This window comes from Oncorhynchus tshawytscha, linkage group LG09, assembly GCF_018296145.1.
Source record: "Oncorhynchus tshawytscha isolate Ot180627B linkage group LG09, Otsh_v2.0, whole genome shotgun sequence".
NCBI lineage: Eukaryota > Metazoa > Chordata > Actinopteri > Salmoniformes > Salmonidae > Oncorhynchus > Oncorhynchus tshawytscha.
The window spans coordinates 21,548,278-21,692,456 of NC_056437.1; the positions used below are offsets into that span (position 1 = coordinate 21,548,278).

Sequence of the window (144,179 nt, forward strand, 5' to 3'; positions counted from 1 at the left end):
CTTCAACGCACGTTCTAATGAACTCGCTCACCGAATCAGCGTATTCGTCAATGTTGTTGTTTGATGCAATACGTAACATATCCCAGTCCACGTGATGGAAGCAGTCTTGGAGTGTGGAATCAGATTGGTCGGACCAGCGTTGAACAGACCTCAGCTCGGGAGCTTCTTGTTTTAGTTTCTGTCTGTAGGCAGGGATCAACAAAATGGAGTCGTGGTCAGCTTTTCCGAAAGGAGAGCGGGGCAGGGCCTTATATGCGTCGCGGAAGTTAGAATAGCAATGATCCAAGGTTTTTCCAGCCCTGGTTGCGCAATCAATATGCTGATACAATTTAGGGAGTCTTGTTTTCAGATTAGCCTTGTTAAAATCCCCAGCTACAATGAATGCAGCCTCAGGATATATGGATTCCAGTTTGCAAAGAGTCAAATAAAGTTTATTCAGAGCCATCGATGTGTCTGCTTAGGGGGGAATATATACGGCTGTGATTATAATCGAAGAGAATTCCCTTGGTAGATAATGTGGTCGACATTTGATTGTGAGGAATTCTAAATCAGGTGAACAGAAGGACTTGAGTTCCTGTATGTTGTTGTGACCACACCATGTCTCGTTAACCATGAAGCATACGCCCCCGCCCCTCTTCTTACCAGAAAGATGTTTGTTTCTGTCGGCGAGATGCGTGGAGAAACCAGCTGGCTGCACCGACTCCTATAGCGTCTCTCCAGTGAGACATGTTTCTGTGAAGCAAAGAACGTTACAGTCTCTGATGTCCCTCTGGAATGCTACCCTTGCTCGGATTTCATCAACCTTGTTGTCAAGAGACTGGACATTGGCGAGAAGTATGCTAGGGAGTGGTGCACGATGTGCCCGTCTCCGGAGTCTGACCAGAAGACCGCTTCGTTTCCCCCTTTTTCGAAGTCGTTTTTTTGGGTCGCCGGCTGGGATCCATTCCGTTGTCCTGGATGAAAGGCAGAACACAGGATCCGCTTCTTGGTCACTTTAAATAATGCCACTTTAATAAGGTTTACATATCCTACATTACTCATCTCATATGTATATACTGTATTTTAAACCATCTATTACATCTTGCCTATGCCACACGGCCATCACGCATGTACATATTTTTATTCCATCCCCTTACATTGTGTGTATAAGGTAGTCGTTGTGAATTTGTTAGATTACTTGTTTGATATGACTACACTGTCGGAACTAGAAGCACAAGCATTTCTCTACACTCGCATTTACATCTGCTAACCATGTGTATGTGACAAATAAAATTTGATTTGATCTTGTCAGTCATATCCTGTCAGTCACATTGTCTCAGGGAGCACAGCTCAGATTGGCTCACATTACACTGCTCTCTCTCTCTCTTTCTCTTCTCTCTCTCTCTCTCTCTCTCTCTCTCTCTCTCTCTCTCTCTCTCTCTCTCTCTCTCTCTCTCTCACTCTCTCTCTCTCTCTCTCTCCCTATGCAAGCTGCTGGGTTTGACTTGACTGACATCTTGTGGTTGCATAGCACTTTGTGCACATGGACTACCGGCAATGTCCAAAAAAAGTCAGGTCTTGGCATGATTTACATCATCACAATTCACATATAGTTGGACTTCAATAAAGAATATACTCATTATGAAGGGATTGTGAATACTGTCTGCCAGTAGTCTGCTGTAGTCAGAGAAAGTTTGTCAGAAGAGAATGCAATAAAAAAGTGTTCCAACACACCTCTCTCTGCATAACACTTTCTCTCACTGCCATCTGAGTCTCTTTGTAATCTGCCATAGAACTGTGTGTGTGTGTGTGTGTGTGTGTGTGTGTGTGTGTGTGTGTGTGTGTGTGTGTGTGTGTGTGTGTGCGTGCGTGTGTGTGCGTGCGTGCGTGTGTGTGTGTGCATGCGTGCGTGCGTGTTTTGTACACTTGATTTCTATTATAGCTGTTCTCACACTGTGCACCATCATGTTAATTACAAAGCTAGAGAACATGTTCCATGCTGACAGCATGAAACACCGTTCTGATACATGATACACTGTACACTACAATGTTGTGTAATATATACTGAAACCCATTTCAGCCCACATATATCACTCTCAGACAGCCCTGTCAGACACCCTCATTCTGTCTTTATCAGTTGTCCCCTGAAATCCACCAACTCCCAATCTTTACCGAATATAGATTTAGAATAGAGAAATGACTTGAACCACTGGTGCATGCAATAACTTCTCCATGGGTGACTGAGTGTGATGACTTACACATTAAAGGTCGCTCCATGATGATATCTAACTGGACCTGATTTGAATTGTTATGCCCCCATGCACCGCACTGAAGCTATTATGACAAAGCTGTGCAGGTGCATGTGTGGTACGATGGTTGGGGTACATTAGAATGCCATGGAACATTTAGTAATCCTGCACAGCAGTGAAATAATGGCTTTGTGTACTGTCTCTACCAGCTGCTGCTGTCTGTGTTTGATTGGCAGAGACAGATCCTGTTTGCCCTGTTTGTTGTCATGGCTTTGTTGTCAAGGAGATGTCTGAAGGCTAGAATCACGTCTGGAATAGAGAGATAACAAGGTCTAGACCAGCTCTAGAGAGCAACACAAATGAAATGTCAGATGTTATTTAAATCATGAAAGGATGATTCTTGTGGACCTAATTCACAATTGAAACCAAAATGTTGGCCATGGCTGCTTACTCAATATTTTTTTTAGAAGAGGCATCATCATTTTACAGTCACATGGCTAACACTGTCTACAGATTGTTTTTAAATGGCATAGTTATTGACTGGCCAGAACATCGTAAATAAATCCCAAATAAATTAATGTTCCTGATGGCCTGGACATTTTCGTGGAATGTGCTAACATATAACTAGGGCCAGACAGGAGATGTACTCTAAACACAAAGTAATTGGTTCCTGTAACCAGTTACACACATATGCAGGCTTATTTTAACTTCCAAACGTACATAACAATCTCCAATAAGTGGCTGCATGGGCACATGCTCATCAACAGAAGACAAAGAGCGGGAAAGACTACAAAGATCTGTGTATGTGTAGGCCTAACTCATTGTTACCTCATTCAATATGCCAGGGATGGTGGCCATCTGGCATGGGCTAGTCCATTTCCAGCCTAGTGGGCATGTTTTTTGTGTGGAGAATTATCATTATCTGGCTAATACCGGGGTCTCAAGGAAAAAATAGCCCGGTTGGTCTAAAGGGCCGGTGTGGGGGCCTCAAGGAAGAAAATGGGCCGGTGTGTTACAGTAGAAATGCCAGGGTCGATTTCTGTTCCCAGTCCGACTGCAGGTGACCAGTTTGGACACCTCAGGTTGAACACGTCTGTAATGCTTCAGCGACATTGATGTGAAAGTATTACAGAATGTGTTTGATTCACTGGACAGGTAACATACATCAATACCACACAAACAATGCATAATTTACACATTCATTTGAAAACCACTACATACAGATGGTTTTACAAGACTTTTATTTGGTAATACAGTATCTGAATGGCAGATTATTTGATAAATGAACTACAATACAATTCATGTGGTTCTGATTTCCTATACACACAGATACAGTTGAAGTCGGAAGTTTAAATACACTTAGGCTGGAGATATTAAAACTTGTTTTTCAACCACTCCACTAATTTCTTGTTAACAAACTATAGTTTTGGCAAGTCGTTTAGGACATCTACTTTGTGCATGACACAAGTAATTTTTCCAACAATTGTTTAGAGATTATTTCACTTATAATTCACTGTATCACAATTCCAGAAGGTCAGAAGTTTACATATACTATGTTGACTGTGCCTATAAACAGCTTGGAAAATTCCAGAAAATGATGTCATTGCTTTAGAAGCTTCTGATAGGCTAATTGACATAATTTGAGTCAATTGGAGGTTTACCTGTGGATGTATTTCAAGGCCTACTTTCAAACTCAGTGCCTCTTTGATTGACATCATGGGAAAATCAAAAGAAATCAGCCAAGACCTCAGAAAAAAAATTGTTGACCTCAACAATTCTGGTTCATCCTTGGGAGCAATGCCTGAAGGTACCACGTTCATCTGTACAAACAATAGTATGCAAGTATAAACACCATGGGACCACGCAACTGTCATATCGCTCAGGAAAGAGGTGTGTTCTGTCTCCTAGAGATGAACGTACTTTGGTGCGAATGAAGATGCTGGAGGAAACAGGCACAAAGGTATCTATATTAACAGTAAAACAAGTCCTATATCGACATAACCTGAAAGGCTACTCAGCAAGGAAGAAGCCACTGCTCCAAATCCACCATAAAAACTGCACATAGGACAAAGATCATAATTTTTGGAGAAATGTCCTCTGGTCTGATGAAACAAAAATAGAACTGTTTGGCAATAATGACCATCGTTATGTTTGGAGGAAATTAGGGGGAGGCTTGCAAGCCAAAGAACACCATCACAACCATGAAGCACGGGGTGGCAACATCATGTTGTGGGGGTGCTTTGCTGCAGGAGGGACTGGTGCACTTCACAAAATAGATGGCATCATGAGGCAGGAAAATGATGTGGATATATTGAAGCAACATCTCAAGACATCAGTCAGGAGGTTAAAGCTTGGTCGCAAATGGGTCTTCCAAATGGACAATGACCCCAAGCATACTTCCAAAGTTGTGGCAAAATGGCTTAAGGACAACAAAGTCCAGGTATTGGAGTGGCCATCACAACGCCCTAACCTCAATCCCACAGAAAATGTGTGGGCAGAACTGAAAAAGCGTGTGCGGGCAAGGAGGCCTACAAACCTGACTCAGTTACACCAGCTCTGTCAGGAAGAATGGGACAAAATTCACCCAACTTATTGTGGGAAGCTTGTGGAAGGCTACCTGAAATGTTTGACACAAGTTAAACAATTTAAAAGCAATGCTACCAAATACTAATTGAGTTTTTGTAAAGTTCTGACCCACTGGGAATGTGATGAAAGAAATAAAAGCTGAAATAAATCGTTCTCTCTAATAGTATTCTGACATTTCACATTCTTAAAATAAAGTGGTGATCCTAACTGACCTAAAACAGGGCATTTTTACTTGGATAAAATTTCAGGAATTGTGAAAAACTGAGTTTAGATGTATTTGGCTAAGGTGTATGTAAATTTCCGACTTCAACTGTATGACAGTTGAGGCAATAACAGTCCTGAATTTACAACTCAACAAAGCACTTATCATTTGAGAATACAGGAGGTCCATTTCTCATCAATACCCTAAAAGATTAGACATTCTCCTTTCTAAAAAGAGCTTCTGCTGGGTGATTTTAAAAGTAATTGTCAAATGATCAATAGTATAATTATCTTTGCAAAAACGATTTTATATAATTTACAATATGTAGAATCTATGAGAACAAAAAGGTTCAGAACTTTTGTGAAACATCACAGCACAGTTGAAAAATATATGGCAAATAGAAATCCAAACTTGATGGTGTTCAGAGATAGACGGGAGGGGTTGAGTGGAGCTGAATGATGGGACTAAAAACAAACAAAAGATAAGTATTGTGTCCATAAAATGTATATAGTATGTTGCCTATTGGTTTACTCCAATTAGGCTAGGGGTGGTAGGGTTAGGGGAAAATAAGAAAGGAAAATATATTTTAAAAATATCTATATTTTATATACAGTACCAGTCAACAGTTTGGATACACCTACTCACTCACGTTTTAAAAAAATTGTTTTAACTATTTTTTAAATTACAGAATAATAGTGAAGACTTCAAAACCATGAAATGACACATATGGAATCATGTAGAAACCAAAATAAGTTTCAAACAAATCAAAATATATTTATATTTCAGATTCTTCAAAGTAGCCACCCTTTGCCTTGACAGCTTTGCACAATGTTGGAATTCTTTCAAACAGCTTCATGAGGTAGTCACCTGGAATGCATTTAAATTAACAGGTGTGCCTTCTTAAAAGTTCATTTTGAATTTCTTTCCTTCTTAATGCATTTGAGCCAATCAGTTGTGTTGTTTTAAAAAAATATATATATTTTATTTATTTCACCTTTATTTAACCAGGTAGGCTAGTTGAGAACAAGTTCTCATTTGCAACTGCGACCTGGCCAAGATAAAGCATAGCAGTGTGAGCAGACAACACAGAGTTACACATGGAATAAACAATTAACAAGTCAATAAACTGGCGTCAGAAAACAAAGGGAGTCTATATACAATGTCTGTGCAAAAGGCATGAGGAGGTTGGTTCGAATAATTACTTTTGCAGATTACCACTGGAGTGATAAATGATCAGATGGTCATGTACAGGTAGAGATATTGGTGTGCAAAAGAGCAGAAAAGTAAATAAATAAAAACAGTATGGGGATGAGGTAGGTAAAAATGGGTGGGCTATACACCAATCTAGACTATGTACAGCTGCAGCGATCAGTTAGCTGCTCAGATAGCTGACACCTCCAGGCTGTGTAAGGGCTATTTGACCAAGGAGAGTGAAGTTGGTGAGGGGCTATTTGACCAAGGATAAAAGTCTCCAACTTCAGCGATTTCAACCCAATTGAGATGGGATCCAGTCACAGGCAGCAGAGTGAAGGAAAAGCAGCCAAATGAGGTGTTGGCTTTAGGGATGATCAGTGAGAACACCTGCTGGAGCGTGTGCTGGATGAGGGGTTGCCATGTGACCAGTGAACTGAGATCAAGGCAAAGGAATGCTTTTAGCATGGACTTGTAGATGATTTTTTGGTTAGCCATGATTCAATGGTTATTTTATAGTTTTGATGCCTCCACTATTAGCTACAATGCAGTGGTGGGTGGTAAAGGTGCTTTAGTGAAAAACCCTTGAATGGCACTGTGTCCAAACTTTCCAGTTTACTGTATATATGTTAAAAAATATTTTGTAGATGAAATGATGCAGACATGTACAATGATGGAAGGACAACCAGCAATTTTAAAGCTGGTCCAACCCCTGAAGGCAAAAGGAGGCTTTTTCGGAATAGAAAGCCACTCTTGATTTGATTTTAACTAATTATAAACAACAAACATTGAGATGATTTGATAGTGAGTCTCATTGACAGTTTACAAAATAGCCAGACATTATTATTTTTATAGATGTCCACATGAATCAACGGGTAAAACCATCCAGGTTTGGTGATGCTTTTCGGGCATGCGGGTGGGCAGGTTATTAAAAGCATGCATTTGGTTTTACTAGCGTTTAAGAGCAGTTGGAGGCCACAGAAGGAGTATTGTATGGCATTGAAGCTTGTTTGGAGGTTAGATAGCACAGCGTCCAATGACGGGCCGAAAGTATAGAACATAGAACATAGAACAAAAAGCAGCAAGACAAAATTCATAAAAGCAACAAAGTGTTTCCACACCACACACAGACAACATGGAAAGTGGCAATACACAGCTAGGGATTATGTTCACAAATCTGATTGACCTTTAGCCATGTATTCATACATTTTGTGAAAGTGTGATATGTGGTGCAGTTATGTGTGTCTGATGGCAGTATATTCCAGACATGGGAAGCTCTCACAGAGAAAGCGGATTTACTAAAGGTGCTTTTCCTTAAGTGAACTATACAGTCACCTCTCATGGCAGACCTTGTGGATCTGCTTCCATGTGTTTGGGTTTTCTGTTTAAAAAATATACTCAGTGGAAGGGGAGCCAGGCCATTTAGGATCTTGAATACAAGACATGCATCGGTGTATTGCACAAGATTTTCCCAACTCAGGAGCTCATGCTTTCTGAGGATGTAACAGTGATGATGGCTATTGTGCTTCCTATCAAGTACTTTGAGAGGCTGTTTGTAGACAGACTGAATAGGTTTTAATGTTGGACAGCAAGCTTGGGCCCAACTAGTCAAGCAGTATGTTAAGTGGGGGAGTATCATAGACTTGAAGTACAGTTTTGCTACCTCTGTAGTGAAACAATTTCATATAAATCGGAAATGAGCTAGTTTGAATTTGATCTGAATGACCTTTTTCGCATGCTTTTTAAAAGAGAGGTTGGAATCAAGTATGATGCCAAGGTACTTAAAATCAGATAACACCTGGAGATTCTCCCCTGACACATAGACATCTGGTTCAGTAGCATCTGTTGCCCTCTTTGTGAAGAACATGCAAAGTTTTTTCACATTGAGATGCAAACATGAGTCACTGAGCCACTTTGTAACCTGGACCATTACAGTAGTGAGTTCTTGTGCAGCTTGTTGTTTGCTCTCTGCATACACATATATCACTGTATCATCTGCATACATTTGAACTTCAGACCCAGTACAGACAGAAGGCAGATCATTAATGTACAGGCTGAACAGGACGGGCCCCAGTATTGAACCTTGGGGCACGCCAACATCATAGCTAAGAGTGGGCGACAGCTCATTGCTCACTCTGACACTGAGTCCTGCCTTCAAGGTATGATATCATCCATCTCAAGGCATCGGGGGAAAAGTTGAACTTGGACAATTTTGTGATGAGAATCTCATGGTTAACAGTATCAAAAGCCTTCCTTAGGTCCAGAAACACAACCCCAACAACGCCCCCTTTTTCCATCTTGGACTTCACATTTTCCAGAAGAAAGCAGTTGGCAGTTTCTGTGGAGTGTTTCGCTCTAAAGCCAAACTGCATGGAGTGTATTGTGAAGGGGCTGTTTTTGAAGTGGGCAATCAGTTGTTCTGCTACACACCTTTGACACCACAGGTAGTATACTAATGGGCTAATGGGCCTGTAGTTACTCACGTCAGCAGGGTCGCCCAATTGAAAGATGGCCGTTATTATGGCCGACTTCCATACCCTTGGAAAGACCCCGAGACCAATAGATGTGTTGGTGACCTTAGTAATGGGGCCAATGAGTGACTCTTTTTAGTTTTTAAGGAAGGTAGAGTCCAGCCCAAACACATCTTTGGCTTTAGTTCTTTAGTGAGCTAATCACCTTGTTCACCTTTGATTTAGAAACCTCCCTTATGAAGACAGGTTGCGCATTATTCACTAGCACCGAGCCCAAGAAACCAGTGGAGGGGTTCTGTGTCAGTACCCTGACAGAGTCAATAAAGTAGGAATTGAAGGCTATTGCTATTTCGACTGTTATTCTCCATGATTTCTAGTCTTTCTGCAGTGTTACTATGGTCTTTCCCTGTTACATTTTTTAGATTCCCCCAATCAATTTAGAATTTCCCTTTGCTTCACCAATTATGTTTATAAAAAAGTTTGCCTTGGCCTGTCTGATTTCTTTCATCACCTTATTTCTCAACATGGTAAAGCTACTCCTGTCATGCTCTAATTTGGATTTTAGGGCATAATATTTTTAGAGCATAATCTTGTTCTTTCACCAATTTCCAGATTTCTCCATGTAGCCAAGGAAGAGTGCCCTTTTGGCCGGGTTTGGATCTGATTTTTTTTTAGGAAACCATTTATTGTCGTCTGGATTGTGGATAGAAAAACCTGACTATCAGCTTCCACGTCTGTTTAGGACAAGAGATCATTCCAGTTAATTCCCTTAATTACGTTTTCAAATAGTTTAATTCACTCTTAGGTATTCTTAGTTGATCCGACTTTCTAACAGTCGAGAGGTTAAACCTGTTCTTAGACAGCTTTCTGGCTATAAGTGTCAGATTATGATCAGATAGCCCAGTAACCATATTGAATGATTTAGTCACTCTCTCTGGTTTATTACTGAACACCAAATCAATCTGTGTTTTAGAGCAACAAGTCACCCTGGTTTGCCCTTTAACTAGCTTTGTAAGGTCAAAGGTATTAATGATCTGTTTGAGGGTTTTCCTACAAGACTTGTCTTCATAATTAATGTTAAAATATCCCATTAAGATGACCTCTTTCCCAAAATCACATTCCCTACACATGTTATTAAACTGATCAAAAAACACACTTTTGGTGGAAGGTGGCCTATACATTCCAATAAGGGTAAAATACATTTGAGACAGTGTTACGTTCAGGCCAATACATTCTAGCTCATTATCACATGACCACTCAATTTCTTTAATAAGACAGTAATATCATCATACTGTACAACCTTGTGTACATCAGTTTTATATATTTCTATTTAAATAATTAAAATATTGGTTTTAAAAATCAGCAAAGCTAGAACCCTGTACAAAGTGTTTACAAATGACCAATCATCCACAGTTCAGTAAAACATAGATACAAAGGAGAACTTTAAACATTACATGCTAACAAACAAGGGTTCCAAAGCAGTCTGTAAGACAATGATAAATAACTACATTTTTACAAAACATACCGTTCCTGAACTTTGAAAGGAAACAAAAAGACACAGGACACATTTAAATAGGAGCCTTAATAAATTCAGAAAAATCCTGTCGACAACTACAGTTATATTGATATGACTCTATAAGCAGTGATAACAAATCACACACTTTCCATGCTAGCTTAAGAACTACAGCTCAACTTTAAAAATGGCCAATAAGCCACTGAATAAGCTGCTAAACCACAGTAGATAAGATATATTCTTATATAAAATAAGGACACTTTTGGCAGCAATAGATGAAAAGGCAGAGCGAGTCAGAGGGTCTTTTGGCATTAGGTTAGTATCTTAGTACTAGACAAGCCTACCTACAGTACATTCTAAAGCTATGGGGGTTGAATCCTAATGTCCACTTCAGCCAATGCTTCACTTTAGGCTCCCATTGACATCAGAGCATGACTAAGTGAAAATTCAACTTAAGTGGAAGTTAGTATTCACCCCATTGTGCGCAGGGCAGGTTTGGTTAAGACATTGGAATGTATTACAGGGGCAGAGTGCTGGTGTGCCAGACAGTCAGTCAGCTCAGTTAGTACACAGGCTTGTAGAGGATCTGTCCATTGAGCAGCCTGCGTTTGAGCTCCTTCCACAACAGGCTGCGCTCTCTCTGGGAACCCTTCATGAAGCCCCTGTTCTCCAGGGCACGGCGAGACAGGTAGGGGATGACCTCGTTGACTGGGCCGTAGGGGACGTATTTGTACACTGGGAATCCAGCCTGGCCTGTTCTCAGATACAGAGAGAGTGGGAGATGTTATGTGACTGGAGAAGCAACAACCACTAGCAATGTGTTTCACACAAGCACAGAAAAACATTGGAACCTAATTACATGCACAGGAATGGAAGGTATTTTTGTCTAAAAGTTAGTCTCTAAACTAATTTGTCTAAATCAATAAAAAGCTAAATTATATAATAACAAAATGTGTAAGAACTGTGTGAACCCCTATTGATCTACACACTAAAGACAGCTATGGTTTGGTATCAGGTGACTGATGACAGAGTGAGACCCTGAGGTTGTTTGTTTCGCACAAGATTTCTGACCAAAATGCCAATCAATAAATCTTGGAACTCCAATAAACCCATTACTATTATGCAACACCCATCTACAGTTCTGAAGGTGTTACAGTACCTAGTGGGAAGCTGATCTGGTCACACATTCCGAGCAGCTGTCCAAAATAGACCTTGTTCTCAGTGGGTGACAGACCCATCTGGTTCATCCTGCAGAGAGACAACACAGACAGAATGTAAATATAAAATTAAAAATATATAATCCTGTGCAAAAATAAACATCACCTCACTGATGAATGCATTTACGTTTTAGTCATTTAGCAGACGCTCTTATCAAGAGCGGCTTACAGAAGCAATTAGGGTTAAGTGCCTTGCTCAAGGGTACAGAAAGATTTTTTAGCTAGTCGACTCGGGGATTCGAACCAGTGACCTTTCGGTTACTGGCCGAACGCTCTTAACCACTTGCTACATGCCCATTGATGTAATACATTTGGTTTCTGTGAAGTGGTTTTATTACTGGTTTGGTGCTTTGTGTTGCAAAATGTCTGTATAAAAAGTCTAGTAACTAGTCTAACCACCTCTTGATTTGAATAAAGCCCAGAGGCTGGTCTTACTTCTCCAGAGTGAATTTGACAGTGTCCTCGTTGTGTGACGCCACCATGACATTAGCCTTCCTGTTGTGGTTGATCTCTTCCAACACAAACTCTAAACATCTTTGGAGAATCAGGGAAAGACAAGGAACTTTGACTATTCCATTCAGCTGATATGATAACTTCATCACATAATGCATCCAAATTCAACTATGAAAATACCCACTTACTAAAGTCACGCATAACACCAATGGTTATGATCTTAGGTCAGTTTTGCATTTTTCACACAAATTGATTGGGGGTCGGGGAAGCTGATCCTAGATCTGTACCTAGGGGAAACGTCACCCCAAAGCACAGAAGGGGGTCTTACTTGTGGTACATCCGGTTGGTGGCCTCATAGTCTGGGTTAATGGGGTCTTCGTAGCCGATCTCCTCCGCCCTGCTCCTCTCCTGGTACATGTAGGCCCCGCGGACCAGCTTGGCCCCAAAGTACCAACCTTCACGCCGGGACAGCTCCATATCCACAGACACATTGTCATAGGCTTCCTTTACAGGTAGTAAAGGGTAACACAATTATATAACGCTATGGTTAACACCACAAATCTTGACATTTTTGGCACCAGGCTGTCCAGAACACCTCTTATAAAGGGTTTATAAGTAACATGATCGTGTTTAAAAAGTTTCATTTCAGGTTTATGTCAAAAAACAAACATGGCTATGGAAGGTTTATATGGATAATATACTAGGTTGGGCTTTTATGAGTCAAATATGGAAGGCTTACAAAACCTGTTTCACTCTAAGTTTATGACAAGTCTATACATAACAGGGATCCTCCCTACATACATATTATATGAGACTGTACATGTAGTCCCAATAACAAGTCCCAAGCTCTACATACAAATCAAATCACATTTTATTGGCCACATACACATGGTTAGCAAATGTTATTGCGAGTCTAGCGAAATGCTTATGCTTCTAGATCTGAGAGTACAGCAGTATCTAACAGGTAATATCTAACAATTCCACAACATAACCTATCTAACAAATCCTAATACACACAATCTAGTAAAGGAATGGGATGAGAATATATAAGTATAAAATATGGATGAGCAGTGACAGAGCAACTAAGATGCAATAGATAGTGAAGGATACAGTATACACATGAGATGAGTAATGTGAGATATGTAAATATTCTTAAAGTGGCATTATTAAGTGACTAGTGTTCCATTTATTAAAGTGGCCAATGATATCAAGTCTGTAGGCAGGCAGCCGCCTCTGGTTATTGTCTTTTCTGATCTTTTTTGCCTTCCTGTGACATCGGGTGTTGTAGGTGTCCTGGAGGGAAGGTAGTTTGCCCCCAGTGATGCATTGTGCAGACCGCACCACCATTTGGAGAGCCCTGCGGTTGTGGGCGGTGCAATTGCCGTACCAGGCGGTGATACAGTCAGACAGGGTGCTCTCAATTGTGCACCTGTAAAAGTTAGTGAGGGTTTTAGGTGACAAGCCACATTTTTTTCAGCCTCCTGAGGTTGAAGAGGCGGCTATTGTGCCTCCTTTACCACACTATCTGTGTGCGAGGACCATTTCATTTTGTCTGTGATATGTACACAGAGGAGCTTTCCACCTTCTCCCATGCTTTTCCGTCAATGTGGATATGGGGGTGCTCCCTTTGCGGTTTCCCGAAGTCCACGATCATGACTTGTTTTGCTGACATTGAGTGAGAGGTTATTTTCCTGACACCACACTCCAAGGGCTCTCACCTCCTCCCTGTAGGCGGGTTTCGTCGTTGTTGGTAATCAAGCCTACCACTGTAGTGTCGTCTGCAAACTTGATCATTGAGTTGGAGGCATGCATGGCCCCATGGTCATGGGTGAACATGGAGTACAGGAGGGGGCTGAGCACGCACCCCTGTCGGGCCCCAGTGTTGTGGATCAGCGAAGTGGACTACCCTCACCACCTGGGGGCGGCCCGTCAGGAAGTCCAGGACCCAGTTGCACAGAGCGAGGTCGAGACTCAGGGTCTCAAGCTTAATGATGAGTTTGGAGGGTACTATGTTGCTGAATGCTGAGCTGTATTCGATGAACAGCATTCTTACATAGGTATTCCTCTTGTCTAGACGGGATAGGGTAGTGTGCAGTGTGATGGCGATTGCATCGTCTGTGGACCTATTGGGGCGGTAAACAAACTGGAGTGGGTCTAGGGAGTCAGGTAGGGTGGCGGTGATATGATCCTTGACTAGTCTCTCAAAGCACTTCATGATGACAGAAATGAGTGCTACGGGGCAATAGTCATTTAGTTCAGTTACCTTAGCTTTCTTGGGAACAGGAACAATGGTGGCCATCTTGAAGCATGTGGGGACAGCAGACTGGGATAGGGATTGATTGAATATGTCCGTAAACACAACAGCCAGCTCGTCTGCGCATGCTCTGAGGACGCGGCTAGGGATGCGGTCTGGGACGGCAACCCTGCGAGGGTTAACACGTTTAAATGTTTTATTCACGTCAGCCAGGGAGAAGGAGAGCCCACAGTCTTTGTTAGCGGGCCATGTCAGTGGCACTGTATTGTCATCAATGCGCGCAAAGAAGTTGTTTAATTTGTTTGAGATCAAGATGTCGATGTCAAAGATGGGGCTGGTTTGATTGATTGTCTGTCAACACTGCCACATACGTCTCGCGTTTGAGCCGTTGAATTGCGGCTCCACTTTGTCTCTATACTGACGCTTTGCTTGTTTGATTGCTTTACGGAGGGAATAACTACACTTTGTATTCGGTCATGTTTCCAGTCACCTTGCCATGATTAAATGCGGTCATACGAGCTTTCAGTTTTGCGCGAATGCTGCCATCAATCCACGGTTTCTGGTTAGGGAAGGTTTTAGTAGTCACAGTGGGTACAACATCTCCTATACAGCGTATACGTCAATGTTATTGTCTGAGGCTACCCTGCAATCGATATGCTGATAGAATTTAGGTAGCCTTGTTCTCAGATTAGCTTTGTTAAAATCCCAAGCTACAATAAATGCAGCCTCAGGATATATGGTTTCCAGTGTACATAGAGTCCAGTGAAGTTCCTTGATGGCTGTCTTGGTATCCGCTTGCGGGAGGATATACACACGGCTGTGACGATAACCGAGGAGAGTTTTCTTGGAAGATAATACGGACGGCCTCACCTTAAGATAGCACTGGTAGGTGTTGAAGATGATGGGCTTCTCTCTGTTGAAGATCCTCTGCATCTCCAGGGTCAGTCTGCTGATGGCCGGCTGGAAGTACGTCTGCTCAGCATCCACCATCAGCCTCACCCCGTTCTCCACCGCATGCTGGGATAGGGGGAAGGACAAAAGCTTTTTGTTAACTTCTGTCAGTTAGCATCAACTCCTGGTCAGCTCCAGAAAAGTGAGCAGAAAATGTTGTTGATTATCTGAAACCCTTTAGTGATCTTGCTCCTACCTAGGCTATAGAAATGTATGAGTCTAAGCCTTCTATTTCAGAGCATGTTACATTTGACATTTTAGTCTTTTAGCAGACTGTGCTTTCCAGAGCCACTTACAATTACTGCATTCATCTTAAGATAGCTAAGTGAGACAACACATATCACAGTCATAGTATGTTGAGGTCTTTGGCCATCTTGTGTTGCCATGTAGTCCAGCCATGCTAATGCAATCTCAAGGGACCAAGGTATTACTTGTATCTATAGAGATTCACTTAAGAGCAAACAGACTTTGGATACAACACGTCATAGTAGACTCTTGGTCCTGTTGGAGCAGTGCAACTACAATTCAAACACAACCTTTCCAAAAAATGATGACACACTGCTGAAGTAAATCAGAACATTTGTTATAAGAACAAACAAAAGTATTGCCAAAAGGTTTATTTCCAATAAACTCCTGTATAGCCTGCTCACTGAGGCAGGGATGAGAGTAAGAGAAAATTATTGTAAAATCTGATATATACTACATCCCATGGTTCAATTAGAATATGAATTTGTGAACAACTACAAATACCTAGGTGTCTGGCTAGACTGTAAACACCTAGGTGTCTGGCTAGACTGTAAACACCTAGGTGTCTGGCTAGACTGTAAATACCTGGGTGTCTGGCTAGATTGTAAATACCTGGGTGTCTGGTTAGACTGTAAATACCTGGGTGTCTGGCTAGACTGTAAATACCTGGGTGTCTGGCTAGACTGTAAACACCTGGGTGTCTGGCTAGACTGTAAATACCTAGGTGTCTGGCTAGACTGTAAATACCTAGGTGTCTGGCTAGACTGTAAATACCTAGGTGTATGGCTAGACTGTAAATACCTAGGTGTGTGGCTAGACTGTAAACATCTCCAATCCAAAATTAAATCTAGAATCGGCTTCCTATTTCACAACAAAGCCTCCTTCACTCACGCTGCAAACATATCCTCGTAAAACAGACTATTTTGCAGATTCCTCGACTTCGGAGATGTCATTTACAAAATAGCCTCCAACACTCTACTCAGCACATTGGATGCAGTCTATCACAGTGCCACCCGTTTTGTCACCAAAGCCCCACATACCACCCACCACTGCGACCTGTATGCTCTCGTCGGCTGGCCCTCGCTACATATTCGTCGCCAAACCCACTGGCTCCAGGTCATCTATAAGTCTTCGCTAGGTAAAGCGTCGCCTTATCTCAGCTCACTGGTCACCATAGCAACACCCACCCATAGCACAAGCTCCAGTAGGTATATCTCACTGGTCATCCCCAAAGCCAACACTTCCTCTGGCCGCCTTTCCTTCCAGTTCTCTGCTGCCAATGACTGGAACGAATTGCAAAAATTGCTGAAGTTGGAGACTTCTATCTCCCTCACTAACTTTAAGCATCAGCTATCTGAGCAGCTTACCAATCGCTGCAGCTGTACACAGCCCATCTGTAAATAGCCCATCCAACCACCTACCTCATCACCATAGTTTTTATTTATTTTTGCACACCAGTATTTCTACTTTCACATCATCATCTGCACATCTATCACTCCAGTGTTAATTTGCTAAATTGTAATTACTTTGCTACTATGGCCTATTTATTGCCTTACCTCCTTACTCCATTTGCACACACTGTATATAGATTTTTCTATTGTGTTATTGACTGTACTTTTGTTTATCCCATGTATAACTGTTGTTGTTTTCTGTCACACTGCTTTGCTTTATCTTGGCCAGGTTGCAGTTGTAAATGAGAACTTGTTCTCAACTGGCCTACCTGGTTAAATAAAAATGTTTAATAAAAATTAATGTGAGTAGCTGGGTTAATATACTGTTGTTCAATTTTAAAGCCATGCTAGTTAACAGTGCCTATGTTGCACTCAAAAATCCCCCTACCTTGGCCAGAACATCCACTCTCTGCAGCATCCTCTTCATCTGTTTCTCCTCTTCAACAGTGAACTTCCTCAACAGAGGCTCCAGCTGACCAGTCTAGAAAATCAGAAGACACATTTCATTTAGAGTCAACCCTGACCTAAACTACAAAATGCATGTATGTATGTATGCATATACTGTATGTACACTGCATGGATGGATGGATTTGTGTCGGTACATACTACACTTCATAAGTTTCTGTGTACAAATACATTCAGGTAGATATCCTGTAGTACTATGCCTGTATGTTAAATATGACAAGGATATGTCAATTTATGTGTGTGCTAATGCATGTGTAATATGTGGCTAGCTCGCCTCAACATTGGGAATGACGAGCAGGTTTGAGATCGATGTTCTGTCATTAATCAAGCTGTTCCAGTCCAGTAGGTCAATCGTTCTGGGGGACACGATGTAAATGACATATTCAAAGTCAAATTCAGTCCTGTATGCACATACTATCTATTGAATAGTTGATTGTTTGTGTGCTCATGAAGCATTCCAGGTTCAGCCTCTTACCCTGATGGGCCCAGTTTCTCTCCAGTAAACCAGTTCTCAATGTCATCTTTATTTCCAACCCCCAGCTGAGTCAAACTCTCCTGTAGCAAACAGAGGTATAGAGCCATTATTGCATGAAACTCCCATTTATGCTCAAATGAACAGCAAACCTGGTTGAAAAAAATAGATAAAGCACCACCTAACAGCACAACGCCTCTCCCCAATTTGACCTAGATATTTTGTATGTATTGATATGTAGGCCGTGTGTGCCGTTTAAAAACGTACAATATGTAGTTCTGTCCTTGAGCTGTTTTTGTCTTTTAATATTCTGTATTATGTCATGGCTCATGTTTTGTGTTGAACCCCAGGAAGAGTAGCTGCTGCTTGCGCAACAGATAAACGGGGATCCTAATATAATACCAAAATAGGATTTATTTTATTAATGAATATCAATAACTATTAATGATGAAACATTATAGATAGATCAAGGAAATTAGTAGGAGGAAAAACAATAATGTTTCATCATTTTGGTATGGTGTTTTCACAGGTTTTTTTGTCTCAAAGGAACCATTAGGCTCTCACAGATATGAAGTATGTTAGATCTAGGGAGTCGTCTTAGTAGCAGAGAGCCGGTTTGGGTGATTTTTAGCTGGGAAACTGCTTGAACTCAGTCACATCTCCACTTTGAGTGTTGCTCTAGGTGACACGCACCTTCAGCTGTTCCAGTTCCAGTTTCTGCTCCAGTGCATCCATGCCAGACTTCCCCTGCTGTGCTGCCAGCAGGTTGAAGAACCTCCTCCATTTCACCAGCACCTCTGAGAACTGGAGCTGGAGAGGGGAGGAAACAGGTCATAACACCAACAAACAATCAAACAAAAAAAGCTACACTCTGTCATGATCACTGCCAATGTTAAATCAAGGGCTAAAAGAGAGTCTAACAGGCAGAGGGTGTCTAACTCACCAGGAACTGTGGACGGCCCAGGGCAGTCATCTTAATGGCAGAAAATCCATCTACAGAGGCCCCCCCTGAGAGTCAGAGATACAACATAACATTTAGTGCAGCAATAACATGATTGATAAATACATAATAATAATCATACTAAGCATAATATAACATCTGCATAAAAACTATTTTTTGACTCAATTAATTGAACTCACTGCATTTGATTGTGTTCTTACCTGAGGCTTTTATGCAGTTGAGGAAGGTCTCCATCTGGTTGTCACACTTGGCCTCATCAGCATAGAAGTATGTCCTGGCACTGACCACGCCCCCACGACGGTCCCCAAACTGACGGTGGGCCTTGTACTTCTTCTCACGGTGGTCAACGCCTAAAGTCAGAAAACAACATGAGACATAATGTTGTCTAATGTAACAAGACTTTCCTCTAGACTTGAGTATACACACACAGAACACGGAGGGAAAGACAAGAGAAGACTTTCCAAAGGAATGACCCTCCCCACCATCACCTAAACAATATAGATCTAAATTGGCATAGATACCTGGAGATCTGTTTTTCATCAAATGAAAAATTGTGACAGCAGAATACTTCAACGTGTACCAAATATATTAGACAGCATATATATATATATATGTATATATATACACACACACACACACACACACACACACACACACACACATACATACATACATACATATATATACACACACACCCACTCTCTTTTGGACACACCTGCTCACTCAAGGGTTTTTCTTAATTTGAACTATTTTATACATTGTAGAATAATAGTGAAAACATCAACTATGAAATAACACATATGGAATCATGTAGTAACCAAAAAAGTGTTACAAATATTTTTTAGATTTTTCTATTTGTTTACGTAGCCACCCTTTGCCTTGATGACAGCATTGCACACTCTTGGCATTCCCAAACCATCTCAATTGAGTTGAGGTCAGGTGATTGTGGAGGCCAGGTCATCTGATGCAGCACACACCATGTTATAAGATACTGTATATAAAAATAAGTAAAAGAAAAAAGATCTCTAGATACCTAGTCCCATGCTCAGAAAACATATATGTGGGAGAGGGTTATGTAAATATCCAGAGCCCCAACACATTACATGAACCAGGGATTCAGCTGCTCTTTAACTTAACATGCATATCTGTAGGCATGGACGATATACCGTTTATACCACATACCGGGGAATTTCGAAATAGCCCCAGATCATAGCTTTCACCTGGATTCACCTGGTCAGTCTCATGGAAGAGCAGGTTTTCTTAACAGTTTGTTTGTACAGTGTGTGTGTGTGAGATATATATACACATACACACAGTACAAGTCAAAAGTTTGGACACTACTCATTCCAGGGTTGTTCTTAATTTTTACTATTTTCTACATTGTAGAATAATAGTGAAGTCATCAAAACTATGAAATAACACATATGAAACAAAAAAGTAAAAAAAATTTAAAAAAAGTTTTTTCAAAGTAGCCACCCTTCGCATTCACTCAACCAGCCTCCCAAGGAATGCTTTTCCAACTGTCTTGAAGGAGTTCCCACATATGCTGAGGACTTGTTGGGCTGCTTTTCCTTCACTCTGCTGTCCAAATCATCCCAAACCATCTCAATTGGTTTGCGGTCGGGTGATTGTGGAGGCCAGGTCATCTGATGCAGCACTCGATCGCTCTCCATAGTCAAATAGCCCTTACACAACCTGGGGATGTGTTTTGGGTCATTGTCCTGTTGAAAAACAAATGATAGTCCCACTAAGTGCAAACCTGATGGGATGGCGTATCGCTGCAGAATGTTGTGGTATTGTCCAGATTGACTGACCTTCATGTCTTAAAGTAATGATGGACTATCATTTCTCTTTGCTTATTTGAGCTGTTCTTGCATAATATGGATTTGGTCTTTTACCAAATAGGTCTATATTCTGTATACTACCCCTACCTTGTCACAACACAATTGATTGGCTCAAATGCATTAAGGAAAGAAATTCCACAAATTAACTTTTTAACAAGGCACACCTGTTAATTGAAATGCATTCCAGGTGACTACCTCATGAAGCTGGTTGAGAGAATGCCAAGAGTGTGCAAAGCTGTCATCAAGGTAAAGGGTGGCTACTTTGAAGAACCTCAAATATAAAATATATTTTAATTTGTTTAACACTTTTTTGGCGACTACATGATTCCATCTGTGTTATTTCATAGTTTTGATGTCTTTCCTATTATTCTACAATGTAGAAAACAGCACAAATAAAGAAAAACTCTGGAATGAGTAGGTGTTTCCAAACTTTTGACTGGTACTCACACACACCTGCCCCTGGTGAGCACATTAAGTAATACTGTAATATCTGGTATGTTACAAAAACAGCAGGAGTATGAAAATCTGGATACCGACCAACCCTACATACTTGCCCTCATTAACCCCTCCAGATCGAACCTGCTCCCTCACCCATGCAATCTCATGTAACAATCATCATGTAAGAGGCTCGATATTAACCCTTAAATGACCGCTGGCATAGACCCAGAAAGTTAGCATTCAGGAACATTTCTGAACCGACAGACATTTTGGCAATGCACCCCCACTGCTTCCACACGCACGGTTATGTGCCCCGTATGAAAGGGGTTCCACCCCCCATTTCCACCAACCAGAAGGCCTGATACATCAGTAATGAAACATTTATGTAAAGTAACATTACTGTGGTCATGCTCCTGCGTTACAAAGAATTCTGGAGCTGGCACTGCAATAAATTATGAAGTGCAAAAATAACCAATCAATTACAACAAATCTCACAATCATAACCATATAAATGAATTGTAAATCAAACTGAAAACTCATTTTGAATAGTTAATCCATTTCAGTCTACAAATACACACCTTGACTTTCTTTCTCAGCTTCAGACACACAGGCACTGAAAGAGAGGACACCGAAATAACATGACAACAATTGAGAGATACTTATAGTTCAGGTGTTTAGTACCAAATAAGACATTGGAAATCATTTTGAAGTAAGTAGATGGGGAGGAAAATGGGGTCCCAGTAATGAACTGGATTATGACTCATAATTTCTTAAATCAAGGTCATGCACTATAGATTATCACAATTTGTGGCAGCAGCCCCCCCCAGAAGCTGTTAAAATCAGTTCCAGCTCTGCGTTTCACAACCAGAGTGCGTGCCAGTATGTTGAGTGTACTATATATATACATGGTATGCACGACAGTGGGATTGGGGGGAGGATGTTAACATTATGTAGAAGTGCAAATGTCCTGCTAGTTGATCTCTTGTGCCGTCATGGACTTCTGATCACTGAGACTGTTGACTATTTCAAAACCTCAGTGCATCCCACATACAGTAGCCTAGGTTAATCGAGAAAGATCCAGTCCAGAACCGAACCTAATACAGAAGCTTGAATAACATGAAGGAAGTTGTTGTCTCATTAGCACATTTCTGTATTTTTTAAATGACCTTTATTTTACCAGTTAATTTGACTGAGAACACATTCTCATTTACAGCAACAACCTGGGGAATAGTTACATGGGAGAGGAAGGGGGATGAATGACCAATTAAAAGCTGGGGATGATTAGCTGGCCATGATGGTTGGAGGGCCAGATTGGGAAGGACACCGTGGCTAACACCCCTACGCTCACAACAAGCGCAATAGGATCTTCAGTGACCACAGAGAGCCAGGGCACCTGTTTAAAACAGAACCCTACACCGGGCAATGTCCCCAATCACAGCCCTGGGGCAATGGCATGTTTTTTTAGACCAGAGAAAAGAGTGCCTTCTGATGGCCCTACAGCACCACCTCAAGTAGCATCTGGTCTCCCATCCAGGGACTGACCATGATCAACCCTGCTTAGCTTCAGAGGCAAGCTAGCAGTGAGATGCAGGGTGGTATGCTGCTGGCATCTTTCCGTGCTGTTGGTTGTTTCAGTGATTGCCATGGCTTAATGTTATCAAGGGGTAAATATTTGCACAGGCTAACTGCACAATTTGCATGAAAGTTTTAACATCAATTAGTTGAGTCTGGAAGTTTGAAAGTAAGACTTCAGAAACTAATTTAAAGCATGTACTTTGCCAACCTTGATGAAAAAATAAAAGGTTGATTACAACTCTGGTACACTCTCACAATGATTAATTCACAATGAGTCCTCTTCCTCTCTGGTACATCCAATTATCAACAAGAGAGAACAGGATGTTGTGTGTTACTCCACCAATATAGGCTGGCTTCAAAAGTCCTAATTAGTCTGGTGTGGAGAGTTCCACAGAAATTAGGTAGGGTCAGACTTTTACCAAGTTGGTCTTTAATGGTGTCACTAACCTTTTCACTATCATTCCCATCTACCACCCCACCCTCTTCATTATTCAGCCTATTAGTTCAGCTTGAATGTGTGCATAGTCAGGCTATAAGAAAATCCCTAACCAAACAAGGGAAGGCTGTTTCTCAAAACACATGAAAACATAACACGCCCTGGGCCTCCTTTGAAAGGGTGCATCAAGTAACAACAGGGCTGGCTTGTCTCAATCCACCGCATGTGACTGCATTCTCAAAGGGACTGGAATAAACATGCTTCTTCAGCTAACAAATCAGGAGAGAGCCTCGAGGGGTATGTCTAAACTAACCAATGGTGGCCGGGTAGTGCTGGGAAATGTCAGATGCTGAAAGTGATGCATTGTTTTACAATCCATTTGAGACCATGAAAAATGGGATGGGCATGTTTTATGCTGAGAAGTTGTAAACACAGGTTTTTATGAATATGAAACATGAGTAGGCCTGTGTGTTTTAGAGGGGGAGAGGGTGTTTGATAGGGGAGACAGATTGTAGGCTCTCCCTGCTATGTCTGAGAAAAGTGCAACATATGGAACTGACCATATGGCTTGTTCCCCAATAGTATTGGATCACCTAGTATTATTTTTGACTGTAGCCTTTTGCCATAGGTCAATTGCAGAAAATGTTTACATAGTGACTACTGAGGTAAAAGTATAGGCATCTCAAGCTATATCACATTGCAACAAATAATCAATGATCCATAATAAGTTATGAATCTAGACAATGTGAAAGCTTGTTTTTGAAGTGTGGATACTGCAAGAGTCCTATATCCTAGATTAGTGTTACTTCAGCTGGGGTTGTGACAAATGAGATACAGACTACTACAGCAGACTAGGGTGGCAGACTACTTACTCCATCTCCTTCTTCTCTGCCTCCTCCTGGGTCAGGTCTTCCTCCACACTGTAATCCAGGACTGACCCCACGCCGAAGGCCTGGTTCTTATGGATCAGAGGCTTGATTGAGTTGTGGTCCTCCCCGGCCACAAACTGTCCATAGAACGTCATCTTCATCAGCCTCTCAAACAGCCGCTGGCCAAATACCTTCTTGCTAAGGTCCATCAACTATGGACAGAGCAAATAATCAACTGAGTTAGACCCACAACTCGCCAGTAAGAGTAGCGTTCCTTTTAATTTGATCCCCCCCCCCTGGAGCTGATCTGTGAAAACCACCACCTTCGACTTTCATTTCAGTCACAAGATTCAATACAAATGGTATGATAAGACAGTTTTCTTTAACACCTGCCTCAGTCACAACGGCTGTGCAGACAGTCAGCCAGGCTAATGATAATAGGCCTAAACTACTTGTGCACCTGGAAATGTTAGGCTGTGAAATGAATGTAAGCTGTTCTTCTGCAATCATGTTGAATAATGGCCCTTTTGACCGTCAGAAATGTCCATTAAGTTCTGATATATAAGTTAGCTTTTACAGGTGTGGTTAGTAGGCTAATCAAAGGAATGTAGCAAAAACAATATAATCAAAATAATGTCCCTACCTCCTTGTTCTTGTCAACGAGGAAGTCGAATGTGCAAAGCTTGAAGACCAACAGACTTCTAAGCAGCTCAATGTTATCTTTACTTTTGTAAGCTTCATGAGTATTGCCAAAGTCGATTTCGATCTTCTGTGTTTGAGCATCGGTGGTATTTTTTGACTGGATGATGAGGTCCGCTTGAACAGCTTTCACCACAGTGCACTCATCAACTTGCTTCTCTTTCCCTCCTTCAACCTCATCACGTTGCGTGGATGCGACCGTGGAGCGAAATCTCCCGTGAGACAAGCATATTCTCTTGATGTTATCGGAACTTGACTTGACTAGAGCTGGTACTACTTTATTGTACGACATTTTTTTTAAAATGTTGTTTACTTTTAGTATTTAAATTCGTTAAAACTCGTTTTATTGCGTTTAAGGGCGCGTGGATCCACCACTTTTCGTTCCCAGCTAGCCTGAAAGCCAGAATTAGTTGTTGCACAGCGTTTATAACCCAAGGTACGTATTTCAGTAGACACGCCTACTCTGACGTTTCTGGCAGGAACTCCGCGTAGTGAGGACTCCCCCTTCAATAAAACCCGTTTCCCCTTGTTCCCCCCCTCCCCAGTCCCCACCGTTGTTGTGTAAACAATTGTTGGCAAGGTGTGCTAGTGTGTTTGACTTAATGGTATCTCCTGCCTGAAAGAAAGTACAGCAATCAATGGGTTTATTTATCCTACAATTCAATACTGTCTGGGAGCCAGATTTATGCAACCATTTATGCACAAAGGTTTGTGTTTGAGATAACACTTCACCCAAGTCAATACATATGCCTACAAGGCCCAAAGAAATGTTAAACTAGTTGTCATCCATCCGACCATAGACATAGTGTATGTGTACTGTGAGAATGTGCTACTTCCTATTTTCAACAACAGAGAGAGCCATTGACTAAGTACTGAATCTGCTCTGTAACTGACCAGTTTTTCATATGGTAGTCTGTTTTACTGGAGGGTGGGGAGTTGGTGATGTAGTTGCATTGGGGAGGTCCCAGAGAGGTTTACAACTTTTCCCCATTACTTCTTCATACCGAATTTGCAAATTGTCATTGAAGCACAGACTTTGTGCTAACAGCCTACCGGTAGGCTACTTCATTTACTAGAGCATACCGCCACCCTCTGGATGGGTAACTTTTTGGACAACATAGAAAAATTGTTTCAGTGCTTTTTGGAAGAAAGTCAGACATAATTCCACGGGAAAGCCCTTGGAGGGATGGTGTTCATCACAACATGGAAACAACCAGAAATGTCTTTGTAATTGTGCTTCTAAATTTCTTCTTTTTTTGGATTTACAGCCAAGAACTAAATCCCAGAGGTAGAAATGTATGCGAAGCTGGGTAAGTGATTGTGTCCCTGTTTTAAATCAGTTTTAGGCTTGACATTGATGGACAAAACTATTACAGCAGCCTGATTCAAGTCAGTGAAGGTAGATAAACATGCATATATATTTTTTCGACATAGTTTGATATTTTCTGAATACCCAAGCCCTTCTACACACAGATACTGTAACCTTCCTCAGATCTCCACTTATTTGGTCTACTGCCTCGTTTTTTCTTTGTGCCAGTAATTCCCTGCACTTTGAATGCTGTGACCGATTTGCATCTCAACCTGATTAGGATCATGTTTAATATTTAGATTTATTAGACTATCTGTCATGATTGAAATGTGATCATAATGTTAGTTTTGATAGAAAGAGTTAAATGACGTTAGTTTATATGAATCAAATACAGATAATTTGTTTCTCCCTCCCATATCTGACAGGCTCCAATGCTGTAGTGGCTTCGCACAGCAAGGAGATGAGTGCTTAATACGTGAGTAGTTGAACGCCTCTTTTATAGCAATTAACAAGCCTGAGTCCGATCATTGGGAGTAGACTTCACAACCATTTCCTCTTTCATTTCTAAAAGCATAACCATTTCATGTGAACTAACTCGCTCAATTGTTTTCCTTCAGCAATTTGTGAGAGTAACTTCACCTGCAAAGAGAATGAAGTTTGTGTGCGACCCAACGAATGCCGCTGTCGTTCTGGTTATTTTGGAGCCACTTGTGAAATGAGTAAGTATCCTGTTACTACCTCACAGCAATCAATAAAGTGGTAATCAGCTGTTGAAACAATATCAAAAAGCTTAGGGATGGGGCTGGAGAAATGTGAACACCCTCCAATTCATAGACAGAGCTATAGATACATGGACTGACAATCCAAAAAGTATAGTTTTAACCTGGTTTTGAGGCTATATAATGTGTGTTTACATTTACTCCGTTTACAAACATTGGAGTAAAACAAGCTTATATTTTGGGTTCTGATGGGGTACAACAGCTGAACTAAGCTCCTGAGGCATTAATAAGTTAGCCATTTTCACATACAGCCAGTCCAGGTAGCCTACTACTCAGAACTACGTAGCCTACCTCCAGAGAGAACTTAGTACACAAATGATCTCATTATTGATACATATTTGCCTTTCATCCTCCCTGTAGAATGTCCGTCCCAGTTCTGGGGACCTGACTGTAGGGGTAAGTGTGACTGCCATCCCAACGGGAGTTGCGAGGATGTCACTGGGGCCTGCACCTGTAACCCTAATCGCTGGGGGCCAAACTGTGAGAGAGCCTGCGATTGCCAGAAGGGCCAATGCAACCAGGAGACAGGCGCTTGTACGTGCTACGCAGGCTTCTGGGGCTCACAGTGCTCCACCAACTGTCACTGCAGCATCAACTCTGTGTGTGATGTGGGAACGGGCCAGTGCCACTGCAACCCCGGCTGGTATGGAAGGAACTGTGGTGCTCAGTGTGCCTGCAACGGTTCTCCGTGTGACCAGCTCACCGGGCGCTGCAGGTGTCGACAGCGTTTGTGGGGTACTCACTGCGAGCGCATGTGTCAGTGTATCCATGGACGCTGTAACCAGGCGGATGGATCGTGCACCTGCAGGCCAGGATTCAGAGGGAGGTTTTGCAGGGAGCCGTGTCCAGCTGGGTTCTACGGACAGAATTGCAGAAACAGGTTTGTGACACAGCTGTGTTGGACAAAGATAACTTAGTTGGAACCACAGAGGTTAATTAGCTGGATAAGACAAACATGTCTTTGCTCTTTTCTCTTTCAGTCTGCTGTACTGTGCCCATTGTGGTAGACATGTGGTGAAGCTGTCAAATTGAATGTGATTGACAAACTGTTTTGAGCTGTGACCCACCTAGAGTTTTTTGGCCACCTAAAGCTGTTGGCAACCAAAACCAATACCTATGGCCGCAATCCAGTTCTAGCAACAAGGGAACTAGCCTTGGCTGAAAGCCTGTGGCAGAAGCTATAAGGGAACCAACCATTTGGAACACTAGTTTTGACAGTTATGAGTTGAGTTAGTCCATGCTATTCATGTTGTGTTATAATGCTACTGAGGACTTGGTCTTACTGTTCTTCCAGGTGTGGACACTGTAAAGGCCAACAGCCCTGCAAGGTGGCAGAGGGACGTTGCGTTACATGTGAACGCGGTTGGAATGGCACCAGGTGTGACCAGATGTGTGCTCCTGGGTTCTTTGGTGGAAACTGCGAGGACGTGTGCTCACCCTGCAAAGATGGACACTTCTGCAACCGCATCGGCGGCAATTGCCCCCACTGCAACCCTGGTTGGATGGGTGATCGGTATGAATAGGATTATGAGCTTCCTGTCACATTCATCATCTTTAATAAATAGATCACTAGTGACTTTAATAATGCCACATTAATAATGTTTACATACGTTACATTACTCATCCCATATGTATATACTGTATTTTTATACCATCTATTGCATCTTGCCTACAAGTGTACCACTCTGTCATTGCTCATCTATATTTATATGTATGTATTCTTATTCCATCCATTTACTTAGATTTGTGTGTATTAGGTAGTTGTTGTATAATGGTTAGATTAGTTGTTAGATATTACTGCACTGTCAGAACTAGAAGCACAAGCATTTTGCTACACTCGCAATAACATCTTCTAACCATGTGTATGTGACCAATAACATTTAATTTGATTTGAATAATCAAATGTAGATGATTGTAGAGAAATTATGAGAAGGAAATTATATAATCTCTGAGTTTTTTCAACCATTTTTGTCTTTACAGATGTGAGCTCAAGTGCCTGAATGGAACCTATGGAGAGAACTGTGTCAATAACTGCAACAGCTGTTTCAATGGGATGTGTCACTTCGCTACAGGAGAGTGTCTCTGTGACCCTGGCTTCTCTGGTGCCTAGTGAGTGCAAAACATTTCAACATGCAAAAATAGTGCAAAGAGCATATTGCCCAATGAAGTTTTCAGCCATGTCGTTTGCCTCTCTTTCCTATGCAGCTGTAATGTGAGCTGTTCAGAGGGTCAGTATGGGGTTAACTGTACCCAGATCTGTTCCTGCCATGACAACAACTGCAACACAGTGACTGGAGCATGCAACTTACGTAAGAACCTTTCCTGAAACAGATGTATGTTATGTGATGAGGGGAAAAAGAGTAATGTACACGTATGCTTTTTCCAGAAAGCTTATTGGTAACGTATGTATCCGCCATAAAAACACTTAGGGACAATATTTATTTTAGAAAATATGTTTATTCTGTGGCAATGGTGACAGATTAGTGACCTCTGCTCTTTAAACAGAGCCTAACCAGAGGATGGGTGTGATGGCAGCAGGGGTGCTGGTCACCTGTCTCCTCCCCCTGCTCCTCTCCTTGTTGTGTTGCTGCTGTATCTGTAGACAGAACAAACAGAACGAGTAAGTCAAGTGGAAACACAATGAAAACACAGATTCTTTGTTGTTTGTATTGGGCACAGTACATCATGAGATATTGTCACATTGGTTGGATTTAAACTCAGACTTTACTGCTTGTTTTGTTTGTCTGTTGTTTGCTTTTAGCCCTGAGAAAAAATCCAAAAGACTCTGTGAAGGGTTTACACGAATCAGCTCTAAGCTTCCTTGCATCCCATTGAGACGGCAAAAGCTACCCAAAGTTGATGGTACATACTACTTGCACAAACTCATTTGCATTTCCGTCATACTTGCTGTTCATTGTTTAACATCCATGTTAATGTGTGTTTTCACCAGGTTCGCATGATTGATGATAAACCAGCCAAATCCCAATATATTCAAAGTAGCATCCTTTATCCTTGGTATTTTGCTTTGCTTTCTCTCTGAATGGCTGTGACAGTGAGTTCAGTGTCTTATCATTGTCAACAGATAAGTACAAATCTTTAGTGGATGTAGGTTCTAAGGGTTAGAAGCTCTGTTTCTGTTCTTTACAGTGTCCCACCATGACCATGAGAATACTTTCAACTGTAGTTTCATCGAGCCCCCCTCCGCAGCGGAGCAACCCACCACCTGCGGGACGTCCCGAGCCTCCTCTTCCGCAGAGACCACAGAGGATGGACATGTCTATGCTGTCCCTGACGGTGAGTGTCACAAACTAAATCTTCCCTGTCACTCCTGGATGATACTGCATGCTGCATTAAAAACCCCTCTGTTGTTGTCCGTTAGTTTACTCCAATTAGGGGAGTGGTGGTAGGCTTAGGGGAAAATAATAATATATACAGTATCAATCAACAGTTTGGACACACCTACTCATTCAAGAGTTTTTCTTTATTTTTACTATTTTCTACTAGCAAATGAGTTTGTGCAAGTAGTACTACTACGTTTACTACTATATGGAATCATGTAGGAATCATGTAGTAACCAAAAAAGTGTTAAACAATTCAAAATATATTTTAGATTTTAGATTATTCAAAGTAGCCACCCTTTGCCTTGATGACCGCTTTGCACATTCTTGGCATTCTCAACCAGCTTCATGAGGTAGTCACCTGGAATTAATTTCAATTAACAGGTATGCCTTGTTAAAAGTTAATTTGTGGAATTTCTTTCCTTCTTAATGCGTTTGAGCCAATCAGTTAGTGTTGTGACAAGGTAGGGGTGGACCAAGTCCATATTATGTGTCACGCCCTGACCATGGAGAGCCTTTGGTTAGGTCAGAGCGTGAATAGGGGGGTGTTCTAGTCATTTTGTTTCTATGTTTTGGGATTGAGTATGGTTCCCAATTAGAGGCAGCTGATTATCGTTGTTTCTAATTGTGGATCATACTTAAGGGTTCCCTGTTCCCACCTGCTTTGTGGGATATTGTTTTTGAGTGAGTGCATGTTACACCTCAGTACTGCACGGTCGTTGTTTGTTTCTTGGTTTGTTTTAAGTTTCACTAAAAATAAAGATGTGGAACTCCAATCACACTGTGCCTTGGTCCGTCTTTCCACATGTTCGTGACAGAATATCCCACCAACAAAGGACCAAGCAGTGTGAAAATGAGGTTAGGGAGTTTTGGACTTGGGAGGACAATGAGAGGAAACGAGACCCTTCCTTTGTGGGAGTCGCCAAGGAGCATAGGGGGACAGTGACGTCGGGGACCGCGGCCACAGAAACCCCAATAATTTTTGTGGGGGGGCACATGGAGCTGGCGGTTGAGCAGCGAAGAGTGCCAGAGCCTGTTTGGGAGTCGGAGGAAGAATTTGATGAAAAATTCCGGAGAGAGGTGGTCGCGATGAGAATGCTGCAGCACAGGCGTGCTAAAGAGCGTGACACAAGTCCAGTGCCATCTGCACCGGTTTCACGCATATGGCCTCCAGTGCGCCTTCCCAGTATGGTACATCCTGTGCCAGCTTCCCGCACTAGCCCTGAAGTGCGTGTCACCAGTCCGTTGCCACCTGTGCCGGCTCCACGCACCAGGTCTCCAGTGCGTCTCCCCAGTCCGGTACGTCCTGTGCCAGCTCCCCGCACTCTCCCTGAAGTGCGTGTCACCAGTCCAGTGCCACCTGTACCGGCTCCACGCATCAGGCCTCCAGTGCGCCTCCCCAGTCTGGTACGTCCTGTGTCAGCCCCTCGCACTCGCCCTGAAGTGCGTGTCCTCAGTCCGGTACGTCCTGTGCCTGGTCCTCGCACTCCCCCTGAGGTGTGTGTCACCAGTCCGGTGCCACCTGTGCCGGCTCCACGCACTAGGCCTCCAGTGCGCATTCACAGTCCAGAGCTTCTGGCGACGGTTCCCAGTCCAGAGCTTCCGGCAACGGTTCCCAGTCCAGAGCTTCCGGCGACGTTTCGGGGTCCCGGAACCTCCAACGACGGTCAACGGTCCAGAACCTCCAATGACGGTCCACGGTCCAGAACCTTCAACAACGGTCAACGGTCCGGAACTTCCAGCGACGGTCAACGGTCCGGAACCTCCAGCGACGGTCAACGGTCCGGAACCTCCAGGCGGCGTTCAATGGTCCGGAGCCTTCTGTGACGGTCAACGGTCCGGAGCTAACAGGCATGGTAAACAGCCCGGAGCTTCCCGGGATGGTCAACAGCCTGGAGCTTCCTGTAACAGTCAATGGTCCGGAGAGTCCAGGAGCGGTGCCCAGTACCGCTCCAGGGCAGGAGCCTTCCTCTGCGCCGGTGCCCAGTGCAGGCACGGAATCCAGTCCAGCTCCAAGGCCGGAGCCTTCCTCTGCACCGGTGCCCAGTCCAGGCACGGCGGCCAACCCAGCTCCATGGCCAGAGCCTTCCTCTGTGCCGGTGCCCAGTCCAGGCAATGGTGTCCAACCCAACTCCATGCCCAGAGTCCTCCTTTGCGCCGATGCCCAGTCCAGGCACGGCGTTCAGCCCGGCGCGATGGCCGGATCCGCCGGATCCAGGGTCTGGGCGGGGGCTCCGACCGGCAACGGCGCCGCCACCAACACTAGTCAACCCCCCACCCTCCCCATTTGGTTTCAGGTTTTGCGGCCGGAGTCCGCACCTTTGGGGGTACTGTCAAGCCCTGACCATGGAGAGCCTTTGGTTCATCTGTGAAGAGCACAGGGGGCCAGTGGCGAATTGGCAAATGCCAAACGTCCTGCACGGCGTTGGGCTGTAAGCACAACCCCCACCTGTGGACGTCGGGCCCTCATACCACACTCATGGAGTCTGTTTCTGACCGTTTGAGCAGACACATGCACATTTGTGGCCTGCTGGAGGTCCTTTTGCAGGGCTCTGGCAGTGCTCCTCCTGCTCCTCCTTGCACAAAGGCGGAGGTAGCGGTCCTGCTGCTGGGTTGTTGCCCTCCTACGGCCTCCTCCACGTCTCCTGATGTACTGGCCTGTCTCCTGGTAGCGCCTCCATGCTCTGGACACTACGCAGACACAGCAAACCTTCTTGCCACAGCTCCCATTGATGTGCCATCCTGGATGAGCTGCACTACCTGAGCCACTTGTGTGGGTTGTAGACTCCGTCTCATGCTACCACTAGAGTGAAAGCACCGCCAGCATTCAAAAGTGACCAAAACATCAGCCAGGAAGCATAGAAACTGAGAAGTAGTCTGTAGTCACCACCTGCAGAACCACTCCTTTATCGGGGGGGTCTTGCTAATTGCCTATAATTTCCACCTGTTATCTATTCCATTTGCACAACAGCATGTGAAATGTATTGTCAATCAGTGTTGCTTCCTAAGTGGACAGTTTGATTTCACAGAAGTGTGATTGACTTGGATTTACATTGTGTTGTTTAAGTGTTCCCTTTATTTTTTTGAGCAGTGTATATATGTGTATATGTATTTAAAAAATATATATATGGGGGATTGGAAATGATACAGACAATTACATTGATGGAAGCCACAATCTATCTGCACTATTAAAGCTGATCTACCCCAAATACAATTACTAATCTGCTGCCATGTCATCCAATTAAGGCCCTTTTTTCAAGAGTAAACATCAACAGGAAATACAGCATTTAAAACATTCCCAGAGCATTGTATTTTATTTCCTCAACATCTCAGGTTTGAAAAGGGGAGTCTGATTCTGCTTATCGTTTATTTATTTGAAAAGAACATGATTGTCGTTTGAACTCTCTCCTCTCTCTAGAACCTGGAGAACAGACAAATAAAGGGAACAGAATCGACACAACAGAGACTAGAGTACTGGCTGATTATGATGATATCTCTGAGGTAGACACATTGCCGGAGAACATGGCCATGACTATGCAGGTCTCAGTTAACATCAGTGAGCTGCCACTCCAGAAGTCCTCAGAGAATGAGGGCTCCTGCAATGGCACAGAGTCAGCCAACAGCATCCGCCTCCGGGCCCATGCTCCGCAGCCACCCCAGCAGCCCAGCAAAGAAAACAGTGTAGTGTCAAACACCGTCAAAGACAATGCAAAGCCTACAGCTGCTGAGAGGGTTAAACCGCGACCACCAGACTCCTCCACAAAGCCAAAGCTATCCTGGGTCCATGCATCTCCTGGGCCGAAACAGAATAATATAAGTCAGGAAAAGACTGTGGCTAAGGAGAAAACGAGTTCCAGGAAGAAAGCCAACAAGCAGCAAGCTCCCAATGCCGCGGAGTCTGCATGTACAGATGGGGCTGGCTTCCAAGGGGAGAAGAAGCCAACTAAAAGCAGATCTGGTATGTTGCAGATAGAGCACATCAACGGGGCAGTGCAGAGTGTCCTCAGGAAAATGGGCAACTTCCGTGCTGACCAGAAGCCTGAAATCCAAAGAGAGTCCGCAGAGAACAGCCCCAGTTTATCCCTAAACAGGGAGGTTAACCAACTGAACATACACTCGGAGGCAGCCTCTCTCTTAGCTGCTCAGCTGAAGGAAAAGACTCAGCGCCTGAACAGGAGTGAGACCGGCTGCTGTGAGGAGAGCCTGTCTCACCTCCAGTCCCATAGAAAGAAGCCCACCTTGCCCCAAAAGACTGGAGAAAAGGCTCTGCTTCCCACATCCGCTAGTTCACAGAAGCCTCTGCCAGATACGCCATCTAAAGAAGCCAAAATCCCAGAGAAACAGGACTCTCACCACTCTGAAAGCAGTTCAGAGAAGGGAGACTCCACAGTAAAGAAGGACCCAATGACAAAGCCTCCTCGAAAAAAAACTAGGAAGGAAATATAGACTCAAAAATAAAGACTATTGCTCCAAGGGTTGCAGTGACGCCACCTCAGACTGCAAGTTAGTGTGGTCAGTGTTGTTGATTTTCAATTCTGAGAAAACAACGCACATGTTGAGATGTCTGAAATATATTTTGGGACACATTTGTTTCATTGTGTTTTGCACCAAATCGAATATCGATGGAATATTTTCCCTTCTGTGGGTGTTTTTCATCTTGAGAAATGTTATGATATAATGCAGTAGTCTTTCTATTTTAACTTTTTATTTTCCTAGCTATTCTCAAATCCATGTATTGTATAACAGTGAGTGCTAGGATGTCTGAATACTTATTTACCTTGATCAATCGTCATTATTGTACCCAACATTTGCTAATTTGCTCATATTGAATAAACCAAACACCCCAAAAACCTGGAATTTGCATCTCCTAAATGTTTTAAGTTGGAAAGCCGATCCCACTGCCCAGAACTGTGAAGCCACATCAGGGCCTCAGACAAACAAGAGGTGTGTTGTGTTGATGGTAGAACAGCTTGGGGTCTGTGTTGAGGGCCCTGTAGCTGTCTAACACATGTGCTGCAGTTGTGTGTGCAGTTTCTTGGGGGAATGGTAGACTTTGATGCAGCTGTAAAGGCTACAGAAGATCAGATGGTGTTTAATTGATTACAGACTGTTGGTGCCGGTCATCCTGAATCCATGCTGTGACCTGCTTAGACAGGAACATCTCTCATTCGCTCTCAGACAAAGCAAAGACCCATTTAAGAGCAACAAGGTCCTGAAAATAATTTAACATAAGCCACACAGTAAGATTGGCAGATGACCAGCTGCCTTGTTGTGAAAGGTCGATCATATTGATGCTTTCAAGACATGAATGGGTGCATGGCTGCATGCATAGGCGCTATTGCATCATTATTTAATTCTATAAGTTTTACTGCGGAAAAAGTATGGGGCCTAGTGGTGGGATGAGGACTAGAATTATGTTTTGACTGCCTGTTTAAACATCTCCCTGGAGCTTGGTCCATAACGGAATGCCAAGCATTGAGAAGCAACTGCCAACTCAACCATGTCCCAGAATACTATTGGGAGACAGCGGCTACCATAGACACCCTATGAAAGCATTAACATCTGGTAGCCATTACATCGCTGGAGTTGAGGAAAAAAGCTAATATTTTCTGCTAGGCAAAGCAGAAAACCTAGAGTGATATAACACCTAAATATCAGAACGGCCTAATTGGAAAACTAGACCACAGTAACAAACAAAAGTTGTTACCTAAATATGGTTGAAATGGTTGTCTTAATGTCTTTTGAATGCCAAGACGGTACAGGATCATTCATTGATAATTGTATTTTTCTGAAATGTAGCATAAATGAATATTCTTTGGATATGGGCCATGGCTCCAAAAGGACTGTATTTCACACCGCAAGCAATTGGCAGGACTTTTCTATGGACATGATTACCTGTTTGTAAGTGTCTAGTCTATACTCACTGTGGTATGAATAGGACATTGTGGACCTTCTGTGTAGGCTACAACATGTTCTTTTCATTTACTGTTTGCTGAAACAGGAATGGAAAATGCAGACATCATGAAATGTAATGATTGGAAACACAGCCATAAAACGACCCAGAATTAACAGACACGAACAGAGTTTTATGATGTGACTAGGATTTCAAAAATCTGGTAACTTTCCCCAAATTCCCAGGTTTTCAAAAAATCCTGATTGTAGGATCCTGGAAATCATGCTTATTTCCTCCTGATTCCATTCTTTTTAAATAGTTCCTCTGGCTGCTACTAATCTTGATAAAAATCAAAACGATTTTGAGGTAAATTTATCAAAAAACATTGTCATTTAGAAACAGCTGTGGATATAATCCAATTAAATGACGTCTATTTTTACACACACACACACACACACACACACACACACACACACACACACACACACACACACACACACACACACACACACACACACACACACACACACACACACACACACAAACATACAGTACCAGTCAAAAGTTTGTACACCTACTCATTCAAGGGTTTTTCTAATCTTTACTATTTTCTACATTGTAGAATAATAGTGAAGACATCAAAACTATGAATCATGTAGTAAAAAGTGTTAAACAAATCAAAATACACTACCGTTCAAAAGTTTGTGGTCACTTAGAAATGTCCTCGTTTTTAAAATAAAAGCAAAACAAATAGTCCATTAAAATAACATAAAATTGATCAGAAATATAGTGTAGACATTGTTAATGTTGTAAATGACTATTGTAGCTGGAAAAGGCAGATTTTTTTATGGAATATCTACATAGGCGTACAGAGGCCCATTGCAACCATTACTCCTGTGTTCCAATGGCACGTTGTGTTAGCTAATCCAAGTTTATTATTTTAAAAGGCTAATTGATCATTAGAAAACCCTTTTACAATTATGTTAGCACAGCTGAAAACTGTGTGCTTATTAAAGAAGCAATAAAACTGGCCTTCTTTAGACTAGTTCAGTGTCTGGAGCATCAGCATTTGTGGGTTCGACTACAGGCTCAAAATGGCCAGAAACAAATAACTTTCTTCTGAAACTCGTCAGTCTATTCTTGTTCTGAGAAATTAAGGCTATTCCATGCGAGAAATTGCCAAGAAACTGAAGATCTCGTACAACTCTGTGTACAGAACAGCGCAAACTGTCTCTAACCAGAATAGAAAGAGGAGTGGGAGGCCCCGGTGCACAACTGAGCAAGAAATAGGACAAGTACGTTAGAGTGTCTAGATTGAGAAACAGAAGCCTCACAAGTCCTCAACTGGCAGCTTCATTAAATAGTGTCCGCAAAACACCAGTCTCAACGTCAACAGTGAAGAGGCGACTCTGGCATGCTGGCCTTCTAAGCAGAGTTGCAAAGAAAAAGCCAAATCTCAAACTGGCTAATAAAAAGAAAAGATTAAAATGGGCAAAAGAACACAGACACTGGACAGAGGAAGATTGTAAAAAAGTGTTATGGACAGACGAATCTAAGTTTGAGGTGTTCGGATCACAAAGAAGAACATTCGTGAGACACAGAAAAAATGAAAAGATGCTGGAAGAGTGCTTGATGCCATCTGTCAAGCATGGTGGAGGCAATGTGACGGTCTGGGGGTGATTTGGTGGTGATAAAGTGGGGGATTTGTACAGGGTAAAAGGGATCTTGAAGAAGGAAGGCAATCACTCCATTTTCCAATGCCATACCATACCCTGTGGATGGCGCTTAATTGGAGCCAATTTCCTCCTACAACAGGACAATGACCCTAAGCACAGCTCCAAACTATGCAATAACTATTTAGGGAAGAAGCAGTCAGCTGGTATTCTGTCTATAATGGAGTGCCCAGCACAGTCACCGGATCTCAACCCTATTGAGCTGTTTTGGGAGCAGTTTGACCGTATGGTAAGTACGAAATGCCCATCAAGCCAATCCAATTTGTGGGAGGTGCTTCAGGAAGCATGGGGTGAAATCTCTTCAGATTACCTCAATAAATTGACAACTAGAATGCCAAAGGTCTGCAAGGCTGTAATTGCTGCCAATGGAGGATTCTTTGACGAAAGCAAAGTTTGAAGGACACAATCATTATTATTTAAATGATCTATAACCTTGTCAACATCTTGACTATATTTCCTATTCATTTTGCAACTCATTTCATGCTTGTTTTCATGAAATTCAAAAGGCACTTGCACATCTGAGCAATCTCTTTGCAGGTGCATGGCAACAGTTGAACAAGATGAAGGAAAAAGGAAACTGCACACTGCTCTTGGTAGTATCACTGATATTTAATAAGCTTACGTATTGGCCTCATGGCCTCCGTCAGAGTTTTTGTGAATTTTTTAAAATTAGCACCCTTATGTAGACCTAGCCCCACCCACATCTGTTCCATGCATGGAAAGGGGTTGGAGGTAAAGGAAAAACAAATAAGTGCTACCAAATATATGCATCTCACAAATACTATTTAGGCACTGGTTAGCCCAGTTTTAGCTACCTAGCAACCTCACTAGCAGAAAGTCTGAAGATAAATAAATGCTAGCCAGCTAGTCGGCATAAGCTAATGTCTGCTAGTATAGCTACTTCCTTTTCAGATGTGAGTTTTCAAAGAATGATCTGCTTGTGGTGGCTATGGCAAAGAGGCAATTAGTTGTTCCCTAAATATTATTGAAAATGGGTAGGGCATTAAGGCAGCTGCCTGTGCTTTTAAAGTGCCACCCAAAACTCTGAGGCGCCACTGAGACAAGTAGTTCAAAATCCCAGGCTACAGCCATTTGGATGGGTTACCAGTCTTCACTGGCTCTTTCGAATGTAACCTGGTGAATCAACCTCCGCCACAACCTCCACCCCACAGCCTACCCAGCACCCACAGGTCTCCAGTGACCTTGCTCCGGATGTTGGTAAGAGAAAGAAATGTCAGCACACATTTCAGGAAATATATAGTAGGATATAGAGTGATTATAAATGTGTTTATTGAACCAATACTCATGAGTTCTTGTTGTTTATTTGTTTTTTTAAAGTACCAGTTCTACAACAACAAACAGAGGTAGGGGTCATATTGGGGTTGTTCCCCAAGCCAAGGATATACGAGGCGAGGAAAAGAAAGGTTGAGCCGGCTACAGTCCTGACAGCTTCACCCCACAAGAGGTTCCCGGAGAACAAGTGAAAAAACTACTAGAGAAAGAAGAAAGCAAAAGGAGAAAGAAACCTGTAACGCTGAAGGAATCTGTGACACTAAAAAAGGTTCCTCCAGGTTCAAAAACCACAACAAACACTCTAAAAGAAGGGGATGCAGAATGCTTGTTCTGTAAAGGGCTTCTCTCGGTTACCTGTGGCAGTGTCAGGTGGGCTCACGAGCTATGCTCAAATTTAACTGGGGTGGGATTAATTTGCGACCTCTGTCAATAAAGAAATCTGGGAAAATGCCAATGTGTTAAGTTCTTGTTATGAAATGTTTAATGTGCGGGTGTGTGTGTATCTCTGTGTGTGTGTAATCGATATTTAATCAGATATATACCATTGAATTTCTTCCCAAAAAATCTAATTATTACAAACTTTTGAAAACCATTTGCTCTTGAAATTTCATTTTAAAGACTATGAGTTTAGTTTAACTGTACATAATGGAGTGTAAGGAAAAGGTCAAAGAAGAAGGAGAATTCATGTGCAGGTGAGGTAAAAAAATAGGGACACTTCTGTGAAATCCTATGGCATAATCTTCTATTGGGCTAAGTATCTTACCCCGATTACACACACAGTTTAGCTTGGCAAAATGCCCGTCCTAAAAAATGTATTGTATTATATAACTAAAAATCTGTCAACTGTAGCCATTTATTTTCCTTTGTTGCGTTACCCTAAGCACAGCCATCATCCACCTGCATTTTTTTCTCTCCAAATGTTGCTTTTTTGTGTGTCAGAAATTAGACATTGATCTTAAGAGGGTGAGCTCAGCTGTGAATGGTCCTGGCGCACCAAAAGGTGTCAAGGGAAGCCAGTTTGGATTTGGCCTCAGACCAATCACATGACATCACATCAGAAGCCAAAAAAAACTTGAATTGTTGCATCTTGTTGTGTTGTTGTTCTCCGGTGGCTAACTAGCTAGCTAAAATCGTCCCTTTCCTAAATTAGCCATAGATGGAGATAGGGATTTGGACTTGTAATTTTACTTAATTCTCGTTACTGGCCAATGATTATAATGACGATTCTAATCCAACTATAAATTAATACACTGTGCCCATGGCCTGAGAGGATGGAAGTTCAATATGTAGCCAGATGTAGCATGCTAATGTTAACTAGCTCACCTGGTGCATCATTGCCCATTAAAGGAAGTTAGCCTAGCAAGCAAGCATTTTAGCAAATAGCCTAGGACAACAAAAACTACAATTGTGTACTGATGACAGAGTTATCGACCGTTTAGGCAACATGAAAGAGGAAGTTGGCATTGTTGTTTCTTTACAAGTAGGGTGAGTCAACATGTTTTTTCTATACACAAACACACAAATCAGTACCATGGACAGACACATCATATTTAGCTTACGTTGATTGGACTAAATCGTTTTTGGTATCTTTTATTTTTTCGCTGTATTAGACTAAACATAGGTGATTAGATGATGCTGAAATGTTGAAGTTGAAATGGTGCTGGAATAGTGGAGGCAGCTCCTGTTTTCTTTGCGACTTGCTGTAACTCTCCATGGTTCTAAATCAATAGTTGTTTAGTAGTCTGAAAATGTCAGAAACATTACCTTGCTTGACCATGCTGTAAGGTCATTTTTAACCTTTATTTAACTAGGCAAGTCAGTTAAGAACAAATTCTTATTTACAATGACGGCCTACACCGGCCAAACCTGGGCCAATTGTGCGCCGCCCTATAGGACTCTCAATCACAGGTGGTTGTGATAAAGCCTGGATTTGAACCAGGGTGTCTTTAGTGATGCCTCAAGCACTGAGATGCAGGGATATGACCGCTGTGCCACTTGGGAGCCCGTGTTACATGCAATATGTTTTGTGGATTTCACAGGACAGATTTTATTTATTTTTATTTTGGAGAAGTTTTATTGTTGTATTTCCTTTAAAACAGCTCATATATTTTTGCACATAATTTTATACACATAAAAATGGCATAAAAGCACAAAACACAGCATTTCAGTATTACAAAAATGTTTGTTAAAAAGTACATGTTAAAACCAATAAAAACAACCAGAAATAAAATTACTTAAGACATGGAAAACATGTTAAAAAGTCACTTTGTTAAAAGGCTGTCTTCGGTCTTTGGTACAGGAACGGGGTGAGTCCTTATCAAACTCGCCTCCTCCTGCTCCCTCCCCTAGGCGCCGCAGCTCTGTCAGGCCGTGGCCACCAGGACCTTTGGTGTTGTGGGGACCCTTTGTCTGGGGTCGAGGCCCCCTTTCTTTTGTACCACCCCAGGGCTTCCGTGGCTGCCATGGCCGCTGCCTGGGGGTGGTCTCTACTCGTTTCTCTACCAGCAGGTTGTGGGAGGACCACAGGGCTTCCATCAGACTCGTGAGGGTGGACCAGAGCTTGGAGAAGGCCTTCAGTGGAATAGGCCTTCGGCCCACCCCATACAGCATGAGCTGGGGCGTCAGGTCATCCCCTGCTGGCAGACACGGGGAGATCAGGTGGCCTGCTTCCTTCCACAGTTCCCTGGCTGCTCTGCACTCCCGGAGCAAGTGCCTCACCGACTCAGCTTGGCCGCAGCCTGGTCGGTGCATGTGGATGTCCTCGCCATGCCCCGGGAGTGCATAACGGCCCTGACCGGGAGGATCTCGTGGGCGGCCATCCAAGACAGATCCAGGTGCCGATTCAGCAGGACAGATGTTGCTATCTGGTTTTGTAATGAAACAAATGTGTGGTTGAATTTATTCTCCCACTGCCTAATTATTGTCTCGGCCTTAGGCTTATATATCACGATGTCAAGCAGAGAAGGCTCCTCAGAGGAGGAAGGGGAGGACCATCCTCAGATAATTTCATAATAAAAAATAGTAAAACATTTAAAAAGTTATCCTTTTTTGATAAAACTATGCTAAATATATTCACTTCACCGAATAATTGATTAAAACACATGGTTTTACAATGAATGTTTACTGTAGCCTCAACAGCACTCTATAGGGTAGTGCCATGGTGTAGTCGGGGACAGCTAGCTTATGTCCTCATCTGGGTACATTGACTTCAATAAAAAACCTAGGAGGCTCATGGTTCTCACCCCCTTCCTTAGACTTACACAGTAATTATGACAACTTCGAGAGGACGTTCTCCAACCTAACAGAGCTCTTGCAGCATGACCTGGCATGTTGTCCACCCAATCAAGGGATCAGATAATGAATCTAGTATAAGCATAAGATACAGCTAACATAACATTTGGTAAGTAGTTGACTCAAAAAATGCAACAATAGTTGAACAGTTAACAAATTACATTTATTTTTAAATAAAGAAGCAAGAGAGATTTTTTTTTTGTTGCTTTCACTTACTTAGCTAGCAAATGCAGCTAGCTAGCCAAGTTTACTCAAATTGAGGGATGCTATGTTAGCTACAGTTGCTGGCTATGACTATCCAACACAACACTGGAACCCTTCCAATTCAAGGCAAGATTTCTGTTTACTAATTTAATGCCAGTGGGGCTCATCGGTGTAACTGCTAAACTGCTTATTGAACTGCACACTAACGTTACTGCATGATTGTAGCAGGTTTACTCGTGCGTTCGTTCTATTAGATATGTTGACTATGACGTTACTTTACAATATAGTGACAATGATGTAGGAGAGCACATACATGTGAGAAGGAACTATGTTTATGTGTGATCAGGGGTGTATTCATTCCGCCAATTCTGTTATTAAACAGAATTAAACGGAACAGGGATAAGCATACGCGGATTTGTCCACTAATGGATTAATGATTACACCCTAGATCAGCTAGATGCAGGCAAGTGCGCGCAAGGCGGTATTGAATGTGTCACTGTCAAATTTCTATTGACCTGTGTGCACTTACATGATAAACTTTAATTCATAGGCTAGGTTGATGGGCTTGATGGGTATAGGGAAAATTTGAGTATCATGTAGTACCCTAAACCTATCGATGTTACATTGAACTGGGTAAATGGAATATGAATGACAGTCATCCAATATGCTGTAATAGAAATAAGGCAATGTTCATGAGACAAAAAATTGTCCTCCCTCATCTTGTAAATGAGAACTTGTTCTCAACTTGCCTACCTGGTTAAATAAAGGTGAAATAAATAAATAAATAAAAATCTTAAAACGGCGCCTGCTGCCAAAGCATATGAACTAACAAGTTACAGAAAAAACAATGCAATTGACACATATTTTGTAATATTGCTTTTTATGGGCTTGCTTGCTTTCCCGGTGATTTTACCCACGCACCGCTACTGCCGACCTTGGATGTGGGATATCAAGTATTACATAAACAGGACATGGATAGAATGATGCTGGATGGACTCTCCATATAGAGGAAATAGCTCCATCTTGTGTTCCCAACATAGAGCAGGACCTGGTTGTCACACTTGTGACCAGACATGAATGACACTTTCAAGACTGGGAAAAAACGAGCTCCTACTGAAAAAAATCGATTTGAACGTGTCATCCACCTCAATATTCCACCTCGGACCTCTTTCTAGAGCTCTGACGTCATGATATGACCTCGTATTTTCCCAGTTGTTTTGAATGTGGCATGAAACCAGAGATACAATCCCTCATATTCATAATAGTCTAATTTTGATCAACTCCCATATCTATTGGGTGAAATACCAGTGTGCCATCAGAGCAGCAAGATTTGTAACCTGTTGCCACAAGAAAAGGGCAACCAGTGAAGAACAAACATTGTAAATACAACCTATATTTACATTCGTTTGTTTTCTCCTTTTGTACTTTTAACTATTTGCACATCATTATAACATTGTACATAAGACAATGTATGATGTTTGAAATGTCTCTATTCCTGTGACACTTTTATGAGTGTAATGTTTCCTGTTCATTTATCTATTTCACTTGCTTTGGCAATGCGAACATGTTTCCCACGCCAATAAAGCCCTTCAAATTGATACTGTATATAATGGCGAGATGGTTTTGTCTCCGCCAAAACAATGGGAGTTGAAGTCCCAATGGCAGGAAGGCAGGCAGTCTGCTAGTCATGGTCAGATTGACGAGTGAACCCTCTCTCTTCCTCCCTGCCATTGACCACTTCTCCCAGTGATGGGAACGTAGAACAGCAATGCCTTGTAAAAGAAGGGCTACTGATAGCTTGTATTGAGTATTCTGGTAGAAAACTTTTGGTTCTTACTGGGACTGACTGAAGGGCAGTGCCCACTTTTGACATCAACTGTATTAGACTTGAGCATTGATACTTGTGGATTGGTGCAATTCTTCAAGTTTGAGTCAACAAGTTATACTATAGAACTTTGATACAGTGAGTTATTTTGTACAATGGAATGCCACTAAAGTAACATCAGTCATGGCAGGGAATAATATTATCAAACAAGAGAATGTCAAGAAATGCTTGCTAGTTTTCTGATTCTACAATTCAAAACGTGTAGGTTTATGTTGAGTTTATTAACAGTTTTAACTTATCAGTACATTTACAAATTGTGAGGAACAGGAGGGCATGACAATAACAATTGATAGGAAACACTTCCATGATTTTCGGAGTTCTGACAAGTCTAACGCCCATGAAGTTCCTGGTAGTCAGCCTCGTCGTGACAGATCAATGTCCATGCAGCTGATGGTCCATGAAGACCGAGTCCGGGGAATAGAACACTAAAGAGTGGCGTTCGCTTCATTTCCACCGGAACATCGCCAGGCCACTTCTATTCCTCCTCTGTTTCGTATTGGTGTTTGATGTGTTTCCATAGTTTCTACAAACAAAACACAACATTTCAAGTTGAATTATACGTGTAACGACCTATGATGCATCCTTCCTATGAAGAGTTAAATGAACTAGCTAGCTAAACAAATAGCTAATGGACATAAACTAGCTAGCTAGGTTAGCTAAAAGCCTAGGCAGGCGGTCGTTTGTCCTTAGCAAGGTCAGACGTATGCTGCGGGAAGATCTGTCAGTTGACTTACCCCCCGATTCAATTGCTCGAATATGGCATCGCCTCCCTGGTCAAACATTCGTTCAAAAAACACTGCTCCGACCATGATGGTAACGGCAAAAGTAGATGTTCTCCTGAAGAGCAAATTGTAGACACCTTTAGCGAGCGACATGTTAACTGATGGTGATTTCGAGAAAGGAGGAAATGACGACATTAAATTAAACTGAAGTATGATGGGAAAAGTAGTTCTAAACATGTGCGTCATATCAATGTGCGCCAAAGTAAACGTGAAAACAAAACACTGACGATATGACATACATGGTCTTTGAGAGTAAACACTTACATATCATACAAATATAATGATGGCAAACTGCGGAGTGGCTAAGCTGGAGAGACAGCAAACCCGCTAGAGGACACCCAACCGGTTGTTGCAGTTACTAGCGGTTCGAGGTCGTCACTAATTACCACAGCCACAAAGTGATACTTATTTCTAAACCCCGCATGTTTCTACAACTAATCTTGTTAAAATATGATTTTGAACCTAACCTTAACCCCAACGACACTGCTAAATGTATGCCTATATTCCATGGAGAGATACTATGCTACCAGCCTCATAACATAAATATGCATAGCCATCTCGAGACCACTACGAAATAGTGTTTTTTTCTGAAAGTTGCAGGGATGTCACGTGTCCTACTTATATCATTACACTGCTAACAACCTAAGCATTACGAAACGTATATTCAATCAAATAAACCATACATTCTTTGGTTGACTTCCAAACAAATACTCTTTGCTTAGTGGGCAAAAAACGCCACCTGCTGGAGGGAGACAGATTTTCCTCCGAGTTGGGCCTCTACCTCATCCTCTCTGATAGAGGGCTCACACTCCAGTACAATAAGGGGCGGTGTTTGCACCTCTCGATTCGCCAATACAAATTTAAAGAAGAAGAACATCACGTGATATAGCTACGACCTGAAAAATAAATTATACATTTGGACAGTGACAATCTTTGCTGAAGGCTGTTGGGGAGGAAGTGGCTGGATGGTGGTTGGAAGAGCGCGCTTATTTGAAATGGTCAAGCTTCTTGGTAGCTACTGACAAAGAAGAACATGAAGACAAAGCAGCTGCTTTACAGTGTGGGATGTGCTACATTCTGAGGGGTTTGTTCTGATTGTACAGAAATTGTGGCAGCTGGTTAAATGGCATCCCTTGAGAGGGCAAGAACAAGATGTATGTCAGGAGTAGTGCAGTATTATCATAAGGAGACGTATACCTGGAATACGGAGGAGGAATAGAGGGGAAAAGAGAGGCAGAGGAGGAGAGGGAGAGAGAGAGTTGGTTAAAAATGGTGGGAAAAGGGGAGATGATTTGTTCAAGAAGAATGGTACAAAGTGGAAGCAGAGTATATGCCGGATCGAAGACAGGAGGAGAAATGGAAGTAAAAGAGGATGAAGTATCAGAGGTGGTAGGTGTGGTCAGGATAAAGAGTCTGTGACAGTAGGAGTGACATTTTTTGAAAAAGTGGATCCTTTTGGCTGATCCATTTGTTGTTTCAAGGTGGGTGAAAACAGAGTTGGGTGCTGTGGAATTGGTGAAGGTAACCAGAAGTGGTCTTGTGTTTCTGTTGGTAAGAGGGAGCAGGCGCTCCGTGTTAAACTAATGGGGACAAAAAAGTTTAATTGTTATGTAGCACTATATTGAATCACTCCAATATGGTATCCTTCCGCTCAGCAGGATACATTCCGAGTAAGAATTTCAGATTAGTCCTGTGTACCAGGTCGTGCTGAAGCTGACCCCCTTAAATAGCTGCGGCCTCTCTACTCCCACCACTTCATTTTCTCGGCTCATTCCAGAGAGGATGTGCTTGGTAAGAGCTCTATGTTAGTCTATAAGCGCAGAAGTATACCTGCAGCTATTCAATAGCTTGGAGCAGCTAGCTAGCTAGCTGGGTCCTCTGCTGTCCCCCCACTTGGTTTGGTTTTATCCTTGTATTTAATTACTTGTGTACCAACCTGGGCGACACTCAGTTTGGTCGACCAGTATTGCGGTGCAAGTTGTCTGTGTCTTGTTTGTCCATCGGAACCCTCCCGGTTAGCCTTCGAGCTCGGGGACCACCCCGAACTCCGCAAGATCGGGAGTCTGTGTATGTTTCACTCCGGCAGGCTTGCAGTTCTACCCAGAGAGTGAGTCACATGCTCCTAGGCGCACCACTCTTATCTCTCAAAGGGCGTAGCCATCTTGCCTAGACTCTTGTGTGTTCCACGGTGATGAGCTCTGCAGTAGTTAGCTTAGCAAGAGCAGGACTAAACACACTCCCAAATACACTCTCAAAGTAGATGCCGCTCGGCCCGCAACAAGCAGTGATTGTAAAAAGTGTAAAACCGTTTGTACATCACACGACTCGGGGGCAACATTATGACCCACACAGAACAGAATATGCCCCACCGCATTTGATATGATGCGTTGGTGGAGGAAGCCCTGGCTTTCTGCAATGTGTTCACCACATTGTCCTGAATTCATATTGTCCCATTTACGCCTCTCAGGGGCCAAGCCCAAAGCTGGAGGTGATGTGGGTCCAGATGCCAGAGCGTCCCCCAAGCCTAAGAAAGCAGATCGGGCCTAATTGGCATCTGCCATGGGATCCCAGAGAGGAGGGACAACAGAAGGCTGAACCATAGTCGTCTCTGCCAGTATGGGGCTATCAGGAGCAGACAGTGGCCCTTTAAACTGACCCTGTTTAGCCTAGCTGTGATTAGGGGAAATGGCGGGAACATAGTGTCGTTGCCGGCCAATTGTGAGCAAGGTCGTCCAAATCCAGAGGGCCTGCAGGGTCCGACATCGAGAACCAGCTGGGACAATGAGTGTTCTCCTGAGATTCAAACAGGTCCACCTGCGCTCTCACGAACCTTTCCCACAGCTGTAACACCACTTGAGGGTGTAGACTCTTGTCCCCCTCCGGTGGGAAATTTCTCGAAAGCATGTCCGCTGCCCGGTTCAAGACCCTGGGGATGTGCGCAGCCCACTGTGATGCTAAGTCTGAGCCCACAGCAAGAGCTCCACAGCACCTACACGAAATGGCTTGGATCTCAGTCCCCCCTGGTGATTGATATACCCCACTAACATGGTCTTGTCTGAGCTGACCATTACATGCTTCCCCTCCAAGTAGAGCAAGAACTGTTTGAGTGCCATGGAGGGCTCCAATGTCCGCTCGCTGCCATGCCTCAACACTGCCTCCCAACCCGCTAGCGAGGCATCGGTGCACACTAGCTTCCTTCGGTGGGCTCTGTTCAGTATCACTCCCTCCAACAGGAAGGAGGGAGAGGGCCATTTCAACAGAGTCTTCACACATGCATTTGTCACCGATAGTTGACTATGTCTGTGTCGTCTCTGGTGTGGATGGTGAGAGTTGAACCATCGCTGGAGTGGCCTGAGGTGAAGAAGGCCCAGCGTAATCAACAGAGAAGCCGACGTGAGTAGACCGAGTAACTTCTGGCACTCCAATACGGACTCGGCCTGTATCTTCTCCAATCTCACCTGAGGGGGAAATGCTCTCATAAGAGTTGAATCGATCAACATTCCCAGGAAGACCACCGTTTGTGAGGGAGTCAGGTTGCTCTTCTCTCTGTTTCGGGTGAGGCCCAGGTCTTGAATGTGTTTCAAGATTATCCTTGAGTCTGCTGTAGCTTGCTCACTTGATTGAGCACACACCAGCCAGTCGTCCAGGTAGTTCAGCACTAGTATGCCCTAGGACGTGATAGGCGCTAAGACTGTGTCCATGCACTTTGTACACCGCGCCAGTGAGAGGCCGAATGGGAGGTACTTCCAGTGATCTTGATTAACTGGAATGTGGAAGTACGCATCCTTCAGGTCGAGCGGTGAACCATTGGCCTCTTAAGACTGCCTGCAACACCCGCACTGGTGAGAGCATCTTGAACTTGAGCTCGTTTAAACATTTGTTGAGGCCGCGCAGGTACAGGATTGGCTGAAAGCTGCCGTCCTTTTTCAGAACTAAGTAATGCGCAGAACCCACTTAGCCGTTCTAGTGGCTCTATCTTCCTTATTGCATCCTTGCTCAGGAGCGAGGCCATCTCCAACCGGAGCATCTCCTTCCAAAACCCATCTGCCACCGAGGTGACCCAGGTGGCAACGTAGGACGGTGGTTGGCATCGGAACTGTAGTTTTTATCCCCCCAGGACTGTGCCCAGTACCCAGGGAGACTCCACCTGCCTCCCACAGTTTGTCTTTTGGGCATGGGAGAGACAGCCGAGGCCGACTGCCAGCACTTCAGGAGGACTGCCGGGGCCCATCCTTCTTATCTGCTTGCCTCCGCTTGTAAGGGTTGTCACGACGCCTGTCCTTGTGCTGTTGGGGTGTGAAACGCTGGTTCCCATTTCCCTGTCTAGGCGAGAGAGGAGGGGGGCCAAGATGTTGCTAGAGCGCCCTGCCCTGTCTTCCAGCTCCTCTGAGGGGCGGGTGTAGGGCACGCAGTTGCCAATAACTCCTGCAACGTCTCTGCCTTTGCATAGTTTTGTAGTCTGCTGTATGATGTTATCCACCCCTGGCCCAAAGGTGGAACCAGGCGTGAAGGGGAGCTCCAAAAATATTTACTGAACTGGCGTTGATAGTTTAGACTGTGCCAGCCAAAGATGGAGGTGTGAAGTCACCACTGAAGCCAAAGCCTTGCCGTTGGCACGTGCTATGTCCGTCTGGAGCATAGTGAGAAGCCTTGACACCTCTGTGACCTCCTTAAGAAGCTCGTCACCACCCCCTGGGAGGTGAGGGATCAACAGGGAGAGGTAGGATTACAGCATCGTAGCCGTGTTTACAAGGCATGCCATGATGGAGAGGGTCCCATTGCTTACTCTTTCAGGTCCTGGTTTGAGGCGAGGCACCTTGCCAACAATTTCCTTGTCAGGGAGGATCAAGGCAGCCACCATGTCATCCATCACCCGATAGTGGTCTAGCCCCAAGGACTCTGCATCCCTTAGGAGAGTCAACGGCCTGGTCTGGATGTCGCAATGGAAGCGACCTCCCATCTTGCTCCAGTATTCGCGGACTGCCAAAGCGAACTTGGGGCAGATTGGTATAAGAAGCTAATCAGATGGTGCTTCTTCCAGCTTGATATCAAAAGCGGTAGCCACTCTCGCTAAAAACTCCTGTGTTGCTTCCGTCACCACTGGGGGTGCCTCTGTAGCGGTGCTCCCAGCTACAGATGGCGATGTGGACTGGGTCGATCATTGATGTGCTTGGAACACTGATGCACTGTCATCCAACTGCAACTCGTCTCCAGCGTGTAGAGAGGGCGTCGTCGCCGTCATTATCCTTTCCACCTGACGTTCAAGACGGATCAACTCCTCAGCCATACTGAGTTTGGAGGAGGGCCCCCAAAGTGGCCGAAGGAGTGCTGCAGTGACAACGCATCACCCCAGGGGGGGAATACGGTCATCAGATGGGGAGGACTGTAATGTGGCCCTCATCCCCTCCAGGCTTGCTAAGCACATGACCACTCTCACATTGGACTATGGACACTATTACTACAGCATTTCAGCTAGCTGGCTGGCCTTTGCCATCTGCTTTGGTGGCGCATTCTACTAGAAGAGTAGCTACATCATAGGCCTGGTTTTGGTATTGTCTGGCCATGCCTAGTTCACTGATTTAATCTGGTATTGTGATACCATATTGTAGTGATCCAAAATAGTGCTACATAAGAAGGTATGCAACCACAGTTATTTGCGCTATTGGATCACTCCAATCCTCTTGTGATCTACTACGCCTCGAAAAGAACTTGAGGTGGGAGTAGTGCGTCTGCAGCTATTTAAGGGTGTCAGCTGCAGCACTACCCAGAACAAGGGACTAATAAGAAATTCTTACTCTGAATGTATCCTGTCGAGCATAAGGATACGATATTGGAGTGATCCAATAGCTCACATAACCGTGGTTACATACGTACCTTTCATTTTGCTCTCATCGGAAGGGCGCCATTGAGAGGAGTGATTACTGGGGTAGGGGTAAATGTGAAAGTTGACCACCTGAAGGGGAAGATTCCCGGTGTTTGTGATGCTCGTCGTTTGGTGCGACACAGACAGGGTGGTGTGAGTGGTGACGGGGGCGTGAGAGTCATTGTCTGTCCTTTTGAGTTTTGATGTTGAGTCAACAAGGTGATGTTAGGATACATAAGTTATCCTGTATGAGCTTTTGTGCCAAATACATCACGTTGTTATAGGTGTCAAGCTTATGGGTATGTGGCAGCAGTGTGTAGGAGGGAGGTTCCTAGGTGTGAGAAGTGTGCAGAAGGGCATGAGACAAAGGAATGTGTAGCATTGGGGAAAGTAGTGGTATGTGTTAATTGTAGGGGTGCCCATGAGCCCGGGAATCAGAAATTTCTGGTGCAAGAGAGGCAGTTTGAGATTTCCAGGGTTAGAGTAGTGCAGAAGTTGTTGTATGCTGAGGCAATGAATAATGTAGAGGGGAGTGTGAGTAGCAGAGCTATACCAGTACAGAGGGTTAGGCCAACAAGTGAAATACAGTACCAGTCAAAAGTTTGGACACACCTACTCATTCAAGGGTTTTTCTTGATTTTTACTATTTTCTACATTGTAGAATAATCGTGTAGACATCAAAAATATGAAATAACACATGGAATCATGAAGTAACCAAAAAAGTGTCAAACAAATCTAAATATATTTCAGATTCTTAAAAGTAGCCACCATTTGCCCTGATGACAGCTTTGTACATTCTTGGCATTCTCTCAACCAGCTTCATGAGGTAGTCACCTGGAATGCATTTCAATTAACAGGTGTGCCTTGTTGAAATGTAATTTGTGGAATTTCTTTCCTTCTTAATGTGTCTAAGCCATTCAGTTGTGTTGTGACAAGGTAGGGTTGGTATAGAGAAGATAGCCCTATTTGGTAAAAGACCAAGTCCATATTATGGCCAGAACAGCTCAAATAAGCAAAGAGAAATGACAGTCCATCATTACTTTAAGACATGAAGGTCAGTCAATCTGGAAAATTTGAAGGACTTGAAGAAGAATAATATGAAGTTTCTTCAAGGGCAGTCACAAAAACCATCAAGCGCTATGATGAAACTGGAGAGTAAGACTCAGAGTTACCTCTACTGTAGAGTATAAGTTCATTATAGTTAACTACACCTCAGATTGCAGCCCAAATAAATGCTTCACAGAGTTCAAGTAACACACATCTCAGCATCAACTGTTCAGAGGAGACTGCGTGCTGCAAAGAAACCACTACTAAAGGACACCAATAAGAAGACAAGACTTGCTTGGAACAAGAAACACGAGCAATAGACATTAGACCGGTGGAAATCTGTCCTTTTAGTCTGATGAGTCCAAATTTTAGATTTTTGGTTCCAACTGATGTGTCTTTGTGAGCCGCAGAGTAGTTGAACGGATGATCTCCACATGTGTGGTTCCCACTGTGAAGCATGGAGGAGGAGGTGTGGGGGTGCTTTGCTGGTGACACTGTCTGTGATTTATTTAGAATTCAAGGCATACTTAACCAGCATGGCTACCACAGCATTCTGCGGCGATACGCCATCCCATCAGGTTTGCACTTAGTGGGACTATCATTTGTTTTTCAACAGGACAATGACCCAACACACCTCCAGGCTGTGTAAGGGCTATTTGACCAAGAAGGAGAGTGATGGATTGCTGAATCAGATGACCTGGCCTCCACAATCACCCGTCCTCAATCCAATTGAGATGGTTTGGGAGGAGTTGGACCGCAGAGTGAAGGAGAAGCAGCCAACAAGTGCTTAGCATATGTGGGAACTCCTTCAAAACTGTTGGAAAAGCATTCCTCATGAAGCTGGTTGAGAGAATGCCAAGAGTGCGCAAATCTGTCATCAAGGCAAAAGGTGGCTAGTTTGAAGAATCTCAAATATAAAATATATTTCTGATTTGTTTTATCACTATTTTGCTCACTACATGATTCCATATGTGTTATTTCATAGTTTTGATATATTCATTATAATTAAAATAAAGAAAAACCCTTTAAGGAGTAGGTGTGTCAACTTTTGACTTGTACTGGATGTTTCATGAAGATTGGATTTTTAGCATTAATAGCAATGGTTATCAACTGTACTGCAGGGATGGAACAGAAGTCACAGAAAATTGAGATGGTGGTGGCATCTGCAGAGAGGGTGTGCAAGACTTGACGTCAGAAGAGTTACAGGGTGTGTTATTTGGGTGTGCAAGACTTGACGTCAGAAGAGTTACAGGGTGTGTTAAGTTGTGGTGTCCCATCCTTTCAGGCTGTTGGTCTGAGGTAGAACCAAATGGATTTAAATAGTGGAGTAGGGTGGTGGGTTTTAGTGAGTATAGTGTTAGATGGTAGGGTATTTATTTATTAATATATTGTTATAAAAAAAAAATGTAAGCAAAGTATAACAGAGTTATACTCCAATCTAGTAGGGGGTCGTAATGCAACGTATATTGGATGCAAACCACCATTAACCCTCATCGAAGAAGAAATGTTACATTTCAAGAAAACAAGCTCGCATCGAAGTCACAACGATTTAACAGCTAAACCATTTGCTAAATGTTATGTTAGCTGAATACTATGACTGAGTGTCCCAATCCTCACATAAAAAAAAGGTTTGTATTGCTTATTTCTTTATAGCTAGTAACGTTAGACAAGGATGGTCAGTTCATTGGTCAACCATGGTGGCTGGAGTGAATGTAGGTTCTAGACCGAGTTTGTATCACGGCTGTATGGCCTTGGGTTCTCAAACTACCCTTTCTCCAGCCCTGCTTTAGCTAACTAAAGTCTGGATGAGCAGGGGGTTGGAGGATTAGTAGCCTATGCAATCAGATGTGTAGAGAGTCATGTTGGCACAAAAGCCTGCACACCCAGTAGCTCTACACAAGAAGGGTTTGCCAACCCTTGACTCACTGCAGGGTAAGCACTTGTAGGTCTTGGTACTTCAATTGGGGCCTGTAATGTGACGGTCATATTTTCAATCATTGGGCTTGTTCGACATTGCATTCAACAGTGCTATCGACTGTCTGATCTATAAATCACGTATTATCTAACAACTCATAATTATTTGTAGATCAGTCAGTCTGTCACAATTTATGATACATCACGGTTTCGATGCTCTTGAACACAGCCACTGTTTGGTTTCAGAGATATGAGGTGACTCTATAGCTGACTGAACTGAAGACAGAATCTCAATGATGGGGAAGCGGTACTACTGTGACTACTGTGACTGGAACTACTGGGACTACTGGGACTACTGTGACTGTGACTACTGTGACCGGCCCTTTCAGGACAACATGCACAACAGGAAAAAACACTTGTACGGTGTTCAACACCACAGATCAAAAAAAAAAAAGCCTGGTTTGACCATTTCAGAGGTAAGAAATGTCATTTCCCAAGAGTTTCAGTCCGACATAGTTGGGTCCTCGGTCTGAAGAAATATTGTGTTGGTGCGCTCAAGTGTGTAAAAAGTTACAACTATACGTTCATGCAGACTTGGTATAAGATGCTTTTAGAAAAAGGGTTGTCTATGGACTTGCAGAAAAAAAATGGGGGAATGATGGCTATCACTTGGCTTACTTTTCCCATCAATGCACTTTTGAAGAACAGATGAAGGAACTTCTTGTTTTAAAAAGGCTTTATTTACTTGGCATTTTGGCAGACAGCAGGACCAACATCAAGTTGCCAATGTGTTTTCAGAATCACGTTTATTGTCCTACATTAGGAAAATCTTGTCATAGCTCACACATTGCATACACAAAACATATAGATAACGAACCAGGAAACTAACACAGAGATGAATAGTACTCCCCCACCTGCCCATACGATGAAGCTACATGGAATTTGCTTAGGCATGGTTTCCTACATCAGATCAGGGCGTAAAGGTTTGGTTACTGTGTCAATCAGAAGACGTAATATAATTACAAAATAACAGCAAAAAGAGATGGTTGGGGTTATATTCAGATGGATGTGATAAAATGCAATTCAGTTTAAGTCCTTTTCTAAAAATAATTGACAGTGACCCTATCTCTGCAGTTGTTTTTATCATCTGATATACTTGTGGTTGTAGATTTTAATGTACACATTGACACCTCTTCTCTCATCACAGATACAGCAGCTATCCTCTATGATGAACGGACTAAGAAACCATGCAGGAGGTTTCTAAAGACTACAATTAAAGATACAAGGAACATGTCGTGTGAATTAAAGACCCTTACGATTTATCTGTGTATTGCTTATATTTTTGTCCTTTGCATCAGGCCAGTGTGTGTTCGGCAACAACTGCAGATTCTCTCACATGTCAGAGGGACATGGAGATCAAGCTGATCCTAACTGTTATAGGCCTATTTCTATTTTGACCTGTTTATCAAAAGTGTTGGAAAAACTTGTCAATAATCAACTGACTGGCTTTCTTGACGTCTATAGTATTCTCTTGGGTATGCAATCTGGTTTCTGCTCATGTTAAGAATGTGTCACTGCAACCTTAAAGGTCCTCAATGATGTCACCATTGCCCTTGTTTCGAAGCTGATATTTTTATTGACTTGGCCCAAGCTTTTGATACTGTAGACCATTCCATTCTTGTGGGCCGGCTAAGGAGTATTGGTGTCTCTGAGGTGTCTTTGGCCTGGTGTGCTAACTACCTCTCTCAAAGAGTCATGTGTATAATCTGCTGTCTCAGCCACTGCCTGTCACCAAGGGAGTACCCCAAGGCTCAATCCTATGCCTCACACTCTTCTCAATTTACATTAACAACATTGCTCAGGCAGTAGGAAGCTCTCTCATCCATTTATATGCAGATGATACAGTCTTGTACTCAGCTGGCCTCTCCCCGGATTTTGTGTTAAATGCTCTACAACAAGCTTTCTCTACCCTTGACCTTTGTTTTGGAGGTGTTCAGAACAAGGTTATGTGGTTTGGTAAGAAGAATGACCCTCTTCCCACAGGTGTTATTACTACCTCTGAGGGTTTAGAGCTTGAGGTAGTCACCTCATACAAGTACTTGGGAGAATGGCTAGATGGTGCACTGTCCTTCTCTCAGCACATAACGAAGCTGCAGGCTAAAGTTAAATCTAGACTGGCTTTCCTCTATCATAATCGCTCCTCCTTTACTCCAGCTGCCAAACTAACCCTGATTCAGATGACCATCCTACCCATGCTAGATTACGGATTCATCATTTATAGATCGACAGGTAAGAGTGCTCTCGAGTGGCTAAATGTTCTTTACCATTCGGCCATCAGATTTGCCACCAATACCCCTTATAGGACACATCACTGCACTCTATACTCCTCTATAAACCGGTCACCTCTGTATATCCGTCGCAAGAGCCACTGGTTGATGCTTATTTATAAAACCCTCTTAGGCCTCACTCCCCCCTATCTGAGATATCTACTGCAGCCCTCATCCTCCACATACAACACCCGTTCTGCTAGTCACATTCTGTTAAAGGTCCCCAATACACACACATCCCTGGGCCGCTCCTCTTTTCAGTTCGATGCAGCTAGTGACTGGAACGAGATGCAACAAACACTCAAACTAGACAGTTTTATCTCAATATCTTCATTCAAAGACTCATTCATGGACACTCTTACTGACAGTTGTGGCTGCTTTGTATGATGTGTTGTTGTCTCTACCTTCTTGACCTTTGTGCTGTTGACTTTGCCCAATAATGTTTGTACAAAGTTTTTGTGCTGCTCACATGTGTTGCTACCATGTTGTCATGTTTTGCTGCCTTGTTATGGTGTCTCAGGTCTCTCTTTATGTAGTGTTATGACTCTCTTGTTGTGATGTGTTTTGTCCTATATTTATATTGAATACATTTATTTAATCCCAGGCCCCCGTCCCTGCAGGAGGCCTTTTGCCTTTTGGTAGGCCGTCATTGTAAATAAGAATTTGTTCTTAACTGACTTGCCTAGTTAAATAAATAAATTAAATGGAGAACCTAAGAATGCAGATTGAAGGTCAGTTGTTTCCACAAGATGGCACTGTCTGCCATGGACATGGTCCTCAAATGAAGGGTATTCAGTTATGAGCAATGGCGTCATTGTCATTTTAATTATGCCTTGCATGATGATAACATTTTTAAGTCAAATTTACATCATTATGGTGGCAAGTTACTCTGATGTTTGAATTATGAACACACAATGCCACTCTGTTCATTTAGGTGGTTTAATGAAATCCCTCATAGTAAGCATCGTTACTAATTTTGCTCGGAATTCAAAGTTACCATGGTGCTTGTGTTAATTAGCTCCATATTAAGTGGTGCAGTCTGAACTCTAGATGAAAGATGGAGCAGAGAGGACCCAGAGCACAGAGCATCCCCTGAGCGGAGCATAGAGGACCCAGAGCACAGAGCATCCCCTGAGCGGAGCATAGAGGACCCAGAGCACAGAGCATCCCCTGAGCGGAGCATAGAGGAGTTTCTTACCAGGGGGGAGAAGAGGAGAGCCACCCTCAGCAGTGGAAGGTACCGTATGAATAAATGGTCAAAGGCTGTCAGTACTTACTGTGCATGCTAGTGGTAAAATGTTATTTTCACTTGCACAGCGTCAGATTTGATACCATCGGTGCAACGATAGCTCTTCCTCTTTTTCCTTTTCCTAAAATGGTTCATCTATTTTACTCCCTACAGTGTTTTGAAAGAGGAAGATGATGACGATCAACCAGAGAATGATATACCACCACATTTCCTCACAATTCCTGACCTCCCTCCCTCACTTCTGCCCCCTCCCCCTAGTGGATCGAAAGTCTGGCTGAACTGAATGGGGTTAACTAAAGGAGATTCACCATTTTATTTCTCAAAAGTTCCATTTGGTGATGCAAGAATTGATCATTTATTTTTATTAAGCCTCAAACTTTTACTTGATGAAGGTGAGGGTATTTTTTTTAATCTTCATATTTGAATTGAGTTTCTTCATTAGTCTACATTAGTCTTATGAGTTATTTGCATGCAGACTTGTTGAGGAAGTCCTTGGATTTAAGAAAATGGATTATGAATTATACATTTGCAGAATGTGAGGTTGTAATGCTTTTGAAATGATGACCTCAGGAAAGCAGAGGTACTGGAGTGGCAACCACATTTAGAAAAAAACTATATGTGCTTTCTTTCCCTCCACCTATTCTTTATGATGAAAAAGTGGTTTGTGTATTTTGGGAAGATTTATTTTGAGTGGATGGATGTTACAACTTTACCTCATCACTGATGTTGGCCACATGCACAAAAGATGGTGTCCATATTTGTAAAAACATATTTTTTGTGTCCCTATCTTCAGGTAATAAAATAGTGTTTCCCCACGTTTCATTTGTAGGGGATAATAGAACAAGTGCTATTCAGGACCTTACTTCAGTGTGTAATTGGAGCCCTGTCAGTATGTGCCACACAACTGAGGGCCAGATCAGACCGTGCCTTGGCAGGATGTCACATCACCATGTGACGGCGACCCTTTGCCGGCATCATCTGCCGCTCCTGTGACACTGACACAGATTAAAACCCAAACCGCTACACCCTAGAATAACATTTTCAATTTGTTTCAGATTGGCTCTGAGGGAGATGCCAGGACAGGGATACTTTGCTGGTTGGTTGACCAGCAGTGTGAGTACCTCCTCTACTCTGAATATTATGGCCATGCTGGCTGTATTACATCTCTGGGCTCTGTGATAAAAACTCACATGGTCAATTTGAGCAGGACTACAGTTAATGACTTGACACAAGGCCTTAGTGTCTGCCTACCTGCCACCGAGAGCCCTGATAAGTTTCCCTGAACCAGGCATAAAATAACTCAACATAATTAAGTTGGTATTTACACTTGTAGTTTTGCATTTATTCAAACTATTCACCAAAATGTACAGTCATTGTACCAAACAAAATTTTAAGTAGAAAAGTTTGTAGCTATTAATAGTAGCTTTTTGCTACTATTCAACCATTAGTATGCAGCTTGCATTGGTTGCTTAATTGCCGGTACACTGTGTGCTTTATATCTGATCTGCTTCTCTTTTTACCATCCTCACTGCTCTTTAGGACCTTAGCCACCTCCAATGAGAAGTTGCTGTGCTGAATACTGAGTCCATTCCCTGCTGAAATGTGACACATTAACAACTGTCTCTCTAGGCTCCGCAAGAGAATTACAAGCAGAGTCCCAATGTACGAGTGGCACAGCGGTCTAAGGCAATGAATCTCAGTGCAAGAGTTGTCACTACAGTCCTTGGTTCGAATCCAGGCTGTATCACCTCTGGCCATGATTGGGAGTCCCATAGGGCGGCGCACAATTGGCCCAGCGGATAGGCCGTCATTGTAAATAAGAATTTGTTCTTAACTGACTTGCCGAGTTAAATAAACTAAATAAATGAATACAAATGTACATCGAGTCTGTCTTCCTTGAATCCGTGATAAAAATCTGTCACCTGTGTCTTGGAAATATTTCAGTAGGCTATTTTGTAACAGGTTGCTAGTGTAATTGTGTTTTACACATGTGTTACTGAAAGCAGTTTGTATTTTTTGTTATTCTACAACAGTCCCCCTCCTTACTGATATTCCATTATTGACTATGTGCTGTAGGCACCTGGCAGTAGTAGAGGTTCTTCACTGTGGTTTGTTTTTCACAGTCCAATCATTCAAGCATTGTATTTGGCTGTTATGGGCTTGAGGTTAAATGCAGAGTAAAATCCCCTAACAGCAAATCAACACTACAATTTAACTTTTGATTTGCAACACACAGTAAGAGAAATGGCTCCCCAGCAGCAAGTCTTCAGCTTCTCTGCTGAAAGCATACCAGGAACTGATGAGATTCAGTTGCCAGCACATGCCAGGCAGGTCAAACCTCATTTCACTGATTGGTCATTAATCATTAATGTCATATTTGTATTGCTATTTAATAGATATCACCCTAATAGATAGCTTGGAATTAGGTTCAACATATGGAATTGTCATGATTGCTTCTTACAGTGTGCGTCATGTAAGAATATAGATCATTATGCAGATCTAGAAAATGGCAATGCAAAACAACTGGAAATTCATATTTGGTAAACATTCATATCTAATAAACATTCAAATTCCTTGTTTGGAATTGAAAGGTTGATTTGAAAATAAATGAAAAAGGAAGGTTGATTTTTGCATTATGCAGCAATAATGGTTGTAAAGATGCAGTGGGGTAATAGATAATATATTCATAGTGTATGCAGCTACTTGTTGGACCTGTCATTGGTATGCAGTCCGAGATGCATTCATTAATTATTATTATGCACCAAAAGTTGTAACATTTAATTAAGACGAGCAAGGTTCTGCATTGCCTTTTTGGGGAACGAGTGCCAGGCTTACCCCCAATTGCTCTTGAGTAATTTAGCAACTGCAGGCACTATTACAAACTTAAACTTAAATCCTGTTTTAAAACCATCCAACCATTTTAGCTTTCTCTTCTAACAAATGTAAATACTTAAAACAGCTTGGAAAATCTCAGGAGAATAACATGTTGTATGAATGTTCAAAATGTAACTGTTGAGTCTTACTCTACCCACACAATATTATAAACAAAATGTGTCCCAGTGATATTTTTTGTCATGGTCTGGAAAGCGGCCTAGATGTTTTCAAAGGCATGTAGATATTATTGGATTTTGTGGTCCCTAGAATATGATTTATTTCAACTCTTTGCTGTGGTGGTATGTGTTACAGTCTATGAAGGGCGATGTGGAGTTAGGATACCGGAGACGCAAAAGACAAAAGATGGAAAATAAATAAAGGCATAGATTACCATCATTACGTTTTAATGAGTTTCTGCATATCTGCACTGCTCAAAGAAACCCATTTGAAACAGCACCACTTTTTATTTAGATCCATTGCATAATAATTTCAGTTTATTGCATCTTTGGCTATTTACCATTGTTAAAAAAGTTCCTATGAAAAATGTCCTTCTCCTTTTCTGTCCTTCTCCCAGGGGATAAACTAAACAGTCGTCAATATGATCCAAAGTCGATCTGAATTGCCCCCCCCCCCTTTGAGAAATCTTTGGCCAGCCAGCAACTAGTGTCTGCCAAAGTCCCCCTAGAGGAATGTTATAGACAGTCTACCAGACTCTTGTGAGCTAGAGGTCCTCGAGGGAGAATGGAAGTGCCTTCCCTGGGTGTGAATCATAGACCTGTCACTGTCAGAGAGGTGAAGAGAAGACATGTCTTGTTTGGGACTAAAGTTCAGTGAGTGCCTCCATGTCAGATCCTCTCAGGTCATCAGCTTGTCAAGACACGATATCATCAAACAGGAGTCTGACATGTAAACAACGAGAGGTATAGTAACCCTTTGGGCAGGAGCTTTGTTTTCATGTTGTATGGTTTCATGGAAAATCGAGCTGCGTGCTCAAATGGATCCTTGCCATTACTGTGCATTGATTAGACTTGATGTTCCATTCATGCTGATGTAATATTAGTGCCTTTAGAGGTTGGCTGTCAGCTTATTATATCATCTCTTGAAGATATATTTTCATACAACAGCATAACCATATGTTGTATTGCTGATTCTCTTCAGATAACACATAACTTTATCATTCCCCACTTGAGTACTCACTGTCTTTTAAAATTTGATTCCTGTTAGTAAACAGGGCAGAAAGAACTGCCATTATGTATTTGTCAAACCCCAGAGGCTATGTATGGGAATTTCAAGCAGGTTTGCTGGGATCTCCCATATAAACCATTTATTAACAATTATATGATCAACTAAAACAGAACTTGCAATTCACTCTCCTCTATGGTAATTCTGAGGATATTGAAGGTCCTAAAATGGCCTCAAATGTTTGACTTCCCATGGGATTACTCTGTTATGCTCAGAAGAACATTGAGATTCTGATTTCCAACACCATTATTTTTCTACCCAGTCTGTCTCCTTTTCCACCTCTTTCTGGTTTACTGAACATTTTGACCTGTCTAATGATATCTGCTACTACTGCATATCTAAAGTTTTCCTGTCTACTCATGCTGGGATTTGAGTCCCAGGGAACCAGAGCTACTGATGTCTGTCTGAAGGTAGGGCCACCATCTGGCCCATTGAGATTCCACCATAGGGCTACAGCCATAACATTAATGGTGCTACAGAAATCAGCTGAAAGATTCACTATCAAACTTAATTAGAATGCAGCTTCACATTTCTGTATCATTTCCTTATTTATATCAAATTCTAGTAACGTCCCTGAGTAGATTTCGAGGCAGTCTTATATGAATGTGTGTATCACCTGTTGTCTCACATTATGATACACACCAACAATCACTAGCCTTCAATTGCACACATTACATCTTAAAACATTACAATATTTATGTCTGTTCCCTTAAAAAGTTACAGTATCCGTACGATAGGAATAAAAACATTTGACAAGGCTATTTATGTTTGTGTTTATTGGACAACATGCTCCCAGACATCACTTTTATAAATGTTTATTTGTTGTGGTGATGGGTACATACTGTATGTGCATTTACATTTATTGACCTTTTAGTCATTTAGCAGACGGTCTTATCCAGAGCGACTTACAGGAGCAATTAGGGATAAGTGCCTTGCTCAAGGGCACATTGACAGATTTTTCATGTAGTCGGCTCAGGGATTCAAACCCCTTACTGGCCCAACGCTCTTAACCGCTAGGCTACCTACCGCCTCTGCATCTAAAGAGCATAGGAAGAGTTTACTGATGCTGAAAAAATGCCATAACCAAAGGCGACATTAGACAGTTCTAGGACACCTAAAGGTTCACATTAGGGATAATTTCCATTCACCATATACAGTTGAAGTCAGAGGTTTACATGCACCTTAGCCAAATACATTTAAACTCAGTTTTTCACAATTCCTGACATTTAATACTAGTAAATTCCCTGTCCTAGGTCAGTTAGGATCACCACTTTATTTTAAGAATGTGAAATGTCAGAATAACAGTAGAGAGAGTGATTTATTTCAGCTTTTGTTTCTTTCATCACATTCCCAGTGGGTCAGAACTTTACATACACTCAGTTAGTATTTGGTAGCATTTCCTTTAAATTGTTTAACTTGGGTCAAATGTTTCAGGTAGCTTTCCATAAGCTTCCAACATTCCTCCTGACAGAGCTGGTGTAACTGAGTCAGGTTTGTTGGCCTCCTTGCTCGCACATGCTTTGTCAGTTCTGCCCACAATGTTTCCATGGGATTGAGGTCAGGGCTTTGTGATGGCCACTCCAATACCTTGGCTTTGTTGTCCTTAAGCCATTTTGTCACAACTTTGGAAGTATGCTTGGGGTCATTGTCCATTTGGAAGACCTATTTGCGACCAAGCTTTAACTTCCTGACTGATGTCTTGAGATGTTGCTTCAATATGTCCACATAATTTTCCTTTCCTCATGATGCCATTTATTTTGTGAAGTCCACCAGTCCCTCATGCAGCAAAGCACCCCCACAACATGATGCTGCCACCCCCGTGAATCACGGTTGGGATGGTGTTCTTCGGCGTGGAAGCCTTCTCCTTTTTCCTCCAAACATAACGATGGTCATTATGGCCAAACAGTTCTACCTTGTTTCATCAGACCAGAGGACATTTCTCCAGAAAGTGCGATCTTTGTCCCCATGTGCAGTTGCAAACCGTAGTCTGGCTTTTTTGTGGAGGTTTTGGAGCAGTGGCTTCTCCCTTGCTGAGCGGCCTTTCATGTTATGTTGATATAGGACTCGTTTTACTGTGGATGTAGATACTTTTGTACCTGTTTCCTCCAGCATCTTCAGAAGGTCCTTTGCTGTTGTTCTGGGATTTATTTGCACGTTTCGCACCAAAGTATATTCATCTTTAGGAGACAGAACGCGTCTCCTTCCTGAGCGGAGTGACAGCTGCGTGGTCCCATGGTGTTAATATGTGCATACTATTGTTTGTACAGATGAACGTGGTTCTTTCAAGCGTTTGGAAATTGCTCCCAGTGATGAACCAGACTTCTGGGGGTATGCAATTTTTTTCTGAGGTCTTGACTGATTTCTTTTGATTTTCCCCATGATGTCAAGCAAAGAGGCACTGAGTTTGAAGGTAGGCCGTGAAATGCATCCACAGGTACACCTCCAATTGACTCAAAGGAGGTCAATTAGCCTATCAGAAGCTTCTAAAGCCATGACGTCATTTTATGGAATTTTCCAAGCTGTTTAAAGGCACAGTCAACTTAGTGTATGTAAACTTCTGACCCACTGGAATTGTAATACGGTGAATTATAAGTGAAATAATGTGTCTGTAAACAATTGTTTGAAAAATTGGTGGTTGAAAAATGAGTTTTAATGACTCCAACCAAAGTGTATGTAAACTTCCGACTTCAACTGTGCCTGTATATTGTGTTAATTTAGATTTGCAAGACATTCATCTCTGACAAATATATTTGTTACAAGTTATTTTTCGATCAAGAATGGTTGGTCCATAAAACATATTATTCTGAAATGATTGATATGTGGATTTCCTCCTGTGTTTGACACAAAGTATCAGAGCTGCACTATGTTTGACTTGATGACAATCACAGTCACATATAGAGAACCAAACTGCTACATATGACACATTGAGGGATATGAGTAAAACATCTGATCAGCTCTCAACAAACTCTACATAAACATATTCTCCTCAATATTTCAATGTAACATTGTTCATATGCAATATCATTGCTTTAATATTTTTGTATGTATTGTCTATTACACTGGCTATTTCACATTTGCACAAATGCGTGTAGTCATATAGTTATTTCTCATATACACTGATTGTACATAACATTAAGAACACCTGCTCTTTCCATGACATATAGACTGACCAGGTGAAAGCTATGATCCCTTATTGATGTCACTTGATAAATCCACTTCAATAGGCGTAGATGAAGGGGGGAAGACAGGTTAAAGAAGGATTTTTAAGCCTTGAGACAATTATGACATGAATTGTGTGTGTGCCACTCAGAGTATGAATGGGCAAGACAAAAGATTGAAGTGCCTTTGAACGTCAGGCGCATTGATGTGTGTTAAGAACTGCAATGCTGCCAGGTTTTTCACGCTTGACAGTTTCCCGTGTGTATCAAGAAAAGTCCACCACCCAACGGATCCAGCCAACTTGACACAACTATGGGAAGTGTTGGACTCAACATGGGCCAGCATTCCTGCGGAACGCTTTAGACACCTTTTAGAGTCCATGCCCCAGGAATTAGGGTTGTTCTGAGGGCAAAAGGGGGTGCAACTTAATGTTAGGAAGCTGATCTCAGTGTTTTGTACAATGTAAATATGAACAGATAACCAAGCTATATTTAGTCATCCTCAGCAAGGTAGAGGGTAATTCCACGTTAACAGAACGATGCTGAGACTCAGATGTTTCACTTTAAAATGTATATCAAACAAAAACCAATGATTGCAAAACATACAACGTTATGCTCAAGGACTACTTTTAACAAGTCTGAAAAGTTTTAGCATCACTCTTGTACCTTGGAATTGCCCTAGACTATTGCACAACCCATTCCTTTTCACTTTACTTTATATAGTATTATCTGGTATGTTATTATTCGTCATACAAAATATATAGCATTTCATCAAAATGATAATTGAATTCTTAATATACAGTACCAGTAAGAAGTTTGGACACAGCTACTCATTCAAGGTTTATTTTTTACATTTTAGAATAATAGTGAAGACATCAAAACTAAGAAATAACACATATAAAATCATGTAGTAAGCAAAAAAGTTTTAAACAAATCAAAATATAGTTCAGATTCTTCAAAGTAGCCACCTTTTGCCTTGATGACAGCTTTGCACACTCTTGACATTCTCTCAACCAGCTTCATGAGGAATGCTTTTCCAACCATCTCAAAGGAGTTCCCACATATGCTAGGCACTTGTTGTTCTGCTTTTTGTTCCCCTTGGGGTCCAACTCATCCCAAACCATCTCAATTGGATCGAGGTCGGGTGATTGTGGAGGCCAGGTCAACTGACGCAGCAGTTAATCTCTCTCCATCTTGGTCAAATAGCCCTTACACAGCCTGGGGGTGTGTTTTGGGTCATTGTCCTGTTGAAAAACACATGATAGTCCCACTAAGTGCAAACCTGATGGGGTGGCGTATTGCTGCAGAATGCTGTGGGAGCCATGCTGGTTAAGTGTGCCTTGAATTCTAAATAAATCACAGACAGTGTCACCAGCAAAGCACCCCTACACCATCACACCTCCTCCATGCTTCACGGTGGGAACCACACATGTAGAGATCATCGGTTCAACTACTCTGCGTCTCACAAAGACATGGCAGTTAGAAGCAAAAATGTAAAATTTGGACTCATCAGACCAAAGGACAGATTTCCACCAGTCTAATATCCATTGCTTGTGTTTCTTGGCCAAAGCAAGTCTCTTCTTATCATTGGTGTCCTTTAGTAGTGGTTTCTTTGCAGCAATTCGACCATGAAGGCCTGATTCATGCAGTCTCCTCTGAACAGATGATGTTGAGATGTGTCTGTTACTTGAACTCTGTGAAGCATTTATTTGGGCTGAAATCTGAGGTGCAGTTAACTCTAATTAACTTGTCTTCTATCCTCTTCCTTTCCTGTGGCGGTCCTCATGAGATCCACTTTCATTATAGCGTTTGATAGTTTTTGCGACTGTACTTGAAGAAACTTTTAAAGTTCTTGAAATTTTCCGCATTGACTGACCTTCATGTCTTAAAGTAATGATGGCTTGTGTTTTCTCTTTGCTTATTTGAGCTGTTCTTGCCATAATATGGACTTGGTCTTTTACCAAATAGGGCTATCTTCTGTATACCACCCCTACCTTGTCACAACACAACTGATTGGCTCAAACACAATAAGAAGGAAAGAAATTTTACAAATGAACTTTTACCAAGTCACACCTGTTAATTGAAATGCATTCCAGGTGACTACCTCATCAAGCTGGTTGAGAGAATGCCAAGAGTGTGCAATGCTGTCATCAAGGCAAAGGGTGGCTACTTTTTTTTGCAGGATCTCAAATACAAAATACATTTTGATTTGTTTAACACTTTTTTGGGTTACTACATAATTCCATTTGTGTTGTTTCATTGTTTTGATGTCTACACTATTATTCTACAATGTAGAAAATAGTCAAAATAAAGAAAAACCATTGAATGAGTAGTTGTGTCCAAACTTTTGACTGGTACTGTATGATAAACACTGATTCTTAAAAAGAAACATGACAAAAGAGTAATAGGTAAAAAATTAAGTAAATGGCCATTAACACATTAATTGTGTTAGAATGGTATTCCAGTTTCAGTAAACCTGAAAATCATACATTAGAACCCTGGTTTAAAAACTATTGTATGTTTACATTCTTGATATCATCATCTTTGATATATCGTGTCTCTACTTCCATTAAGAAAATATAACCAAGTCAAAATCTAAACAATAGCTGAATGTTGTTTTTGTGGACCATGTCAACAGCCAAACAAAACAACATTGATATCCATGATATGTTTCAATATCCTTCACAGCATACCGTAAAACCTGTTACTCACAGAACAGAAATATTTACAGAAAACTGTCATGTACCTTTTTGCAAGAACTATTATTTGCATAATAACTGTAATAAACACATCTGACTTTGAAGTACAACCACCACAGAGGAAGTAAACAAATGGTATTACTTGGTATTATTTACATGTAATTTACACGTGCTGTGTGTTTAGAAGGAGAACTGGGGTGAGCCAGCAGTTGGAACAGTGGTTCAATAGCAGATTCGGATTGGCAGATCCCATCTTAGGTTTGATAATGTAATTAATATTTTATGTGTTTAAGAAGTTCACCAAAATCATATTTCCCCATTTCCAATCTCATTAGCTTCTTATCCCATTTTCTTTAGCGACTGCCATTGGCTACATGCTATGCAATGGCAGAATGTAAAAATGTAAATAGTAAAGTAAACTACAGATACCCCCAAAAAATACTTAAGTAGTACTTCAAATTATTTGTACTTATACTGAACAAAAATTTAAACACAAACAACGCAACATTTAAATTGTTGGTCAATCAACTTTTGTGCACACATTTGTTAATATCCCAGTTAGTGAGCATGGCTACACCCCTTGCCCAGTCATGTGAAATCCATATATTAGGGCCTAATGAATTTATTTAAATTCACTGATTTCTTTATTTGAACTGTAACTAGGTAAAATCATTCAAATTGTTGCATGTTGCTTTTATATTTTTGTTCAGTATAGTTCCACATCATCCAGCGGGACTGCAATAGAGAGAGTCAGCAGTTTAAGTTCCTCGGCATCCACATCATCGAGGACTTGACATGGACCACTACACCACCACAACATCGCCTCTACTTCCTAAGGGGGCTGAAGAAATTTGGCATGCCACCCCAGGTCCTCTCCAAATACTTCTGCTGCACCATTGAGAGTGCCCTGACTGGTTCCATCACGGCCTGGTACGGGAATTGCTCCATCCACGACCACAAGTCCCGTGGTGAAGACGGCCCAGTTCATCACTGGGATCGTGTTCCCACCCATCCAGGACATCTACTTGAAACGGTGCCTGTATTCTTATCTTTTATTATTTCTTATTGTTGTTTTATTGTCGAGAAGGAACTTGCAAGTTAGCATTTCATTGGACGGTGTATAGCATGTGTATCCTGTACACACCACCAATACATTTTGAAACTTAAAACTAGTTACTTTACATCACTGAATGCCCATTCGTCCAGTTGACGGTTTTAGTAACGGGGTTCGGTCTATGCTCTGGCTCTAAATGGATCTCAGGACAGAATGGTAATTGAATGTACAAAACATTAAGGACACCTGCTCTTTCCATGACTGGCTGACCAGATGAATCCCAGGTGAAAACTATAATCTCTTATTGATGTCACTTGTTAAATACACTTCAATCAGTGTAGATGAAGTGGGGGAGATAGGTTAAAGAAGGATCTTTAAGCCTTGAGACAATTGAGACATGGATTGTGTGTGTGCCATTCAGAGGGTGAATGGGAAAGACAAAATATTTAAGTGCCTTTGAACTGGGTATGGTAGTTGGGGTCAGGTGCACCGGTTTGTGTCAAGAACTGCAACGCTACTGGGTTTTTCACAATCAACAGTTTCCAGTGTGTATCAAGAATGGTCCACCACCCAAAGGACATCCACCCAACTTGACACAACTGTGAGAAGCATTGGAGTCCACACAGGCCAGCATCCCTGTGGAACGCTTTTGACACCTTGTAGAGTCCATGCCCCAATGAATTGAGGCTGTTCTGGGGGTGCAACTTAATATATCGAAGGTGTTCTTAATGTTTTGTATACTCAGTGTATGTCTCTGAATCAAAGAAAATCCATGTCATTTTGTTTCTTTTTTTCCAGTTTAATTTGTCTCTGCTTAGTCACTGGATTGAGTGTGAAAGGACAATGAAGAAAACTATTTTCCCCTCTGGTAGTGAAGGACTTTCTACTTCATACCTCTACGGAGCATCTGGTTAGCCGCAATAAGCATTACACTGATGATAAATGCAAAGGCAAAAGCACAAATCAGACTCTTCCGCACACAAGTGTGCTTCACCTGTTGTGTCGGGCTCGCTGTGAAGAGAGAGAGAAAAATAGAGAGACAATGACAGAGAGAGAAATCTATCAGGAAAACAGTACACAACACATTGTACTTCATCGATTACAAGCCTTCTTAAGACGGTAGCATGAATATTGCTCATCAGAAATATTGCATAGCTGTATTTATCAGCAATGTGTTAAACATGATTGTGCTGGCTGAAGCTCTTACTGTCAATGTCCACTTGGCACACTTGGTTGTCCAGGTGGCTCTCTTCGGTCATGATGATGTTCTCGATGTCTTTCATGGTGAGATGGTCACAGAACGTGTCATACAGGAGCCTCTTCAGTTCATCTACCGTTAGCTTCGACATGTCACACTGGGGGATAGTACCAGACACAAACACTAGCTAGGTTTAAATCCAACAGGCGACAGATTTTCATGCGAACATCCAAAAATACACCGAAAAAATATGCAAATGTTCCACCAGTGGTGTGTTTCCACCAAAGGAACTTGTTGCAGATAACAATCAGTGTGTGACTAGGTAATGCACACCAAAAAAAGTCACGTTTTCATGTACCGAATAAAAACGTTGATATATCGTGTCAAAATTTTTCCACACCACCAATAGTTTTATCACAAAAGCTGTTGTGTTAAATAGCACATGCCTACTCTGGTCTTGGTACATGTGCTCTATCTATCAACAGATACAGTGTGGGTAGGCTAGTCTACATGATGGGATTATTATGGATAAGAGCGACAATATTTTTTTATTTGTCAAACAGCAGTAAAGCAACGATCATCATGTCACCAGAATAAGACCCTCAATATTTATTGGAAAGGAGCATTAAGCTCATCCACTTACACTTTCACCACCCTGTGAAGTTCATCTGTAGCCTAATAAACTGCATGCTCCCCGACGAGTCGTACTGGGAGGACCACACAACATTTCATCATGTGACTCCAAATTTACCTCGATATGATGGTATCAATATTTGTGCATATAAGCGTTTCCACCGACATTTCTCACATAATCAACTTTACAGACACAAATTGTATTTGTAAATATTTGTGAATAAATTGTATTGTCTATTGTATTTTTTTTGACAACATTTGGACATTTCCTGACAAATGTTCTGTTTCCATTAGGCCTGTCGTGACATTTTTTCCGACATGTACTTTACTGGCATAAAAAGGTTAGATGGAAACTTGGTGACTGACCACAACTACAGGTCTGCATATGAATGTTTGAGCAAGGTTACACAGGGGAGCATTTCTATGTTAGACAATTATAAGAGGTGCAAGGGTTTCTATCTCTACACAGACACATGGATGTAAATCAGAGGAGGCTGGTGGGATGAGCTATAGGAGGACAGGCTCATTGTAATGTCTGGAATGGAATTAATGGATCTGTATCAAATACATCAAACACATGGAAACCACATGTTTGATTCTGTTCCATTTTATTCCATTCCAGCCATTACAATGAGCCCATCTTCCTGTAGCTCATCCTACTAGCCTCTTCTGATGGGAATTACTGTTATGAAGTTTAAAATCATGAACAGCCCCCTGACTATTATGACATCCAATGTCATGATCCAGTCATCACGGAGTGATGAAGAATTTAAACAATAAAGCAACTAAGAAAGTGTTTGTATTAATTGTCTGAACATTGCTCTGGACTACTCTCTCTCATGGAAAAATTGAATAGAAATTTGAATCTCAGGGGAACGATTGCAATGGCAATTAGGAATAAAATATGTGATTGCATAACCACAGTGGAATTGGCCTCTCTTTAATGACTCATTTAGCTCCTATCATGTTTTTATGGTAATTCTAATTAGACTGACTGTGGTTTATAATCACAAAAGCTTTAAAAGCCCTCAGGAAAATCATCTCACTCTGATGAGGAAATATTAAGCCATAATTAACTCTGAAAGAAAAAGAAGAGAATGAGACTGCACAGATGAGGCTTTTGATAGTGATACTAGTGATACTTTACCTTCCAAAATACAGAGTCAAAGTTTGCCCCATGGAACTTATCAGGCATCCCAGCAGCAATAAGTTTTGGTCCAAGCAGTGCAACAAATTCGTCAAAGTCAACCTGGCCATCACCTGCAGGGACAGGAGAGGGGATATTTAGTAAATAGTTTCATCAGCCAGACACTTTTACACATGTAATGGGGCCAATGGTTTATCTTGAATTATCCCAGTAAACCTCATTTAAAATTGCGTATGTTTGTAACTCACCATCAATGTCCAGCCTTTGGATAATAATCTCCAGCTCCACCTCATTAGGCATGTATCCCAGCGACCGCATGGCCACCCCCAACTCCTGCTTTGAGATGTAGCCGTTTCCATCTCTGTCAAACACCTTGAAGGCCTCACGGATCTCTGTGGGGAAATGGAGGGTAGAAGGGTTGAGACTAGTCTGATATTCTATTTCTAATGCACTGATCATTTGTAGTTCACATTTCCCCGCCACACAACAGAGCTGTCCTGACCTCTCAAACCACTCATAGAGAACTGCATAGTCACTTCACCCCTACCTACAAGTACAAATTACCTCTACCTATACCCCCCATAGCCTCGTTATTGTTATTATATTGTGTTCTTTTTTACTTTAGTTTATTTGGTAAATATTTACTTAACTCTTCTTGAACTGCACTGTTGGTTAAGGGCTTGTAAGTAAGCATTTCACGGTCTACACTTGTTGTATTCGGCACATGTGACAAATACAGTTTGATTTGATTTGATGTGTTAATAATGCTCAGACCCAGAGTTATGTGGCGTTATGTTCACGTAAATAATGCTGACTGAGAAATATGTGGTATTATGTTCATATCTTATTGCGGCTAGTTGGCTGAGTGTTTGTTTGCATCAAACAGCAGAGGGACTGACAGCAGAGGGACTGACATTTTACATCTGTGCCAACTGTATCTCATTCACTTCAAACAGAATACTGTAGCACAAGAGGAGAGGCTACAAGCCTAATAGCAGTAGCTAGGGGTTAAGGAATAGTCTCCATACCAGATCTGGAGGGTTGCAAATAAACAAAATGCTCATCAATATGGTAAGGGGCTTTATATGTTTGTTTGGATAAGGCTTGTAATATCCTTGACCTGGAGTTTACTTAGATACAGTATATCACCACTGAGGTTTTGAGCCATCTTTCCAGGCTGGGTAAAAGACAACAGATCAGAATCAGCTAGTACAAACTGAGCATATTGTGCATACGTCATAAGATTCACGTCAAAGAGTCATAAGATTCACGTCAAACTTCAACAATACTGTGCTCAGATGAGGTATACCGCTTTCCTTTCACCTTAAATTAATTTCAAACGCTAAACTCAACCTGCGCATAATCCATGCAAATGCCACTTTAAATCCACATTTGGTGGTGAATAGTCCTTCCAGTGACAAAGAGGCTTTAAATATTGCACTTACCCAATTGTAACAAGACTCAAGGGGTTTGAAAATGACAAATTAAGTGGATAATGTGTTTCGAGAAACTGGTTTTTATATTCCCCTGCTGAATGTATAATCCAAGGAGGCTGTTACTTAAACAGTATAACAATTGAATGGCTATTTATATTTAGTGAGTTGAGGCAAAGTCCAAAGGATTTGCAGATTTCACCATGGCTTGTTTGTACTCACATCACATACAAAGTATCCAATACATATTGTATTGTTATATGTATGGGATCTGAATTACAATATGCTAGTGAAGTAATTATCTGTAAAAAAAAAACCACAACTTCATTTTTTGACAGGAGAATTGCAATAGAAATAGCATGCAAACCAATTAGCCTACACTCAAATGACTTTTTTGTGATGAATAATTTGAGCACTTGTGTGCATGTGTTAACCTTCTGTTAAATGCAATTGATAAAAGGCATATCGGAACCTCTTTGGTGTACTGAATGCTGAAATAGATGTGTCCCTGTGTCTAATCTGTGGCCAGGGTCAGACTGACCCTACTGCTCTGGGACACAACAGCAGGATCAAGACAAATCACACAATACAATTACAGTGAGTGCTGTTATAACTGCTATGTTTCCCAGAAAGCACATCAAAGGAAATCGTGATTAATGATTGAATGAATGAGAAAGTTGTTCAGCCTTCACATCCTGTGTATAATGGAGATTAACAAGGTTATCTCTTTCCGTACCAAGTAGTTTCACGGATGTCTCTAATCTTGGCAGTATTAGAAAGGTTGATACAAATACCAGGGCCTCAATGTAATAAACTGTTTCTGATAATAATTAGATTTTCACCACATCCAATGATATTTCTAAAACTAAAAGCATTGTATTTGGAACAAAACACCCACTAAACCATAAACATCAACTAAACCTTGTAATAAATAATGTGGAAATTGAGCAAATTGAGATGACTAAACTGCTTGGAGTAACTCTAGATTGTAAACTGTCATGGTCAAAATATATTGATGCAGTAGTAGCTTAGACGGGGAGAAGTCTGTCTATAATAAAGTGATGCTTTGCCTTCTTAACAACATTATCAACAAGGCAGGTCCTACAGGCCCTAGTTTTGTCGCACCTGGACTACTGTTCAGTCATGTGGTCAGGTGCCACAAAAAAGGACTAAGGAAAATTGCAATTGGCTCAGAACAGGGCAGCATGGCTGGTCCTTGGATGTACACAGAGAGCTAATATTAATAATATGCATGTCAAACTCTCCTGGCTGAAAGTGGAGGAGAGATTGACTTCATCACTACTTGTATTTATGAGAGGTATTGACATGTTGAATGCACTGAGCTGTCTGTCTAAGCTACTGGCACACAGCTCAGACACCCATGCATGGCCTACAAGACATGTTACAAGAGGTCTCTTCACAGTCCCCAAGTCCAGAACAGACTATGGAAGGCACACAGTACTACATAGAGCCATGACTACACGGAACTCTATTCCACATCAAGTAACTGACGCAAGCAGTAAAATTTGATTTAAAAAAAAAACACCTTATGGAACAGCGGGGACTGTAAAGCAACACAACATTGGCACAGACACGTGCATACACACGCACGCACGCACACACACACACAGACACAATAACATATGCACTATACATACACATGGATTTAGTACTGTAGATATGTGGTAGTGGTGGAGTAGGGGCCTGAGGGCACAAAGTGTGAAATCTGTGGATGTATTGTAATTGAAAAAAAATGTATTTACTGCCTTAACTTTGCTGGACCCCAGGAAGAGTAGCTGCTGCTTTGGCAGGAATTAATGGGGATCCATAATAAATACACATAGAGATACTCAGTTCTAACAATATGATGTGTGGATCAATAACTCTTACATCTTATTCAGCTGTGTTGACAGTCCTCTGACAGTCCTTCGGCCATTGTTAAGTGTGTTCTCTGGGAAGGGGACAGCTAGGCTGATGTTTGTTACTTTATACTTCATCTCCCTCCAGCGTGGCTCTGGTTGTTTGATCTGCTGTCAGGGTATCGCCTTTTTATTTTATTGTTTCGGTGAAAGAGAGATCCTCCTCCTTCTCCCTCTCATGGTATCCCTTCCGATTTCAAATCTCAGCTGTGTCAGATTGACATCCCATCAGCTCTGACAGAGAGATGAGGTCACATTGACCTGGCCATCAGACATCTTTCTGCCCCTCTCAATGCCTCACAATGGTCCTCTGTAGCTCAGTTGGTAGAGCATGGTGCTTGTAATGCTGGGGTTGTGGGTTTGATTCCTGGTATCACCCATGTAAAATGTATCACTGTAAGTTGCTTTAGAGAAAACAGTCTACTTGATGGCTTATGATATTATTATAATAGTAACACGTCTTACTTCCACCTGATCAATGGGTGTGATTGAACAATTTCCTTTTAGCTCATACACTGCCAAATTTTACTGTTGATATACACTCATTGGCCAGTTTATTATGTACACACATCTAGTACACCCTTCCACTTGGGGCTCATGAATGGCACAGCAGTCTAATGCACTGCATCTCAGTGCTAGAGGTGTCACTATGGACTCTGGTTCAATTCCAGACAGTATCACAACCTGGATGTGATTGGGAGTCCCATAGGACAGTGTACAATTGGCCCAGTGTTGTCCGGGTTAGGGTTTGGCCAGGGTAGGTTGTAATTGTAAATAAGAATTTGTTCTTAACTGATTTGCTTAGTTAAATAAAGGTCAGACCCCTCTTTGCCTCCAGAACAGCTACAGATATGCAGTGTTGCTCAGTTGGTATCAGCCTGTACACCAGCCAGGAAGGGGACATAGGCTTATGCCAAATCCTGACTCTGCCATCAGTATGACACAACAGGAACTGAGATTTGTTGGACCAGGCAATGTTTTCCACTCCTCAATTGTCCAGTGTTGGGGATTGCGTGGCCACTGGTGCCGCTTCTTCTTGTCTTTAGCTGATAGGAGTGGAACCTGTGTGGTCTTCTGCTGTAATAGCCAATCCGTGACTAAGACCAACGAGTTATGCGTTCCAAGATGCCGTTCTGTACTCCACTGTTGTACTGCGCCCATTACTTGCCTGTTTGTGGCACACCTGTTAGCTTGCACGAATCTTGCCATTCTCCATTGAATTCTCTCATCAATGAGCTGTTTTTGCCCACAGGACTGCTGCTGACTTGATGTTATTTGTTTGTCGCACCATTCTCAGTAAACCCTAGACACTGACATGCGTGAAAAGCCCAGGAGGCCGGCCATTTCTGTGATACTGGAACCAGCTTGCCTGGCACCAACGATCATACCACACTCAAAGTCACTTAGGCCTAATGTACCTAATAAACTGGCCACTGAGTGTATGACGACATCAGGCTGATAAATGCAATGCCCCTTGGAGTGTTGTGGCTGTAGATACAGCCACCAGCGACTGAGCGTTATTGGGGCAGCGATTATTCACTTTTTCACCTATTTGTTTTCTCTTTCAACACAGCCATATTTTATATAGATGTTATGATATGTTAATTGTCAATGCTGAATATTACGATTCAGCTCCAAGTATATCTTGGCTCTCTAACAGATATCCTTAATATGAGTGAGAGAAGTTGAAGGTCATAGATTCTTGAAGGTCGTAGTTTTAAGTCTTAGTCCTTGATTTAATGTCAAGGTTATGGCCACCAAATTGCTCCTATTCGAAGAAGAGGTATACTTTAAACCTTAGCTCCCTTGGCATATCATTTATTTGACATGTTCAGAACGTCTTCAAAGTCAGTCAAAACCTTAGTTTCCCACAGTTAGTTTAAAAATCCACAGTTAGTTAACAAATGAGTTAAATTCATGATCTGTTTCTTTGAGAATGGAATACTACAAAGCCTAGCTCGTTGCCTGCGTGCGCATGTCCATTTTCTTCAAAGTAATTGCACAACTGTAGATATTTGACTGGAGTTGAATTCTCACGTCGACTACCATTATTTATGCTCACAATACACATCTGATCTGTAGAATTGCTGACATTCCTGAGCAGCGGCAGGACTCTGAACACACACCGAACAACGTTCCATTATTGAAGATATAAGTAAATTCCTTAATTTCCACCTGGTAGTCACTTTAAAAGATTCCAATCTAGAGGTGTATTAAAATCTCCTCAGTCAATCTGCTCTGTAGAGCAGAAAGAAACTATCTCTGGTGTAGTGATCCCAGCCCTGAAAGGGGACCTCTACAGGGGTCTGTCTGCTCCGTTCCCCCTGAACAAAAGGTCACCTATGAGCCTGAGCCCTATTCCTCCCCAGTGCCTCAGGACCATAGTTTCCCTCTCTGAGGAGGACAGTTTTTTCTGCTTGTCTGTCTCACTCTGCAGGTAGGTCTTGTATGGGTGATATAGCTCTATTCTGCATTGTCCCAATGTTTTCCCAACAAATGACTGACAACAATCAAACAAAAATGAAAAATCACAAGACTGTGTGGTTCCAACTGACTGACAATTGTATTTGCTGAAGCTGGTGTCAGATATTCAATTTTAAGCAACATGCTCATCCATTTCATGAGAATTCTCTCTCTTTCAAAAGGCTTGTCTTTTTATCATAATATAGCTGAATTGGCACTGTGACATTGGTTCTGCATTCAGTGAGACTGCGGCTGAGCGAGAGAGAACGAGAGAGAGAGAGAGAGAGAGAGAAAGAGAGAGAGAGAGAGAGAGAGAGAGAGAGAGAGAGAGAGAGAGAGAGAGAGAGAGAGAGAGGGTTTCCAGAGATCCCTCATCTTCAGATAGCTTACTGTGAGCCTGGAGCTCTCCAAGAAATTATCACAATCTCCAGTCATGACTTGATCTTTGTTATGACATTTTCAATAATTCAGCTTGAACAAATAACTAATCCCGAGTTATCTATTCAGCTTTACAGACTCAACAGGAAACTCTGATTCTTCTGATGTGCCAAGGCAATTGCAGTACAAGCTGTCTGCTACAGATTTAGGAACTTAATTTGACCTATATTGTTACAGCAAAATAATCCTGCAGCAACAGGATTTGAATGTTTAGTCCATAATGTTGCTTGACCGGTGGTTAGGCTATCAGCAGGTCAAAAGTAGGCTACATGAAAAGTGCAATACTATTAATATAACCGTGTCTTAGAGTGGGTTTTCAGTGAATCTATGTCAATCACAAACCCCATCTGCATTTCCTGCAGTGCAGGAAAATTATCAGCAACAAAAGAGTGATCAAATTAAGATATTGCTATATACCAGAGGTGGACTCTACATAGTAAGAGGTAGGTAAGGTGATGGAAACCCTCTTATAGTTCACACTATTCTGGGACCCTGCAGATTCAACACTGTGGGAAAAGCCTTCCTCGTACTAATTTAAACAGCTGGTGAGTCCACGAGGACACCACTGCTTACCATATATCCACATTTGGCATTGGACTCCCCATTCTAGGAATTGACCCACCTACATACAGTAGGGTAACAGTATTTGTTGAGAACAGCACTGTATACTACTGTGTTCTAATTTGTTCAAACAATCTTCAAACAATGCCATGCCACTTTGTTTATAGCAACGCTTTCTCAAAGAAATATCATTCTGATGATTCTTTCTATTGTGGGTACGTTCGGAAATTCACACTGGAGTGTAAGAGAGCGCTCAGAGTGCACTCTGGGCATTCGTAAATTCAGAGCTTTGTCAGATTGTCCCTTTGAAAATTCAGAGCCTGTCGCTCTCTGAACATTTAGTGAGCACACTGGACGCTCTAACCAAGGAGTAGGGTTGATCCGAGCATTCTGACCTCACAACGGCAGTCAAGTACCCAAACTAACTGGCTAAAGTTAGCTAGCTTGCTATCTACTTCTAGAAATAAAATGAGAGAACACGTCAATGTGCTGCTGGCAACAATTTAATTACACTTTTTTTGCAGATCAAATCAAATCAAATTTATTTATATAGCCCTTCGTACATCAGCTGATATCTCAAAGTGCTGTACAGAAACCCAGCCTAAAACCCCAAACAGCAAGCAATGCAGGTGTAGAAGCACGGTGGCTAGGAAAAACTCCCTAGAAAGGCCAAAACCTAGGAAGAAACCTAGAGAGGAACCAGGCTATGTGGGGTGGCCAGTCCTCTTCTGGCTGTGCCGGGTGGAGATTATAACAGAACATGGCCAAGATGTTCAAATGTTCATAAATGACCAGCATGGTCGAATAATAATAAGGCAGAACAGTTGAAACTGGAGCAGCAGCACAGTCAGGTGGAAGTTGAAACTGGAGCAGCAGCATGGCCAGGTGGACTGGGGACAGCAAGTACTAGAAGCACAAGCATTTGAGTCATCATGTCAGGTAGTCCTGGGGCATGGTCCTAGGGCTCAGGTCAGTTGAAACTGGAACAGCAGCATGGCCAGGTGGACTGGGGACAGCAAGGAGTCATCATGTCAGGTAGTCCTGGAGCTCAGGTCCTAGGGCTCGGGTCCTCCGAGAGAGAGAAAGAAAGAGAGAAGGAGAGAATTAGAGAACGCACACTTAGATTCACACAGGACACCGAATAGGACAGGAGAAGTACTCCAGATATAACAAACTGACCCCAGCCCCCCGACACATAAACTACTGCAGCATAAATACTGGAGGCTGAGACAGGAGGGGTCAGGAGACACTGTGGCCCCATCCGAGGTGTTTACTGACACCGGTAATTTTCGATGGATGTTGAGCGTTCCTAAATTCATCAGTTATTCTGAGTTCTGGCACACTCAGAAGAGAATGCTCTGAAATCGGATTAGATAGCCAGATGGAATTAACGAACACACCCTATATATGAACTCTATTATAGCCCAATTAGAGTCCAGTGTGTGTTCAACTGTGTGTTAGGTATTATGTGTAAATCAGCTGATGGGGAGCATTGCTGCCATACAGAGGGTTATGGGTCTCTGTCAAATGTTAGCATTGTATCAAATGTAATAGCTAATTCATTTTCAGATTTACAGTAGTCAGAGACCTCATCTCTATATGAGGTGCTTATCTTCCCATTTGTAACCATGTATGAAGACAGCTTTGCATACAAAGTGGAAAGTGATCTGAGTCATACAACAATGTCTTGTGTCTGGGGGATTCTCTGACATTCTGTGATCTATAAAGAACGTTTGTGAGCTCCGTCAGTTGTGAGTTGAGAAACAGGAAGAGAGGTGGAGACTGAGAAATGGGATCTCACTCTAAGGAAATCAGTGCTCTGTGGTCTTATCTTGCTCGGCAGACTTGTTCAAGGGCGAGAACTGGCAGTCCTAAAATGCTTTCCTGACTATGCCATAGCTGTCGAGGTGCACTTGAATGAACTGTTTCAGTCTGATTATTTTGAGGTGTTGACTCTTGTTCGTAGGGAATATTGATTGGGAAGAATAACAAAAAGTGCCATTCGCTGTAATCCCCTTTAGTTCCCTGATTATGAATATAGTTACACCTCCTGACCACATATTTAAAAAAATATTTTCAATATATTTTTTTCTGCATTATTTTGGTAATAATTTTTCTGTCATATAGCAACTGTAACAATTTTGGTGAGAAAATGGTACATGATACAGTTATTATTATAGCACTTTGTAGTATCATCAAGGAGCACAAAGGTTTTTAATATTGAAACTTGGACAGTGCAGTATTACAGTGTAATCAGTCCCAGAAACCAGTCACCCAGCCAAAAGACAATTACTTTATAAGGCAAACAATAAAAGACATTTGAAATTGTCCGGCTATCTATTTGGTTAACTATTTAGCAGATGGCGGACTGAAGATGGAGGTGCAGAATGCCTCATGAGAAATTGCAATATTCATTATCTCTAAAACGGACCAAATAGTAGCACTACACCTGACCACATATTTAAAACTGATCCATTAGCTTGTGGGCAATAACATTCAAACTGGATAATAACCCTAAAAAACGTATAAGGACAGAGAAGTTAATTGATAAATATTACGAACGCAGTGTCACGTCTACTCCCGCTCCAACGCTTAGGCGCTCAACGTCGCCGGTTTACTAACCACCGGTCCTAGCAACCCATCATTCCACACACCTGGCAACTCTCATTACGCCCAATTTTTCAGTTTTTGATTTGTTAAAAAAGTTTGAAATATCCAATAAATGTCGTTCCACTTCATGATTGTGTCCCACTTGTTGTTGATTCTTCACAAAAAAATACAGTTTTATATCTTTATGTTTGAAGCCTGGAATGTGGCAAAAGGTCGCAAAGTTCAAGGGGGCCGAATACTTTCGCAAGGCACTGTATGTCCCCACGGGGGTGAGAAATCAGCTGTTGACCTGGGCACATACATCCCTCGCCGCCGGACACCCACATTATCCAATCCCTCTCTGAGAAGTACTGGTGACCCACCTTGGCGCAGGACGTCGCCCACTATGTCTACTCATGCTCCCTATGTACCCAATCCAAATCTCCAGCAGGGAAACTACTTCCCCTTTCTGTGCCACAGCAGCCTTGGTCACATCTGTCCATAGATTTTGTTGCTGATCTTCCCCGTCTGATGTTTTCACCACTCTTATGGTTGTTGTGGACAGGTTCTCCAAATCCTGCCATTTTATCCCTCTCTGTGGTCTTCCTACCGCTTTCCAGGTTGCTGAGGCGTTGTTCCAACAGGTTTTCTGGCACTATGGCCTTCTGGAGGACATCATCTCCGACTGTGGCCCCCAATTCATGGGTATGGAGAGCCTTCATGGAGAAGCTGGGGGTCACGGTCAGCCTCACATCCGGGTACCGGCCTCAGTCCAATGGCCAGGTGGAGTGGACCAATCAGGAGCTGGGAAGATTCCTTAGGAGTCACTGTCATGACCCTCCTGTCTCAGCCTCCAGTATTTATGCTGCAGTAGTTTATGTGTCGGGGGGCTAGGGTCAGTTTGTTATATCTGGAGTACTTCTCCTGTCCTATTCGGTGTCCTGTGTGAATCTAAGTGTGCGTTCTCTAATTCTCTCCTTCTCTCTTTCTTTCTCTCTCTCGGAGGACCTGAGCCCTAGGACCATGCCCCAGGACTACCTGACATGATGACTCCTTGCTGTCCCCAGTCCACCTGGCCGTGCTGCTGCTCCAGTTTCAACTGTTCTGCCTTATTATTATTCAACCATGCTGGTCATTTATGAACATTTGAACATCTTGGCCATGTTCTGTTATAATCTCCACCCGGCACAGCCAGAAGAGGACTGGCCACCCCACATAGCCTGGTTCCTCTCTAGGTTTCTTCCTAGGTTTTGGCCTTTCTATGGAGTTTTTCCTAGCCACCGTGCTTCTACACCTGCATTGCTTGCTGTTTGGGGTTTTAGGCTGGGTTTCTGTACAGCACTTTGAGATATCAGCTGATGTACGAAGGGCTATATAAATACATTTGATTTGATTTGCTTTGATTTGATGACCAGCAGGGGGAGTGGGTCCGGTTCCTTCCCTGGGCGCAGTACGTCCAGAACTCACTTCGTCACTGCTCCACTGGGCTGTCTCCCTTCCAGTGCGTCCTGGGGTACCAGCCGGCCCTGGCCTCGTGGATTCAGAGCCTGACCGAAGCAGCAGACGAGTGGTTCGCATGCAGAGGAGGTTTGGACCGCTGCACACACGAGGCTCCAACGCGCAGTCTGCCGACAGAAGGAGGAGGCGGACCGCCACCACAGTGATGCTCCTGTGTTCCGTCCTGGTGATCGTGTCTGGCTCTCCACCAGGAACCTCCCACTCCGCCTGCCCTGCCGGAAGCTGAGCCCCCAGTTTGTGGGTTCGTTCAAAGTACTCCTTAGGGTCAATGAGGTAACATACCGTTTGCAGCTCCCCACTGACTACCAGATCTCACCCTCTTTCCATGTGTCCCTCCTATGGCCGGTGGTTCCTGGTCCCCTGGCTGATGCCATCCCTCACGACATCCCTTCGCCACCACTGGACATTGAGGGAAGCCCTGCCTATGCCGTCAGATCCCTCCTGGACTCCCGACATCATGGGGGTCGACTACAGTACCTGGTGGACTGGGAGTGGTACGGTCCAGAAGAGCGGTGTTGGGTTCCAGTGGACAACATTCTAGATCCCAACATAATTTGAGATTTCCACCCTTGCCATCCAGATCGGCCCACCCCTCGCCCTCTGGGCCGTCCCCCAGACTAGCATTGTCCTGCGGCTGGAGCCGCGGGGGGTTACTGTCACATCTACTCCCGCTCCACCACTCCGGTGCTCGACGTCGCCGGTTTACTAACCACTAACCATCAGTCCTTAGGCGTTATTGGTTGTCTCTCACGTTCAGTACGCTTCCCATGTTTCTTCTTTTGTATCAGTTCCGTATTAAACTCACCTTCTGCACCTGCTTTTGGACTCCCAGCGTATTCGTTACATGCAGTCGAGATCAAAACATGTCAAAGAGGAACCAGAGAAAAAAATTAAGAACCAAACTCCAAGAGAAAACAACGCGATTCCTCGACAGACACCACCTGCTTTTCACCACCTGGTACGGTAAGAGTGAAAACCAACCTGCTAAAATCAAGAAATTATAAATTGGGAGTATTTGAACTTGTCAGTAAAAACACAAAGGAGAACGAGTGACGAAAAAGCTGCGACAATGGAGAAAGAAACAAACAAACTAAAAGGTACAGTCAATACTATTGAATCTGATGTTAATGAACTTAAAAAGGAGAACATGTTTCTAAGAGAAGCCTTACATGGAATACAGACTAGATCCATGCAAGAAAATCTGGTGCTTAAAGAAAATGAGGGTGTAAGATCCTGAAAGTATGGGGAAGAATTCCTCCTTGAAGCGCTACAGATCCCATGCGATACTGTTGACAAAATCAAGCCTTACAAAAAAAAATTGCAGTTTTAAAACTGCAGTAAAATTGCAGTAACTGCAGTCGACTGTAGTGTTTTGGACGCAGTAATTGCAGAATAACTGCACTGAATAACTGCACAGTTCTACTGCACTCTAACTGCAGTTATACTGCAAAATTACTGCAGTAAAGAAAACTTTGTTATTTGGATGCAGTATTTGCAGCACACTGAAGTTAGACTGCACTCTAACTGAATTTATACTGCAGTGTACTGCACTCTGACTGCAAACTTTTTTTGAACGCGTACACCGTTTCGGATAGAGAGGACAACAATATGAGTGCCCAATCGTTGCCAAATTTGCATTCTTAAAGATAAAATAATGGTTAAAAGCCTGGGCAAAAAACTCACTGGCACGAAAATAGGAATGAATGATCAGTTCCTGAAGGAAATTGCAGAACGGTGCAAAGTTCTGTACCCAGTATTCAAGGAGAATAGACATATAGGGAAATGTGTAGTTCACGTAGCTGATAAACTGTACATTGATAACCAATTGTTCCGAGACACCAAGACTACTCCATGGCTATTACAAATAATACAAAGTTTGAAAAGAGGAGTTGAATAATGGAACGTCCATTACTATCCATTGTAGGGATTGTAATCAAGGAAAAAACGGAAAACAAGAAAATACAACAATTGATAAAGAAATAAACTACAAATACACTATATCATTCAAGATAGCATGTTGTAAAATAATTTGTATTTGACTTTCTATTCATATTATTTATAAAGAGATTTTAAAAAACAGCATTAGAAGAAAGGATCATTATTGAAATAATACATATTTCAAATATAATGAACTGGAACACAAAAGTATTTAAAAGCCCAAAATTAGGTAGGAATCAACATGGTAGAGATAAAAAAAACACAGCTAACAGAGGACATAGAAGGCACAGTATGTGGGTATGTGCGGGTGTATTGTGATGGAAGATGGAGTATATGTTTATGCGGTATATGTTTTTGGAAAAGTCTGGAGTTAAGTGAGTGAAAAAGGAAAATTGTTGCAAATGCCAGAGCCCATGTGTGTCTGCGAGCAGGAGTAGTGACAGAGAGAGCTTTCAATTTTGTGCAGATATGGGATATACATTTTAAAATAGATAAATATATTTTATTTTTTTATTTTCTTATCATGACGGAGCAGTCCCCGACCCTGTACCCTAGACACCCACCTGAGTGACCCACACACTAAGGAGAAATCCTTATCTGTTTTATAGGCCTACTGCAAGTAGCCTATAGGCAGCCAAGACAGAAAGATAAACGCGGTCAGAGACCCACTAAAGTAGTCTGCCTGGCAGCCTCGGACTCCACTAAAGCCAAAGCCCCCGGATATGTGAGCATAATATACAAGGAATTTTTCAAATCTGCTAATGAGAACATTGATGACCTTGTACCTAGCTGGTGGGGATTCCGGTGGGATGCCCCCACACAGGTAGTAGCGGTACTGGCTACACTAGCTGCAATAACCCATGGGGAGGGGGTCACAATCAGAGAGGGGGCAAATTATTGTGGCCCTGGTGTGACAAAATAATCAAAAGGTCTGACTGCACAGAGATGCTTGGTAAAATGGTCACAATGGGGGACCAGTGTGTGTGTATTTCAGGGTAGGGGGGTGTATCTGAGCACCATCATCTAAGGCTTGACATTGGTTATTAATCATATCTCCCCATTCTTGCTCAATTTTGCGTGCCTTCTCAAACAGCTACAACTGTATATGCATTTGCACATTAAGCCTTCTCTTGAGTTGGGCTCACATCTGAGCTTGTGGTTGTTTGAAGGGGAAGGGTGTGTGTGTGTGTGTGTGTGTGTGTGTGTGTGTGTGTGTGTGTGTGTGTGTGTGTGTGTGTGTGTGTGTGTGTGTGTGTGTGTGTGTGTGTGTGTGTGTGTGTGTGTGTGTGTGTGTGTGTGTGTGTGTGTTAGAAAGGCAGGAACCTAGGAAAAAACCTAATGTGGAACCAGGCTCTGAGGGGTGGCTTCTGGCTGTGCCGGGTGGAGATTATGACAGTACATGGCCAAAACAATAATTGCTTGCCAAAAATACAATTATTTTAATGCCAATCCTGGTTATAGGTAACAATCCTGGTTATAGGTAACAATCCTTCATATGAATTGCCAACATTATTACCCATATTATTCGCCAATTTTGGAAATGAATTTAGATTTGCAATTTCTTTTTCTATATAAATACTTTTTAAAATAACGGTATACAATACAATCGAGGTGAGGGCGTTGGAAATGTTTTTGGCAGTTAATCTGCTTCTATTCTGTGGGTGGCGCTATGTGCTCTTTTTAAAGGATTGGGTCCCAATCTCTCAAAGGCCCTAGGATACAAGTTGACAGGGTTGGTCTCCCAGTGGGACGACAATCCAACTTGGGATGGTGGGAGGTTTCAGCAGCGCAAATACAATGGTATAGCTATATGGGCAACCAATCATTATGTTACTTTTTAATAGTAAGTTTACAAACATATATTATGATAAATAGAATTTAAACTTGTATCTCATTAGGGTGAAATAAGTATAGCCAGCTATAATTATAATAGCTCTGCAGATAATAAGAAAAGACTATCAGTATTTACATGGCTAAAAGAGAAGGAATATAATATCCATTGTTTACAGGAAACTCATTCAACTATTTTAGAATAAGTTGTGTGTAGAATGGACTGGTGGGATGAAATATACCTCTTCCATGGGCAAAAGGGGTGAAGATATGAATTTACAATCAATTTGATCCCAATGTGCAAATTGTTCAAACAGATCCGCAAGGTAGATGGATTTTCTTTATATATATATATTTTTGTATTTTACCCCTTTTTCGGGCTCGGGAGGCGAAGGTCGAGTTAAGCGTCCTCCGAAACATGACCCGCCAAACTGTGCTTCATAACGCGGAAGCCAGCCACACCAATGTGTCGGAGGAAACACCGTTCAACTGACGACCAAGATCAGCCTGCAGGCGCCCGGCCCGCCACAAGGAGTCGCTAAAACGCGATGAGCCAAGTAAAGCCTCCCCAACCAAACTCTGGGCCAATTGTGCACCGCCCTATGGGATACCTGAACCTGCTGGTTGTGATACAGACGGAACCGAACCCGGGTCTCTAGTGACGCCTCTAGAGCTGCGACGGAGTGCCTTAGACCACTACGACACTCGGGTGTCCAAGATGGATTATTTTAATCTTTAAAGCTCATTAATCTATACAGGTGGACTCCAATCAAGTTGTAGAAACATCTCAAGGATGATCAATGGAAACAGGATGCACCTGACGTCAATTTCGTATCATAGCAAAGGGTCTGAATACTTATGTGAATAAGTTATTTATGTTTTTTATGTTTAATACAATTGCAAACACTTCTAAAAACATGTTTTCGCTTTGTCATTATGGGGTATTGTGTGGAGATTGCTGAGGATTTTTTCTTTATTTAATACATTTTAGAATAAGTCTGTAACGTAACAAAATGTGGAAAAAGTCAAGGGGTCTGAATACTTTCCGAAGGCCCTGTATATATAATAATTTATCAAGCCTACAAGCAGTGGCGACCCGTCTTTCAGGGCAGGTTTTTAGCAAATAATAAATAAATAAAATACTTTTTTGTTTTGTTTTTTGGGGGGGTCTGGCCTGTTTTGCATGTTATTGTGGCATTAATAAGTGTCACATATCAGTTTGCAAACAATGTAAAATAATATATACAGTATCATTGAGTTAATAAACCCACATACAAACATGGTCTTTTTTTTGTTTTTTTGAGAAAGGCAGCTCCAAAATGCAGGTGTTTCAGCCTAGGTCAGTGCTTTCTGTGGTGGGGAAAGCTAGCAGAAAATACGGAGTGTTGCGCCGTGATTGGCTCAGTGTTCTGTCACTCATGGGGACTTTACGTCACTGCCAAGTGTAAGAGGAGACATTGAAAATTCTATCCCATCAGTTGCTGCCAATGAAGTGCCCATCCAAGAAGGCTCAAGGTCATTGGCCACAGATAAAAGGATGTCAAATCACTTTGATTGAACCGATCATGTCAACATCATACTTTCACAATCTTAGCTAGCAGTCATCATCATGAATCAAGTTGACAATCTACTTGCAAATCCTTTTAAATCCTTGTCATATGAAGAGAAATAAGGAAGAAAAATTATAGATAAAACGTATCGGTGCTCATCGGCCATTGGACATAAATATGACACAACAAGTTGGAAATCCCAAATTCAACGAGCGGTTTTGAAGGAAACAGTGACATTTGTTGTGTTGTCCCAAATTGGGATTAAGGGACTTTTTTCCAAGTTTAAAATGATAAACAATCAACATTTGGCCATGCCGTCAATTATAGCCAGAATGTATTATTCCAGCCCAGGTGCAATTTAGATTTTGACCACTAGATGGCAGCAGTGTATGTGAAAAGTTTTAGACTGATCCAATGAACCATTTTATTTCTGTTCAAAATTCTGTATCAATACTGCCCAAATGTGCCTAATTGGTTATTTAATAACATTTCAAGTTCATAACTGTGCACTCTCCTCAAACAATAGCCTGGTATTCTTTCACTGTAATAGCTACTGTAAATTTGACAGTGCAGTTAGATTAACAAGAATTGAAACTTTCTGCCCATATAAGATATGTCTATGTTCTGGGAAATGTTCTTGTTACTTACAACGTCATGCTAATCACATTAGCACACATTAGCTTATCGGGACACCGATCTGTAGAGATCCTTCAGAGGTTTTTAGCCTCATCACACTACAAACTATCACCCTTCTGCACTTACATAAATCATGAATATCATTGATATAATGGAACTAGTAGATATATGGAGGGTTAAATATCCTGAACTAGTGAGATATAAATGGTGGAGGCTCAATCAAGTTAGTAGTATTAAATACTTATGTCATTTTTGCTGGCACCAAAAGTTAAAAAAAAGAGACAGAATGCAGTCGGACCATCAAATATTTGGCATATACATTTCTCTTACAGAATTTCCAAGTGAGCGAGGATATTGGACACTTTATCAAGGCCTATTGGATGACAGCTTGTTTTTAACCAGGACAGAAGAATTTATAACTGGCTTTTTCTGACATAATATATTGTAGGTACAGCAGATTCCCTTACTGTATGGGACACTTTTAAATGTGCCTTTAGAGGCCATGCGATTCAATACTTATTTTTAAAACAAAAGCAATTTAAGTCAAAATAATTCATATTAAGAAAGGAAATAGAGGGACTAACAGTACAGATAGATACTAACCAAAACAGTACCATAGAGGCACAGAATACGTTAGAGGAAAAACAAAAATAAATGGAAGAACTTATTCAAGAAAGATCAAGTGTAATATATTATAATCTGGGGAAACTCCAGGGCTGGATGGCATACCAGTTGAGGTATACCAAACCTTTTTTGATGTACTCAGAAGACTGTTATTAGCATGGTTTTAACTACTCCTATCAAAATGGTAGATTATCAGATACTCAACAAGAAGGTCTGATTTCATTATTACTGCAACAAGGACCCAAGTGGTAAATATAAAAATCCAATCCATTTTAAAAAATCGGAGTCCCCTTACACTTCAGTGTTGTGATGCAAAAAATTATAGAAAAGTGCATAGCGCATAGAATTTAAAAAGTATTGTCGCATATTATTCATCCTAATCAGACAGGTTTTTTACATGGACGATACAGTACAATGGATATAATATAAGACAAGTACTGGAAACAATAGAGTGCTATGAAAAATCTGGAAAAACAGGCCTGGTATTCTTAGCGGACTTTGAAAATACGTTTGATAAAGTACGATTGAGATTTATATATAAATGCCTGGAATATTTACATTTTGGTGAATCTCTTATACAATGGGTTAAAGTATAGCAGCCGTAGGTGTAAAAATAGTAAATAATGGGTACTTCACAGAATGTATTAAACTGTCAAGAGGTGTGAGAGGAAGAAACAGTCACAGACTGTTCTCTATACTACCGCATGGCAAGCGGTACCGGAGCGCCAAGTCTAGGTCCAAAAGGCTCCTTAACAGCTTCTACCCACAAGCCATAAAACTGCTGAACAATTAATCAAATGGCCACCCAGACTATTTGCATTGACACCCCCACTCCCTTTGTTTTTACACTGCTGCTACTTGCTGTTTATTATCTACAGTATGCATAGTCATTTTACCCCTACCTAGATGTACAAATTTCCCCGACTAACCTGTACCCCCGCACATTGACTCGGTACCGGTACCCCCTGTATATAGCCTCATTATTGTTATTTTATTGTGTTATTTATTTTCTTTTTTACTTTAGTTTATATAGTAAATATTTTCTTAACTCTATTTTCTTAAAACTGCATTGTTGGTTAAGGGCTTGTAAGTAGGTATTTCAAGGTAAAGTATTCGGTGCATGTGAGAAATAATATTTGATTTGATAAATAGGACTGTGGAATTATGTCACACATGCAGCTAACAAAAATATATGGAAATGTCTGCTCTACTCAAAATTACAACCAACTAATTGCAGCGTTACCGCAAAAATGGAAGAAGCCAGTGGAAGGGGGAGAAAGTAGGGAACTTGTCTGAAGTAACATTTAGACCAAAATTGGGAAAGAAAATTGTGATGAATAAAAAAGTATACCAGTTTCATATTCAGGACCAAAAAATGTACAGCTGTTTGACAGCAAATGAATTGCTCAAAGTGATGATGGAATTTTAGGGCGAGACAGTTTGGCCAGATCTGGGGCCAGGGTGTCTAACCATGAGCAGAAACAGAAAATAGGGATTTAATTATCAGCATAAAAGACTGATCTGATTTTCATCTCTTTTTTGTTACAACAAAATCTCCATTGTACAACTTCCAGGAAACTTATGAAAACACATTTATTCTAATTAATGTGTATCTTGTCATTGCAGGAACCACCAAATTGCCCTTTCAGACAGGAAGGAAGGCTGCAATATTCTGGCAGGGTTTAGTTTTTTACCCAATGCCAGATCTCTTTAATGATCCGTCTGCTGAGATGCACCTATGTGAACTTTAGAATTTGGCTTTTCAAAATGAAAACATCCCTTATGAACTCAACTCCACAGTCCATTCTTCCTGGAGTAGTAGACAAAGCATTGTCTCAAGTTTATATTTGGTTCTATATTTATATTTGGGTTCTATAATCTCGTCACCCAGGACCAAATATCCTGTGCAAGACTAGGTTCTATATTACCCAAACCCATAGGTTCTCTATGATTTGCAACCTCTATAGCCAAACGAAGGTCAACTAGAACAGTGATGTGTCAATGCCGATCAATCCTTAACTCTTCTCTAAGGTTTTTATTATTTTGTTGATTGTTTTAATTCCTATGTATTTAGTTCAATTTCAAATCTCCATGAACCACTTGTTTTCAGATTTCACAATGCAGCTTCTCTCATTGTTACCTGGTCCTTCCAAGTAGTACACACTCCTCCCTGCCCCATACCATCGCCTGCTGTCAATCATCAACCTTCATAAAAACAGTCAATGACATTCATATTTTCACTTTTAATTGGCAGCTGGGAGTCATGCTCATCCTCAGCAGTCATCACATATTGAGAGTTCCAATGCCATAACATGTACACAGTGCACACCAATGGACCGAAATGCACCATTTCCTTTATGCACCATTATGCACCTTTATGCACCATTTCCTTTACTTCAGGGTTAGAGGACGCTCCCTCTAACGTCAGAATGGACAGAATGACTGTTGTTTTCTGGAAGTGTGAAGAAGTAAGTATTTGGCAAAAATAGTTTTCTTCTATTTGGATTCTAAGTACTTGGTTGTATGTGTTTCAAAGTTGGAAAAAACAGACATAAACAGGTTATATTCAAATCAAAACCAACTTTATTTGTCACATGCCCCAAATACAACAGTGAAATGCTTACTTTTAAGCCCTTAATCAACAATGCAGTTCAAGAAAGAGTTAAGACAACATTTACCAAATAAACTAAAGTAAAAAACTCTCAAAAGTAACACAATAAATAACAATAAAGAGGCTATATACAGGGAGTACCGGTACCGAGTCAATATGCGGGGGTACAGGTTAGTCAAGGTCATTTGTACGTTTAGGTAGGGGCACATTTTGAACACGTCGGCTTGTTTTAGCTACAGTACATCCTCTCAGGAAAATCTGATTGCATTTCCTAGGAAATTCTGGTGACATTTTTGGATTTATCCTGCTACACAGTTACACTTGGTGATATCCTCTTTCTCCTGATTCTATATGTCCCCTCCCTGCAGCACCAACGCATTAATGATAGGCAGTGGTTTTTGATCCATAGGTAACCGCTCTGTCCCGCTCCCCTGTATCCCGTTTCGGAGCTGAAGATTCGAATCACGTTTTGCGCATGTTTCTTTACCTCTACTTTATGCACACATTTTTGTGGTCACCCTCCCTTCACATTTCTCACTGTCAATCATGAATGATAATTCTTCAGGTTTAACCGGTGAGACTTCCATGCAGCATCTGCATACCAACCATTTTATCTCAATCAGTTTCATGGGGATATGAATTTAGATCTTGTTGAGTTATATAGTGTTGTTTCGAAGCAGCCTACTTTGTTGTTTTGAATTGTGTAAAGTGACTGAATTTGAGGGCAGATGGTGTTAATAAACTGTAGCATCGCCTACCTGTGTTTTGTTTCAAAGCACATATTTTGCCTAGTGGCATGGCTGTTGAGTGTCGGCTACACGAGAGAAACATTTGACCATCATGCTGTAATCTCATTAGAAATTAGGTGCTGTTTTATTGTTTTACTGTGATGTTAGACTATGCTATTATATTCTGTTATTTTATGTCAAATACTATCATTATGTGATCTTGCAGAAATTGATTCAGCTTTGATATAACTTTATTAAATGAGCACCATTCGCCAGAGTCACTTGTTCTCTACGAATAGAGCAGAGACTGTGCGTAAATATAATCCCAAACATGTGCAGAAGCTTCGGGAACTTTAGCTGTCAGGAAGAAGGGTCCCGAATAGTAAGATCCGCAGCTACTCTGTTGATGATAAGTCATAACTTTACTGAATTAAATCAGAAAAGTTATTAGAGTAAACAGATAGATAAAGTCTGTGGATGCTGGGTGGCCTGTATAGGAAATAGCTTGCAGTAAGCAATATGCAGGGGCTTCAATACATAAGAATCAGAATAATGGAGTGAATTGAGTGATTGCTGTGAGAGATATATCTGTATACACATCTTTACTCACAGGCAGTCTGAATCGCCCATGTTTGGCAAGATAGATTAATAAAGAAGGAATATTGAGAGTGTGAGAGAGAGAGAGAGAGAGAGAGAGAGATCATTAACTGTTTGACATAACTAAGATTTGGGACATGTAGGTCCAACAAGGCTTCTGTGAAACAGGATTGCATGAAGTCAATTTAAGTATAATTAAATACAGGAATAAAGTATCAGACAACGAATAGAACAAAAAATGGAAGTACAAAAACCTGAATATTGTCTAGCAACATTCAAGCAATATTCAAACAAATATTGTCTAGCAACACTCAAAGCAACAGTGAAACAAATATTATCTAGCAACATTCAAACAAATATTGTCTGGCAACATTATAGCAACATTCAAAAAAATATTGTCTAGGAGCATTCAAGCAACATTCAAACAAATATTGTCTAGCTATATTCAGCATGTTTTTCCAGGCCTGCAAGCCTTAGAATAATAATATTCATAGCACAGATTCAGATTTGCATGCATACTAGCACCCATTCTCTTTGTCTGTCACATGCTGCAGGATGAAGGATTTCAATTATCAGGATTTCAGTTATTTTGCTAATGGTGGAACTACCATCAAAACAGGATCATTATTAACAACAATAACAACACTTTGGTGCCCACTGATGTCTCGCAACCCAATGTGGTGAAACGATACACTACTTTGATCCCCCAATTTTAACAGTTGTGCACATGTAAGTTGTTTTATGTACAAATTAATGGGTCAAGAACATATGTTATACAACGGTTGGGTCTAATCTTGAATACTGATTGGTTATTAAAACCGCATTCCAGCTGGTGTCATTTCCACAAGTTGCCACCGGCTAAATCTATGATGTTAAAAATGCCTATTTACTCTGTGCAATCCACTCAATGCAATACACTGTCTCATCAGCCCAGCCAGGCAATTTATATACTTGAGCTCCACTATAAAAAGCATCTAGACATTATCTAACATTTCTTTTAGACTAACATTTTGTTTTCAACAGCAGAGATTTGCAAAAACCTTGCTGTCTGTCTCTCAGACTTTGGCAACATTGATTCAATATTCAAATTTGATCCCCTGCTGTCCCATAATAATCGGGAGTCGGGACAAGACAGACAGGCAGGCAGCATTTCTCAGCCAGTCGAAATCATGAATCAACTGGCATCATTTCTACGGATATACAGTTGAAGTTGGAAGTTTACATACACCTTAGCCAAATACATTTAAACTCTGTTTTTAACAATCCCTGACATTTTATCCTAGTAACAATTCCATGTTTTAGGTCAGTTAGAATCACTACTTTATTTTAAGAATGTGAAATGTCAAAATAATAGTAGAGAGAATGATTTATTTCAGCTTTTATTTCTTTCATCACATTCTCAGTGGGTCAGAAGTTTACATACACTCAGTTAGTATTTGGTAGCATTGCCTTTAAATTGTTTAACTTGGGTCAAATGTTTCGGTAGCCTTCCACAAGCTTCCCACAATACATTGGGTGAATTTTGGCCCATTCCTCCTGACAGAGCTGGTGTAACTGAGTCAGGTTTGTAGGCCTCCTTGCTCGCACATGCTTTTTCAGTTCTGCCCACAGAATTTCTATAGGATTGAGGTCAGGGCTTTGTGATGGCCACTCCATTACCCTGACATTGTTGTCCATAAGCCATTTTGCCACAACTTTGGAAGTATGCTTGGGGTCATTGTCCATTTGGAAGACCCATTTGTGACCAATTTTTAACTTCCTGACTGATGTCTTGAGATGTTGCTTCAATATATCCACTTCATTTTTCTTCCTCATGATGATCTATTTTGTGAAGTGCTCCAATCCGTCCTGCAGCAAAGCACACCCACAACATGATGCTGCCACCCCCGTGCTTCACGGTTGGGATGGTGTTCTTCAGCTTGCAAGCCCCCCTTTTCCTCCAAACATAATGATGTTCTCTATGGCCAAACAGTTCTATTTTTGTTTCATCAGACCAGAGGACATTTCTCCAAAATGTACGATATCTCCTTCCGTGGCCTCCAACTGCTCTTAAATACAAGGAAAAGTAAATGCATGCTCTTCAACCAATCGCTGCCTGCACCTGCCCGCCCGTCCAGCATCACTACTCTGGACGGTTCTGACGTAGAATATGTACACAACTACAAATACCTAGGTGTCTGGTTAGACAGTAAACTCTTCTTCCAGACTCACATCAAACATCTCCAATCCAAAGTTAAATCTAGAATTGGCTTCCTATTTCGCAAACAAATATTCCTTTTTTTTAACTAGGCAAGTCAGTTAAGAACAAATTATTATTTTCAATGACAGCCAAGGAACAGTGGGTTAACTGCCTATTCAGGGGCAGAACAACAGATTTGTACCTTGTCAGCTTGGGGGTTTGAACTTGCAACCTTTATGGTTACAAGTCCACCACTCTGACCACTAGGCTACCCCGCCACTCCTTCACTCATGCTGCCAAACATACCCTCGTAAAACTGACCATCCTACCGATCCTCGACTTCGGCGATGTCATTTACAAAATAGCCTCCAATACTCTACTCAATAAATTGGATGCAGTCTATCACAGTGCCATCCGTTTTGTCACCAAAGCCCCATATACTACACACCACTGCAACCTATCGTTGGCTGGCCCTCGCTTCATACTCGTCGCCAAAACCACTGGCTCCAGGTCATCTACAAGAACCTGCTAGGTAAAGTCCACCCTTATCTCAGCTCGCTGGTCACCATAGCAGCACCCACCTGTAGCACGTGCTCCAGCAGGTACAGTATATCTCTCTGGTCACCCCCAAAACCAATTCTTCCTTTAGCCGCCTCTCCTTCCAGTTCTCTGCTGCCAATGACTGGAACGAACTGCAAAAATCTCTGAAACTGGAAAAACGTATCTCCCTCATTAGCTTTAAGCACCAGCTGTCAGAGCAGCTCACAGATTACTGCACCTGTACATAGCCCATCTATAATTTAGCCCAAACAACTACCTCCTCCCCTACTGTATTTATTTATTTATTTTGCTCCTTTGCACCCCATTATTTCTATCTCTACTTTGCACATTCTTCCACTGCAAATCTACCATTCCAGTGTTTCACTTGCTATATTGTATTTACTTAGCCACCATGGCCTTCTTTGCCTTTACCTCCCTTATCTCACCTCATTTGCTCACATTGTATATATACTTATTGTTCTACTGTATTATTGACTGTATGTTTGTTTTACTCCATGTGTAACTCTGTGTTGTATGTGTCGAACTGCTTTTCTTTATCTTGGCCAGGTTGCAATTGTAAATGAGAACTTGTTCTCAACTTGCCTACCTGGTTAAATAAAGGTGAAAAGAAAATGTGCAGTTGCAAACTGTAGTCTGGATTTTTTATGACAGTTTTGGAGCAGTGGCTTCTTCCTTGCTGAGCGGCCTTTCAGGTTAAGTTCAAATCAAATCAAATCAAATTTTATTTGTCACACATACACATGGTTTGAGAGACTAGTCAAGGACCATATCACCTCCACCCTACCTGACACCCTTGACCCACTCCAATTTGCTTACCGCCCAAATAGGTCCACAGACGATGCAATCTCAACCACACTGCACACTGCCCTAACCCATCTGGACAAGAGGAATACCTATGTGAGAATGCTGTTCATCGACTACAGCTCGGCATTCAACACCATAGTACCCTCCAAGCTCGTCATCAAGCTCGAGACCCTGGGTCTCGACCCCGCCCTGTGCAACTGGGTACTGGACTTCCTGACGGGCCGCCCCCAGGTGGTGAGGGTAGGCAACAACATCTCCTTCCCGCTGATCCTCAACACTGGGGCCCCACAAGGGTGCGTTCTGAGCCCCCTCCTGTACTCCCTGTTCACCCACGACTGCGTGGCCATGCACGCCTCCAACTCAATCATCAAGTTTGCGGACGACACAACAGTGGTAGGCTTGATTACCAACAACGACTACGGCCTACAGGGAGGAGGTGAGGGCCCTCGGAGTGTGGTGTCAGGAAAATAACCTCACACTCAACGTCAACAAAACTAAGGAGATGATTGTGGACTTCAGGAAACAGCAGAGGGAACACCCCCATCCACATCGATGGAACAGTAGTGGAGAGGGTAGCAAGTTTTAAGTTCCTCGGCATACACATCACAGACAAACTGAATTGGTCCACTCACACAGACAGCATCGTGAGGAAGGCGCAGCAGCGCCTCTTCAACCTCAGGAGGCTGAAGAAATTCGGCTTGTCACCAAAAGCACTCACAAACTTCTACAGATGCACAATCGAGAGCATCCTGGCGGGCTGTATCACCGCCTGGTATGGCAACTGCACCGCCCTCAACCGTAAGGCTCTCCAGAGGGTAGTGAGGTCTGCACAACGCATCACCGGGGGCAAACTACCTGCCCTCCAGGACACCTACACCACCCGATGCTACAGGAAGGCCATAAAGATCATCAAGGACATCAACCACCGAGCCACTGCCTGTTCACCCCGCTGTCATCCAGAAGGCGAGGTCAGTACAGGTGCATCAAAGCTGGGACCGAGAGACTGAAAAACAGCTTCTATCTCAAGGCCATCAGACTGTTAAACAGCCACCACTAACATTGAGTGGCTACTGCCAACATACTGTCAATGACACTGACTCTACTCCAGCCACTTTAATCATGGGAATTGATGGGAAATTATGTAAATATATCACTAGCCACTTTAAACAATGCTACCTTATATAATGTTACTTACCCTACATTGTTCATCTCATATGCATACGTTGATACTGTACTCTATATCATCGACTGCATCCTTATGTAATACATGTATCACTAGCCACTTTAACTATGCCACTTGGTTTACATACTTATCTCATATGTATATACTGTACTCGATATCATCTACTGTATCTTGCCTATGCTGCTCTGTACCATCACTCATTCATATATCCTTATGTACATATTCTTTATCCCCTTACACTGTGTATAAGACAGTAGTTTTTTTTTTTTTTGGAATTGTTAGTTAGATTACTTGCTCGTTATTACTGCATTGTCGGAACTAGAAGCACAAGCATTTCGCTACACTCGCATTAACATCTGCTAACCATGTGTATGTGACAAATAAAATTTGATTTGATTTGATGATTTGATTTGATGGTTAGCAGATGTTAATGCGAGTGTAGCGAAATGCTTGTGCTTCTAGTTCCGACAATGCAGTAATAACGAACAAGTAATCTAACTAACAATTCCAAAAAAACTACTGTCTTATACACAGTGTAAGGGGATAAAGAATATGTACATAAGGATATATGAATGAGTGATGGTACAGAGCAGCATAGGCAAGATACAGTAGATGATATCGAGTACAGTATATACATATGAGATGAGTATGTAAACCAAGTGGCATAGTTAAAGTGGCTAGTGATACATGTATTACATAAGGATGCAGTCGATGATATAGAGTAGAGTATCTACGTATGCATATGAGATGAATAATGTAGGGTAAGTAACATTATATAAGGTAGCATTGTTTAAAGTGGCTAGTGATATATTTACATCATTTCCCATCAATTCCCATTATTAAAGTGGCTGGAGTAGAGTCAGTGTCATTGACAGTGTGTTGGCAGTAGCCACTCAATGTTAGTGGTGGCTGTTTAACAGTCTGATGGCCTTGAGATAGAAGCTGTTTTTCAGTCTCTCGGTCCCAGCTTTGATGCACCTGTACTGACCTCGCCTTCTGGATGACAGCGGGGTGAACAGGCAGTGGCTCGGGTGGTTGATGTCCTTGATGATCTTTATGGCCTTCCTGTAGCATCGGGTGGTGTAGGTGTCCTGGAGGGCAGGTAGTTTGCCCCCGGTGATGCGTTGTGCAGACCTCACTACCCTCTGGAGAGCCTTACGGTTGAGGGCAGTGCAGTTGCCATACCAGGCGGTGATACAGCCCACCAGGATGCTCTCGATTGTGCATCTGTAGAAGTTTGTGAGTGCTTTTGGTGACAAGCCGAATTTCTTCAGCCTCCTGAGGTTGAAGAGGCGCTGCTGCGCCTTCCTCACGATGCTGTCTGTGTGAGTGGACCAATTCAGTTTGTCTGTGATGTGTATGCCGAGGAACTTAAAACTTGCTACCCTCTCCACTACTGTTCCATCGATGTGGATGGGGGTGTTCCCTCTGCTGTTTCCTGAAGTCCACAATCATCTCCTTAGTTTTGTTGACGTTGAGTGTGAGGTTATTTTCCTGACACCACACTCCGAGGGCCCTCACCTCCTCCCTGTAGGCCGTCTCGTCGTTGTTGGTAATCAAGCCTACCACTGTTGTGTCGTCCGCAAACTTGATGATTGAGTTGGAGGCGTGCGTGGCCACGCAGTCGTGGGATGAACAGGGAGTACAGGAGAGGGCTCAGAACGCACCCTTGTGGGGCCCCAGTGTTGAGGATCAGCGGGGAGGAGATGTTGTAGCCTACCCTCACCACCTGGGGGCGGCCCGTCAGGAAGTCCAGTACCCAGTTGCACAGGGCGGGGTCGAGACCCAGGGTCTCGAGCTTGATGACGAGCTTGGAGGGTACTATGGTGTTGAATGCCGAGCTGTAGTCGATGAACAGCATTCGTTTTACTGTGGATATAGATACTTTTGTACCTGTTTCCTCCAGCATCTTCACAAGGTCCTTTGCTGTTGTTCTGGGATTGATTTGCACTTTTTGCACCAAAGTGCGTTCATCTCTAGGAGACAGAACGCATCTTCTTCCTGAGCGGTATGACGCTGTGTGGTCCCATGGTGTTTTTACTTGCGTACTATTGTTTGTACAGATGAACGTGATACCTTCAGGCGTTTGGAAATTGCTCCCAATGATGAACCAGACCTGTGGAGGTCTACATTTTTTTCTGAGGTCTTAGCTGATTTCTTTTGATTTTCCCATGATGTCAAGCAGAGGCACTGAATTTGAAGGTAGGCCTTGAAATTAGCTCATTGTTATGGAGGTATCCAAATAAATGTCACTAGAATACAGCTTAAACAAATGCAAATGCGGCTAGTTTGTTGTTATTATAGTTGGCTAGCTAGCAAGCAAGGGATAAGAACGTTGCCAGCCAGTATGGCAATGGAACATTTAGAACTAACGACTGGGTCACATCCATAGATACTGAACAAATAGACTGAATGACTGTCGCATCTCTAGCAACCCTAGATTTGTGTCGGGACTTTATCTTGTGGAAAGATGAAATTGTATGAATAAATACATCAAAATTAAGCTTTTAATGAAAATATGTCAATCATTATTTAAATATGTTGGTAACCCATTGTATGAAAGGTATAATTCCCTCGAAGCCGGTGTTTGGAGGAAATATTGGCACGGTTTGCTGGCATTCAAATTCATCTCGGACCTAACAACACCCGTGCCAATATATCCTTCAAACACCGGCTTCTCTGGCTTTATCACCAAAATAGAGAATATTACGGCAGGCCCAAAAATGTGAGTACATTTACGTTGTAATTGCTGCTCTTGCTTGAGACCATTCTGATGTCAAACATTTAGCCCCTGTGAGGCGCTCTCCAACTTGCTGACTCATTTTATGTGACTCATTTTATGGTCAAGTCTAAGGTCATTCTCTTACCCTGGCTGGATCGATCCGCCATATGCAGAATGGATTTAGGCAAGACATGAAACAATACAATGTAAGATTTTAATTTGAGACAGTTTCCTACAGCAGCAACAGCAATATAAATTATTATAGTTAATGGACATGTTTTTAGGGGTTGATACATTTTTTGTTGATACAATAATGGACATTTTTGAAGGGGTTGATCATTTTTTTTACAAGTGCAAGTCATGTCTGAAATTTCAAAGTGGAATTTACAAACTTCATAAGCATTTTTAAGCCTCAAATACACTATAGGTTTGTATTTCCTGCTGTGCAGGAAAATTCTCAACAACAAAAGCGTGATCAAATTAAGATCCTACATCTGTAGATATAACAATCATGACTCACCTTCCACCTCATCCTCAGGCAGGTTAATGGGGGCCCGGTATGACAGGATATCTGGAATAGTGCAAATTCCCCTGTACATCAACCTGGTGGTTCGCACTGGCATTCGCACTGGCATTTCTGCGAGGGAAAATCTGTGTCGCGATCTTCATAGGCTATAGCTCACTGTTTGCTGAACAAAACTTTACTATAGTCCACTTTGGAGAACAAAAATCTGTTCAGGTTATGTCACTTGATATTTTCTGTTTTTTGGTGTAGCCTGTTGAGAAAACAGTAGCGGAATCGAAGCACGTGTAGTCCCGGACAAAGTGGCAGGTGTCTCTGCCTTTGGCTTCATGCATGTAATGGCTGGCTGGACAACAATAATTCTTGTGTATATATGTCACGCCAACTCTGCAATACAATCACCAAAGGATATAAGTGCTACATATAGTGCTGAAACTTTATTATCAGGTGTAATTATATCTATGTTATTGTCTCAAATAATGATCCACCTAAGCATAGCGAATATCTGTGTTACACCAAAACCTCCAATTTGAAACCACATATTATATTCCGCATATCTGGCAATAAAATAATGATACGAAAAAACTATACATAAAAACACAACTTGTGAATTACAAATCCGAGTCGAGCGCAGATGAAGTATGCACCCGCTTTAAAATGCACGCCATTACATAATTGTGAGACTAAAGACTTCTATTTCGTGTTTGATAGGATTAGCTAGCATGCACATATTTTTGTGTTAAATCATAGATCAAGGTAGGCTAATGCCTTCCGTTTCCTCACACGTTCCTCTCCTGTTCCTTTATCTTCACTTCTTGAGACCAGTCGATACAACTGTAAATAACCATTAGCCAAAAACAGCTGCAACCAGTAGCTTATTGAACAGATTTTCATCCGTAAGGTTCTCAGTGAAATTAACACGTTGTTTTATTTGGGCGGCAAAAATAGACAAAAAAATGTATAGCCTAACAACTAAATAACAGCAAAACTAAAAACAAGGATCAATAGTAAGTGGATTTCCTGGTCGACCCACTGTCTCTTTATTCTGATGGAGAAACACTCCGTGTGTAGGTTGATCCTTGAGCAGTCTGCTCTGCACACTGTTGTCTCATTTGGGTTCGCTCAATCCAAGCTCCCCACGGTTTCTAGTGATGACAACCCCATCCACCTCCCCTTTCACGGTAGACTTTATATATTATCTTATTGAACAGAAAACGTGTCTCTCAAGGTTGACATTGATGACTGACACTTTTTACTATTTAGTGATGCTTGAACATGATGGTCACTGTATATTGTACTAGGGCACGTAATGGTAAATGAATAGATGGACGTAGAGATAGAGAAAAACTATTATAGTCTATGGTAATACATATATATATATATATATATATATATATATATATATATATATATATATATATATATATATATATATATATATACATATATACATATATACATATATACATATATACATATATACATACATATATATGTTTTTACTTGAAATGTGCAAGAGCTGATCCCGAGGAACAACAGGTGATCTTCAGTTTGACTTTTTTGGACGATAGCTACTGTGGTAGGAAGGTCAAAGCTGCGCGCCGTAATACGATTCCAGCACCAAGGACAGCGCGTTCTAACGTTCATGCACTTTACTGCCTCCTCTTCCTCATGTCAGTCTGACGACGTATAATTTCCTTATGGAGTTCTTCAATATGTGATTTCAATTAAACATCACTCAATGAAGCATATCACTGAAGTCTGTAGATGAAACTAGAATTATTCACAATTTCAGTGTATGTGTGCGTGTGTATTTATTTTTATGTACTGCTTGTTTGTTGGCTGTGTGTCAGGATTCTTCACATAGTTGAATGAGAATCCTGTGGTGAGGGCTCTGAATGGTTTCTCTGGGCTGTTTTAGTGCTGGTTTGGCTGACAGGTCTATTCCTCTCTGGATGCTGGGGGATTGTCTCCCTCTGCTGCACCTGGGCCCCTCCCTGAGCCTCTGTCTGAGCACTGCCTGGGCTCTGACAGCAGCAGGCTTTATGAAAGTTGAATAACAGGCACCTCTCATTCCAAACCGATCCACAGTACAATGGATGTGATGGTTCAGACCCTGAGTCATCCTCTCAAACCCAGAAAGACAGGCTCAGCTTTAATGATTTTTCTAACACAATGCCCTGAGAAAGCCATGGTTTGATAATCACATCCAAAATGCCCCCACACTGCACAGTACGTGTCTTGTTTACAAAGGCATCATTGCATGTTTGGTGAGTGAGTGCATCACCTTTAAATATGTATTGATTCTCAATGTCACAGCTGCCCTGCTAGGATAAAATATGCTGAAAACCTGTTGTTTATTCACTGTGTGGGCACCACACTGCATGAGCTTTTTTGTGTCTGTATGTTTGTGTGTGTCTATGTGTGAGGGAGGGAGTAGGTTTAGGGCAAACCAGAAAAGGTGCCCCTCAACAGCATACAAACCCTTGTGCACGGGGGCAGTACTAGAAGGTCAGACATCTATACAGCATTTGACGTCTAGAATACTTTTATCCATCAGCCAGCATGGGTTCATCTTTTGTTCATGTAAAATCTTTAATGGTCTCAGACCATAGTTAGAGACCAAGACGTGAAAGAATCTGTCGATATAACCACTTTCTGCTATTTTCATTTATTTCCTTGCTTGTACTACACACAGGTGAAACATAACACTCTGTCCCTCTTTGTAAGAGTAAACCAATGAACTTAGATCCCCTAAAACTTGTCAGTATCAATTTTAATAGTGTCAGAACTTCAATAGTGTGATAGAGGTCACAGTGAAATTATGTAGAGTCGTGTTAAAACAACAGAAATAACCCCATTTAAAATAACCTCTAGTGCTACTTATTCATTTGGTTTGCTTATGGCTGTTTCAGAGTGAACATATTAGATATAAAACATTCTGTGCTGGGAGAAAACCTCCATTAAGGGATTTCAGCCTCATCTTTATGCCTTGGCAGGGCAGATTAAGTACAAATGTTCTTAGTCAACCACTAGATGAGGGATCGGATTTGATGGCTTGAAATCATTTTGTTTGTTCATGTCTTTTGCCTAAAGCTATCAACCTACCCAACTTCTGTACTGAGTGTTTGAAATGCACTGTGGCTCGTACTGGAAATGCTAGTTATCACAGGGGAAAAGATTTCTTGTTGTAGGTTAAAGAAGTTTGAAAATGGATTAAGATGTCCCATTTATTACATAAGATCATATACAACACACAACAAACTAATAGGAATTATTAGGTCAAATCTATTGGTTGTAAGTTTGTCATTTAACTATTCAGCACACACACGCACCCATAGCCGATGACAAAGATTTATGTCAGTTGTTACCAACAAATGCTCTGATGTGAATAAGAATGGCCTATATCTATTAGAGAAATAAATCAACGTGGACTCAATTCAATTTCTTTACACCTCTGTTGTTTTGGTAAATAGCTCATTGATGGAGGTTGAAGAAATTCCTGTAAAATACCTATTTGATGAGATTTTGTTAAAACCAGTAAAAAAATCAGCTGTTAAACAAACAAACTAGAACAGATTTTCCCTCCATGAAAAACGCAATCTGTAAAACTAGCAGAGCAGAAAGAAGTCCCCCAAAATCTCATCAACGGGACCTGCATTGCAACAGGTTCATGGCCGATTCTATTGGCAATATTGATTTCTTCTGTAATTGACTGGAGGACCCTCAATTCCAGAGTGTACACTTATCTGTCAGCGTGCATGTGATCCGAATGAAACCTGGTCCATTATCCAAGTAACACACCCCCAAGGCTTATCCCATGGCAGAGCATGTGACAAAACTTATCTTGAATTGGTCTGCCAGTACCCTTGTAGTGAGTAATATTTATCATATATGTATATACACAGTCTGAATCACAATTCAAGAAAATCTCTTAACATTGTCAAAATCATAACATTGTCATAGAAGTGGCACGGCTGACCAAATACTGCCCTGTTTGAAGTAATTTGTTGACTGGCAAAACTACTACAACTTTTGTGTTGTAACATAATCCTGATATCCAATACTGAATCAGCTTTTTGTTTACAACAAAAGTGAGAGAGAAAAAGTGAAAGTGGTTTTATTTGAGAAGATTTAAGAGACTTTTGTATTTTGGACTTTTATTTGCTTTGGTCTTTGTTTTCCCTCAGTCTGGATTAAACCATTAATAACCTGAGAGCAGATCATCTGAATTGATCATTCCAATTAGATTTCCCGAATTCACTTTTGCATATCTATGGGGCAATAATCATGATATTGCGGTGGGCTAGACACCAATGAATTTAATTTAGATTCTGATTTGTTTGTGTTGAACAAATGTTCCTCAGATTTATGATACCATTAAGCAGCATAATTAACATTCCTTAAATAAGCATAATGAAAATCTACAGTATAATTTCCATTACTATTGTCTCGCTTTACACACAGAATTCTAACTCACGGTTGTTGCTTGGGTGAATCTTGTGATCATCACCAGTTTAATCACCACTTTAAACAGTTAACCCACAGGATGTCTTGCTCTAACATTGCCAAGGAAGAATGCCAGGGTGTTCTTTTCCTGTTACTTTTCCTACTACTTCTGCCTAATTTCACCAAACAATAACATTTTGGGGTGACAAGGGGTTTCACCTGTAGTTATTATCAAGTTATTTGTTCGCTAAGTGCGAAGAGAAACCTTATACCTCCGTACTTATACATCTCAACACAGAGTAAGGTGGTTTGGGACAACAGCCTATTAACTACAAACAGTCCATGTTTGTAATCAACGTGACATATGCTAAACAACCAGCTTATGTATGCTCTTGATTTGCCTTGAGAGGAATGAGGCACAATGATGTTTGGATACAATTGTATATATTTTGGACTTTATTTAAATAGGTGTTCTACTTTGAAATGATAATTTCTTGTCCAACCTGAACAATAACTGTCTTTCTAAGACAAACTAATGATACAGTATGTACACAGCACATCAAAGAGCCCCTTTAATGACTCAGATATGCACTGAGAATGAAATCCAGAGCTCAATTCTCTAAACCAAACAATCATCAGCAAGGAGATGTGCTTATTTTTCTTGCCCATTCAGTCTTTACTTTAGTATGGGAGAGTGGGACTATTTCTCACCGGGTAGGTTGTCACAGCGCTCATAATTAAACATCTTGAGGGTGCTGTCAGCATCGCAAAACTTTTTAGATAGAGACAACTTTCTGCTTTTCATAACCAAAGAAACATTTTTAATTGTTGTTGTTTATGTCTATACTGTCAAACTGTCATTAAATCACACAGGCAGCCAGTTTAATGACATAAATGTGTAATGTAAGCTTCTGTAGGAATTCTCATGCCGAGCCATGAGAATACAGACTCTTCAGGAAGTTTTGCATGAGCATTAGCTGTACATCTCATAGATACAGTCAGTCAACTGCACAAAAATTCACTTGCTTTGCCTCCAAGACTACTCAGAATAAGCTAACATGTTCATGAAGTGAGAGTAACATAGGTTCACCGTGTCTTCTTAGGAGAGGTTTTTCATGTGGAGTTCTGCACCTGTCAGCCAGTCAGGAGAAAAATATCCTCACCAAGAACATCTGATGCAGTATGCAAAAGAAGGCGACATGACACAAGTTGAAAAACAGATGATGTAACATAGGGCCTTGAGGTTTTTCTGGAGTTTTTTCAGATTGCTTCCCAGTTGAACGATGCTCTTCTGAATAAAAATCAAATAAAACTTTATTTGTCACATGCGCCGCATACAAGTGTAGACCTTACCTTGAAATGCTTACTTACAAGCCCTTAACCAACAGTGCCGTTCAATAAGAGTTAAGAAAATATTTACCAAATAAACTAAAGTAAAATATAATAAAAAGTGAATAAAATAACAATAATGAGGCTATATACAGGGGGTATCGGTACCGAGTCAGTGTGCGGGGGTACAGGTTAACTGCGGTAATTTGTACATGTAGGTAGGGGTGAAGGGTGTGGGGGTATTTGTACATTTGTATTTATTATGGATCCCCATTAGTTCCTGCCAAAGCAGCAGCTACTCTTCCTGGGGTCCAGCAAAATTAAGGCAGTTTTTACCATTTAAAAAAATTACAATACATTAACAGATTTCACAACACACCGTGTGCCCTCAGGCCCCTACTCCACCACTACCACATACAGTGGGGCAAAAAAGTATTTAGTCAGCCACCAATTGTGCAAGTTCTCCCACTTAAAAAGATGAGAGAGGCCTGACATTTTCATCATAGGTACACTTAAACTATGACAGACAAAATGAGAAAAAAAATCCAGAAAATCACATTGTAGGATTTTTAATGAATTTATTTGCAAATGATGGTGGAACCTTCTGGATGATAGCGGGGTGAACAGGCAGTGGCTCAGGTGGTTGTTGTCCTTGATTATCTTTTTGGCCTTCCTGTGACATCGGGTGCTGTAGGTGTCCTAGAGGGCATGTAGTTTGCCCCCGGTGCGTTGGGCAGACTGCACCTCCCTCTGGAGAGCCCTGCGGTTGCGGGTGGTGCAGTTACCGTACCAGGCGGTGATACAACCCGACAGGATGCTCTCAGTTGTGCACCTGTATAAGTATGTGAGGGTTTTAGGTGCCAAGACAAATTTCTTCAGCCTCCTGAGGTTGAAGAGGCTGTGTTGCGCCTTCTTCATCACACTGTCTGTGTGGGTGGACCATTTCAGGTCGTCAGAGATGTGTACTTTGTGGAACTTGAAGCTTTTCACCTGCTCCACTTCGGTCCCGTCGATGTGGATAGGGCCGTGCTCCCTCTGTATCAGCTCCTTTGTTTTGGTTACATTGGGTGAGAGGTTATTTTCCTGGCACCACACTCCCAGGGCCCTCACCTCCTCCCTGTAGGCTGTCTCGTCATTGTTGGTAATCAAGCCTACTACTATTGTGTCGTCTGCAAACTTGATGATTGAGTTGGAGGCGTGCATGGCCACGCAGTCATAGGAGAACAGGGAGTATAGGAGGGGGCTGAGCACGCATCCTTGTCGGGCTCCAGTGTTGATGATCAGCAAAGTGGAGGTGTTGTTTCCTACCTTCACCACCTGGGGGCAACCCGTTAGGAAGTCCAGGACTCCGTTGCACAGGGTGGGGTTCAGACCCAGGGCCTTGAGCTTAATGATGAGCTTGGAGGGTACTATGGTGTTGAATGCTGAGCTATAGTCAATTAACAGATTTCTTGGAAAGGTATTACTCTTGTGCAGATGGGATAGGGCAGTGTGCAATGGCGAATGCATTGTCTGTCGATCTATTGGGGCGGTAAGCAAATTGTATTGGATCTAGGGTGTCAGGTAAGGTAGAGTTGATATGATCCTTGACTAGTCTCTCAAAGCAATTAGGCTACAAGTTATAGAGCTGATTTGTATGAGCTGAGTCAATATTGGGGACAGAGGGTTTAACAATCTTCCTCTTCTCAAAGAAGTTTCTCTTGGTAGAAAAAAATCACTCAAAGAGTCAAATAGACCCTTCAGCTTGAATAGGAAACAATTCATATGTCATCAAGTGATGTTCTTCTTAAGCATTACTTTATGCAGCCCCTAAGCATGACTTAATGGGTGTCACGAGCAATAATGACACAGCAGTTTGTGGTGATGAATGATGCAGCAGTAAACCCTTGTGAGTCAGCCTACAGATGATCCTGTCATTGTTAGCTTGACTATGGTGAAATTCTGACAGCATTATAGCCCTATAAACTCTGAACTTTGACAGCATGAGGTACAATAGAGTAAGATTATTAATGGACGGTTCTAATCAAATGCAAATTATGGGTCAAACATGGCATTCATGTACAGTGCCTTGCGAAAGTATTCGGCCCCCTTGAACTTTGCGACCTTTTGCCACATTTCAGGCTTCAAACATAAAGATATAAAACTGTATTTTTTGTGAAGAATCAACAACAAGTGGGACACAATCATGAAGTGGAACGACATTTATTGGATATTTCAAACTTTTTTAATAAATCAAAAACTGAAAAATTGGGCGTGCAAAATTATTCAGCCCCCTTAAGTTAATACTTTGTAGCGCCACCTTTTGCTGCGATTACAGCTGTAAGTCACTTGGGGTATGTATGTCTCTATCAGTTTTGCACATCGAGAGACTGCAGTTTTTTCCCATTCCTCCTTGCAAAACAGCTCGAGCTCAGTGAGGTTGGATGGAGAGCATTTGTGAACAGCAGTTTTCAGTTCTTTCCACAGATTCTCAATTGGATTCAGGTCTGGACTTTGACTTGGCCATTCTAACACCTGGATATGTTTATTTTTGAACCATTCCATTGTAGATTTTGCTTTATGTTTTGTATCATTGTCTTGTTGGAAGACAAATCTCCGTCCCAGTCTCAGGTCTTTTGCAGACTCCATCAGGTTTTCTTCCAGAATGGTCCTGTATTTGGCTCCATCCATCTTCCCATCAATTTTAACCATCTTCCCTGTCCCTGCTGAAGAAAAGCAGGCCCAAACCATGATGCTGCCACCACCATGTTTGACAGTGGGGATGTTGTGTTCAGGGTGATGCGCTGTGTTGCTTTTACGCCAAACATAACGTTTTGCATTGTTGCCAAAAAGTTCAATTTTAGTTTCATCTGACCAGAGCACCTTCTTCCACATGTTTGGTGTGTCTCCCAGGTGGCTTGTGGCAAACTTTAAACAACAGTTTTTATGGATATCTTTAAGAAATGGCTTTCTTCTTGCCACTCTTCCATAAAGGCCAGATTTGTGCAATATACGACTGATTGTTGTCCTATGGACAGAGTCTCCCACCTCAGCTGTAGATCTCTGCAGTTCATCCAGAGTGATCATGGGCCCCTTGGCTGCATCTCTGATCAGTCTTCTCCTTGTATGAGCTGAAAGTTTAGAGGGACGGCCAGGTCTTGGTAGATTTGCAGTGGTCTGATACTCCTTCCATTTCAATATTATCGCTTGCACAGTGCTCCTTGGGATGTTTAAAGCTTGGGAAATCTTTTTGTATCCAAATCCGGCTTTAAACTTCTTCACAACAGTATCTCGGACCTGCCTGGTGTGTTCCTTGTTCTTCATGATGCTCTCTGCGCTTTTAACGGACCTCTGAGACTATCACAGTGCAGGTGCATTTATACGGAGACTTGATTACACACAGGTGGATTGTATTTATCATCATTAGTCATTTAGGTCAACATTGGATCATTCAGAGATCCTCACTGAACTTATGGAGAGAGTTTGCTGCACTGAAAGTAAAGGGGCTGAATAATTTTGCACGCCCAATTTTTCAGTTTTTGATTTGTTAAATTTTTTTGAAATTTCCAATAAATGTCATTCCACTTCATGATTGTGTCCCACTTGTTGTTGATTCTTCACAAAAAAATACAGTTTTATATCTTTATGTTTGAAGCCTGAAATGTGGCAAAAGGTTGCAAAGATCAAGGGGGCCGAATACTTTCGCAAGGCACTGTACATATTGATTTCAGGTGATTCACTTGAAGGCCCAATTAAAACCAGTTTATTCAGAGCAAAGTTTGTTGGTGGGAAAAGAGAAAGAACAGCCAATATTTGACCGACTGCCTCGATTTGGTCTTACGTAGCAACATTTGAAATTGTCTTATTTACATTAGATTAAAGTAGAGACTCAGAGCTAGAAAATGTTATATCATACACTACAGTTGAGGAACAATGGGAAAGTAATTCTGCTTTTAAAGTTGATAATCGTATAAACCCACTTTTGAGAAAATGGTCCTTTAATTTTTTGGTACACCTACCAGAGAGCTTTTCTTTGTCTACACCTATTCAGGATCGTTTACACCCTCTTTAGCACTATCCCTCTCTTTAATGATTCACACGTGAGTAAGGTAGTATAGTAAACAACCAAAGATTTCATGACTAAAAGTGGTGAAAGTAGTAGCCTACAATAAGCAAAAACTCCAGCTAAAATGGACTTTATCTTGTCCTTAGCCAATATCATAATCGGACTTAGAGGCAGGTAATGTTGTTCTTCACATTACCGTCTCTGGTAAACACACACTATATAAAATAAAACCAATGTTTATTTGTCACATGCACAGGATACAGAAGGTGTAAACTGTACAGTGAAATGGTTACTTGCATATTTACATAGTAGCAATATCAAAAATAGAAAGTGTCCAGATAAAAATACTGTATAAATATTTTATAAATATTAGATTATTCTTACCCAGACACACGTGTAAATTGGTGTGTCATGTGAAAGAAATGCTTTAAGCACTCCGCAGCCACATCTACTGTACCACTGATTAACAAATAGTGTTTGCAGGAAAATATGTTGAGGATGAAGATAAACAGTCAAAGGTTCTCTTTCAAAACCTTGTTTGCTTGAGTGTCTGTGGAAGATTGTGGAAGATCTGAGTTTATGCTTGCAATATGTTGTTAAAGGATGTACATAGGCATTACAAGTTAGGGTGTTTAGGCAGAGGCGTTATCAAACATCACCAAGTGAGCGAGTGGGTACTGTATATTACTGAAGGTGTGAGACTGACCTTGAACTAACCTGCCTTGTTTTCTTCCATCACCCTCTGCACACTGACTGGCGGAGCCATAAGGGACTCCAGCCAGCCTGGATCACTTTGTTCCTGATCCGATTACCCTGCAGTCCCTGTTACTGTAACTCAATCAGAGCCTAGGCCCAATGTTTGCCTGGAATACATCAACCTTTTCTACCCCTTTAGTAAAGATTGCCCATTTAGTTAATATACCTGTTGTATATCCTGCTGGTTTTTTAACGCATCTGTTGGGAGTGGTCTTCATGTTAATTTACATGTGAATGTTAGCATGCTGAAATGTAAATGTAATTAGTGTGAATGAAAACAAGCAAACACTCAATCAGAAGTTAACCCATAATATGATTACTATTTACACTATTCAGCCATATGATGCTTCAAGTGTGATCAACTGTATACTTGATTGTTGGATTGAATAGTTTATTGATGAGTTGATTGATTGATAGGCAGGGATATTGTATTTACTTAAAGGAGAGAGCGAGTGTAGGCATACTGCTGTTGCAGTTTTAACAAGGTGATTTGCAAGACAGAGTTGGACAACTCAAAAAGTGGCTAAATTACAGTAATGTCTCGTCCTTTAGTCTGCTCTCACAGCCAACCATAGTTCAATTAGAAGATGTTGATGGAAGATATTCCCTACATGCATCAGTAGAGGCTTAATTAAATTAAATTAATTAAATTAATTAAAACCTCTACAGTATCGGTGTTCCTAAACCGGGACAGTTGTTGCTCATTATGCGATAATGTGACTAGAATGACGTTGTAAACAACAGGCAACTTTCCGGGACATAGACATGCCCTATATGGGCAGAAACCTTACATTTTTGTTAGTTTAACTGCAGTGTCAAATTTACAGTAGCTATTACAGCAAAAATACCATGTTTGAGGATAGTACACAACAACAAAACATTTATCACGGCAACTGGTTTGATACATTCACCCCTGAAGGTAAACCTACCATTCAAATTATAGACTGATCATTTCTTTGACAGTGGGCAAACGTACAAAATCAGCAGGGGATCAAATACTTTTCACCCTCACTGTATCTCTGGGACCCTCAGGATGACAAATCAAGATTACTGAATGTAAGTACATTTACTTTAAAAAATCCAGAAAAACGCATGTCAAAAATGTTATAAATTGATTTGCATTTTTTTGACAGTGGGCAAATGTACAAAATCAGCAGGGGATCAAATACTTTTTTCCCTCACTGTAAAATGAAGCATAGTTTTGTTTGATACAATCCATTTTTATATTCAGATGTAGAAACCGGTGTAATGGGAATTTAATGTTTGTGCTTTTCTTAGTGGCTGACTGAACGAATCCTCACTGTCAGTGAGGCAGTATGCCCAGACAATTTGGCAGGATGCCCAGACCTTGTTTTGAGAACGAAAGATATCTCAGATTCAAGGTCTCAGCTTAGAGAGAAGAAGCATTGGTCGGTCACATGAATGAAACAATACGGTAAAGATGAATTAATTATGCTAAATCATGCAAATATAACTTCTCTGTGTATAGCAGGTCAAGAACCAGGAGGACAAGGAAAGAGAGGCTGGGAACGATAGGAGCTGACAGGAAAAATGCTGGTTAGCTTGAACGAACAAGACGAGCTGGCAACAAACAGACAGAGAACACAGGTGTAAATACACAGGGGATGACTGGGAAGATGGGCGACACCTGCAGAGGGGTGGAGACAAGCACAAGGACAGGTGAAACAGATCAGGGTGTGACAAAGGGAGATTACCGAGTGTGTTTGTTTGTGTTTGTTACTAAGTGAATGTGGATGTGAAAGTTGTGTATGGTTGTGAGTGTGGAAAGGACGTGTTAATCTGATTGAAATGTGTAAAATAAGATGATTGACTGAAATTTGGTTGTTAAGCTCATTGGAATTTTGATTTAAAAAATGATTGATTGAAATTTGGATGTTAAGAGATTGAAATGTGGATATTAAGATGACTGTACAAAGTGAATGAGAACTGTCAGGCAACTAGCTTCAGTGTGAAAGAGGATTACTGAGTGCGTGAAAAAATGGATACCCCAACCAGTTCTGTGCGAGCTGAGTTTTTTGTTTGAAATATCTTTAAATAATGTCTGAGGTACAGGAAAATAAACAGTCACTCAATAGGGCTGGCTGACCTCTGACCTCTGTTCTGACTTCCTGACTTCCTGATGAGGCCTGATCACCCTCACATTTTTTTTTAATGGGCTATGTAAAAACTAATAATTAGGAAGAAGTTTATAATTAATCAATGATCCTATGTGTGATTCGGACCACGAGAAGGACAGAGAGAGAGAGCTTCTCTGTTCTATTTTACCATTACCTTATGGGATACAATTATTTCCTTATGGACTTATCAAGAGATTATTTGATTTGTTATTCTAATTTGTTTATTTTTGATTTAACAGGCAGTGTTGTTGTTTTTTTGGGATGCGAGTCATGTGTCCAAAGGGGGAATTACCGGTCCCTTGGGGCCCTTTGGTAAATATGCAAATGTTTTTTCTTCACATGCCTGCCTGTAAAGGGAAAAAAGAGATGTTGGTAATGAATGACAATTACTCCAAATTAATTTAAGTTTTCCACCACCTTGAGTGATAGATGTGTATTGCTGTTGTTTTCTTTTCTTTGTTTTTGTCTTGCTTCAATAACAAATCTCACCAGATTGGGTCTGCTGGATGGTCGGGATTTCTCCCTAAGGATTAGCCATCTGACTGCCTGACCTGCAACCCTGCAGTGAGATTGCCGAGATGGTAGAGGAGTGTAAGCCAATTGGGGGGGTTCAACTGTGTGTTGTTATTCTAAACTAAACTGTTGTTCTGGGCTGTCCTCTCTCAACGTTATGGCGAAGGTGACCAGCTGAAAATGACGAAAATGACGGTCAGTATGGTCCTTCACCATTTCTGCCGTGAGACCTGAGTCCAAGCCAGCAACCTGTACACAGCATCCAGTCGAAGCTATCAACTGCCTTTTCTCTCATGCTTTTTCTCTCAGGAGTGAAACATGGGTCCATGTGGAGTGAGCATGGAGAGAGATCCAGTCCAAACTTCTCTCATGCTGCTGCTGTACTGGTAAGAAAATGTACAAAGACATAATGGACTGCAAAGGACAGTGGCCCCTTCGCTAGCTCAGGTGAGAGACATTATCAAGGGCCATCCACTTTGAACATGTGCCATTAAAAGGACAAACTGACAAAAGGAATACCTACAGTGTATTTGGAAAGTATTCAGACCCCTTGACTTTTTCCACATTTTGTTACATTTCAGCCTTATTCTAAAATGGATTAAATAGTTTTCCCCTCATCTATCTACACACAATACCCATAATGACAAGACAAAAACAGGTTTTTAGAAGTGTTTGCATATTTACCTTCTTTTAAAAAATATATATATATTTACATAAGTATTCAGACACTTTACTCAGTACTTTGTTGAATCATCTTTGGCAGAGATTACAGCCTCGAGTACAGCCTCGACGCAACAACATCAGCCATGCTGACCATGAATACAGGGGCTCCTCAGGGGTGTGCTTAGCAGGAGTCGGAACCAACATTATTTTCCAATAGTTTCGTTCTGAACAGAACCACAATTTGTTTTGTTCCGTTCCACTGTTCCGACCAACAAAATAACATTTTTTAATTAATTTTTTTACATTTATCTTCACCAATCAGTGAGGATAGAACAGGCAAGCTTGTTGTTTACATGCATGATGGACAGACAAGTGTCGTCTATAGCACAAGATGCAACTGAACATTTGTGGGTGGGGAGAGAGCGAGAGAGGGTGAGGAGGAGGCTTGTGGCGCTGGGCATCTTGTTATGACATGCATTATCTGTATTAGGTCCACAGAATCATACCTAGAAGGAGCGGCTTTCTATGGAGGAACTTTGAATGTCCTTTGACTTCTCTAGCTGCCAAGTTTGTGTGTGCAGAGCGGTACCAGAATTAAAAATGTGAAAGCTAGACCCATAGTATCCTTAAGTAGCATTGAAAAAGTGAATCCCTTCTTCTCTAGCTAATTAAAAATCTCTCTCCCTATTTTCTGAATCACTCTTGTAACGTCAGCCTATGTTTAGCCCTAACACGCACACACACTGGCAGAGATGTTAAACTTGCAGGCAATAGCTGGAATATGTTTCTGAGTGACAGAATGAGGGCATTGCATAGGCGCGTTGTTGCGTTTTTTTTGTGTGACTAGAAAGAAAATGCATGGAACATAATATAATGTGATTTACCGGTTCGACTGGGTGGCCTCGCACGACTCCATCATCAGGTTTTCAGACGACATGGCAGTTGTAGGACTGATCACCGGTGATGATGAGGCAGCCTATATGGAGGATATCAGAGACCTGGCAATGTGGTGCCAGGACAACAACCTCTCCCTCAACGTCAGCAAGACAAAGGAGCTGATCGTGGACTACAGGAAATCGAGGGGCTGAAGTTAAGCAGGTGGAGAGTTTCAAGTTCCTCGGTGTCCACATCACTAAGAATTGAACATGGTCCACACACACCCACACAGTTGTGAAGAGGGCACAACAGCGCCTCTTCCCCCTCAGAAGGTTGCATCACCACTTGATACGGTAACTGCAAGGCTCCCCGACCGCAAGGCACTACAGAGTGTGGTGAGCGTGGCCCAGTACATCACTGGGGCCGAGCTCCCTGTCATCCAGGACCTCTATATGAGGCAGTGTCAGAGGAAAGCCCCAAAAATGATCAAAGACTCCCAAGGTATAGACTTTCTTTCTGCTACCGCACGGCAAGCAGTACCAGTGCACCAAGTCTGGAACCAACAGGACCCTGAACAGCTTCTACCCCCAAGCCATAAGTGTGCTAAAAACGACTGCTAAATATCTCATCAAATGGCTACCCACTTCTGCTACTGTCTATCATACATCCTGTCACTTTTACCCTACCGATATGTACATAGCTACCTCAATTACTTCTACCCCCCTGCACACTGACTTGGTACTGGTACTCTCTGTATATAGCTATGTTATTTTTACTCGTTATTCTTGTTCACTGTGTATTTATTCCTCTTGTCACCTCTTATATATTATATATATATATATATATATTTTGATCTTTAACTTTGCATTTTACACTGCTACTCTACACCTGTTGTTTACAAAGTATGTGACAAATAAAATGTTATTTGTTTTAGTATAAGCTGTGCCTTGACGATACATTTCCTGGACTGTATCACTATGTCTGATCACAGAGCCTTATCTTTCCCTCCTATGCACAAACTCAGGTAGAGAGGAAGATGGGGAGAGAGGGAGGGAGAGAGCGAGGGAGAGAGGGAGGGAGAGAACACCACTGTAGCGCAGGAGAGCCAAGGTCATTCAGATAGAGACACTCTACATCAGCCACCAGAGCCAGACTTACATTAAATAACTGTAAAGGCTTTCACTTGGGAGCTATGACTTATAGCTCTGTGTGGCTGTTTGAATCCTGGATGAAGGAAATTAGCATTGCTCTAATATTGGAAAATAGAGCTCTCTCTTTCACACACACACTGCCTGCTGCACTTGTACATTACCAGGTGATATACAATACATTTCCTGGCTGTATTGCAATCAGTGTGTTAGTTTATAATATTTAGATCTAATAGCAACAGGATGTTGATATGTCATATTCAAAGTGTAATGAGACTGGAATTACATGAGTATTTAATCAACTGGGTGTTGAAGGGAAGTACAGCATGAGTTGTATGTATCCAGTGTCAGATCGATGCCTTGAATTTGACAGAAGACATTTGACTCACTCTCTGTGGCAGACTGCCAGAAGGTATTCACATTGCAACCTAATCCCTAACCCCTCACTTTTATTTAGGCAAAACATGACAACATTGCGTTCTATGCATGTGCCTGTGTGGCTATAAAAAACCCACTAAACCTGCCTTCTTCAAAAGAGTAGAAAATCCAAAATAGCAATGCAGTCTTCCCATTAATTTGAAAAGGGTGTTTTTTTCTGTTTGTGAAGGGCACACAGCCACTCTGTATCCAATTAGGTTACCTTCTGGAGCTTTCCAGCATACTCACTGGGAAAGGCAAAACAGCATAGATACATAAATTACACAGTCCTTTTCTGCTGTGCTCCTGGCACTTCTCAGCAATGCAAGCGATCAGAAAGATCTTCAAAAAGTGCAACCGAGGGTTCAGTCTATTCAAAACAATTACCTTCTAGATACAGAACAATAATATACTTGAATTTCAGCTACTAACTCATGCCGGTCATTTGCTGGATGGAGTAACATGAGTACGGTGGATTGCATTTTAAGCAATATTATCACTACTTTTTCAATTTTGGCTTGATAACCGACTAGCCCGAGGGGAATTTAGATGAATATTCAAATGTAGAAAACATGTTAAGTAATGCAAGTCAGTGGGTAAGTAATTCAAGTCAGTGGGTGAAATTCAGAGTAAAATCCATTGACTGGTGCAGCCAGGGAACAAGCACACCTCGTTTGTGTTGTTTGAATGATCTCAGTGTTTTGTCACAGATCTTAGACACCAGATAGTGTTTTTCCCCCTCAAACATTGAACAGATGAAAGTTGTGGAGGATGAACAACAATGAATCATCCATTAGGTGGCATAGAATGTGCAATGTTAATGAGCAGGTTTCTGAATATTCAATGACAAATAGAGATTCCTGACGAAGACAGATCGTTATCATAAGAGGAGAAATGATGACTGAGGATAAGCAGGCACAATGCACTCTTTTCACCACACACTCATTTGGAAACAAAAGAAGGAACATTTCATTTCAAGATGACCTAGAAATGGTTCCAAAGTTGCATATCCTCAAAAATGTTATTATTGCTTGTACGTTTGGACCCATCAGCATTCTAATGAAAATATATTTCACACTTATCATGCATGCCCATTATGAGTCTGTGAATAAAATAATAATTACCAATTCAGTTTTTTCCCTTTTTGATCATTGAATCCTGTGACAATGGCCTTTCGAAAAGACTGATAGTCTGATTGAAATCTGATTGGAATGTAAAGGTTTCCATAATTTAGAATGTATAAACCAAAGGGCCAAACGTGATTAATTTAAAACTATTCAGAAAGACAGTGGAGTGCCTCTAGCGAACATGCCATTGTGAAATTAAATGGTTCAATGCATTCAGAAAGTATTCAGACCCCTTCCCTTTTCCAAAATGTTTTATGTTACAGCCTTACTTTAAAATGTATTAAATACATGTTTTCCTCATCAATTTACACACACTAGCCCATAATGACAAAGCGAAAATATATATATATATATTTTTTACAAATGTATTAAAATAAAAAACAGATATATTATTTACATAAGTATTCAGACCCTTACTATGAGACTAGAAATTGAACAACAACTCAACAGGTGGACTCAACTTGATTGAGTCCACCTGTGATAAATTCAATTGATTGAACATGGGTTGGAAAGGCACACACCTTTCTTTATAAGGTCCCACATTTGACAGTGCATGTCAGAGCAAAAACCAAGCCATGAGGTTGAAGGAATTGTCTGTAGAGATCCGAGAAAGGATTGTGTTGAGGCACAGATCTGGAGAAGGGTACCAACATGTTTTTGCAGCATTGGAGGTCCCCAAGAATACAGTGGCCTCCATCATTCTTGAAACAACCAAGACTATTCCTAGGGCTTGCCACCCAACCAAACTGAACAACCAGGGAGAAGGGCCTTGGTCAGGGAGGTGACCAAGAACATGATGGTTACTCTGACAGAGCTCCAGAGTTCCCCTGTGGAAATGGGAGAACCTTTTAGAAGGACAACCATCTCTGCAGAACTCCACCAATCAGGCCTTTATGGTAAAGTGGCTGGATGGAAACCTCTCCTCAGTAAAATGCACGATAGCCCACTTGGAGTTTTCCAAAAGGCACCTAAAGGACTCTCAGACCATGAGAAACAAGATTCTATGGTCTGATGAAACCAAGATTGAACTATTTGTCCTGAATGCCAAGCGTCACGTCTGGAGGAAACCTGGCACCATCCCTACGGTGAAGCATGGTGGTGGCAGCATCATGCTGTGGGGATGTTTTTCAGTGGGAGGGACTAGGAGATTAGTCAGGATCAAGGGGAATATGAACGGAGCAAAGTACAGAGAGATCCTTGATGAAAACCTGCTCCAGAGCGCTCAGGACCTCAGAATGGGGGCGAAGGTTCACATTCCACCAGGACAACGATGCTAAGTACAAAGCTAAGACAATGCAGGAGTGGCTTTGGGACAAGTCTCTGAATGTCTTTGAGTGGCCCAGCCAGAGCCCGGACTTGAACCTGATCGAACATCTCTGGAGAGGCCTGAAGATAGCTGTGCAGCGACGCTCCCCATCCAACACGACTGAGCTTGAGAGGATCTGCAAAGAATAGGGAGAAATTCCCCAAATACAGGTGTGCCAAGCCTAAAATCCGGTTTATGCTTTGTCAATATGGGGTATTGTATGTAGACTGGTGAGGAGAAAAAACAATTTAATCTATTTTAGAATAAGGCTGTAACGTAGCAAAACGTGGAAAAGGTCAATGGGTCTGAATACTTTCCGAATGCCCTGCAGGCATGTAGCCGGTGTTAAAATAAGATTCTTTTTTAAAAATCAATCAAAGTGTTGCATTATTTCCTGAGATGATGGGAGCTGTCACACTGAAATACATCTCCATTACTGTGACTGCTAATAGGCCAGCCTCCTCTTTGACACGCCAATAGGGCCATAGAATGATAAGCGTTTGGCAGTTGTGACAGAGAGAAATCATTATTTTGGAGAGGTGAAAGGACAGGATGGGAATAATGAAAGAATGAAAACAGGAGACATTAAGATGAGTCACTTCATACCAGTCTGACTGATATAAGGAACAATTCAATCTCAAGGGTATCCTTGTGGGATTCTCTGTGAAAGTGCTGTGAGTGTCAGTAAATCACATCCAAATAATTATATTTCCACAAAAATGGTTTTCAGACGGTAGTCCCTGCTCTCTCAGTGACTCGTACTTGGAAGATTCTATGGTGACTTAAGTAGGAATTCCAAGTAGAGGCTCTGAGTCAAAGTTAGTGTCATTGTGTGGACAGGTATAATTTAATATTCATGTACAGTTATTCAGTAGTGGGTCTCCTGTAGTGTGTCTCTACTATTATTAACTCACTGGGAGAAGGAAGAGGACACTCAACTATTCTACACTATTATGTTTGGACATGACTCTTTTTCACCATCTGCAAGGATGGCCGATGAAGAGTTAAATGTGTGTGTGTGGTATGTGTGTGTTATGCTTGCAAGAGGGTATCTCAGAGTGTTTGTGATCAAACTTGTAATGGCCATCTTATCTGGTTTGGCTCATCCTGAAACCCATTGTCTATAAAAATGTATTTGCATGATACATGGGCTTTTGCACCAGCTTATGTTTCAGGATGAGATTGAGAACAACTCATGCATAAGGATTATAGTATAGAATTGAAAATGTATTGAATTTCATTCTGCTGGCCCTCCGTGTGGCGAAAGATATAATACGCCTGGTTTAACATTAGTTTGAGATCTGTCACTGAGTGTTATCCCAGGGTAGCTGGCTATAACTGATCTGGTGTGTTACCATTTCATTTGAACCGTTGCACATTACTTACACATCATCAGCTCATGAATATGTATCATCATGCCCCTACAGTTCCTGGAGAACATCCCAGCTAGCACATAATGTTCTGAGAACCTGTCACGTTCTGACCTTTATTTCCTTTGTTTTGTCATTATTTAGTATGGTCAGGGCGTGAGTTGGGGTGGGCAGTCTATGTTTGTTTTTCTATGATTTGGGTATTTCTATGTTTCGGCCTAGTATGGTTCTCAATCAGAGGCAGGTGTCATTAGTTGTCTCTGATTGAGAATCATACTTAGGTAGCCTGGGTTTCACTGTGTTTTTGTGGGTGATTGTTCCTGTCTGTGTTTGCACCAGATAGGACTGTTTTGGGTTTTCACGTTTCTTGTTTTTGTATTCAGTTGTTCATGTGTACATTTACGTATTAAAAGAACCATGGACACTTACCACGCCGCATATTGGTCCTCTGATCTCTTTCGCCTCTCCTCTTCGGAAGAAGAGGAGGAAATCCCTTACAGAACCATATGTTTCTTAGAGCTTGGTGAGAGCGTGGTTGTCCTAGAGTTATTTTTCATACAACCTTCCCATAATGTTTCCTACAGGCTTCCTCAAGGTTCTATTTAAAGCAATGTTCTCAAATTGTTCGGGAATTTCAGTACTTCAGAAAAACGTTTTCTATAGTTTCCCATGGTTCTATTTAAGGTCATGTTCTCAGAATGTTCAGAAAGAGCTATCTTTAATGGGAATTCCAGTTCTTCAGCATGATGTTTTTTGCATGTTTTGCATGTTTTACTCATGGTCCTATTTGAAGTCATGCTCTCACAAGAAAACATTAGTCACGTTCAAATGCTCCCTAAAACACTTCTGCGAGCAGGCCTTTCTAATCGACCTGGCCGGGGTATCCTGGAATGATGCTGAAGTCCTGAAACTGGAATCCACACATCCTGAGGCTGCATTCATTGTAACAAGGCTAATCTGAAAACAAGACTCCCTAAATTGTATCAGCATATCGATTGCGCAACCAGGGCTGGTAAAACCTTGGATCATTGCTATTCTAACTTCCGCGATGCATATAAGGCCCTCCCCCGCCCTCCTTTCGGAAAAGCTGACCACGGCTCCATTTTGTTGCTCCCTGCCTACAGACAGAAGCTAAAACAAGAAGCTCCCACGCTGAGGTCTGTTCAACGCTGGTCCGACCAATCTGATTCCACACTCCAAGACTGCTTCCATCACGTGGACTGGGATATGTTTTGTATTGCGTCAAACAACAACATTGACGAATACGCTGATTCGGTGAGCGAGTTCATTAGAACGTGCGTTGAAGATGTCGTTCCCATAGCAACGATTAAAACATTCCCAAACCAGAAACCGTGGATTGATGGCAGCATTCGCGTGAAACTGAAAGCGCAAACCACTGCTTTTAATCAGGACAAGGTGACCGGAAACATGACCGAATACAAACAGTGTAACTATTCCCTCCGCAAGGCAATCAAACAAGCTAAGCGTCAGTATAGAGACAAAGTAGAATCACAATTCAACGGCTCAGACACAAGAGGTATGTGGCAGGGTCTACAGTCAATCACGGATTACAAAAAGAAAACCAGCCCAGTCACGGAACAGGATGCCTTGCTCCCAGGCAGACTAAATAAATGTTTTGCCCGCTTTGAGGACAATACAGTGCCACTGACACGGCCCGCAACCAAAACATGCGGACTCTCCTTCACTGCAGCCGAGGTGAGTAAAACATTTAAACGTGTTAACCCTCGCAAGGCTGCAGGCCCAGACGGCATCCCCAGCCGTGCCCTCAGAGCATGCGCAGACCAGCTGGCTGGTGTGTTTACGGACATATTCAATCAATTCTTATCCCAGTCTGCTGTTCCCACATGCTTCAAGAGGGCCACCATTGTTCCTGTTCCCAAGAAAGCTAAAGTAACTGAGCTAAACGACTACCGCCCCGTAGCACTCACTTCCGTCATCATGAAGTGCTTTGAGAGACTAGTCAAGGACCATATCACCTCCACCCTACCTGACACCCTAGACCCACTCCAATTTGCTTACCGCCCAAATAGGTCCACAGACGATGCAATCTCAACCACACTGCACACTGCCCTAACCCATCTGGACAAGAGGAATACCTATGTGAGAATGCTGTTCATCGACTACAGCTCAGCATTTAACACCATAGTACCCTCCAAACTCGTCATCAAGCTCGAGACCCTGGGTCTCAACCCTGCCCTGTGCAACTGGGTACTGGACTTCCTGACGGGCCGCCCCCAGGTGGTGAGGGTACGTAACAACATCTCCACCCCGCTGATCCTCAACACTGGGGCCCCACAAGGGTGCGTTCTGAGCCCTCTCCTGTACTCCCTGTTCACCCACGACTGCGTGGCCACGCACACCTCCAACTCAATCATCAGGTTTGCGGACGACACAACAGTGGTAGGCTTGATTACCAACAACGACGAGACGGCCTACAGGGAGGAGGTGAGGGCCCTCGGAGTGTGGTGTCAGGAAAATAACCTCACACTCAACGTCAACAAAACTAAGGAGATGATTGTGGACTTCAGGAAACAGCAGAGGGAGCACCCCCCTATCCACATCGATGGAACAGTAGTGGAGCGGGTAGAAAGTTTTAAGTTCCTCGGCGTACACATCACAGACAAACTGAATTGGTCCACCCACACAGACAGCATCGTGAAGAAGGCGCAGTAGCGCCTCTTCAACCTCAGGAGGCTGAAGAAAGCACTCACAAACTTCTACAGATGCACAATCGAGAGCATCCTGTCGGGCTGTATCACCGCCTGGTACGGCAACTGCTCCGCCCACAACCGTAAGGCTCTCCAGAGGGTAGTGAGGTCTGCACAACGCATCACCGGGGCAAACTACCTGCCCTCCAGGACACCTACACCACCCGATGTCACAGGAAGGCCATAAAGATCATCAAGGACAACAACCACCCGAGCCACTGCCTGTTCACCCCGCTATCATCCAGAAGGCGAGGTCAGTACAGGTGCATCAAAGCTGGGACCGAGAGACTGAAAAACAGCTTCTATCTCAAGGCCATCAGACTGTTAAACAGCCACCACTAACATTGAGTGGCTGCTGCCAACACACTGACTCAACTCCAACCACTTTAATAATGGGAATTGATGTAAAATATATCACTAGCCACTTTAAACAATGCTACTTAATATAATGTTTACATACCCTACATTATTTATCTCATATGTATACGTATAAACTGTACTCTATCTCATCTACTTCATCTTTATGTAATACATGTATCACTAGCCACTTTAAACTATGCCACTTTGTTTACATACTTATCTCATATGTATATACTGTACTCGATACCATCTACTGCATCTTTCCTATGCCGCTCTGTACCATCACTCATTCATATATCGTTATGTACATATTCTTTATCCCTTTACACTTGTGTGTATAAGGTAGTAGTTTTGGAATTGTTAGCTAGATTACTCGTTGGTTATTACTGCATTGTCGGAACTAGAAGCACAAGCATTTCGCAACACTCGCATTAACATCTGCTAACCATGTGTATGTGACAAATAAGATTTGATTTGATTTGACCTCATCCCGACAGTAGAGGATGCCTGGTTATTCTTTTAAAGTGCCTTCCTCACCACCTTAAATAGGCATGCCCCGTTCAAAAAATGTAGAACCAGGAATAGATATAGCCCTTGGTTCACTCCAGACCTGTCTGCCCTTGACCAGCACAAAAACATCCTGTGGCGTTCTGCATTAGCATCGAATAGCCCCCGTGATATGCAACTTTTCAGGGAGGTTAGGAACCAATATACACAGGCAGTTAGGAAAGCTAAGGCTAGCTTTTTTAAACAGACATTTGCATCCTGCAATACAAACTCAAAAAAGTTCTGGGACACTGTAAAGTCCATGGAGAATAAGAGCACCTCATCCCAGCTACCCACTGCTCTGAGGCTAGGAAACACTGTTACAACCGACAAATCCACAATAATTGAGAATTTCAATAAGCATTTTTCTATGGCTGGCCATGCTTTCCACCTGGCTACCCCTACCCCAGTCAACTGCCCGGCACCCTCCACAGCAACCCGCCCAAGCCCCCACCATTTCTCCTTCACCCATATCCAGATAGCTGATGTTCTGAAAGAGCTGCAAAATCTGGACCCCTACAAATCAGCCGGGCTAGACAATCTGGACCCTCTCTTTCTAAAATTATCTCCAGAAATTGTTGTAACCCCTATTACTAGCCTGTTCAACCTCTCTTTCGTATCGTCTGAGATTCCCAAAGATTGGAAAGCTGCCATGGTCATCCCCCTCTTCAAAGGGGGAGACACTCTAGACCCAAACTGCTACAGACCTATATCTATCCTATCCTGCATCTCTAAGGTCTTCGAAAGCCAAGTCAACAAACAGATTACCGACCATTTTGAATCACATCGTACCTTCTCCGCTATGCAATCTGGTTTCCGAGCTGGTCATGGGTGCACCTCAGCCACGCTCAAGGTCCTTAACAATATCATAACCACCAATGATAAGAGACATTACTGTGCAGCTGTATTCATTGACCTGGCCAAGGCTTTCGACTCTGTCAATCACAACATTCTTATTGGCAGACTCAACAGCAATGATTGCCTCGCCTGGTTCACCAACTACTTCTCTGATAGAGCTCAGTGTGTCAAATCGGAGGGCCTGTTGTCCGGACCTCTGGCAGAGTCTATGGGGGTGCCACAGGGTTCAATTCTCAGGCCGACTCTCTTCTCTGTATACATCAATGATGTCGCTCTTGCTGTTGGTGATTCTCTAATCCACCTCTATGCAGACGACACCATTCTGTATACTTCTGGCCCTTCTTTGGACACTGTGTTAACTAACCTCCAGACGAGCTTCAATGCCATACAACTCTCCCTCCATGGCTTCCAACTGCTCTTAAATGCAAATAAAACTAAATGCATGCTATTCAACCGATCATTGCCCGCACCTGCCCGCCCATCCAGCATCACTACTCTGGACGGCTCTGACTTAGAATACGTGGATAACTACAAATACCTAGGTGTCTGGCTACACTGTAAACTCTCCTTCCAGACTCATACTAAGCATCTCCAATCAAAAACTGTATATATTCTACTGTATTATTTACTGTATGTTTTGTTCATTCCATGTGTAACTGTGTTGTTGTATGTGTCGAACTGCTATGCTTTATCTTGGCCAGATCGCAGTTGCAAATGAGAACTTGTTCTCAACTAAGTTACCTGGTTAAATAAAGGTGAAATAAAAATAAAAAAAATAAATGAACATTATTTAAAAACATATACATTCCGTTCTCAGCATCAACAAAACTCTCTATCCTCTATCTTGTTAAGTTTGTTCAGATATGTGTCCGCGCCCACTAATTGGCAACACCTCTTAATGAGTAATTTCCTTTGAAATAGGGTCTGATTGAATAGACAAAAATAATTAAAAGCTTTTTATGAGTAACCAAAAAACATGGCACGCTAGCTACATCCTGTTGGTGCGGTGGACTAATTCCATGGATATAGAGCAGAAGATCATAGGTTAAAATCTCACTAATGCCACAATAAAAAATGATGTGTTTGCATGATTCATGCCTAAACAAATTAATTTCCATGTGTCCTATCTGTGATTGGAGTTCAAAACAGTAACTTAAGCTAGCAGCGTTATTAGAAGTCTTATTGAATGAAAGATGTTCTCAGAACATTATTTAATTACCTTCAAATAACCTATCATTTACATTAATAAAACCTCCCAGCAAAAATGCCAAGGAATGACAGAAAAACTTTATCAGAACCTCCCTGCAACCTAAAAATGAACGTTCCCAAAACAGGTTACATTTTTACTTCTGTTCTCAAAATGTTTTAAAGTTCAGGGAACGTATGTCTTTGTTCCCAGAATCAAATGGGAAAACAAAAGAGTACTTTCCAAAGAACCAGAGGTGCTAGCTGGGATTCCTCTTTTATCTCTTTTTTATAAACAATTGCTTTTTCATTCTGTTGCATCCTACATGTAGTTATTTTAATTTCTCTGTTTATCAGTAGGAAGCCGAAATAGGCTTTTATCAGCTCACAGTTGTGTTTTCATTTAAAAACATTATTATTTGATATGATATTGTTATTTACTTTTTACAAAGATCAGTCCTTTCAACCTTGATTGGAGAGCTGCTATTTCCACAGGTGTCCACTGACCAACTAATCAACCATTACATCATTGTCTGGGTCCCTGTACTGATAGACTGTCTATGCACACTCACAGGACTCTGCACATTCACGCACACTGACACTCCAACACACACATAACATGCACACATATTTATACTGACTATACACACGCATACACTCACATACAATCTTAATTTACACTGCTGCTACTCTATCATCCATCCTGATGCCTAGTCACCTTACCCCTTACCCCTCTATTACTCCAGTATCCCTGCACAATGTAAATAGGGTATTGGAACTGACCCTGTATATAGCTTCTTACTTTCTTCTGTTCTTCTTATTTCTTAGTACTACATCAATATTGATCAATACATTGATGGGTTTAGAGCTTGCATGAAAGACATTTTACTGTACTTGTGCATGTACTTGAAACTTTCTGACAGAGAAGCGCCACTCCTAGCCCCTCTCACCAGAGGAGGACAAGACTCAGCCAGAGTAGTATGATTACTGGAGACCCAGACTGCACTTGGCCTTGAGCATGGGGCAAACAGCCCAGTCTCTGCCTGCACTCTGCAGCACAAATTATACACATCCATAAAGTCAGATAAACACGAGGCACATATTCAAACACGTGCGAGCATGCACACACATTTATGAATAACCTCATTTGAAAGACCATACAGAGTAACTTCACAAAGACTAAAGATTTGGTTGCAGTGGCACAGCCTGGGGTGAAAAAAAGTGCAGCATATACAGTTTAGGAGAGTGTAATCGCAACCTGTATAGGGGATGGAGGGTCACTAGCCATCGGAGGGGCCATAAAGGAAACTCTGCAGATTGTTTTGTGATGACATTTTAATCATGTCACACTCCCAACTGCATTTAGATCTTATCCATTTACTATTCATTCAGTTCTTTCCTATATCTCCCTCAGCATGTATTATTCAGAGGTCATTAAAACGGTCTAATGGTGCCATAATAGGCTCCTCGTGTAGAAGAAAGGGTTCCAAAGGCATTCTTTCCATAGGATAACCCTTTTTGGTTCCAAGTAGAAACCTTTTTGGTTCCGGGTAGAACTCTTTTGGTTTCCACGTAGAACCCTTTGTGGAAAGGGGTTATACATGGAACTCAAAAGGGTTCTACCTGGAATCAAAAGGGTTCTTCAAAGGGTTTACATATGGGGATAGTCAAAGAACTGTTTCAGGTTCTAGATAGAACCTTCTTTTCTAAGAATGTACATTATGGGACTGATGTGAAGCAATCTGCATGCACATCATCAGCCACACTGACTGTATGTTCTCCTTTATTGTCTTTGTATGAAAAGTAGCATGTACCTTCTTCCAGTTACAACACATTGCCTTGCTGAAGTAAGACCCCTGTAGAGATCTGGAGACAGTTCAGTTGAACTAGTCACAAGTTGATTAACACATACTGTTAGCCTGGTTCAGTCAATAAAGTCAAGTGAGTGTATCAAGTATATGACGGCTCACTCTTCACATTCACAGATCATGCTATGGCAAAAGCATGTGCCAAGAGATGGTGGTGAAACATAACTCTTAAATGACCTGTTGCTGCAGCAGATGGCAGGCTTTGTCATTAACCCAAATGCAGGGAATTAACATGGCTTCCTGATTAGACATTCATCATGGATGTTCATGACTAATGGCTGTGTAATTAATTTGTTCCTCCGTCCTGCGAGGACAGATAAAAGGCCAACAAAGGCAGATCGAGCTTGTGGATATCTTCCTGTGTTAAAGTGATATATTAAAATATAACAAATTCATCAATTATTGAACCCAGGCAGAGAGGAGCTAATGAGGGATGTGTGATTTCCTAATTGCCGCTCATTAGGCTGCTTTTAAACTAAAATACAGGCACATCAGTATTAAACCTTTTGGTTGTTATCTTCTTTCTTTCAATGGAATTGTCTTACTATCTGTTATGTGATGTTTTTGAAACGAGTAAAAGGAAATGATGAATAAATAAATGGCTCTGGTTCCTCTAGTGAGGTTGAGAAGATGGTTTCACACACATATGACGATATGTCAAGACAATCAATTGACACGGTCCTTTGATTAATCTCATGCCTAGGAAATCTCAGCCGTCCATGTAGCATTCGAGGAGGTCAGAGGAATGTGTTATCATGAGATAAGTGGGACTTCGAGATCCTGTCAGTCTCACATGTCATTGTCCATGACGTACAGATAATCCATGTTATAACTTTTCTACTATTGTCAGTGGAAATGTATAAAAATCATTTTGCTTGATACTGTAATCAGGATTCTGAAGGAGTTCTCCCTCACGAACTGTTCAAACGGAGTCCATTACCTGATCAGTTATTAATGGATGTCACGTCCTGACCATAGAAAGACCTTATTTTCTATGGTAAAGTATGTCAGGGCGTGACTCGGGGGTTTTCTAGTTATTATTTTCTATGTTGGGTTCTAGTTTCGTTTTTCTATGTTGGTGTTTGGTATGATTCCCAATTAGAGGCAGCTGGCTATCGTTGTCTCTAATTGGGGATCATATTTAAGTAGCATTTTTTCCACCTGTGTGTATGGGATATTGTTTTGAGTTAGTGTATGTTACACCTCTTAGTTACAGTTCGTTGTGTGTTTCGTTCTTTGTTGTTTTGTGCGTTTCTAATAAATATGTGGAAACCATATCGCGCTGCAGCTTGGTCCGATAATTATTCCAGCGAGCTTGACAATGGAGACGTATTAATGTTAGATATGTGTTTAGTGGATTGCTGAATTGGCTGTGTGCCATCAGGGTGTGAATCAAGCAGCTGAGAAGAGATGTCTTCTTCTTTTCACCGCCGATTGGTACCTAATTGGGCAAAGGGTACTGGGAAGACGATAGGGCTCTAATCAATAAGTTCCAAGGATCAATTAAGTGCCAAGGAAAATAAACAAAGTCCCCTCCAGACATGCAGATGTCCAAGTCAGTTCTCTCCAAGTGTGAACTATATCAAATCAATTCACATTTGATTTGGGGGGATCTTAGAAATGTTTGGGGGATCTTAGAATTTTTTTTGTTTTTAAAGAAAAGCACATTTTTGGTCCATTAAAATAACATCAAATTGATCAGAAATACAGTGTAGACATTGTTAATGTTGTAAATGACTATGGGAGCTGATTTTTTTATGGAATACCTACATAGGCGTACAGAGGCCCATTATCAGCAAACATCAATCCTGTGTTCCAATGGCACGTTGTGTTAGCTAATCCAAGTTTATAATTTAAAAGGCTAATTGATCATTAGAAAACCCTTTTTCAATTATGCTAGCACAGCTGAAAACTTTGTGCTGATTAAAGAAGCAATAAAACTGGCCTTCTTTAGACTAGTTGAGTATCTGGAGCGTCAGCATTTGTGGGTTCGATTACAGGCTCAAAATGGCCAGAAACAAAGAACTTTCTTCTGAAACTCGTCAGTCTATTCTTGTTCTGAGAAATGAAGGCTATTCCATGCGAGAAATTGCCAAGAAGCTGAAGATCTCGTACAACACTCCCTTCACAGAACAGCGCAAACTGGCTCTAACCAGAATCCGGGATGCTGGCCTTCTAGGCAGAGTTGCAAAGAAAAAGCCATATCTCAGACTGGTTAATAAGAATAAAAGATGGGCAAAATAACATAGACACAGGACAGAGGATCTCAGGAGTGATGGTATCTGATAATGGGCCTATGTAGATGTTCCATTAAAAAATCTGCCGTTTCCAGTGACAATAGTCATTTACAACATTAAAAATGTCTACACTTGTCACGCCTTGACCTTAGAGATCCTTTTCATTCTCTATTTGGTTAGGTCAGGGTGTGACTAGGGTGGGCAATCTATGTTTTCTATTTCTTTGTTGGCCGGGTATGGTTCCCAATCAGAGGCTATCGTTGTCTCTGATTGGGGATCATACTTAGGCAGCCTTTTTCCACCTGGAGAGTTGGTACTGTGCTGTTTAGCCCTACTAGACGTTACGTATTTGTTGTTTTTTCGGTGTTCATTTAAAACTTCTTGAGTGTAGGGGGCAGTATTTTCGTTTTTGGCTAAAAAACATACCAATTTGAAACTGCCTATTTCTCAGGCCCAGAAACTAGAATATGCATATAATTGTCAGATTAGGATAGAAAACACTCTAAAGTTTCATAAACTGTCAAAATATTGTCTGTGAGTATAACAGAACTGATATTGCAGGAGAAAACCTGAGGAGAAATCCAACAAGGAAGTGCTGTTTTTCCTGAAAGCTCTCAGTTCCATTGGATGCCTTGCCTCCATTTAAAGGGATATCAACCAGATTCCTTTTCCTATGGCTTCCTCAAGCTGTGAAGAGTCTTTAGACATAGTTTCAGGCTTTTATTTTGAAAAATGAGCGAGAGAGAACCCATCGCGTCAGTGGAAAGCTGGGTGTTAGCAGAGTTTTTAATGCGCAACGGCCATTTTCTCTCTCTCGCCTATGGAAGAAGCTACATTCCGGTTGACATATTATCGATTATATATTGTTAAAACAACCTGAGGATTGATTATAAAAAACATTTGACTCTTTCTACGCACTTTACGGATACTATTTGGAATTTTCGTCTGCGATGTCGTGACCACTCGCGCCTGTGGATTTCTGAACATAATGCGCCAAACAAATGGAGGTATTTTGGATATAAAAATAATCTTTATGGAACATTTATTTTGTAACTGGGAGTCTCGTGAGTGCAAACATTCAAAGATCATCAAAGGTAAGCGATTTAATTTATTGCTTTTCTGGCTTTCGTGACCAATCTACTTGGCTGCTAGCTGTTTGTAATATGTTGTCTACTGGGAGAGATGTTCTTACATAAACGCTTGTTATGCTTTCGCCGAAAAGCTTTATTGAAATATGACACGCCAGGTGGATTAACAACAAGCTAAGCTGTGTTTCACTATATTGCACTTGTGATTTCATGAAAATGAAATATTTTTAGTAATTTAATTTGAATTTGGCGCTGTGCAATTCAGCAGATGTTGATGAAAATGATCCCGCTAACGGGATGGGTGCGTCAAGAAGTTAATTTAATAAATTAAGATGTACGCCTAGCACGCTGCATCTTGGTCCGATCCTTCCATCGACGAGCATAACAATACTATATTTCTGATCAATTTGATGTTATTCTAATGGACAAAAAATGTGCTTTTATTTCAAAAACAAGGACATTTCTAAGTGATCCCAAACTTTTGAACGGTAGTGTACACATGGTTAGCAGATGTTAATGCGTGCAAAATTAATGTAGCAAAATTCTTGTGATTCTAGTTCCTACAGTGCAGTAATATCTAACAAGTGATCTAGCAATTCCACAATAATACACACAAATCTAAAGGGATGGAATAAGACTGAGCGGCATAGGCAAGATGCAATAGATGGTATAAAATACAGTATATACATATGAGATGAATATGTAAGATTTGTAAATATTATTAAAGTTGCATTATTAAAGTGACTAGTGATCATTTTGTTAAAGTGGCCAATGATTATGAGTCTGTATGTAGGGAGCAGCCTCTTTGTGTTAGTGATGGCTGTTTAACAGCCTGATGGCATTGAGAAAGAAACTGTTTTTCAGTCTATCGGTCACAGCTTTGATGCACCTGTACTGACCTCGCCTTCTGGATGGTAGCGGGGTGAACAGGCAGTGGCTCGGGTGGTTGTTATCCTTGATGATCTTTTTGGCCTTCCTGTGACATCGGGTGCTGTAGGTGTCCTGGAGGGCAGGTGGTTTGCCCCCGGTGATGTGTTGTTTAAACCGCACCACCCTCTGAAGAGCCTTGCAGTTGTGGATGGTGCAGTTGCCATACCAGACGGTGATAGAACCCGATAGGATGCTCTCAATTGTGCATCTGTAAAAGTTTGTGAGGGTTTTAGGGGACAAGCCACATTTTTTATCAATGACCACTCAGATGAGTGGCATCTCCGCCATCATGTTGTCAACAAGGCCGAAGCTGGTCATGAAAGTGCAAACGCTATCCCTCTAATTTATCTCTCCATCAGGGATGCATGCCTGGTACAGGCAACCTGGATGTGAAAACATCCTGACAGGTGGAAAAGAGCTCTAAGGAGACCCTTCATGTTCAATAGCCAGACCCTCATGGAAGGCTGGTCTCATAGGGGCATTTGGAAAGTCTGCCTGAAATGAGAAACATGTTCCTGGATCTCTACCATTCTCTCTCTCTCTCTCTCCATCTCTATGAGTCTTTCAGCCTCAGTGTATCTTGCCTGCCAGACTTTATGGAATATATTCAGTATTCAGAGACAAGGAGCCGACAAAATGAAGTAGGTTGTTTCATAGAACTTCTTGGTAACCTGCCTCAAGGTATAGACACCTCGAAGTTAAATTGTTTGTTTTATTTTGACATGGGCTCAATTTGTGTGTTTCTTTTCAAGTTCAGATTGTTTTGTTTCTCTGAGCAGCATTTGTTTGGTTCAGAGACCAAGAGTTGTGCTTGTTTATATGTTGTTTGGTGAATGAACCCTACATAAAGATATGCATTTGTGTGCATGCAAGTGTTTGTCTGTGCGTGTCTGTATCTAGTTGTAGCCTATAAACAGCTGTTTTCCCCTCTCTACCCATGACAGTGACAGATTTCTGTGTGACTCCTGCAGGTGATCTCCACAGCCTCGCAACTCATCACTACCATGTCACACAGCTAACACTCAGTCTCATCAGGTATTCATGGCAGCATGCTGGACATTAGTGCCGTGTGAAGACTCACAGTGCTTCTACTCCTATGGATCCTCACTAATTGGTGTGTAGGAGACTCTATTTGCTTAATGAATCTCCTCCAGCCCATTTGATAGCCCAGCCCAAGTCATGAATGAGCGATATGGGGGATATAATTCACCCTTTTGTGTAAGGACCGATGCCAGAGAAGAGAAGCAGGTATGGGGAGTTGAACATTTAATGAGGAACAGACATGGAACAAGACAGGAAAAGCTTCAGCACACGGGTAACACAACGACATATGAACATTAATGCTGAAGCCGGGAACAGAGCGGGGGAACAGACAGATATAGGGGAGGTAATGACAGAGGTGATTGAGTCTAGTAATTGCTGATGCGCATTACAGTCAAAGACAGGTGTGCGTAATGATGGTGGCAGGAGTGTGTAATGCTGGGGAGCCTGGTGCGGGGGAAGAGCGGGAGCAGGCATGACACTTTTGACAGAGATTTAGAGACTACAAAAATACTTCAAGGATTTCTCTTGTACTCTGATCATTTAATTACAGTGTTTGTGTCAGTGTCGGTGGGGATGCTCATATGTGGCCATGGGTCAGGCTGGACATTCAACTAGTATTCCTGTCACATCCACACCTTGAGGAGGCCATTAACCACTGAGAGTGACACAGTGGTAGGCTGTCTCTGTCGAGTCATTGGACGGCTGTGTGTGACAATCAATCATGGTAATAGGCACAACAGACTGACAGATGCTTGATGGGTGTTGAAACTAAATACGCTGTCATTGGGCCAGGAAAGAGAGCCAAGCTTAATTAACCAGCCTCCCCAAAGAGTCAGAGCTAAATTCACTTCTCCCTGGTTCCTGCTATGCTTGTCTGTTTTCTGATGGACTTTAGGAATATATTCCTGGACGGTTAGCTAATATCTCTATTTCCTCCAGTGCGTTTTATTCGCCGTGTTTTATGTTGTTTTCACATTTTAAGTGTTTTAATGAGTTAGGGAAGGCAAAGTTTGCACACCTTGAAGTGTTTGGTGAAGCATACTGAATAATTGAAAACAGAAACTCCTGCACACTGGCTGGCATCACTTTAAAACAATGTTTTGGTCAGTAAACCTTCATAAGGGTTTACAAGTGTTAGTGTTTCAAGTTTAATGAGAACATACAGAACTGTGGGCCAAATTCAATTCGTCCTGGGGTCGGCTATGTCCTGGATAAGCCATGTTATGCTTGTTGCACATTTCGAAACATGTAGCTCGCCAAAACAATGTCTACAGGGTGAAACAAAAAAACATGAACAGCAAGTCAATATAAACCTGCTTTCTCGTAACACAGCAAAAACCGTCATCAACTTTATAATGTTATAGGTTACAGCTTTTAATTGGCCTATGGGTTAGTGTTGAGCAACTGAGAGTGTTGGCCTCTGACAGATACTACTCTACACAAGGTCATGTATAATGGCTTTACCTTTTTTTACCTTTCGGTCTGCATATTGGGACATCTTGGCATGAACGTTCTCTTAAGAATGTGGCTTCCTGCACAAAACAGGAACTTGTGCATAAAGCGTTAGCCCTTGGGGATCTTGTCTGCCACTAAAGTCAATTATGTAGCAGTAATGCACTACGTAGGGTTGCATTCCCCAGGCAATCAGTCATTGTCCTCATGAACCGGTTGCGCTGTCAGCCTCATCCTACTCCTCTCCAATCCCATTATATTCCAGCCTAGGTGGGGATCAGGGGAGTCTGCTGATGGGAGGATGGCCAATGAAAATGGCTGGAATGTAGCGAATGGAATGACATCAAATACATAGTAACCATGTGTGTCACGCCCTGACCTTAGAGAGCCTTTTTATGTCTCTATTTGGTTTGATCAAGGTGTGATTTGGGTGGGCATTCTCTGTGTTTTATTTCTTTGTGTTTGGCCGAGTGTGCTTCCCAATCAGAGGCAGCTGTCTATCATTGTCTCTGGTACGTACAAGGTTGTACGTTTTGTTGGTTCTCTTTCTTGTTTTTCTGGTTAGGCAAGGGACCCTGGGCGCATGCTGGAGAATATCGCCGTCCTAAGGAGGAAAGAGAAGCAGCAAAAGCGGAACGGCGAAGATACGAGGAGTTGGCACGGCGAAGCATGCATGAGAGGCAGCCTGGGGGGTGGCACACGGGGTGATTGCCGGAGTCAGGCTATAGACCTGAGCCAACGGCCCAGTGCTTACCGTGGGGAGAGAGTGACTAGTCAGGCACCATGTTATGCAGCTCTTCTCAGTGTGTCTCCGGTGCGCATGCACAGCCCGGTACACTCTGTGCCAGCTCCTCGCATTTGTCGAGCTAGAGTGGGCATTCAGCTTGGACGGATTGTTCCGGCTCAGCACTCCTGGCCTCCGGTGCGTCTCTTCGGTCCAGGATATCCTGCGCTGGCTCTGCGCACTGTGTCTCCGGTGCGTCTCCACAGATCAGTACGTCCTGTTCCAGCACCCCGCAGTTGCCGGGCTAGGGTGAGTATCCAGCCAGGAAGGGTGGTGCCAGCTCTACGCTCCAGACCTCCAGTGATGATCCATGGCCCGGAGCCTGCAGTGAGGATCCATGGCACTAAGCCTCCAACGACGGTCCTCAGTCCGGAGCCTCCAGCGACGGGCCCCAGGCCGGAGCCTCCAGCGACGGGCCCCAGTCCGGGGCCTGCAGTGAGGGTCCCCAACCCAGGGCCTACAACGCGGGCCACCAGTCTGGGGTCGGCGATGAGGGGGGTACTGTCACGCCCTAACCTTAGAGAGCCTTTTTATGTCTCTATTTGGTTTCGTCAGGGTGTGATTTGGGTGGGCATTCTATGTGTTGTATTTCTTTGTGTTTGGCCAAGTGTAGTTCCCAATCAGAGGCAGCTGTCTATCATTGTCTCTGATTGGGAATCATACTTTGGTAGCCTTGGGATCTTGTCCTTGTATTGTTGCTGTTGAGCCCTACAAGGCTGTACGTTTCGTTGGTTCTCACTTTCTTGTTTTTCTGGTTATCATTTAAAGAATATGATTAACCTACCCCACGCTGCATCTTGGTCTAATTCCACCAACGAAGGTCGTTACAATCTGTTTGATACCATTCCACCAATTCTGCTTCAGAATTTACCATGAGCCTGTCCTCCCCAATTAAGGTGCCAAGCACTCATGGTGGATTTCCTCAAACCACCATGCCTTCACAAGGGTGTAATAAGCAGCATATAAAAAGCCATGTCATCTCATGGCCGCTTAAATTAGCATTAAAATTGTTATGTTCTTCCTCAAGAATATGTGACCCGTTTCAGGAAACTAGTTGTATGTCAGGATGCAGGAATGCCTTCTCGAACATGTGAACTTCATGATCCTTAATAACAAACGTTTATGCCATCTGTAAATACGAATAAAGTTGTTAAATTACGAGGTTTAGCCAAAGAAAAGTCAGGAACCTTCCTGATAGCCATGATTGGCTGGGATAATTAGTGGGCTGGACATGAGATGAGTTTCAGATTGGTCTGCGGTGTACCATCTTGTGTCTCTAAAATGAGCTGCTCGTTATGTGTACATAATCTTTTCCACAGCAGTTTCTTTTCTTCAAAAGATATAATGTTAGCCATAGAGAACTGAAAATATTTCTGCCCTGAATTTATCAGACGCTATCGACAAAGGTCAGTGGGTAAAAGTTGTGATGAACTACTTTCTGGAGGACGATGATGCCATGCTGACGCTCTCTGACTCTGAAAATGAATCAGTCGATGAGCAAATCCCTGATTTAGGTAAAAACATTTATTGAAAAATACATTGTAGAGTCTTCTGATGACAGTGATGGGGAAGAAACGGCGATCAAACACGGAAGTGTTTGAACAGTGTGTAACGTTAGTGACGTTAGTGATGTTTTCTCAGAATGCCATGTCGCATTGCTAGTTAACTAATGTTAGTTAGCTAACATTGAACCTAAGGTTAACTTTAGCTAGCTATGACAATCGGTTTGTATTGCTAGTACTCTATGGCTTGGGATTATAGTTCATTGTTTAGCTAGCTAACATTAACGTTACATGTCTAAACAAAAGACCCGAAGTTAAAGCTTGCTGTTAACTAGCTAACGTTAGCTGAGGTTGGATGGCTGGTCATCCCTACTGCATCTGAGTGTTGGGAGTGTGCCACTGGCTATCCGTCAACAATAGAAAAATAAAAACAATTGTGCTATCTGGTTTAATATAAGGAATTTGAAATGATTTCTACTTTTACTCAAGTATGACAATAGAGTACCTTTTCCACCACTGGATGTGGCTGGGGGTTATAGCATTTCTTTCACATAACCCATCAATTTAGACAAGTGTGTCTGGCTAAGGGTCATCTAATATTTATGAAATATTTTTATCTGGACACTTTTAGTTTTCCTTATTGTAGGCTACTACCACTCTTTAGGATGTTTTTAACATAAATCTTCAATAATGTTTCAACCGGAGAATTCCTTTAGAATTTCATTTTCCTTTAGAAAGGAAAAGGAACGCAGCTACCTCTCATGGACACGCGCCTGACTGAGCTCATGGCATTCTACCAGACCTCTTACTCAATCAGCTCTTATTCTCTCCTCCTTCACAGTAGAAGCCTGAAACAAGGTTCTAAAGACTGTTGACATCTAGTGGAAGCCTTAGGAAGTGCAATAGGACCCCATAAACACAGTATATTGGATAGGCAAAGACTTGAAAACCTATAAACTCAGATTTCCCACTTCCTGGTTGGATTTGTTCTCAGGTTTTTGCCTGCCATATGAGTTCTCCGCTGTCAATGTATCTTTGTTACTGTGTAGATACTGTGTAGAAGACATGAATAACAATTATTTTAGCTAGCAAATATAGCTAGCAAGCATAACTTAACCAAGCTAACGAAAATACACACATTCTCAGGTAGATTTTGTCAACTTTACATCATTTTACGGAGTAACTAGCTAGCTACAGTTAATAGTTAAATTAGCTAGCTAATGATTGTAGCTAGCTAACGTTATATCTGTCACTGACTTGGTACTCACCTTCTTGGTTGTCTATGTAGCTTCCTAAATACATCTTGAACCACTTTTAATTCTTGCTAGCTGGAGTCTGAGGCTGATTTAACAATTCAATGTACATCATTAATATTAATTTGAGGCAAGTCCTGAAGACAACTAGTAAAAAACTGTGACATAGTGGTAGTAACGTTATATCGTAGATAACCAGTAGACTGACCGGAAATTGCCACACCGATAGGAAGTGCGTTTAGAACGTTCGATCATGGTGTTAAGGTTTTCTTCCGATGAAGGAGAGGCGGACCAAAATGCAGCGTGGTTATCTTCATACATCTTTAATAAAGATAATAACGAACAATACAAAACAGTAGACGTAACGTGAAAAAAAAAACCAGCCCTATTTGGTGCAAACAGAGACAGAGACAGGAACAATCACCCACAAAACACTCAAAGAATATGGCTGCCATATGGTTCCCAATCAGAGACAACGATAAACACCTGCCTCTGATTGAGAACCACTCCAGGCAACCATATACTTTTCTAGACAACCTCACTAACCACAATCCCATAACCTACAAAAAAAACCTAGACAAAAACACACCACATAAATAACCCATGTCACACCCTGGCCTGACCAAAATAATAAAGAAAACACAAAATACTAAGAACAGGGCGTGACACATGGAATGTGCATATGGGCTATTTGGAATATTTTGTGTATGTCCATTACATGAAATCCAAATAAAAATCCATTTAAATTACAGGTTGTAATGCAACAAAATAGGAAAAAATGGCAAGGGGGATGAATCATTTTGCAAGGCACTGTAGATGCAAAGATAACAACACACAGTTCATACACATAATGTTAGCTAATAAGCCAGCCATTTAATGTCAGCTAGCTAGCTAACAGCAAGCTTTAACCATTATCTTACAGTCTTTTGTTTAGACATGTAGCTAGCCAGCTAAACAATTAACCATAATCCCAATCCATAGAGTTCTACTAGCAATACAAACCGATTGTCATAGCTAGCTAACGTTAACCAAATAGGTTCAATGTTAGCGAGCAAGCCATCCATCGAACTTCAGCTAGCTAGCTAACAGCAAGCTTTAACTTGCAATGAGAACAACTTTCTACCAAAATTCGAAACGTATAATATCTGAAACTGTAGCTAGACTCTTACCCATATACATGGATGAAAGCTTCACGGCAGATTGCAACCCATTTCATTAAATAAGACGTCCCGTGTCGTTTCCGTTTAGCTTGCACAGACATTCCACTGATTTCAAAACTTGGTCAACTTCTTCCGTGACAACAATACTGTTGATCGCCATTTCTTCCCCATCACTGTTATCAGAAGACTCTTCAATTAAAATGTTTTTACCTAAATCAGGGATTTGTTCATCGTCTGATTCATTTTCAGAGTCAGAGAGAGTCAGCATGGCACGATCATCCTCCAGAAAGTAGTCCCTCACAACTTTTTCCCACTGAATTTTGTCGATAGCGCCTGATAAATTCAGGGCAGAAATATTATTGAGAGCAGTAGCAACATATTTGCAGTTCTCCATGGCTAATGTTATTTCTTTTGAAAATAAACTGCAGTGGAAAGGATTATCTATGCATAACGAGCAGCTCATTTTAGAGACACAAGATGCTACTCTGCAGACCAATCTGAAACTCATCTCTCGGCATGTCCAGCCCACTCATTATCTCAGCCAATCAACTTTTTCTTTGGCTAAACCAACAAGGCTTGTAATTTAACAGATGGCACAAATGTTTGTTATTAAGGCATGTGAAAGTTCACATGTTTGAGAAAGGATTTCTGACAAAAAAAACACATTTTGATCAAAAAAAATGTTGAACTTCAAATGGCTCTCATGTGAAGTCGTGACTTATGTCATACGCCTAGTTTCCTGAAGCGGATCAAAAATATAAACGCAACATGTAAAGTGTTGGTTTCATGAGCTGAAATAAAATATCTTACAAATGTGTGCACAAATTTGTTTACATCCTTGTTAGTGAGCATTTCTCCTTTCCCAAGATAATCCATCCACCTGACAGGTGTGGCATATCAAGATGCTGATGTGTTTTATCACACAACACAATGCCACTGATGTCTCAAGTATGCTATTAGCATACTGACTGCAGGAATGTCCACCAGAACTGTTGCCAGAGATTTGAATGTTCATTTCTCTACCATTAGCCGCCACCAATGTTGTTTTAGAGAATTTTGCATTACATTCAACCGGCCTTACAACCGCAGACCACGTGTAACCATGCCAGCCAAGTACTTCCACATCCGGCTTCTTCACCTGCGGGATCTTCTGAGACCAGCCATCTGGACAGTTTATGAAACTGTGAGTTTGCACAACCAAAGAATTTCTGCACAAACTATCAGAAACCGTTTCAGGGACTCTCATCTGTGTACTTGTTGTCCTCACCAGGGTCTTGATCCGACTGCAGTTTGGCATCGTAACCGACTTCAGTGTGCAAACGCTCACCTTCAATAGTCGCTGGAGAAGTGTGCTCTTCATGGATGAATCCTGGTTTCAACTGTACTGGGCAGATGGCAAACCGCGTGTATGGCATTGTGTGGGTGAGTGGTTTGCTGATATCTTCACGGAAGAATCCCGGTTTCAACTGTACCGGGCAGATGGCAGACAGCAGTGTATGGCATTGTGTGGGAAAGTGGTTTGCTGATGTCAACGTTGTGAACAGAGTGCCCCATGGTGGCGGTGGGATTGTGATATGGGCAAACATAGGCTATGGACAACGAACAGAATCGCATTTTATTTTGGAATGCTCTGGATCGACGTGTATTCCCGCCAATGTCCAGCAACTTCGCACAGCCATTGAAGAGGAGTGGGATAACATTCCACAGACCACAATAAAAAGCCTGATCAACTCTATGCAAAAGAGATGTGTCGCACATGAGGCAAATGGTGGTCACACCAGATACTGACTGGTTTTCTGATCCACACCCCCACCTTTTTTTTAAGGTGTCTGTGACCAACAGACGCATATCTAGATTCCCAGTCATGTGAAATCCATGGATTAAGCCTAATGAATTTATTTCAATTGACTGATTTCCTTATATGAAGTGTAACTCTTAAAATTGTTGCATTGTTGCGTTCATATTTTTGTTCAGTGTACTTTCAAATGTTTTGTATGGAACTGTTTGGTTCACTGTGATCAATTCTGAGCAAAAACATAACCCCTACTAAGCTATTAGAACAGAGGAGAGTTTACAGTCCCAAATGTTTCTATGATCAATGCAGTGTGTTTCTGGAGTCTTGGTGCAGGGAAGCAGCAGAAGGAGGAAGCTGGCACAGGAGAACTATCAAAGAGAGTGCTGGGAGTCTGGTCACAGCTGTACTGCTTTGAGAGGTTGGATCAATACCATTTCTGAGAGCAATTTTACAGTTCTGTGGGTCAGTCACCTCTCAAGTAATGAAGCCGTTCACTTCTCAGCCATAGAGGAGAGGCATTGATGACAAGAGGTTACACACAAGAGTGATCTTTAAGATCTGCATTTCATAAATTGTATCAATACTTTACTTTGTTCTACGATTTTTGTATAGATGAGTGGCATTAAAAGGTGGGTTAGGGGTTGGGTACTGCGGCCAGAGGTTCGAAATTAAGTTAGTGTAACAGTTAAATGGTTTTAAGATTGGAATTAAAGATCAAAGCTTTACTCAAAGCACTGACATCAGCAGACAAAGCCAGTAAGTTGGAAGAGCTGCGGCACTAACAGCACATAACATATCCAGACTACGGTACTGTCATGACGTTGGCCTGTGTTCTACGATTTTTGTGAGATGGTTTATGTAAGGTTTATGACCCCCCCCCATAAATACCTTTCTCCCTTCCCTCTCTCTTGACTCTACAGAGGGACTCTTGAATAGCCTTTGTTAAACAGAGATTCTGGGAACATCAGAATGTGGGGGGAAATTAACCGTATTTTGGTAATCCAACCAGTTGAACATATGCGTTGGTACTTAATGAATATGATGTCAGTTCGGTTGTCATCTGAGACATTCTCATCAATGATAGGATGACATAAACGGTACAGTGGAAAGTCTACACATTATAGGTATCAGACTCACATGGAATTGTTGTGCATATAAAATGTTTGAATATAAAATTATTGGTGAAAAGATTAAATGGAATTTTAGCTTCCAGATGAGAAATTTGGGTTTTCATAAGGTTAGGGCTCTGCTCAATCAGTGGCCCGCCCCTGTGAAGAGACATGGGTTATAAAACTATGAAAACACACCCTTCTCCCTCCACTATATAAGCCCTTGACGAAAATGTAACCTCCTGTTCCGGGTACATTAGGATGACGATCCGATGTCAAAAGGGTTCAGATAATAACTACAGAACGAAGCCAACCTCAGCGTGAGTTTTGGTTGCGAATGGTATGAACTTTGAACTCTTATTCACTACCAAAGTGATACCTGCTAACTGTTGAGTTAGCAACAGTAGCTGCAAACGTGGGCTAGGAAAGAACAGACAGAGTATCCCGTCTACCACACAACGACGTTACTACAACATACCCAATTTACCACCAGAGACATTCTTCCAAGGACAAAGGACTCTGTTGGGCAACACAGCCTTCCATCTACCACCAACCTACCGAAGCGCAGCTCAGACTAAATATTTATTGCATTTCCTTTTCCAAATGGGCAGTAATTTAGAATGCATAAGATTCTGTAATTACGATAGAGTAGTTGCCTAGAGACATAGCTTCTCCCTTTGTTCTTCAGTCTTCCCGCTCTTTCACTCAAACCAAGCCCCCTTTCCTTCGGGTAACCAGCTATCATATTTGTTCTGTCCGCTAGGGACGTTTTCCTTTATGACATCATTTGTAATCAAGGTATGATTCATTCTGTGTATATGTAATTCTGTGTGATTAGTTAGGTATTTAGTAAATAAATAATTAAACCCAATTTTGTATTGCTGATTCAACTTGTTAGCCAGGGTACGTGAAGATAACCAAGAATTTACAAATTTCAGATGAGACTGAAATAAGGTGACGATTAATATTGACTGATATTGATGTAAAATATTACTAGGTCTTTAAGAGTTTATTCGGAAGATAACTGCTCTATAAATATTATTTTGTGGTGCCCCGACTTTCTAGTTAATTACATTTACATGATTAGCTCAATCAGGTAATATTAATTACAGAGAAAGGATTTTATAGAATAGAATGTCATATCACTTAATCCGGCATAGCCAAAGACACGACAGTATTGTTGACAGTAATGATGACTGGGTATGGGCCTCAGGAGTCAGGCTGGGAGTCATGGTCTCTCCTGGGAAGTTCAAGTGAGGGCACAGAGCAAACTTTTCTTCCGGCCAGGTAGCCGCTGTAGC

At 41.8% G+C, this 144,179-nt stretch overlaps 4 protein-coding genes and 1 long non-coding RNA gene across 6 annotated transcripts; 2 read left to right on the forward strand and 3 right to left on the reverse strand.

Moving 5' to 3' along the window:
• Nucleotides 1-9,923: 9,923 nt before the first annotated feature.
• LOC112257554 (proline dehydrogenase 1, mitochondrial) lies at nt 9,924-24,943 on the reverse strand. 2 transcript variants are annotated; one of them, XM_024431211.2, is made up of 15 exons: nt 24,467-24,943; nt 23,827-24,035; nt 21,522-21,556; nt 21,344-21,385; nt 18,862-19,011; nt 18,644-18,708; nt 18,394-18,510; nt 17,704-17,783; nt 17,503-17,584; nt 17,152-17,244; nt 14,986-15,132; nt 12,190-12,365; nt 11,844-11,942; nt 11,351-11,439; nt 9,924-10,944 (listed from the first exon to the last, which is right to left on the reverse strand). In XM_024431211.2, the coding sequence occupies exons 1-15, from the start codon at nt 24,812-24,814 to the stop codon at nt 10,754-10,756; spliced, it is 1,923 nt and encodes a 640-aa protein (XP_024286979.1). In that variant the 5' UTR covers nt 24,815-24,943; the 3' UTR covers nt 9,924-10,753. The 2 variants fall into 2 exon arrangements, with proteins under 2 accessions (XP_024286979.1, XP_024286980.1); XM_024431212.2 differs by lacking the exon at nt 21,344-21,385 and having other exon boundaries at nt 24,467-24,941.
• A 571-nt stretch (nt 24,944-25,514) lies between these two features.
• On the forward strand, nt 25,515-34,824 carry LOC112257555 (scavenger receptor class F member 2-like). The gene is made up of 11 exons (XM_024431213.2): nt 25,515-25,832; nt 26,257-26,306; nt 26,449-26,550; nt 26,971-27,490; nt 27,905-28,123; nt 28,591-28,719; nt 28,816-28,919; nt 29,116-29,230; nt 29,372-29,472; nt 29,758-29,904; nt 33,367-34,824. The coding sequence occupies exons 1-11, from the start codon at nt 25,726-25,728 to the stop codon at nt 34,392-34,394; spliced, it is 2,622 nt and encodes an 873-aa protein (XP_024286981.1). The 5' UTR covers nt 25,515-25,725; the 3' UTR covers nt 34,395-34,824.
• Nucleotides 34,825-44,449: 9,625 nt separating this feature from the next.
• On the reverse strand, nt 44,450-45,161 carry LOC112257556 (cytochrome b-c1 complex subunit 9). The gene is made up of 2 exons (XM_024431214.2): nt 44,982-45,161; nt 44,450-44,770 (listed from the first exon to the last, which is right to left on the reverse strand). The coding sequence occupies exons 1-2, from the start codon at nt 45,120-45,122 to the stop codon at nt 44,723-44,725; spliced, it is 189 nt and encodes a 62-aa protein (XP_024286982.1). The 5' UTR covers nt 45,123-45,161; the 3' UTR covers nt 44,450-44,722.
• Nucleotides 45,162-56,805: 11,644 nt separating this feature from the next.
• Nucleotides 56,806-59,185, forward strand: LOC112257557. Its single transcript, XR_002954599.2, has 3 exons — nt 56,806-57,417; nt 57,583-58,542; nt 58,969-59,185. It is a non-coding gene; the product is annotated as an uncharacterized LOC112257557 (long non-coding RNA).
• A 9,964-nt stretch (nt 59,186-69,149) lies between these two features.
• LOC112259322 (calcium-binding protein 7-like) lies at nt 69,150-101,834 on the reverse strand. Its single transcript, XM_024434036.1, has 5 exons — nt 100,839-101,834; nt 71,683-71,826; nt 71,435-71,547; nt 69,664-69,811; nt 69,150-69,467 (listed from the first exon to the last, which is right to left on the reverse strand). Exons 1-5 carry the CDS (start codon nt 100,951-100,953, stop codon nt 69,340-69,342), a joined length of 648 nt encoding a protein of 215 aa, XP_024289804.1. The 5' UTR covers nt 100,954-101,834; the 3' UTR covers nt 69,150-69,339.
• Between the last annotated feature and the right edge of the window lie 42,345 nt (nt 101,835-144,179).

Excerpts from the sequence above, each read along its gene's own strand:
- LOC112257554 (XM_024431211.2), bottom strand. The coding sequence starts at position 24,814 with ATGTCGTACAATAAAGTAGTACCAGCTCTAGTCAAGTCAAGTTCCGAT. Across the intron at positions 21,557-23,826 it reads GCAGAGAAGAAGGAGATGGA|TGCCTGTGTGTCTGAAGCTG; the intron begins GTAAGTAGTCTG and ends CCTCTCTTTCAG. Across the intron at positions 17,585-17,703 it reads GAGAAACTGGGCCCATCAGG|AACGATTGACCTACTGGACT; the intron begins GTAAGAGGCTGA and ends CGTGTCCCCCAG.
- LOC112257555 (XM_024431213.2), top strand. The coding sequence starts at position 25,726 with ATGGAAACAACCAGAAATGTCTTTGTAATTGTGCTTCTAAATTTCTTC. Across the intron at positions 26,307-26,448 it reads AGGAGATGAGTGCTTAATAC|CAATTTGTGAGAGTAACTTC; the intron begins GTGAGTAGTTGA and ends GTTTTCCTTCAG. Across the intron at positions 28,920-29,115 it reads GACTGGAGCATGCAACTTAC|AGCCTAACCAGAGGATGGGT; the intron begins GTAAGAACCTTT and ends CTCTTTAAACAG.
- LOC112257556 (XM_024431214.2), bottom strand. The coding sequence starts at position 45,122 with ATGTCGCTCGCTAAAGGTGTCTACAATTTGCTCTTCAGGAGAACATCT. Across the intron at positions 44,771-44,981 it reads TCGAGCAATTGAATCGGGGG|AAACTATGGAAACACATCAA; the intron begins GTAAGTCAACTG and ends TTTTGTTTGTAG.
- LOC112259322 (XM_024434036.1), bottom strand. The coding sequence starts at position 100,953 with ATGCCAGTGCGAATGCCAGTGCGAACCACCAGGTTGATGTACAGGGGA. Across the intron at positions 69,812-71,434 it reads TTGACTCTGTATTTTGGAAG|TGTGACATGTCGAAGCTAAC; the intron begins GTAAAGTATCAC and ends ACTATCCCCCAG. Across the intron at positions 69,468-69,663 it reads GTGCCAAGTGGACATTGACA|CGAGCCCGACACAACAGGTG; the intron begins GTAAGAGCTTCA and ends CTCTCTTCACAG.